At 33.1% G+C, this 144,179-nt stretch overlaps 12 protein-coding genes and 1 pseudogene across 17 annotated transcripts; 5 read left to right on the plus strand and 8 right to left on the minus strand.

The window, feature by feature from the left end:
* Positions 1–2,969: 2,969 nt before the first annotated feature.
* Positions 2,970–3,559, minus strand: LOC131608036 (thaumatin-like protein; annotated as a pseudogene).
* Positions 3,560–11,291: 7,732 nt separating this feature from the next.
* Positions 11,292–11,780, plus strand: LOC131605903 (uncharacterized). The gene has a single exon (XM_058878195.1). The coding sequence runs from the start codon at positions 11,292–11,294 to the stop codon at positions 11,778–11,780; it is 489 nt and encodes a 162-aa protein (XP_058734178.1).
* Positions 11,781–14,898: 3,118 nt separating this feature from the next.
* LOC131603609 (uncharacterized) lies at positions 14,899–23,773 on the minus strand. 3 transcript variants are annotated; one of them, XM_058875997.1, is made up of 11 exons: positions 23,634–23,773; positions 22,851–22,921; positions 22,657–22,758; positions 22,154–22,408; positions 21,509–21,610; positions 20,405–20,773; positions 19,771–19,866; positions 19,438–19,572; positions 17,942–18,005; positions 15,749–17,811; positions 14,899–15,718 (listed from the first exon to the last, which is right to left on the minus strand). In XM_058875997.1, the coding sequence occupies exons 2-11, from the start codon at positions 22,899–22,901 to the stop codon at positions 15,128–15,130; spliced, it is 3,828 nt and encodes a 1,275-aa protein (XP_058731980.1). In that variant the 5' UTR covers positions 22,902–22,921; positions 23,634–23,773; the 3' UTR covers positions 14,899–15,127. The 3 variants fall into 3 exon arrangements, with proteins under 3 accessions (XP_058731980.1, XP_058731978.1, XP_058731979.1); XM_058875995.1 differs by having other exon boundaries at positions 14,899–17,811; XM_058875996.1 differs by having other exon boundaries at positions 14,899–17,811; positions 22,851–23,021; positions 23,634–23,699.
* A 3,985-nt stretch (positions 23,774–27,758) lies between these two features.
* On the plus strand, positions 27,759–31,110 carry LOC131603614 (uncharacterized). The gene is made up of 5 exons (XM_058876003.1): positions 27,759–27,872; positions 28,102–28,403; positions 29,469–29,600; positions 29,703–29,819; positions 30,565–31,110. The coding sequence occupies exons 2-5, from the start codon at positions 28,146–28,148 to the stop codon at positions 30,904–30,906; spliced, it is 849 nt and encodes a 282-aa protein (XP_058731986.1). The 5' UTR covers positions 27,759–27,872; positions 28,102–28,145; the 3' UTR covers positions 30,907–31,110.
* Positions 31,111–31,543: 433 nt separating this feature from the next.
* Positions 31,544–34,678, plus strand: LOC131603613 (uncharacterized). 3 transcript variants are annotated; one of them, XM_058876002.1, is made up of 9 exons: positions 31,544–31,837; positions 31,923–32,050; positions 32,210–32,349; positions 32,465–32,533; positions 32,645–32,783; positions 32,961–33,023; positions 33,118–33,161; positions 33,300–33,400; positions 33,475–34,678. In XM_058876002.1, the coding sequence occupies exons 1-8, from the start codon at positions 31,653–31,655 to the stop codon at positions 33,384–33,386; spliced, it is 855 nt and encodes a 284-aa protein (XP_058731985.1). In that variant the 5' UTR covers positions 31,544–31,652; the 3' UTR covers positions 33,387–33,400; positions 33,475–34,678. The 3 variants fall into 3 exon arrangements, with proteins under 3 accessions (XP_058731985.1, XP_058731984.1, XP_058731983.1); XM_058876000.1 differs by having other exon boundaries at positions 31,548–31,837; positions 31,920–32,050; positions 33,475–34,675; XM_058876001.1 differs by lacking the exon at positions 33,475–34,678 and having other exon boundaries at positions 31,547–31,837; positions 31,920–32,050; positions 33,300–33,401.
* A 5,201-nt stretch (positions 34,679–39,879) lies between these two features.
* LOC131603611 (probable DEAD-box ATP-dependent RNA helicase 48) lies at positions 39,880–44,428 on the minus strand. Its single transcript, XM_058875999.1, has 10 exons — positions 43,508–44,428; positions 42,522–42,628; positions 42,206–42,261; positions 41,909–42,133; positions 41,507–41,713; positions 41,293–41,379; positions 41,085–41,180; positions 40,791–41,006; positions 40,422–40,604; positions 39,880–40,269 (listed from the first exon to the last, which is right to left on the minus strand). Exons 1-10 carry the CDS (start codon positions 44,323–44,325, stop codon positions 40,039–40,041), a joined length of 2,226 nt encoding a protein of 741 aa, XP_058731982.1. The 5' UTR covers positions 44,326–44,428; the 3' UTR covers positions 39,880–40,038.
* Positions 44,429–48,587: 4,159 nt separating this feature from the next.
* Positions 48,588–51,965, minus strand: LOC131603615 (tetraspanin-10). Its single transcript, XM_058876005.1, has 11 exons — positions 51,411–51,965; positions 50,611–50,726; positions 50,454–50,508; positions 50,292–50,347; positions 50,022–50,069; positions 49,896–49,944; positions 49,730–49,813; positions 49,559–49,626; positions 49,279–49,404; positions 48,959–49,034; positions 48,588–48,859 (listed from the first exon to the last, which is right to left on the minus strand). The coding sequence occupies exons 1-11, from the start codon at positions 51,462–51,464 to the stop codon at positions 48,794–48,796; spliced, it is 798 nt and encodes a 265-aa protein (XP_058731988.1). The 5' UTR covers positions 51,465–51,965; the 3' UTR covers positions 48,588–48,793.
* An 8,387-nt stretch (positions 51,966–60,352) lies between these two features.
* LOC131603610 (uncharacterized) lies at positions 60,353–66,384 on the minus strand. Its single transcript, XM_058875998.1, has 14 exons — positions 65,984–66,384; positions 64,510–65,913; positions 64,293–64,429; positions 64,088–64,208; positions 63,881–63,979; positions 63,477–63,776; positions 63,252–63,359; positions 63,076–63,147; positions 62,783–62,869; positions 62,242–62,313; positions 62,039–62,128; positions 61,273–61,380; positions 60,919–60,987; positions 60,353–60,735 (listed from the first exon to the last, which is right to left on the minus strand). The coding sequence occupies exons 1-14, from the start codon at positions 66,245–66,247 to the stop codon at positions 60,661–60,663; spliced, it is 3,006 nt and encodes a 1,001-aa protein (XP_058731981.1). The 5' UTR covers positions 66,248–66,384; the 3' UTR covers positions 60,353–60,660.
* Positions 66,385–68,272: 1,888 nt separating this feature from the next.
* Positions 68,273–69,853, minus strand: LOC131603616 (LIM domain-containing protein PLIM2a-like). The gene is made up of 5 exons (XM_058876006.1): positions 69,598–69,853; positions 69,418–69,511; positions 69,287–69,303; positions 69,105–69,194; positions 68,273–68,890 (listed from the first exon to the last, which is right to left on the minus strand). Exons 1-5 carry the CDS (start codon positions 69,730–69,732, stop codon positions 68,591–68,593), a joined length of 636 nt encoding a protein of 211 aa, XP_058731989.1. The 5' UTR covers positions 69,733–69,853; the 3' UTR covers positions 68,273–68,590.
* A 798-nt stretch (positions 69,854–70,651) lies between these two features.
* Positions 70,652–73,689, minus strand: LOC131608037 (protein RGF1 INDUCIBLE TRANSCRIPTION FACTOR 1-like). The gene is made up of 4 exons (XM_058879979.1): positions 73,554–73,689; positions 72,687–72,956; positions 71,043–71,189; positions 70,652–70,958 (listed from the first exon to the last, which is right to left on the minus strand). Exons 1-4 carry the CDS (start codon positions 73,554–73,556, stop codon positions 70,752–70,754), a joined length of 627 nt encoding a protein of 208 aa, XP_058735962.1. The 5' UTR covers positions 73,557–73,689; the 3' UTR covers positions 70,652–70,751.
* Positions 73,690–76,492: 2,803 nt separating this feature from the next.
* Positions 76,493–76,966, plus strand: LOC131605905 (uncharacterized). The gene has a single exon (XM_058878196.1). It carries the CDS (start codon positions 76,493–76,495, stop codon positions 76,964–76,966), a length of 474 nt encoding a protein of 157 aa, XP_058734179.1.
* An 18,648-nt stretch (positions 76,967–95,614) lies between these two features.
* LOC131608038 (remorin 1.4-like) lies at positions 95,615–96,832 on the minus strand. Of its 2 annotated transcripts, none has more exons than XM_058879980.1 (5): positions 96,555–96,832; positions 96,431–96,481; positions 96,265–96,361; positions 96,009–96,090; positions 95,615–95,910 (listed from the first exon to the last, which is right to left on the minus strand). In XM_058879980.1, exons 1-5 carry the CDS (start codon positions 96,733–96,735, stop codon positions 95,698–95,700), a joined length of 624 nt encoding a protein of 207 aa, XP_058735963.1. In that variant the 5' UTR covers positions 96,736–96,832; the 3' UTR covers positions 95,615–95,697. The 2 variants fall into 2 exon arrangements, with proteins under 2 accessions (XP_058735963.1, XP_058735964.1); XM_058879981.1 differs by having other exon boundaries at positions 96,265–96,352; positions 96,555–96,829.
* Positions 96,833–139,096: 42,264 nt separating this feature from the next.
* Positions 139,097–144,036, plus strand: LOC131603617 (intracellular protein transport protein USO1-like). Its single transcript, XM_058876007.1, has 9 exons — positions 139,097–139,415; positions 139,571–139,774; positions 139,868–139,990; positions 140,119–140,156; positions 140,264–140,372; positions 140,467–142,656; positions 142,850–142,978; positions 143,288–143,373; positions 143,505–144,036. Exons 1-9 carry the CDS (start codon positions 139,347–139,349, stop codon positions 143,746–143,748), a joined length of 3,192 nt encoding a protein of 1,063 aa, XP_058731990.1. The 5' UTR covers positions 139,097–139,346; the 3' UTR covers positions 143,749–144,036.
* Positions 144,037–144,179: the final 143 nt, after the last annotated feature.

Raw genomic sequence — 144,179 nt, forward strand, 5'->3', positions numbered from 1 at the left:
ATGATCTCTATTTAATTTATGATAAATTAAAAATTATCCATTAAATTTATGACACATGTACGTTCTTGTGTTTCTTGTTTAAATTCTTTTGTACTAAATAACATTACTCTTATTAATAACGTTAGAAGCACTAGAAACAATAAATTCAGCATTATTAGTACCACCCCATAAACAAACATTATTGCCACTTTTAACTCTTGGAGAATTAGTTTCATCAATCTGTTCAAAATTTCTTGAGACAAAATTGATTGAAACCATCCCAAATTCCAATTACCACTATCATTCAACAAATCATAAGTTTTAACATTCTCTTGTAATTCAGTACTTGACTCCATGAAAATTTCCAATCTAACTCCTGGTAGAACCTATCTATCATCCCATGCCTTAACATTCTCACCACTTCCAATTTCCCAAAAGGTCATATCGTCCATAATAGGCCAAAAACTTATATTTCGACGGTTCTGAACTACCTCTAATATATACTTGCGACATATATCACTGTTATCTATTTTATTTGATAATTTGTTTTTAACAGTCTATAGCGGCGGTTAATAACAGTCTCAAATGTGAATTAATGACTGTTTATACCGTTGCCAAAAAATTTGGTATTTTTTCTTATTTCGAGTAAATAAAATGCAAGTTACCACAACGGGACTATCATTACTAAAAAAAATTAGAGAAGATAAAAATCCATTAGAAAAATATTAAAATTCCGTCATAAATTGTATTAGCTAGTGATGAAATTTATGATAATCCAAAATTCATAAATCATTTTGGCCTCATAAAATATTGGTGAGAGAATTTATAATCCTTCAAAAATTGCGACATAGTAAAACCGTCGTAAATTAAACACAATCGTCACCAACAAGTGACTAAAACTATTATAGAGCTGGAAGTATTTGTATTGTCGAATATGTTGATCGAATAATAATTACACTTTCATCTTACTACTTTTTTAAAATTATATTCTTATTTGTTATATATTTTTATTTTAAGTTCAAATGTATTAATTAGACTGATGCTAAAAGAAGAATCCTATTAATTGTCGAGGTTCATGAGAGGGTTTATAGGAGGAGATGGAGAGTATAGCAACGAACGTGCAAGAAATGTTGGGGTAAGATGATATTAATATTTAAATTTTTTATTCAATTCTTTTATTTTTAAACTATCTTTTCTTTAATATTTTAATTTAATTCTTTTATGTGTAGGAGGGGTATCGGACACGGAAGAGAGACTTAATAGCTCAACATCTTGAGTTAGGTGTTCCATCCGGCCAACACCATATTGATCATGTTGTGGATCTATACCTTTGGATGGAAACAACTGGTGAAAATAAACCTAATGAGAAAATTTATTTTGATGGACCTTTGGCCTCCAACTATAGTAAAGGGGCTGGGTCTTTGTTTAGGAAAATAGCATACGGGAAGGGTCGTCACGTCATCCGATATTAACCCCTCAAATGGCTGAAACAATTAGACAAATGGCTCAAACTGAAGTAGCGTCACGTGAAACTGCACAAAAGGCTGAAATGGAAGAAATGAGAAGAAGACAAATTGAATTGGAAAAAGCATTGAGAGTTTCACAAGAACAAATAAGAGTTACACAATAACAAATACAACAATATATGCTTCAACAAACTTTCGGTGGTGGTAGAGATGGAGCGGATGGTGACCAAGAAGGAGTAAACAAGAATGAGAATGACGATTTCGAGATTGATGAAGACTTTATGAATCCATGATTATGACTTGAAATATTTTTTATTAATTATGAATTTAGGTATTTTTAATTAATTATGACTTTAAATATTTTTAGTTAATTATAAATTTAAATATTTTTAATTAATTTTGCATTTAAATTATTTAATATATTTATATTATTATAAATATAAATATTTTTTTATTAAATTCGTTTCTTTTTGCGTTGGATAATTCTTTCAGCAAAAACATTGCGAGGTGGATATCACTATGTAAATAAATTTTGCGAGGTGAGTTTCACCTAACAAACATAAGTCAACTTTCCATTAACTCTCATTGACACAGGCTGGTGCGCTATTGTAAAGCTTGGAAAAAATGTTGCGAAGTGATATTCACCTAGCAACGTTGTTGGGTGTTTTACACCTGCAAAAAGTTACATCTAACGTTTTTGTAGAGTATTTGTTCTACCTCGCACTAGTTTAATTGTAGGATGTATTTTATTGTTCACCCTGCAACTTAAGATTTTTTTTAGTGAATCTTAGCCTTTAGCCTTTGTAATGAGTAAGCTTTTGAATCAAATGAGAAATAGGATGAATCAAAGATTTAATCAAAGTATTCGCCAAAGCCTCTAAAATTTCAACATGTAACTAAAAGAGTGGTCGAGAGAGTAGTAATATGTAGTCGAGTAAATAACAGTTGAGAATCACTATTGAGAATGGTTTAGCACTTTATATGTGAGACACACATCACATATTCACCAAAAACTTTAAGGTGATAGGTGACTGGTGAGGGATTCTCACAATTATAAATATTCAAGTCACCATATTTTTATTTAATGTGAGACTATTTTTTCACTTACACTTGCATTATTATCAACAATAATAACATCGCATAATACAATGAAGTTAATAGAAATGTGGCCGCCCAAGATGATAAGCAATGTGGCCAAGTATGAGTAGTGTGTGTGCAAGTGCTTAAGAGTACATGTCACAATAGAGATAACAGTTCATCTCTCCATTTGTTTAGAACTTTTATACTGCTACCCTATCCATTACTATTATTTTTGTTAGTAATTTTTAAAATTGACGAGAGAATAGACTTGGAAACAAACACACAGTATATTGATAGGTGTACAAAATACATCACTTTTTCATATATTTATTCATTATAACATCATTTATTTCATATATTGCACTCTCGAAAAATCCTGTATAATTTCACGAGTACACTAAGCAATATTTCTTGTCTTACATTTATATCGCCGGTTTTATTACATCAAGGGCAGAAGACGATTTTATAGTTGGTACCTTCTGGGCATGAAACCGTTTTAGAAGTATCCATGCCCCTACGAACCTGATAAGCATCGGGGCAAGCAGAATCTCTACAAGTTCTTACTTTGTTGCATCCATTAGAGGTTGAAGCAAATTGAATTGCAATGTTGAAACCATCTCTAACCGATAAATTAAAGTAATCTACATTGTTTTCATCGCTGAGTGAGAATTCAGCAAGTGTGTTTGGAGGTTTACCATGTAAGGTGCATTTGAGGGTACCACCGCAGTCACCCGTTTCACAACCTCTACGGCCTGAAAATGCACTGTCAAATTTACAACCGGTTCGACCCTAAATTCGGCCGACTGTTCCAGCAGAAATGTTTAGGTTCCTTGTTTGGCCTGAATTCAATTGAAAACCATCAGGACCCGAACTAGTAAGATAGGTACCTGGCCACACCGTGTAGGAACATCGGTTGACAATGTCAAAGTTTGCTGCATGTGCAGATATCATGCAAACTGCAAAGAGTACTGAACATAGACAACAGTGATATTTTCATGCGAAACATTTTTTATGCAATGCAATAGACTATAAGTTCACAAGATTAGATAACAGGAGGGGAGATGTTATTTTGTGAGTAGAAAATTAGGATTCAAGCTTAGTTTATAAAGGCAATAAACAGGACCATAATTATTAATATCAAACTAAGATGCCGTATGTGAAAAATCAATTAAATTAAAAAATGTAGTTATTTATGAAATAAGACTTTTACTTACAGTTTTACCGGCCATCTCTAATTATTTTCTGTTACAACAATCTTATGTTGCTACTTTCATAATTACTAAAAAAAATGTATTATATACGAAGATAATATATAATTAAGGTTATAAGGGTTTTAGGTTACAAATTTATTTTTTAATAATAATATAAAAAGGATAAATAAAATTAATTAATAAAAGAGAGTAACAAATGTTTTAGGATACGGAAACAAAAATAAGATTAATGTTTCATTAATATTTTTAAATGAGTTATATTTAAAATAATTCTTTCAAACAACTTGCAATTTAAAATAATTATTACTTGAGTTTTTATACATGGACATCAATATTATTATTAATTATCAATAATAAATTAAAAAAGTTTGTAAAAAATGAACAAGATTTAATTTTATTAAATAATTTTTTATATGGTGTCAAATGGGCGTGTATGATTTTATTTGAGTGTCTATTAGACATTCTCCTTATTACTTACATATATGATCATATAATGAAATGTTACTGTTTAGGCAAGAGGTGCGAGGTTTCTCACATATAAAATCAGGAGTTTTTTTTTGTCGGTCTCATCTAGATGGTCTGTTTTGAAGAGAGAAAAAAAATATAATTAAAAGGTCAAAATTATGTATGTCATTGTTCGCCGTATTTATGAACAGTGACATACAATGTAGTGTAAGAATTCGGTGTCAAAATATCATTTCTCTTTTTATTTCTTCACATACCTCCCTCATAGCTTCTCTTTTTTTCTTTTGTCACTTTTATTTCCAATGCTGACTCTCATTTTAGCTAGGGAATTTCGGACCTATTCCTTATATTGAATTTCTTGAATCTCTTTGTAAGTGTCTAGAAAAACTATTGTCGTCTAGGTTATCCAAGGTTATAGATAAGGTCACTTCATTAAATTAATATTCTATTCGAAAAGGGAGATTTTTGGTTTCTAGAGTATTCGTTGTAAATAAATTGGTTGATTTGGCTAAGAGAACTAAAAAAAGAATGTTTCGCAATTAAGATTGATTTTGAAATATTTATGATCTTGTTTGTTCGTTTCTGTTAGAATATATTCTTTTTAGATTTGGTTTTCATGGTAATTAAGTTGCGCACTTGGATGTGTGTATATGTGTTTTTCAGGAAATCTAGCTATCATAATAGTTAATCCTTAGTATTTATAGATGTTTAGGAAAGGAGACTTTTTATCCCTTCTTTGATTTTCTTCTTATTTCAAAAGGGTTTAATGGTCTCCTTAGTTGGGTTATAGAGTTGAATATCTTCATTGGTTTCAGAGTTTATTTTTCTTTCATAACCATCTCTAACTTCTAACTTGGAACATGCTGAAGATTCTCTTATATTAGTGGAAGCTACCATACAATCTTTGTAATGTTAAAGCCATTCTTAAAGATTTCTATCTTATATTTTCTAAGTGTAATTTTATTGGGGTTAATGTTGATTCTAATTTATGGATTAATGAAGCAATAAAAAAACACTAAAAATTAGCAAGCGCTAAGCCGAGAAAGAAAGTACTGGTTTGCAAGCAACAAATTTGTTAGATATAATTTTGAAATCCACCGGATAGAGAAAAGTACTGAATATTATTATAATCAAAGATAACCTTAACGTCCACACTCAAATGTGTTTAAATACAAAATAGAAACCGTAATGGGATTTTAACCCAAAATAAACCAGAAAAATTCAAAACAGAAATAAAATAGAAAATTGTGGAAAATATTAAAATATTGTATCTGGGCCTGAAACAAACTCGGATGATTTAAAAGACTCATATGCCACTGTGAATCAATGAGTTGGACTCGTGAGCTGATTCTCTATCGGATGCCAAACATGTACAATTCCTGCCAAAACTTTTCGACGCGCGACTTCTTCTCTGATACGCGCAGCCAACCTTTCTACATCAATCTCCTCCATTTCTAAAGAACTCGGCCCTGAATTCTCTTCTTAATAAAGAGTCTCATCTTCTTGATACCCATGAATGTGAGCAACATTGAAATTATTGGACATATTCATGGAATCCGAGAGTGTTGCCATATAAGCATTATCATTGATCTTTCGGGTCACTTTGAACGGGCCATACTTGTGTGGCTAGAGCTTGCTGTAATTACCAACAGAAAACCTTTCCTAATGCAGAAACACTGTCACATCGTCTCTCACGTTGAAAATTTTAACTTTCATGTGTTTATCACTTCTTAGAAAAACACACCTTACCTCGAACGCAAAATGGATTGTACCTCGATTACAAAGACGAGGTAACGAAAGGCGACATGAATTCTTGCAACTTTACCCTATGGTTTCTGAATAACCAAGGGAATAGTTGAAATGGTCTTTGGTTCAATCCTAACGAATCATTTTTGGAATTTTAAAATGGAAAAAAAACACATATTCTCTCGGCTTTGAAATATAACCGACGGGTAAAACGAGCTTGAGTTTGTTATATCTTATGTGGATTACTTATATCATTTATCCCTAGCTGAACATATAACTTTTCAATTGATTTACAAAATAATTATATAAACAATATAATTCTTCTCATATATAATTGAACTGACTCATGAACCTAATGAGACAAATTATATATAATTCAAAGTTTATTTAGTTAACGAACTTAATTTTACCTCTTATCCAGCTCATTAGGTTCATAAACCTAGCTTAACGATATAATTGTCGATCTGAATTCCGAACTATTTTCGAATTGGTTCGATTCATTGACAATCCTAATTTACTCCTTTAAATTTGATAATCCTTTTAAAAAATGTTTATTGTCAATAAATTTCAATCTATATCTTTTTTTTAAAGAAAAGTTACAAGTATTAATAGATTAGGTTATTTCTAATTTTGACATTAAAAAAGGTTTTAAAGAATTGAATATTAGATATCTTCAACATAAATTAACATGACTATATATCAACCTCAGCTTTAATGGGGTTGAATATTCTGTTGATTATCATTCCTTCATACGTTATTCAATAGTTTAGGCAGTTCCTATATGTTTAAGTTAATTACACGTTTTAGTTTTTTCTCTAAATTTAATTCAAGTACAACTCCCTCGGTCTAAAGCAATGTCTATAATTTACACGGCAATGTCTATATATCAACTTTAGCTTTGATGACAAAAAGAAAGCTCTATTGGATTTTATTAATCATTCAGTTATCTTATTCAACATTCTACCCTATATCCATATTTGTAAATTAATTCTACTATATATAACTCTCCATCTATGAATTATGAATATAAAGCTTTTTATTTTTTATTTTGGACAAACTACTTATCTCATTTTATACTGTTTTTTAAAATTATTTATTGTATTCATTATTCTCCTACTATATTTCTTTTATTTTGTTCCATCAACAAGCCATGTCTATATAATAACATATTATCTTTGATGACATAAAGAAAACTCTCTTGAATTTTCTTATGTTATATTAATGCTCGAATCATTTTTTCAACATTCAAGCTAGTTATTATATGTCTAAGTTTATTAATATTACTTGTTTCAATTTTGTCTTAAAATTTAATTCATGCATTACTCCCCTAGTCTAAAACCAAAAATGTGACTATTATTTATAGGCAAGTCGATATATCAACCTTAGCTTTTATGACATAAAAAAGCTCTATATATTAAATTTTATTAATCTTTCGGATTTTATTAATCTTTCGGATTTTATTTTCACTACTGAAATATGCTTCGGTCACTATATCACAAAACAAATCAATAAATATTAATATGGTTAAACATTAGTGAAAATAAAATAGATAATATATTTGATTAATTAAATAAAAATATTATAAATTTAAAATAAAAAATATAAATAGTAGAAGATGTGTTTTTCATCAAATATCTACACAAATTAAATGTAATGATTATGGTTATCATTGTTTAATGTTAGGGTTAAATATACAAAACTCTGGTAATATTAGTAAGATTCGTTTTAGATTCATGTAAAAGAAATTTAAAATTCCTTAGTAATTTCCAAATTCTCTAACTATAGCCTATGTTGAGTCCAGATTCTTTTTTGAATGATTTGGCGGTCCATTTGAATTTTAAGTTTATTTTTTATTTAATTTTTAGAATCCACGTGAAATTCCTTGATTATTTTTTTATTTTTTATTTTTTATATATTACGTAATATTATGTATTTTCTATGTTTTTATTAATTTTTTTACATTTTTTAAAACTATTTTTTAATTTTTTTATGAAAATCTATTTACAAATTAATTATTAAAATACTATTTGGGTCTTTAAGACCCGTGAAATTTTCAGACCCTATGACACTTTCAATTCAGCACATTACTTTCAGCTTGTTTTCAAATCAATAATCCACATGTGTTTTTGCATTATATACATTAATGTTTTTTGCTTAAGCAAGGGGTGCTTGGGATAATCATATTCCACTTATAGAATTCTCTTATAATAATAGTTTTCATTCTAGCATTAGAATGGAACCATTTGAGGCGTTGTATGGACGGAGGTGTAAGACACCTTTGTATTGGCGTGAATCTGGTAAGAATGTGGTGCTTGGGCCTAAAATTGTCCAGCAGACTACTGAAAAGGTGCAGTTAATTCGTGGGAAGATGAAAGCTCTCCATAGTAGGCAGAAGAGTTACTATGATAAAAAAATCTTGAGTTTCAAGAAGGAGACCATGTACTCTTTAGAGACACTCCGGCGACTGGTGTGAGACGTACTTTGAAATCGAGAAAGCTTACTCCTCGGTTTATCGGTCCACAAAAAATTTCTCATAGGGTTGGAGTTGTTGCTTATAGGGTGGATTTGCCACCTAATCTGTCGAATTTGCATGATGTATTCCATATTTCACAACTTTGAAAATATGTTCCAGATCGGTCTCATGTGATTCTGATGAATGATGTGCAACAGTGAAAGTAAGGAATAACCTTACCATTGAAGTTTTACTGGTAAGGATCGAAGACCGTGAATTGAAGAAGTTGAGAGGTAGGGAGATTACTCTCGTGAAGGTAGTGTGGGGAGGCCCTGTCGAAGAAAACATGGTGTGGGAATTGGAGAGTCGGATGCGAGAGTCATATCTGAAGCTGTTCGCATCATGTAATTTTTAAGGACAAAAATATTCTAAGTGAGGGAGAATTATAACGCCCTTAATTATTTATTTATTTTTCGTAATTTGATTATGTGGTATTTGGTGATTGGGTGATATTGTTTTGTGTTTGGGGGTACCCTTAGTGTGGAGTAATGGCCTTAAGTGTATAATTTGATGGTGTGGCGAGTAAGACTAATTTAAGTATATTAGCTAATGACTGTTTAATTATTTGATATTAGGTGGATATTAATTTAATTAAATAATTGATGGAAATTAGTATTATAATTGTTATTATTATTTTAATTAGTTGAAATTAGTAATAATAGTAATATAATAAAATAATAGAAAAATAAGGGGTAAAGTTGACATTTGGGAGAATAATGAAGACATAATAGAGAGTTAGAGGAGAAAGTAAGGGTAGAAGTGAAAAAGGCCATTAAAAAGGGGTTTATTAGGAAAAGAGAGAAGTGAGAAGAATCAGTTCTCAATTGTACATAAAAAGTTTGGAGAAAAGGAGAAAGAGGCTAGGGCAAAGAATTGGAGTCTTGGAAGGGCACTGTTGTTAGAGCTTGAAGGAATCTTTGCTAGAGAAAATATAAGGTAAGGATGGGGTTCCAATTCTATAAGGGTGCAAGAAAATATAAGGTAAGGGTGGGGTTCCAATTCTATAAGGGTTTGCACTAGGAGATTACTAAATTATCTCCTATGTTTATTATTTCTTATAATTACTATAAGATATGATTATGCTTTGAGATGTTAAAATAATAATTTGTTGGTGTTTTCTGTTTGAATAAAATGATGTTAGACATGTTGATGTTTTTATTTATTAATAATTTTAAAAAGTTATATGTGTTACATGTCATATGATATGAGCAGGTTTATTGATGAAAGTAGCATCCTAATTGTATGAATGTTTTTAAATTAAGCTGATTTTATTTATAATTACTCGGGAGAAAGTTAGAGTGTTATAGTGTACATTGAGGTGCTTCTTCCTATTCTTGGTTGGCACGTCCATATTTGCGGACAAAAGTGAAACCTTCCTGGATGTGGCATACCTCAAGTATTTCATCGAGTTGGAGGTCATTCACGAGTGGAACTAGGGGGTTGAATGCTTTGTATAGATGTACTCCGACTTGAGCGAAGGTTCTCGTTGGACGGCAAAGCAAATTACAAGCTCTTACACCCTGCTTACGGTAGTTTACAGATCTCACTATTAAGTTAAAAACAGCTTTTTTTCTCACTTGTTACTATTTTTTTTCTTATTCATTGGGATGAATCCTTGCCCACTATCATCGCATACACAGGTTTGGGCATGACCCATCATATAACGAGGATTATCCATGTGCTTGCATGTGTCTCGTGCGCAGAGTGAATGATGTTGTTGTGTCGTTCCATGTGTATATTGACTCGACTCGGCATGATGACGTCGTCTGGATTCCATACACTACTCACCGGGATAGATTTCCATTTGACCATATTTTATTATACTCTAGGTGGCTGGCATATGGGACTAATATCTTTTGCATGTATTTGCTAGAGCAGAGCATGCGGTAGTTTAGGTACGTACAGTACAAATTATTTGGAGGTCCCCCTTCCAGGTTGCTCCTAGGAGCATTGTCCGCAAACATTTGGATTACATTGTGGCAGATTTTGAGAGTCGTCTGGTACTAGAGGAGTATCAGAGTCAAACAGGATTAGGCATACTCAATAGATTATGCATTTGATTGTATTTTCTATATTTTTCCATATTTTGAGAATAATTTTTGTACTATGACTGTTTTTCTTATTAATTAACGCATTACTCTCTTATATGATATTTGTGTCTATTAATCTTTGAAACAAATAATGGAAATGTTAATCGAATTAAAATTACTTCGGATTAAGAAAACTATAATCTCAGTACGCTATTTCTGCACAAGAAACATGCAGACAAGATTTCAGAGATGTATTTCTAAACTTACTCTACACATAGTTCGCAGATACACCTCAAAACTATTTTCTTAAGAAATGTGGTGGTTGTTTGATTTACTAAGGATGAAAGATGACTTCAGAGATGTATTTGCGAATTAACCTTGGGTTTATTTGAAGATACATTTCCGAACAAAATTTAGGCAAAAATGATATTTGGTGCGTTCAGAGATGTATCTCCTAATACACCTAAGAGTGTGTTTGAATGGAGCATTTTATTAAGGGAAAGTAATTTTTTGACGGAACTGAAAATGACTTGATCAAAATCTATTTTTTGGATGAAAAATATGGAGAATTGTTAAATTGAGTTAAATTTATGATGTATTTATGATGAATAACTCATACTTTTATGCAACCTTAAAGAGAAAGTATAGCCGAACTCGCATAGATACCTTAAGGAGTGCAACTGGTGATCCTATCACTAACTCTAGTGATATGGAGATGGAAGTGCTTAATTTTTATGGTGAGTTAGTAGGGACATAGGCTGCTACCTTGAGGAAAATTGACATTAATATCATGAGGTAAGGGATGCAAATTAATGAGGAACAAAGTAGAATTCTGACTAGGCATATAACTGAACAAGAAGTCTATGAGGCTATGAAGAGAATAAATTATCTGACTGCACCTGGGGTGGATGGGTTTGGTATGAAGTTCTTCAAGGCTGCATGGCCTGTTGTTAGAAAGGATATCATGGATGCAGTTCAGTATTTCTTCAATAAAGAAAGACTATACAAGGCTGTTAATAACATTATTGTTACCCTTATCGCTAAATTTACAGATGCTTGTATGATTATGGATTTCGGGCCCATCTCTTGTTGCACAAATGTGTACAAGATGATATCGAAAATTATGGATAGAATATTGAGTAAGGTCCTTTGTAGTATTATTCACATGAGCCAAGCGGCTTTTGTTCCAGGGCAACACCTGCATGATCATGTTATGTTGGCATATGAATTGATAAGAGGTTATAGCACTAAAGGAGAAGCACCTAGGTGTATGCTACTGGTGGATCTTTAGAAATACTATGATAGGTTGAGATATACAGGCAGCGTGTGCTGAGGTGTTACTTTCTATATTTGATCGGCACTCAGCTGTTTATGGACACGAGATCCACGTACACAGATTTCGCTTACCTCGAGTACTTTTTGATCCCACACGGATCCATGAGTACAACTGGGAAGCAAATATGATGGCGTAAACGTATTCGAAGCTAGGAGAGGGATGTCTGTGGAAGACTAGGACTGTCGCAAGCAACTGTTCACTATATGTGGTAACAATATTATATCCTTCTACTTTTTTTCACTTCTTTTCATTCTATATTCATGACAATGTTTGATCCCGATGTTTTTTATTTTCATTTCAGGGTTGGATATTCCAACACTTTCTGATGATATTTGATAGGGGGACTGTATAGGATTACACTGAGGACTTGTTGTCTGCTCATGCCTTTCTCCCCCTCAGAGAGAACCAGGCGCTCGACCCTTATAGAGTCTATCTGGATCACATGGTTATTGAGGATATTCGTTACGACGTATATTTCGTTCATCGTGTGACGTGCCCGTTTGATGACATCTCACTACTCTCTATATGGTTTGCATGCAGTTCGACCATCATTGTTCTATATCTGCCGAAGCGCGTCATGCGGTAGTTCGGTTACACTCAGATGATACCTTGGCATCCTGTTGTCTCTACTCCTCTCGGCTTGGCCCATTGGCACGTATATGAAATCTTTGTTGATTATCAGAACCACATGGTATCGGACGAGGCTCGGGCGACCAGAGCACCGAGAGACTAGAGCTGCGTTGATGGCTACATAATGTGGTTTTTCACCATCTCACACCGCTACATGGTGTCCACTATAAAAGGATCACCGTCCAGACCAGCTCATCAAGAGATATTAGAGGAGCATCAGTCTCAGTTGGACCACACTGAGGATGTGTTGTCTCGTTGTCGTCAGATAGTTGAGATGGGGCAGGCACGCATTGAGGTCGGTTTCTTCCCTAAGGGATCTAGTGGCAGGCATATAGTGGATGACATAATTGCGGTGGTACATGGGGCATTTCTGTAACGCAGACATCGCGCCAGAACGGGTGGGAGCGGAGGCAGAGGAGGCGGTTGAGACATAGGAGGTGGTAGAGGTAGAGGAGGCGGCAGAGGCATAGGAAGAGGAGAGGATGGAGATATTGTCCGGCATACACAGTAGTGACTGTGGTGATTATTTTGATGTACTATATTTTGATGACATTGATGTACTATTTTTTTATGATGTTTATGACATATGACTTCTCGTATGTGGAAGTTGACGATTAATGTGAGCAATTTAATGGATAAAGTTGAATCTTTACCTAAAATTCAATCTTCTTTTGCTCCCTTTGATTTGTTGCACGAAAAAGTTGGAGTTTTGGAGTGAAAACTGATATTGATGATGTAGGATTTTTTAGGTTGGTGAAGGTGTGTGGAAGAATAAAAACAACAATAGGGGAGTGATCATGCAGGTTTAAAATATAGCAGATACTTCCGGAACTATATCTACGAAAAAGTCTGGCGCTAAACCGTCTCGGATATGCATCTACGAGAATTTCTCTGAACTGAATTATTTTGAAGTTTTTTCCCAACGTTTGCCAGTTTAAAATACTTTTGTAGATATAGCTCCGAAAAAAATCAAATTTTGGCCAAAAAAAGGTGCGTCTGGATATGTATCTCCAGAACCAGGAGACATAAATGAAACTGTGCTAAATGCTTAAGAGTATTAAGGAGTAGATTAAAAAATTGCCAAATATTAACGGTTTGTACAAATCCTACTACCCAAATGGCACCCACTATAGATATAGAATTTTGATGAAAATAGAAATAAAAGATAAGGGAACCTATTCAAATTTGACATGGTATCAATTTGATTTTAAACAATCCAACCCTTTTTAAACAATCCAACCCTTTCTCATAGTGGTGTCAACATTAAACTTTGGAATTGTGAAAGGGGAGAAAAAGAGAAATGAAAGATAACAGAATCAATTTTATTTTCTTAATTTCATTTTTAACGATTTTGAATTTTTATGTTGAAGTTGTGAAAGAGAAAAGAAAAGCGAAATGGAAGAGAGGGAAATCAATCATGTTTTTATGTTGGAGTTGTGAACGAGAAAAGAAAAGGGAAATGGAAGAAAGCGGAATCATTAATGTGACAGTTCTTTTCATATTCTCAATTCGCTTTATCACAAATCTAAACCGTTCATTAAATTTTATAGTTCAAATAATTGATTTCTCGCTTTATCACAAATTTAAACCGTTCATTAAATTTTATGGTTCAAATAATTTATTTCATTAGTTAGGCTATGTTTGAGAGTTTGGAGGGGAGGGGAAGGCTTCCAAAAACAAAATTTTAAAAAAATATAGGCAAATATTTGACATTTTTTGAAAAAATGATTTTGTTTAGAATGATAAAAGAGTTATTATCATTAGTAAATTTTTAATTTTTAAAATAGTATAACAACCTAAAAGATATTTGGAAAATTTATGTAAACCCTTCAAAACCCCCCCAAAACCCTCCTACAATACAATTTTTGAGTTCCCCTATTTTATGGGGTTTTTGGTGTTATGAATAAACTCAAACCCTCCAAAACCCTCCTACCCAAAATCTTTTTATCCTTTCCACCCAATTCCTCCTATTTTTCAAAACCCTCCCCTCTCTTCCCCTCCAAACTCCCAAACATAGCCTTAATTAGAGATTTAATTAGAGCTTCACGCTAGACGCCACCTTAAAAAATATAAAATTTTAAAATAAACTATAATATTAAACTAAAAGCTTCACGCTAGACGCCACCTTAAAAAATATAAAATTTTAAAATAAACCATAATATTAAACTAAATTATAAATGCAATCGGATTCTACACCAAATTAAAACTGCTATTAACAGTTATCTGGTTTTATGTTAAAATAGTTTTTCAAAACGGAATGTAATTCAGTTTGTAAATCATAAACACCCCTAATCAAAATGGCCGCATTATTCTGTTAATAAAAACACCGGGTAATTTCATTAAAAAAAAAAAACACCAAATAATTAGAAGAAATACTCTATTAAAACATATTAAAACTTAAATTATATAATGTTGTTTTTGGGAATAAAACATTTAAATGATATTGATATAGTCATTTCTGGAAAGCATGGCCTGAAGCTTCTTTCATAACATCACCTCCATGTGAGGATAATACTACCTTGAACCATATAATAACATTGGATATACATGCATAACACTACAGTTGTTAGATAACACAGTAAAGGATAACATAGTTTACAACAAAAGGATTTGGTAACCTATTAAAGTACAGTCAGAGATTATATCCCGAAACCAGCAACAAAAATAAGAGTTTATCTTCTCTGAAAATTATTATTGAACTGGGAATATTGTTGTTGTGGATCAACTCCGGGACAACTTTGCATGCTCGGAGATGGGAATGAAGAGCTCACTGATGATAGCTGCCCTGGTTGCCCTGGCGTGGACTTAACTCCTGTATCAAAGTGAAATGAGAAGTCACTTTGTGAAAAACTGGAAGATCCAAAATCTGGCATCGCTGATATACCGTCTCTTCCAGTATGACAGTTGGAAGGTTCCTGGTTACCTCCTTGAGTTCCTAAATTTTCTTCTACTGGAAGCACACCTGTAAGGGTCTTAAATGCAAATTCTAGGCATGGGTCTGACCAAGTATTCATAAAAGACTCGCAGAACTGTAATTCAGTACTGTTATGGTTTAAGGTTTGAGTTTCAAAACCCGGTGGTTTATCCAATGTACCAAATTCACCCTCAGCCACCTGGTCATTTTTCTTTAATGGCTCAGTTTCAAAACCCGGTGGTTGATCCAATGTACCAAATTCACCCTCAGCCACCTGGTCATTTTTCTTTGATGGCTCAGTTTCAAAACCCGGTGGTTGATCCAATGTACCAAATTCACCCTCAGCCACCTGGTCATTTTTCTTTAATGGCTCAGCAACCTGGTCATTTTTCTTTAATGGCTCTTCTTGTATTTGCAAGTATGCATTGGTTCTAGAATGATCCAGAAGTTGGGTCGTGTTTTCAGCTTCAACAAACGGAGGTTCTCCGAACAAATTTCTTATCATTTCACTTTCATAACTATGAGATTCTCCAGTGGTAGATGTGGAGCTAGTCATCAACACAGGTTCCAAATTCCTTATTATGTTGCCTTCATGACTCTGAAATTCTCCGTTGGTAAACTTAGGCACATTTTTGTCAGATGTGGAGCTAGTCCTCAACTCAGGTTGCCTAGGCAGAAGCTCTGAAGACTCTCCATCCATATTTTTGACAGATGTGGAGCTAGTCATCAACTCTGGTTGCCCGAGCAGTGGCTTTGAAGACTGGCCAGCCATATTATGCTCTTTCTTGGTTGGGGATGGGTTTGGATTGTCATGAGTTTTTCCATTAATGCTGGTTGTTACTCTCCCATGCAACTCATTATTTTGCGGGTCACCACCAACAGGAGACGGTACTTTAAAAATCTCTGCGGCAGAATCATCAGGCAAAGCACCAGTAAGAGTCTTGAATGCAAATTCTAGGCATGGGTCTGACCAAGATTCACTGAACGCCAAGGTGGGCTCTGGCTTTGATCTATCATCACTAATATTTTCAGCTTCAGCTTTCTCCAATTGTTGTTCCTTGTGAACAGTTTGGTCATCAGATGATTTACCGCTCTTTCTTGATGATTTTTCTAGCATTTCTGTTTTCAAACTGTCAGACGCATGACGAGTAAGCTTGGCTTCTTCCCCAGCATGGAGATGGTCTGATGCTCCATTAGTTAAAAGTACAGTTGCAGCGGATTCTTCTTTGCTTGATTTTTTACTTGAATATTCAAGAGCTTTATCAGAAGGTTTGGCCTCGGGTTCAATGCCAGCAAGTCGCTTTGACAACCGCATAGGGGGGACTTTGACCTCTTTCTTTCTTTTGGATTTGTTTGACTGCACTGATGCATTTTTGTCCCTGCTTCTTGTAACATTATTGCTTTGACTATCCTTGCTTCCTCCGGTAACGTTGTCAATCAATGTTTTTTGAGTATCAGTTTCATGTACAGTATTAGGTCCATTATCAACTGAATTGTTTTGATTTTGAATATCAGTTTCATGTACAGTAGTGGGTCCATTGTCAACTGAATTGTTTTGATTTTGAATATCAGTTTCATGTACTGTAGTGGATCCATTATCAACTGAATTGTTTTGACTGTCCTTGCTTCTTCCCGTGCCAGTGTCAAACGTAGGTTTTTGAATATCAGTTTCAGGGGCTGCAGACGGTCCATTATCAACAGAATTATCAACTGGTGGTACCACGGGTCCATTATCAACAGAATTATCAACTGGTGGTAACACACCCGTGAGGGTATTGATTGCATAATCCAAGCATGGATCAGACCAAGAGTAGTGGAATGCAAAGGACAGCTGAGGTTCTGATTTCTCGTCATCCACTTCAAGTGTTTCCAGTTGATTGTCTGCATCAGGTAGGACTAAAGGAGATTTTCTTCTTTTATTTCGTGACTCTCCATTTAATGGTGCATGATCTGGCCCACCCTCACCTTGCTGCAATTCAGCTGTGACTTCTTTAGACCTTTTGCTTTCAGATCCAGCCAATCGTTTTGAAGCCCGACAAGGAATGTGGGGCTCTTTCTTCTTACTAAATTTGTTTGAGTTGGTCCGAGATTCAGGCTTATTATCTTCAGAAAGAGTGGTTCTCGAGTTCATTGCCTTTGGTTGCTCAATTTCTGGGACACCGTTGAGATGCTGAGATGATTTATTTTCCATGTCAGCAGCTAGAGTGGTTCTGTTTTTTCTTAAGTTTCTTTTTGAAACTATAGGAGTCTGATTATTGATCACATTGTCAGCCAACTTAACAGGATCAGCCCCAGCCAGTCGCCGTGAACCCCGATGGCCGACTTTCAAGGATTCACCTGAGGTATCAGGAGCAACCGTCGTTCCAGATGGCACATTCACATCTTGCCCTTTCATTAAGTTGTTAACATCAGGCAATTCTAAGCTTTCCGCTGGTTCTTTGACTGCAATAAAAAATTGAAATACATAGAAGTGAGTATTAAGTATAAATGGCATATTCTTCATCCCTAAGTTGGTTGAGCTCGAAGAAATTAACCAGTCACTAAAATATATTTCATTTATGAGTTTTCTTACCGGCAGAAATCTTCTGCCTTGGTGTAGACTGCTTGGGTTTCTGTCTTTTGGCAGCAGGTGTTGGCTAATTTGAACAGAATCATAACAAGAAAAATGAAATTATTCACAGTTGTAATTCTAAAATGCAAGCATGGAACATTATTGATCAGAAGATCCACATTATATAGCATGCTTGTGTTTGAGTTAACTAATACCAATGAAAATCTGTAAAGCATATTATTCAGTTTGGCATATCTTAATAAAAAAAGATTCATATCATCCTTGAATTTTAGTCTCAAGTCCGGTGTAACTGAAGAATCCCTAGATTTTTCAGACTAAATTGCATCAGAGGTCCTTTATCTTAATTTTTTATATCAATGTAGTTCTTTTATCTTTTTTTCATGTCAAGTTGGTCAATTTTTCATGTAAGTTGTTGGCCTTATCTGTTTAAAAACCTCAACGAAATTGGATTGAATCTCATGACATTCCATGTTTGTTACCAAAAGTCTTACTTGAACATTCATATAAGTAAATTACATTTCAATCCATCAAAATAACATCCAAGTTGAATCAAAATAATAGCTACAACCCCGAAACCATCAAAGTAACATCAAAACAACATGATCTTTTTTAGTTTTATCTAAGATTGTGGTCTCTTTGTTGTCATGTACACAAATATGAAACAAAAGTAGATGGGAAATGAAGGTTGGTCCAATAGTGTATACGTTTTCAACATAAATAACTAACATGGCTTGTGAAAATAAAAAATAAAGGACTAAATTGATACAAAAAAACTACTTCCTGTGTTTCTTAATACTTGTCATTTGTGGACATTGTTGGGTTACCAAGGATTAGCTTGTTTGATAAAATTGTTCCTATCATATACCCTCCTCTCTCACTTCTCCACTTCATCAATTTAACATATATCCTCATTAAAATCCCAAAAAAAAAGTGAGTTTTTCAATAAAAATAATATGCCCCCTTAACTTTATCCAACAGCCAATTGCGAACTATAAATACTGGTATATAATCCTAACTTGAATTGTTTTTTCCAGAATCATTATGCATGAGTGATAGTATAGGTGATTATAAATTCTTTTGGACTAAAGTAGCACTCCCAATTTTTTTCATGTTTAGCCAAAGACTCCTCCCCCTTTATAACTTAACTACTCATGTGCACGTGTTGTGCTCATGTACTAGAGAGAAGATAATTCAGTGCCCTTTAAATTTATATTTACGGCCACCATGTGTCATTAAATTATCATTTTATGGAAAATGTGAAAGATGATTAACGAGAGATAAGGGTAGAATTGACAAAATGTAACCTTAAACTATCAAAATGACAAGTTAAAAGGAACGCAAATTTTTTTTAAAAACCGCAAGTATTAGGGAATGGAGGGAGAACGATAAAAGACCCTGGTGCAAATTTGTCAATCTTTCAACAGTTGGAGTTATAAACTCATAACTAATATGACTTGATAAAAGCAGCAATAAAGAGATATACAAAGAAGTCTTACAGTTGAGTTGTCTTCATCTTGACTTTGTCTTCTACTTGGTTTAATAGCACATTTGTCTATATCTCCAGATTCAATATAACGCAGTACATCCTTCTTCGAATAGAAAACATATCCACTCACTGGATCAATATATAACTGTTGGAAGTGCAATCCGATCATAATTTGTTTAAGCATCAAAACTTTATAAAATTGTAACTATAACAGATGATACTATAAACCACACTATATTAGGTAAATATCCACTTTATTTAATTTCTCAATAAAGACCTCCTTTTTAGAAGAAAGAGGACAGTAAATCATGAACTTCAGCAAAAATAAAAAGAAATTTCATACCCAATCTTTCCTTATGCCATTTCTGTTCTTCCTAATCTTTGCTTCTTTAATCCATCCAGGGGGTAGATCCTCTTCAACGGACTGCTCGCCCGCAACCTAGAGTATAGCAAAATTACAAAAATTACATACTTGAAAACAAATTTATGAAGACAAACAGCAACTTCTAATAATAGTTAAGGGATTAAATATAAGTTCATCCAACAAACAATATATGAAATCTATCAAATGTTATTTACAAACTTTCTGCTCATTTTTTCCATAAAAATACAGATGCATTAGAATTGCACAAATAATGCACAACCAAAGTAAACAAAAATCATAAAACATGCTAAAATTTCAGTGACACGAGCACATAAATGTGAGGCCTTAAGCTGAGGTGGCCATTTTTTTTAAGAACGGTATTTTTATGGGAGGTCACATTAATGTTTTAATCTATAACTCTTTCGTAGTTATGTTTGTACTTATAATTCCAGTACCGGCCATTAAATTCTAATGTGATTATGGCTCCATGCCAGACACAATTATAAACTTATGAGATGTCATAGAATATGTAATGAACAATTTATAAGAATGAATCTGCCAATTTTTTGTGAAGTTCATTAATAACTAACAGAAAAATGATAGATGTACAAACATTGTTTGGAGAGTGCATGCTAGTGAATTTCTCTCCGTCCTTGCTTCCAGAATCCATGTTGATGTATTCTTCTTCCTCCTTGCTTGGAGAATGCATGTCAATACATTTCTCTTCCTCTTCACTTGGAGAATGTTGGTTATTGTTAGTGCGTTTCTGCTTCTCTTTGTTTAGAGAATGCTTGTCAATGCATTTCTCCTCCTTGTTTGGAGAATGTTTGTCAGTGCATTTCTCCTCCTCCTTGCTTGGAGAATGCTTGCTAGTGCCTTTCTTCTTCTTTGAAGAGCAGCTCCTGGCCTTTGTAGTTTCAAGATGTCGTAGTACCTCGGGTTTGGAGTAGAATTTATGCGTATTCAATGGATCAATGAAGCACTGAAACAAGACAACAGTTTTATTGTGAGTGGTAAGTTACATTATAATGTTCACAAATACTATAAGATTCTCATCCAAAAATTTTAAAGAGTGACTTTTACTTTGCTCTTTTCAACAATAACCAGTATGTAACTAATTATTGAAGAGGGTGAGTACTAAACAGCACAACACTAGCATGTAGTAATTAATAGGCATGAAGAGTTGGTCCAACATTAAATAAGAGAAAAAAAATCACCAAGTAGTAAAATATCACATGTTCACATCTATTGAGGAGTGTAGCTTCTATCATTGAATACAAACATTGCAAACTAATGTGAGCATGGCCTCAAAGAAATGACCCAAAATCCTGCTCACCAATTTAGGAAAACTGCTCCCAAGCCATACACATAGGAAGAACAAAATTACATTTAATAGTAGTGCGCTACTATAAGGTAAAGTTGGGAACAACATTATTATGAATACAATTTTAGATTTCCATAATAGAAGTTCTCTACAGACAACTATACACAAAATTTAGTCATGATTCAAGGCCAAAAACTTTAAAACTGTAGATTTAAAAGGTCAGACATACATTAGTGAAATGGTTGCTTTCTGACTGACAACAAGCTTGTATTTAAGGAAGGAATGAAGAAAACAACTAACTACAGAAAACTGGAAAAAAGTTGGTCTAATTAAAGTTTCAAATGGTCAACAACAATTATACCAAACAACTAATTAAAATAATCTATTAACCACCTTATATGTAGATCCCTTAGCCGGACCACTTTTTCGGGTTTGAACTTGAATATCCCATCCATCAGGCAACCATTCAGGACGTTCATTAGCTTTCTCTGCAGTCTGAAATTGTTGTACATCAACAAAGTGACAAGTGTGAATGACATTAGCCAATTAAGAGAAGAAAACAAAAATTCTTCAAAATTTATCAAATGTTATTTACAAACTTTCTGCTCATATTTTTTCCGTAAAATTACAGATGCATTAGAATTTAGAATCGGACTACTAGCACACAACCCAAGTAAAGAAAAGTCACAAAACACGCTAAAATTTCAATGAAACTGGCACATAAACTTGAGGCCTTAAGCTGAGATGACCATTTTTTTAAGAGCTCCCATTTTATATGTTTTAATCTATAACATTTTCATAATTATGTGTGTACTTGAAAGTTATTTTCATGACGTGATCCTTTCTTCACAACAGATCCAGTAAATGAAAACACCTGCCATTAAATTCTAGGGTGATTATGGCTTTGTGCCAGACACAGTTATAAACTTCTTATTATGAGATGTCATAGAATATGATAGTGAACAATGATAAGAAAGGATCAGCCAATTTGATGGTGAAGTTCATTAATAACTACAGAAAAAGAATAGAGATACAAACATTGTTTGGAGAGCGTATGCTAGTGAATTTCTCTTCCTCTTTACTTAAAGAATGTTGGTTACTGTTAGTGCGCTTCTGCTTCTTTTTGTTTGTAGAATGTTTGTCAATACATTTCTCCTCCTCCTTGCTTGTAGAATGCTTGTCATTGCCTTTCTTCTTCTTGGAAGAGCCGTTGCTGTCCTTTGTAGTTTCAAGATGTCGCAGTACCTCAGGTTTGGAGTAGAATTTATGTATATTCAATGGATCAACGTAGCACTGAAACAAGACAACAGTTTAATTGTGAGTGGTAAATACATAACATTTTCATCCAAAACATTTAAAAGAAGCAACTTTTACTTTGCCCTTTTCAATAATAGCCAATATGTAACTAATAATTGAACAGTATGAGTACTAAACAAAACAACACGGTCATGGAAACTGGAAAGAAGTTTGTCTAATACTCTAATTGAAGTTGCTAATGGTCAACAACAATTTTATCAAACAAAATAATCTATTAACCACACCTTATATGCAGATCCCACAGCCGGACCACTTTTTCGGGTTCGGACTTCAATATTCCAGCCATCAGGCAACCATTCAGGACGCTCATTAGCTTCCTCTGCAGTCTGAAATTATCGTACATCAATAAAGTGACTAGTATGAAAAACATTAGCCAAGTAAAAGAAGAAAACAAAAAGTCTTCAAAATTTATACTCACCTCTTGTTTAGAATTGCGTTTTGTACCACTGGTTTCGCCCGATTTTCCCATTTTGATATAGGCAGGCTATGCTGCCAAATACAAAACAAAGGTTTAAACAATCAAACCCTCAAACACCTCCTTTGTTTCGCTATTCCAATAATCCACTCCCTCTTCTACAAAACATGCATTCTAACTTGTGCTCATAAGCAAAAGTCGATAAGCAAAAATTACATGCAACAAACAAACAATGAAGAAAAACATCTATACATCAAACAAGATTCCACTTCCATGACCAATTTACATTCTCTCTACCATACACAGTTACAAAACAAACAAACACCTTAAAAAAAAAAACTAGGGTCAACTTAGTCAAAATAGTAAAGAAATTCAACACTCTATGAACTAGATTTCCTCACCATGATTGAAGATGAATCAATCCAATCTCTTTCATAAAACCAGTAAAAATCAAAAGCAATAAAAAACTTCTCCTAGCAACAAAAGATCACAACGAAAATAAATTATTAAATAATTAAATAAAACAATAAATCATAAACAGAAATGAATCTAGAGAAACAGTAAACAAATGCATGGATTCAAACTCAAATCTCATTCAACCTCATCAATCTACTTCATCATTTACTTTCCCAAACAAATCAAAACCATAATGAAAAAACAACATCAAATATAACTGAAGCTACAACAGTGTTAATCAGCAGAAAAAAAACATCAAAAAATCATAAAGTATTAACAGTTTAACAGAAAATAATCTAGAAATTAGGTGATCGATGAGCGAGTAGTTACCCTAATTCAGCAGTGTTTTCATGGCGGAAGAAATGAATTTCAGGATCGGTTTTGAGAGAGAAGAAAAAGTGTGAGCAGTAGGAAGATTAGTCTTCGATTTGATTATTACTATACTCTGAGTATTTATTTATTTTTTTATTTTATTTATTTTTTTATTTAGTTATTTATTTAGTACTCCTAAATGTTTTCTCAGTGATTCCACGAATGGGGTATTAACCCACGTGTTTAGTTTAGATTGAAATGAAACACTGCAGGGCGATTATTACTTTTTTACCCTTAATGAAATGAATTTAATATATAGTGATAATAATTAATAAATATGTAGATTGAGTTAAAAATTTTGCAGTGGGTTAGGTTGGTTAAGTGTTGTAACACGCATCTTGCTCCTCATGTAGCAACCGTTGGTTTCAATGTACATGATTGCCTTTTCGGGAATGAGAATATATGTGTGGTGCTGGTGAGTAAATTACTAAATTATTTGAGTTTTTTTAAGGAAAAGTATTATTGTTTTTGGCACAGTTGTTGTAAAAGCCATGAAATCTAGTAAAACGGAGTTTGAATGTTCTTTTTAAGTGGGGTGGAACTATATTTAGGGTCTTTATGGTAAATTTATAATCATAGAGTCAAGCAACTTATCTAAAAGTAATCGTACCTAGAAACCATGGATTTTTGTTGTTGCGATATAAATTCTCTGAAAAGATTTATGTTTGAGAATTGCAATTTTTCAATAAGTTTGTACATGCATACAAAAAGTAGTTTTTGTGACTTTTATTAAAATAAGATGAAAATGTCTCATTTCAATGATTTTGTAGAATAAAGGAATGGTTTTTTCTATTAAAAAATAATTAATTATTAAATTAAAAATAAGTCTTTTTATTGAAAACGTGTTAACTACTATTTTCTTTTGTTTTTTCGCATTGTTAGTGTTTTTATTTTTGCCGCACTACCGTCCATTATAAGTAAACGGAGACACCACAAAATGATAGCAATATGGCAGTGGTTTGGTAAGTATATTTGAATTTTCCGTGTTTTTTCTTATAATTGTTTGGGGAGTTGGTTTTTGAGGCAAATGTTTTAGAGGGTTATGTGTATATCTAAAAATATGTTTTATATTTTTAAAAAGTTTAAAAAATAATATATTATATTAATATATAAGAATATATTATTTTTTAAATTTTTTAAAATTATCAAACATATTTTTAAATATAGACACAACCCTTCAAAAAATTTCCTCTAAAACTCTTCAAAAACTAACTCTAAAACAGTCTCTAAATGTCATAATATTTTTTTGTGATTTTTCTTTTGGCTTGATTATAATAAAAAAATGTGGAAAATTGATTTGTTCAAATCAAAATTGTTTATTTGACACGAATGCTTTGATTGTTTTTATGTTTTGTAAGAAAACTAAAATTAAAAGAAAAATAGAAAAGGATTGTTCAGAGAGAGAAAAAAATTGCATGCTTGATAGATTATAAATTGACAAATTTTGTTTTTTTATTTAATGTTCTTTAACTATAATTAAATGTTTAAATGAATTATTACTAAATATTGTGGAATTGATCATCTGCGGACACAATAAAAAATTATAAGATATTTAAGATTTTTTACTATGTCTTCTAAGATGTTTTCTGAAAATAAAAAATATGAATGTGGAAATGATAAGCGTAAGAAAAAAATTTAAGATCTAATTCAATCTCAAGTAGAAGCTGTTGAAAAAAATTAATGAAAGAATCATAAATTCCTAATGAAAGTCATTATATTGATAATATTAATATTGAAATTCTTGATAGTGTGTCCATTCAAAATAATAATGAAGATAGTGTGTCCATAGAGGATGAAGTTAATAATGATATGACAATCTTAAGGAAGTTAATGGTAATAATATTGATTATGATATATTTGATTTAATAAGTTGAGATTATCTTCACCCTAAATTGATTGATTTATTAGTTGTGAAAGGTCCTAAAAGAGATAATTATGTTGTGAAGGGTACTAGAGATAATTGTGGAATAGAGGTTTTATGAATAGAGGTTTTAGCAAATGGAGAAATGTGTGATAGAGATTAGTTTGTTTATTCGAAAAAACTTAATAGGGATTTTGTTTACAACTTATCGCCTAATCACTACCCAGTGTTACTTCTGCCTAGAAGTCAACATCTAGACCTGAGAAATCGTCATCCCACTTTCAATCACCGCAATGATAAAACAGTCACACACCTTCCGACCAAGGGAACCCAAATAGAAAGATTACACTTTTCAATAAATAAAATACTTAGTTAAGCACCCTAACTGAAAACAATATTTGATCTTGCTTAAAAGCTTTGATCAAGAACAACACTCAATTCTTTTGCTTAAAAGCTTCCAAAGTGAGAACATATGTCACCTCGATGTATAAGAAGATACATGAGTGACACAAAAGAACACCCAAAATAACAACCCTTATTGCACCCACGGTTTCCCTTGTGCGAATGCTTAGCAAACTAGGTTTCCTAAGTTCCTTTTCATAGATACTTGCAGAATGGACTTGGACTTCAAATTGAATCTAATCTTCTCTTTTTTTAAAACAGATGCAAGATATTTTCACAAATTAGGAACAAATAAAATAAAATCTTAGTTTTCCAAAAGAAATCTCAAAGATTATTTTTCTAAAAAGGGTTAATGAACTTTTTCGTTCCTTTAAATATTTCAAATTTTGTTTTCTGTCCCTCCAAGATTTTCCTTTAAAAAATCGTCCCTTCAAATTTTTTTTCCCGAACTATTGGTCCCTAACGTCAAATTTCGTAGCTAATCGGTGGATAAAGTCGTAGCTAATCTCTAGCAAATTTGACGTTAGGGACCAATAGTTTAGAAAAAAAATATTAAAGGGACGATTTCTTAAAGGAAAATTTTGGAGGGACTAAAAACGAAATCCGCAATATTTAGAGGGACCAAAAACTTCATTAACCCTTCTAAAAATATAGATTGGTCTACATTTGTCCCAATCATCCTTGATTGCATGCGCCTGTAAGGATTATTTGAATATTCCAGATTCTCATATTTTTCAATCAAATCTTTCAAGGTTTAAAAACCAGACTAAATTGTCAAGATGTTTTGGTGTGTCACAACATCTGTCAAAACACATAACAACATAACCTGTTATGACAGCAGATCAGGATGTTACAACATCTTGTTCAACATCAGTTAAGAACTATATTTTAGCAAAATTATGCCAATACAAAAATATGGAACTAACATGTATCAATTAGGATTTAATAAACTTTCAAAATACACTTCTAATTGAAATGGGCGAGTTAGAGCAAAATCTCATGGTTAGGAGTGTGGCTTTAATCAAGTAGACCGAAAGGGTGAAATGAGTCTTTAAACTTGTTATTTTCTACTGAAAACGATTTATCGTTAAACTAATGCCAAATCATTATTGAGTCCCTGAAGAGTGACGAAATCCATATTCCGACATCTATTTCCTGATTAATTCCTTAATATTTATTCTAATCATTTTTATTCTCGTTTAATCCTAATAATCATTAGCCTTAGCCATATACAGTAGCAATAGATAACAATAATTGATAATTAGTCTCTGTTGTTCGATCATTTTTAAAACTACGCGATAGAATGTGCACTTACAGTCAGTTAATTCGATAGAATCATTAAGTTGCAATCAACAAACTAGATCAACAAAAGATAAGAAGTTACAAATAAACAAATATATTTCACCTAGAAAATACAAACGATCTCAAGCGCACTCGAATGCCCTAGGAAAAAACGTCAATACCCTAACCCGCGAGCCTAAATCCACGCGTCTGGAAAAAGCAACGAGGCATTTCAATGATGGGAGAACATTTAATCCACCTGTTTTCCGTTACTTTTGTAACTGTTCTACGACCTTCCTACTTCTCGATGTGATCAGACGTGATTGTTAGGTGTCGTTTGCGACTTTGAAAGACTTCTCAGCGAATAAATACTTAACAAGCCTTTGGTTGCAACACATGAGATTTATTGTATTAAGATAGATTAAGAGTTAAATTTATAATAAAAAAATATATTTAAGTTAAATTTATAAAAGAAAAATATTAAATTAAACAAAATAAACTAGGTTAAGTATTCCCGATACTTCGCTCTCTCTCAATGACTTGAAGTTGACAGTTGGGAGTGTTATATCTTATAAGTGCATGCTAGATTGAATTTCCGATAAACAAAAAGTACAAAACCAAAGTTCCGCCATACTCCATCCTTCTCCGTCACGGTTCGTTCTCTCTTCCATTCCTTCACTCCACCATCTTCAATCACTCCTTACCATGTTGCATAATCCATCACCACGTTTTCACAACACTGCAATATTTGAAACTAGCGACATCACACTTTCTCTAAAATCTTAGGGTTTCGCTTTCCTTTACCCAATGCTATTACGATTTCGTCGATGTAATCACGTTTTCAGAACACTGAATGGTTGAATTGAAACAATCTTTATGCAGGTGAAGTTGTTGTTGTTTGTGTGATTTCAACGGTTTGGTAAGAGATGTCTCTGCAAGGACAATTGGATAGGTTCAAGAAACAGCAAGAGAAGTGTCAATCGACGCTTTCGAGCATTGCGGCGAGTCAGGTTGGTGGGAGAAAGCCTAGTAATGCAGTAGTTGGAAATGCGGCGAGCAATGGGAGAAATCAGACAAGTGGTATCAAGTTCTCGAAAGATACGGAGAGGCTTCAGCAGATTAATAGTATACGTAAAGCTCCTGTTGGTGCGCAGATGAAGCGTGTTATTGATCTATTGCTTGAGGTAGTTTTTGTTTTTTCATTCAGTTCGATTGCTCAAAAAATATTTTTTCGTGTTGTTAGTTAGTGGTGGTACTAGTGTCGTGATTGGGATGCATACGATGAAGGGAGAAAAGTGAATTCTATTTGAAATTTAGAATACCTACACCCATTCTACATATCATGTATAAGAAGCCATGCTGTTAAGTTTGAGGCTAATTGGGCCGTTTTTGGCTCGATTTGAGTCACCATTTGCAAATTGAAACCTAAAGTCAGCCGGGCCGTCTTTGAGGACGTGCAAGGCGGGCTACCGCACATGGCCCATTACTTGAAATACTTAAAATGTGGCTAAACGCGGTCTCATAAAATATTTGTCACATAGGGACCTGTTTATTTTTCCACACTTAAACTGTGGCTGATCTACTCGGGGCCTTGGAAAAATTTAGACGGCTCTGAAAGTCAGTTGGAACACCAATACTTTATGTTTGGATGGGCGGTGAGTTTTATGAAGTCACGGTGTCACCATTGTTTTGTTGAAGCTTCAAAGTGTAATTTTTGTAAAAATTGCGACGCCTCACATTTCTGTTGAATTCACATTTAATGCAAACCAATGTTATTCAATATCGGCCATGGTGGATTTCAGTGGTAGTTTTTGGGCTTGTTGCAATGGTAAATATTGAATGATATTGTAGATTTTTCCGTCATACTCTGCTATTACGGCGCCATAAAGCAGCTAGTTTGGCGGGATTTTGTAAATAAATGCCATATAAGGTCAATTTGTTAAAACCCCAATCTTGTCAAAAGTTCATTTGCATATCACTTGGGTAGAATGTGGTGGTACTTATTTTCGAAATTGTATTCTGGAAACATTGAATAAGCCATAACAATCTACACAATGCATAGTCACTTTACTTTCAGCCATCTTCGAAATATTTTTGGGGTTTGGTGAATGTTATGTTGGCTCTTTTTAACTTAGTTGAAGTTTTACTATGAAAAGCCGAGCTACTTAAGATAACTTACCAATGAAAGTCCATGATTAGGAATTGATTTGTCAAAACCATATTGATTTGGTGCTTTCATACTCTGACAGACGCGGAAGGCGTATACTCCAGAGCAAATAAATGAAGTATGCTATGTTGACATGAGGGCTAACAAAGATGTTTTTGACAATCTGAGGAAAAACCCAAAAGTACACTATGACGGGCAACGATTCTCTTACAAGGTAACTTTTACAGGTGCATATATATATTATCTAAACAATTTTATATTTAATCATCCCTTAAGGAAATAACTTCTTCATCTGTTGGTTGTATTTTGTCTTTAGGCAAAGTATGGCCTTAAGGATAAAACTGAGCTTCTTCAACTGGTACGTAAGTATCCAGAGGGCATTGCTGTTATCGACCTCAAGGATGCTTACCCCGCTGTGATGGAAGACTTACAGGTAGAGTGACTTCTGTTAGGGCTGTTTCCTTTTCTTTGAAGGACATTTCTTGACACTGTTTTTTCATGAGCAAGTCACTTTAAAGAGTAAAGTGAGTATATCATTTGTTGGTTAAAAAATCAGTGGTTGATATTATGTGTAGATGTATAACAACAAATCATGAGTGGATACAATATCAATCTTTGATTTTCTCCCTATACTAATTACTCACTTTAGAGAGCTAAATCCCTACATGCACAATGTATTTTGGGAGAAATATGAGCTGAAATACTATACCTTTGGAGGAAGATCAACTGTTATGATATTATCATAACAGATATCATTGCACATTATGGGGTTTTATAAAATCATTTTACCACTTTCTTCTAACCCTTGACATTAAACCGTTGCCATTATTATAGATTAAGGTTCGTGTAACTTAGTACCTTGGAAATGAAAGCATTTTTTAAGTAGTCATTATAAATCTTGCTCATTAAGATGCAGGGTGAGATATGGTACAACCTTTCCTGCCACCTTCTTCATTCACTCCCCATGCATTTGTTTTGTCATTTAATTTTTCAAAGACCAGCATTCTCATCAACGTTTAAACGAGAATACTGATACATTAATGAAAGAGTGATTTTTTAAAATGTTTTTCTTGAAATATGGAAATAAGTATGGAACTATTTGATGAATTTAAGAGTCAAAATCCTGTAAATATTTTGCTTCTCATGGAATAGGACCTCATAAAGATATTGTTTTATAGGCTTTGAAAGCTGCAGGGCAGATATGGCTGCTTGCCAACTTCGATTCACAGGAAGACGTTGCATACCCGAATGACCCCAAAGCAAACATTAAGGTGGATGATGACCTAAAACAGCTATTCCGGAGTATTGAGTTGCCTCGTGACATGATTGATATAGAGAGGGATCTTCAAAAGAATGGAATGAAGCCTGCTACCAACACTGCAAAGAGGAGGAGTGCAGCACAAATTGAAGGCATTTCTTCCAAGCCCAAGCCTAAGAAGAAGAAGAGCGAAATCACCAAAAGAACCAAGCTGACCAATGCCCATCTTCCGGAGCTTTTTCGGAACCTAAACAATCCCTGATCAACTCACTGCAAGTCTGCAAGTGCTGCATTAGGTCAAGTAGATAATTTATTAGCCTAAGTTAGATCAGCAGGTTGAAAAATATTCCGGAGATTCTTATTGCTCTCTGCCCTACTCTTGATATATGTTTCAAATTTTTGTACATCAAGGCTGTAGCTTATGGACTGGACTGGTTTGATCTATAAGAACAATTTTAAAAATAAATTGTGATTCTGTGTATATTAAAGCCTTGTTTAGTATTTTGTTTTCAGGTCTTATTAAAGTATCTCTCTCACTCATACAGAAGTTAATTTATTTAGCCTAACTCCATATTTTCAGGATAAATAAACGCATATCTAAAAAAACACTGTTAGGCATATACTAATAATCGCATCGAATAGAATAATAAACTAAAATAAAATGGTGAATAATTTTCGCCATGCAATTTTCGCCAAGAAATTGTTTTGATTATTGATAAACGATGGTTCATACTATAACATGATCATGTAAGAAACTTTAGTTTAGAGAAAAAAGAAAGAAAATTTGGAGGATGAATGTTGATATGTGTGGCACACAATGATACAAGTATAAGATAAGCCATTGATTCACGCGTGGCATTTAAAATTAAAAAAAACGAAAGGTGTTGTTTATTCCAATCTTGGTCCACCCATTTTTCTTGTTTATGTGAAGAAGAAAGAATCTTACTATCTTTCACTTCATCGAGGAATCAAAAAAAAAAGTAGTGAAAATTGAAGACACCAAGAATAATGAGTTTTGCAATGCAATGCTCAAGCTTTGCTTATTCTTGTTGTGTCCCTCATCGATTCTCCCCAACCGCCCTATCTTTTCCAGCTTGCAAATGGAACGGATTCAAGATCCAACCAAAGAATCAGATTGCTGTATTCTGTGGTGCCGAGGACCGGAGCTCTAACTTTGATTCTCACAGGAAAAGGTGTTCCTCAATTTATGATTAGCTTCGAATTCCTTGTATTTATTGTGATTAGGAATATGATTAGTGTATTAATTTGGTGTAGAAGAAAAGTTGTGGAGCACATTTGTCTCCTCAAAGCAAAAGAGGCTTTGTCCGACGAAGAAGAGAATGACATGCTTGATTATTTGTATACCACCCAATATCAAATGGGTGGTATTATTGCAATTTCATTAGGTAAATTGTTGTGTGGTTTGATATTTATTATAATTACAATTATATCAACCACCTACATTGGTTTATATGCTATGAAGCGTCGAACATTCGACATAGTTTATTTATTTTGATAAGGAGTGTTTTTTTTTTTTTATGATGATGACCTTGTTGATCCTGCAGGGCGCGTTTCTGCTCAGAATCCTGACCAGTATACTCATGCTCTGTACATGCGGTTTCAGAAGAAGGAAAACCTTGAAAAGTTCTATGAGAATTCCTTTTACTCCAAGGTTCTCAAGGACCACGTAATGACTTACTGCCATGTATGCACCAACATGTAAACACCGATTCTCTCTGTTCCTTTGTTTTTCTATTACTCTTGTGTCAACCTTGCTATGTATGGATGTTCTAACTTGGCTCTTAACTGATTTTGTTTAGGGATTAATTAATGTGGATTATGAATCTGAAGTCGATGATGACATGCTTTCTATTTTTCGCAAAGGAGAGGTTGGTGATAATTTACTTTTCCTCTTCTGGATCTATAAATTGAAGGGTTCATCTATCATTATTGCTCAATTCATATTAGTCTCTATGTAACCAAATGAATTTTGTGGCCAGGAGTTTAGCCATGGAGTGGAGTTTGTTCTTTTGTTATCATTTAACGAGGATGCCTTAGATAACAAGGTGGAACATGCATTGGCGTCTCTGATAACAGTGATGTTAGAATCTCCTTCCTTGATAGTACAATTTACGCAAGGTATGTTTTCAGTTCCACCAACATTTTATCAAATGTTGCTTGACGTAACTCAATTTTGTTGCATGGTTTGTTAGCTCATCAATGATTCATTTTTTTTTTTACAAAATTATTGATTGTATGAATAAAATCCTTTCTACTAATTGTTTAATTCTATATGCGTTATTATTTTATTGTCAGGTTTGAATTTCAATGAAAGCTCTAAGGAGTATACTCATGGAGTAGTGATAAGATTTCGATCAGGTGATCTCAATCTCATGGTCTGTTATGCCTGTTTTTCTTCTGCTCACTTTGGCCGTGTTAACCAGTTTTTTGTGCATGATGGCATCTTCTGCAGTTGAGGCATTCAAGATATTTTTACGCAGTCAAGAATACAAAGATGTAAAGAATCTAACTTTTTGTTTCTTAAACATATTTTATGCTTAGGTTGCGGTTTGTTACCCATACTGTGACTATCTATATCTTGAGAACAAGCACAACAAGAATATAAACTAAACTATACTTGGATTTGGTAAACAGGTATGGTTATCGAAGTTCCAGCCTATTGTTCTGAAATCACTGTCTCTTCATTTCTCTGTTGATCCGGTGGGAACCGAGCTTATGTAGTGAGGATAATTTATGTAAGTTTTTACTCATAACTTTCTACCATATTTCTCATACATGAAATAACACTTGGTTTCCTCTTCTTTTCTAGGAACAAAGGTGAAGGTTATTTCCTGCAATCTATTTCCACTCGCATGTTCTTTTGCTATGAACTATGACTAGTGTTGACACCAACATTCTGTAACACGGTTGCGGAAAGCTTTTCTATATAATTTACATTTGGCAATTTAGAAGAACATTTATATATTAATACATCATATATTTCAATTGTATTATCAAGTATAGTTTCCTTAATCCTCTCAAACTATATCTATTCTACACCTTTTCTAGGAAACTAAACTATCTTCATACACAAAACCTGCAAAACCATGTATAACTTGATAAGCAGCTGATTGCTAGACAGTTTATCAGTTATGAAGCGGGTTTGGACCCCCTGGAACATCATGTAGAGAAACTCCATAAATCGGATGAACCTCTTCTGTATCGGGTATCTGTTGTGTCTTTGTATAGAACTGCAATGAACCTGAGAACCGACGAAAAGAGTTTCTCCTTTTCATTTGCTTGATTCCCTTACTCGTCCATCTTGTACCATCGCTCGCATCACTGCAACTTGTGAGATGGCTAGTCAACAGTATAATGATCATTAAGATCAGAAGAAGGAAGAGTCTTGAATATCGAACCGCCATGTTGTTTTTGAGAGACTGAAAATTCCAAATAAGACAGTAGGAAAGACAAGGGGCTGAAAATTTAGTTTGTTCCCTTATGCAGGTTGGTCTGTCACACTTTAATATGAGGTCAGAGAAGCTGTAGCAATGATAGAAGCAAAACTAAACTAATTTGAACGAAATGGCGAAAATGCCCATTTTGATCATTGGTAGATTTGCAGCCAGATCATTGATTAAACTAGTTGACAATTCATAGAGGATCAATCAGTTTCGGAATTTCAGTCAAATGATTCAAATAGTTTGGAGAGGAAGATACTGCCGAATTAAACCGAGTTTTTCAATAATACTGTCATCCAAGTAGGTGTTGAGTGCCAACTTAAAACACTCCTTGCAAGAAGATGAGAATGTTGACTTTAGAGTATAGTTTAAGTAATAATATAAATCATTCACAAATTAATTAATAATTGATTTCAGATACACGTATGTATAATAAATGATGAATGTGTTGAAATATCAACATTTTTTTCTCCTGGCTTAAAAGATTCATATCTGGATGGTTGATAAAGATATGGGATAATAATTGCTGTGATTTGGGTGAGCTTTTATAGAGGAATTGATCTGTTAATGATAAAAATGATAATTATATGTGTCTGTGACACATAGACTAAAAATATATTAAATGATTTGTATTAAGACCAAAATATTCCTTCTGTTTAAAGAAACACTAGTAATATTCCTATGAGTATAGTTGGGAGAATTATTGCATCATGGTTTTCGATTCAATTATGAGTATAGTTGGAGAAAAGTTAATAAAATTTGATATTAAGATTTTAAAATAGTTTTGAAGCATAAGAAAATTATTTCAGGAAAAAAAAAGTTCTAATATGAGAATTGTTGTGAAATTGGTAGAATAATTAATTAGAAGAAACTAAATTGTTCACGGTTCAATCACACTAAGAAATTTGATGTGCGAGGTCAAAGAACAACAACAGCCAAAATAAATTGCATTCAACAATAATAACTAAATTTTTTTGAAATATTCTGGTACTAACATGGATTTACGTCCAAGAGATTGTGTCCATCAGTTTCATCTTTATGCTTTTGATTTATCTTTTAGCTCCTGAGTTTTAATACAAGGGCCTCCTGCCTTCGCCCTTGTACTACCCGTTTTAAGGGTTTTGGAATTGTGAGTGTTTGAGCTTGTTTGTCATCTTTGTCGTATATGCATAAATTCTTAACATATTTAATCATGGTTTACATCAATTTCAACCAAGAAGGACGACAAGTACATTTCAAGAGTTTGGGTGAACTCAGAGATATTGCAGGTTGCTTTTATGTTCAATCATGGAGATACTTTTGCTCATGCAATCATTGATATTGGTCCATCAAAACATTGAGGTGAATTTCACCCAGACGAATATCAAAGGATTTGTGGTCAAATATAATGGGTGCCATTCCATTCCACGAGTTCCAGTTCTCTCTTATTGGTTATCACCTTACTCAAATCATACCTAAATTATGATGTTGTTTATGGTCTTGAGTTCGTTTCTCTGGGACTCAGCGTTCCCTCCAAGTTTTTTGCTTGAAATTTATTGGACGTTTTTGGGACCGTACTAGATCAAAGGTCATTACCCCTTCTCATTCTCCAAGTGGAAACTTGATTCTAGGTTAACGTATTGCGGACCCACCACGACTTATGGAGTGACTAGCTACCAAGAGGGGACGATCCGATTTTTTTTTCCATTTTTAAGCTTGCTTTCGTTGTGTGTGTGCATTGATGTCATGGGGTTTTGGTTGCTTTGGTCATACACTAATAGCGTTTGTGACAGCACCCCCGAGTCCTTGTGATAGGGCTTCGATTCTTCTAGTTGTACCCCAGACTCGTTTCTACCTTTCATGATCACAAAAGAAAGACAATTTAGTAAAAAAATTCTTCCCTTATTTAAACGATTGTAATAAATCACATGATCTTTTTTTTCTTTACAAGAAATATATATACAACATAAATAGGTGGCTAAACCACCAACGGAAATTGTCTTCGATCTTCCTCGGATCAACCATTTTTGTTGGTTTGATTGTGTGTTTTCCTGAAGGGGGTTGAATAGCCATACACTTAAGTTGATTGATTAATGAGGCCAGTTTGATTTCCATGGTTATGGCCCCATATTCCTTCTGATTATAAATGGCCCCAAGTTGATCTTGTTGAAAGGCTATGTAAATCCTTTTTGCTCTAGACAAGTCGATACTGACTATAACTAGCTCATGATGCACGTTATGGTATTTTAGCTTAAGTTGAACTAGGGAGGCTACTACGTCGAGCTTTGCCACAAAGGGTTGTCCTACAATACAATTATAGATGCTCATGTAGGGGACAACCAAGAATTTTGAGTCAATAGTCCTATTATCTCTTTCTTCCCCTAAAGTTGTCATTAGCTCTATGTATCCCATGGACGAGTTATTGTGCCATTAAGAGCCTGGAAGTTTGATCCTTCCTAGATCCACGATTTTTCTTTCTTCAAGCCTTTTTTTCAAAGAGATTTGAATACATTATGTCGTATGAGTTATCGTCGTCGATCATTATCTTGGAAACATAAAAGTTAGTAATGTTTTAAGTATTTACCAAGAGGAACATTTCATTCGGGATTCACATGACTTTCTCATTGTCTTAGAACTAGAGGATCAACCTTTTTCGGGTTCTTGGTCGAAATATTTCCCTTGTCCTTGTCGATATCCATAAGGTCGATGATTTTTCTCTTCATCATACTTTTGGACGGGTAACTCCTTTGAGGGGTGCCCTCCATTATGGAATCGATATATCAGTGTTTCCCCTTTTTGTATTTCTTCCTACTCATTGTCCATCTGTTTACCTTTTCCACGACCACCGCTTCCATAGTCTTCTTAGGAGATTATTTCTTTTTGGAAGATTCTTCTCAGCCCCCAACCCTTCTTACTGTCTTTGGCGTATTCATACAATCGTCCCTTCTTGATCAATCCCTCAATTACATCTTCCCACTAGATACAATCGATGATGTTATGGTCGCGATTCTTGTGGAAATGAAAGTATTTGGACTTGCCAGTCCGAGCAGATTCTATGACCAGGTAAAAGTTTTTAATTCCGACCTCTTTGAATTTTGTACCAGCACATTCTGCTAGGATCCTCTCTCGCGGGTTGGTCAATAAAGTATAGGAGTCAAATTTTGAGTAAGGCCTTCACTTGTTGTCCTCCCTGGATCGACCAATAAATTATTTCGTCACTCGACTAGATCCTACATTTCCCCACCCCGACCACCTTCAACTACTAGCATCTTCTCATCAAAATTAGTGTAGGGTTACACTCTACTTCAGTATGTCCTTCAGGCTGTGGGTCTCCTTACACCCTAAATTCTCTCAGAACACGCAATCTGGCCTAATACCCTTCTCAAAGATCTAGCATTTTAGACTCTCATCAGAGCCTTCAACAACTATTGCAACTTTAGTGAAACAGTGGATATACTTTCCTTTTTATCCTACGTAACCTCATTGAGGACACCATGGTGGTTGGTTGTCTTTTCTTGGTGGTGAAGTAGGCGGTAAAAGCCTCACATAGGTCAGACTAAGAATTTATGCTTCCTTAAGAGAAGGACTTAAACTAGGCTTGGATGGACAAAGTTATGGTCAACGCAAAGGGCTTGCACTTTACGTGTTCATCTGCATGGTAGCAGTCTGGTCGATTATCTACATGCTCAACTTGTTCGTCTGGTATACATTTCCGTTGTAGTTCTATAGATTTAGAGGTTTCTCCAAAGACCTTGGGATATTGCCGTCCAAAATACAGACTAACATACGGTTCTTCTTCCATGATTGAACTTGGGCTTCTTCTTCATTCATTTTTTTCCTCATAGGTAGGTAGATCTCGAGAGGAGTGTGGCTACCATGTCCTCCTTCGGAACTAGGGGAAGGGAAGGCATATGGTGTTTGTGTCGTTGATAACTTAGAGATTTTTGGACCTCTTCTAGATTCTTTCTTGGCTCGGTGGATTTACGCGAGACTGCCTCTTGCACATTGTTCTTTGGGATGGAGTTATATAGGCTTTCTTCGATCCGAGTTAATATGTCAGCGAAGGCCTGAGAGTTTTGCTGTTGAACCATCTAGTACATGTTGTTCAGCCGTTCATTATCTCCCTATAAGTCGAGATTGGCTTGTAAGAGTTGGAATCTATAGAGCGCTTCATATCCAGTTACAAAAAGGCGGTACTGTAGGTTTGTAAGGAAAGTTTGAGAGTGGCTTGTAAGGAAAGTTCGCCTCAATGGAATTGTGGAGCAGTATGACGAATGAAGGAAGTTGAGAAGTTCTTTGATCTACCGTGGTCTGGGTAAAATTCGACGGTGGAGGAATAAATGGAGTATTTATCATGACTTGATCGTTTGTCCTTTGAGGGGGAGAAAGAGGATTCTTAGCTGCTTCACCGACTGCCGCTCCTTGCTGTTGAACGGATGGCTTTTACGTTACCAATGTTAGATGTATCCGGTGAAAAGAGTTCAACTCCCAACTTGATGAAATAGACCCGAAGATAAGGCAATTTGATCAAAGGAGTTATAGATCTGATCCAATTGACTCGAGAAATGGTGAATCGTGGATATCGTAGAAATACATTTTCAATTCTCACAGACGACGTCAAAATTATGCTTCAGAACTAAGTGATGATCGGAGAGATTGAACTAGTGGAATATTGCATTCGTTCAAGGTTTTGATGTAGTGGAGGGAGGGTTGACTTGCAGGGCTAGCATTTTAACGCTCAAGTTAGTAAGAGAGTAAGAAGTAAAGTTTAAATGGAAGAAAGATTCAATACCTGAGAAATGGCGTGATCATTTCTTTAAATATAAGATTTGGCCAGCAATTAAATGTGTGTGTGAGCGTGGAATACGATCGATCATCAAATGGATCTGGACAATGAGTGAACGTTGCGAATAAATTCACCTTAGTAGTCTTGAAAATAGAATCCATCTATTCCTTTCTCCTGTCATTTTGTGTTTGACTCGTATTGGGCTCTCATGTCACTTTGGACCTTACGGAGGAGGGCCCATAACACATGTGATTCAAAAATAAGACTAAATACATTAATTTTTTGAGTAATGCTATTCGTACACTCAAATCCTACACCAATACTTACACTCAACACTGTTCACCGTATTTATATAGTGAACAATATTTTTTTAATAAAAAATATTTTTATGAATAATGACATGTACGTGAACCGTGAACAATGACAAAGTTGGTTAATAAAGTATAAAAAATTAGTTAATTAATAAACGTCAAAATGTTAAAAATAATTTAGTAGTAACACAAAGTATTGGTATAAGAATTGGATGTATGAATGACATTACTCTAATTTTTGTATGGATGTTAAAATCTCTTTAATGAATAGTCTCTGTAAGTGTTTGTTAAACTTAAGAAATTTGGATGAATTTTATAAGCCCGTCTAAACTTCTACAGTCAGTAAACACTCCTATTTGTGCCTATTGAAAAACCTCTTCCAATTTTAATACTAATCTTTGTAACTCAACTCACTTAAATTTTATGTAAAAGAGGAAGAGAGAATATTTTAGGCTCATAATACTTGTAGTCTTGATGACTGCTAGGTTATTGCATTATATCATAATAGGATACCAATTTGACTTTGTGATTAACAAGGCGGACCCAGTACAAGCACAATATGGTCACGCTTGTATATATAAGTCAAGGGTTCTTTCGTGCGACACAATTAATACAATGGCCCCATAACTATATGGCTAACGTAAACACTTTCACATTCATCTCCTTTATTTTCTCATGTTGATGTTGACAAACCTCTATTTCCAAGAAACATTGTAATACTAGCAAGCAATAGTTCTCTTCAACAGTACTCTAGCAATAGTTAACACTCTATGCCCACTGCTTAGAAAAACAATCTTTCACATTACAAAATGCAACAAATCTTTTCAGTTTCTTTTCTTTTTAATTTACACAAAGAGCTATCTACGAATTCTAATGCCAGGAATGTCTTTCAAACCCATTTTTAGTGCAGTTTTTCGAAACAGGGAAGGTGGCCTCTGTAAACCAATTGATTCAGAAAACCGGTTTGCCAGCTCAGCTACTGTGCTCTTCTCCCTCCCAATTTCTCTAATGGAGTTATAATAACCAAGCCACGCATGATAAGCTGCGTCTTTGATGTCATTATCAATCTTTGCCATTGATTGCTCAATCTGCAAGAATTAATGTAGTCAATTATTTTCTTTATCTACAATCATATAAGCCGGGACACGATGACATATGAAGATCAATATCTATTATGTACATGGCGAAATGAGAAAAAATCAAAATAATGCAGACATTAGAACAAGAGCACAAATTATACCTTAAGCTGTGCTTGTGGATCTAAATCTGGTAAGGGTAATTTCTCTAGAGGAAGATCCTTGATCTCATTTAAAAAATACTCTTCCCATGGTGCAATCAACAATATGCCATCCCCTCCTTTGCCTTCCCGTCCTGTTCTTCCAAGACGATGAATATATTGTTCACGGTCTGTAGGAATTCCCACCTGGATTCCATAATATAGTTTAGGATATGGAGCAATATAAGTCGTTCAAAAAAGAATTATAGACTACCGGTACAAGTTTCTCAAAAATACACATTCTACGATAGTTTTAACAAAGAAATAGTTCTGTCCTATTTCAGAAGTAGGTAACAAGAGACACATCCCATGTACATTGAAGTATATACATACCTGAATAACTAAAGTAACATCAGGATAATTCATTCCTCGTGAGGAAACGTCAGAGGAGACAAGAATCATTTGTTTGGATTCCTTAAACTCTTCTGATACGCGAGTCCGATACAGCTGAGGTTTTCGAGAATGTATCTCCCTAACGTTCAGTCTCATTTCCCGAAGAAGGTTATAAGTGAGTGATGTCACCATCCCAGTAATACAGAAAACAATAACCTGAATGCAAATCTACCAGTTAAAATCATAAATTGAATCACAAAGCAATTGAAACAGAGAAACAGAAAAGGCATTAACCTTATAATCAGGTGTTTGCGAGACATGCTCTTTCAGAATATGATGTACTATCTGAAAGTGTGATTCATGTGGAGCAATTAGATATGATTGCTTTACCTGTGATGCGAAACAAAAAAAAAAAACATTAATGCCTAAGGATCTAAAAGTCAATCAAATATGTATTTTACTTTATAACAGTTAGAGTCTGACAATAATTAGTGTAACTTACCTGAACGGGAGTCTCCACACATCCCATTCCAACTGTATCAACATATTTGTGTTCCCTTTTCAAAACGAGCTGAGATACTCGGCGGACCTGCATATTTAAGAAGGGTCGATTATATTGTTGATGGAATACTGCAGCAACACAGTCATGCTTGTAAGAACCTTCAGTCAAAAACTGATTATCAATATTAGATTAAAAAAATCTAACCTAGCCTAACCTCCTTTGGGATGGTTGCAGAAAACAGTAAGGATTGCCTTTGACGGGGCAAACAATCAACAATTTTTTCTATATCTTTTCGAAATCCAAGGTCCAGTAAATGATCAGCTTCATCAAGTATAAGCATCTGCAAACCCATCAATCGTACAGATATTCCAGACTTATTCTCAATATGATCCAGCAACCTACCAGGTGTAGCAACAAGTATCTGAAAAATTTAACACAAGAAATACGAAAATAAATCAGTAATTCAGTATGTGTTTCTAGCATGATGATTTTTTCATACACAATAAGCGACATCTCCTTTTTTCTCTCCCACCCCAACACTCAAAAAGAATTAGACTTGCACATGGTCTGAAACCACGTGCTAGGAAACATATAAAGTTTAGTTATAAAACAATACCTGGCATGGATCTGATTCAATGCGTTTCTGGTCAACTTTAAATCGCACACCTCCAACTAGAGTCTGCACCCCAATGCCATCGTGATATTTCAGTAAAACCTTTGCTTCTGCTGCAATTTGACTAGCAAGTTCTCTAGTAGGGCATAGAATAAGAACAGATATTGGCGGTGCACGATGAGAGGTATTGCTACTCATAGCTTTCAAAACTGTTTCAATAGCAGGAAGCTGTTTGCATTTAGCACCATTGATAGAAAGAAACTAAATAGGATGCAGGTCATTAAAATAACAATGGTGTACCAAAAAAGCTGCAGTTTTTCCAGTGCCAGTTTTAGCCTTGACCATAACATCCACACCTGCAATGTAACAGAAGTACGAGGATCATCAAAATTGAATCTAATAGACATATTAAACGAATGGGAGAAATGTAATAACAAGCAAAGTAACAAATAAAAGACTTGAAGTGGATGCAAGAAAAAAATCTGATTGAGAAAAAGAATCGCAATGCAACAACTTTTACAATATGCATCTATTGTAAGACTATCAAATTTTGATAGTGATGGTGTGATGATAAATAGAAACTATATAGCAAGGTTGAAAGATATAGGAAACATACCCTCAAGACAAATGGGGAGGCTAGTCTCTTGAACCCGGGTCATATGAATGTAACCAGATGAAGAAAGTGCTTTGATTGTCAATGGTGATATAGCACACTCTTCAAATCTAGGAAAAAACAAAACATCCAAATCACTAATTGCAAAACCAAATTGTCAGAAAAAAATATGCAAGCAAAACATGCACACTCATCTCAGTCTCTATCAGAGTAGTCAACAGTGGTGCTATCCCGCTATAGCGGAGCGGAGGCCGGCTGCTATGGGAAGAGCCTTAGCGGTGCAGACCAATATAGCGGGGGAGGAGCGGTTCCTAGTTTTGAGAGGTTACTTGCCCGCTATCCTTTTCCGCTTTGAAAAACCAAAATTACCCCTTAAATTTAAAATGTTTTAACTTTAAGTGTAATTTAAAACGTTTTTAAATCAAATTTGAGTTGAGACTCAACCCTAACCTTCCTTCACCGACGTTTCCGCACTTCAGTAGTGCCAAAGAAAAACCACAAGTTTCTCCCTCGCCTCTCTCTACACTTCGTTCTTCCCTCTCTCTACACTTAGTTCTTCCCTATGCTCTTCATATGTTTATAATTATTATTCATGTAATTTGTCCAAAAAATGATCAAATAGTGGCCATCCTGCTATACACTATCGTGCTATCCCATTTTTAGGTAGGCTACTCCACGCCGCTATCCGGGATTGACTACTCTAGTCTCTATCATATTCAAATTCTGCTACGCAATACCACTACAGCACCACAATAACCACTATGAGACACCAATTGTGCTTAAATTGAAAATCACAAAACAACAGGGTTCGGTTCAAATTATGCTCTGATGCTGCGCTCCTACTTACTGAGAACACCAGTGTATATATGCTTTTGGTATAATCAAATGTTAATCAATCATCAATACTAATACTAGGTAACTCAAACACAAAATCAACACACATAAAGGAAGAAAAAAACATTTCAATTGCAGCAAAGGAATAACAATACCTAGTCTGAGTAAGAACATTTTCCCGTTCCTGACCCTGATTTTCCTCACTTTGACTCAACTTTTTCTTATTAAGCTCATACTTAATCAACTCAACCTGCTCCGAAAAATCAGTTTTATCATCAAAAGTCTTGGGCATAACTCTCCTCTCCCTCTTCCCATCATATTTACCCAATGAAGCAATACTACCCATTTTCGAATAGTAACCCTGATTCCTAGATTCATCTTCAACCTCACTCTCACTCTCAGTAGAAGAACCATTCTTCCTCCAAATTCTCCGCTTTTCAGGCTTATCGGTGCTAACCCGCTTCCGATCAGCCAAAACCCTAACTTCAGGAACAGACCGGTAACCCCTAATTTGGGAATACTTAGTCAAATTAGTCAAATTCTGATTGCGTAAATCAATTTGCTGTGAGGTTTGGGGTTGAATTTGGGTCTGAGCTTGGGTTGGGGTAATCGGACCGTCGAGGTCGTTCCAGAGATCTTGGGCACCGTCTTTCATGAAGCGATCGGCGAGGGATTTGATGTGCTGATGAGGGGAGATAGGGTTGTGAGTGGTGGAGGAAGAGGATGAAGGTGATGAGGGTGAGAGAGTGGAGCGAATGTGAGAACGAATGCGAGCTTGGTAGAGTTGTTTCTCTTGTTCGAGGAGGTTTCGTTGTTTCTCTTTGGCTCGTTTTTCGTGCATGCGTTTCCATTTCCATTTGCTTACGCCGCCGGGGAAGGTGCGAGGACCGCCGCCCATGTTACGGATGAGATTCAGGTTCCATGAGGCGGATGATGATGCCTTACGGCTTTCTCTAATCATCCATCCCCACATTTCTGCTTCTGTTCTGTTTTGCTTGAGGAGACAATGCAGCAAGGGGTTTGGTTAGGGTTTATGGTTAAGAGAAATGGGTTAAAGCTTTTCTTCCTTCTTACAAGAAAATAAAAATGTGTGTCATAATGCAATTTAATTTGAATTGTATTTATGTTGTTTTTTTTTTATCTGATTTGGTCTTTTTAGTTTAAAATTTGAGTTTTTAATTCTTTTTAATTTTTTTAATATTTTAGTTTTTTAATAATTTGATATTAATATATGATATCGATAGTTTTGATTTGTCGTTTATCAAATATAAATTCAATTTTTTTTTGATAATAATAATAATAAAATTTAATTGAAATACACTGACTGACAGTTAATTATAACATTTTAATTTTAGAAGAAATTTGATTTTTTTTTTAAAATCACATATAAAGTATTACTTGTGAATAGCTGTGATACACTGACCATGTAAAATATTTTACACTAAGGCTATGTACAATGGTTTTATTATTCAACATTCTTCTTTTTCATTTTTTATACTACACATCATTTTTTCTTTCTTTCACCTAATAATTCAATACACATTCAATTTATACTCACTACAATGATTTTGTTTAATAAAATTCAACATCCTATTTCACTACCATTCACAACACACTAAAAAATTTAAACATTCAAAACAACCAATAAAATTTTATAAAGTATTTTGTGGACCCCACTCTTTCCACATTCAACATGTTGAAAACTTTCAACACCTATTAATACACCTCACTTTAAACACTTTATTCAACACCCTCATTGCAAGGATTCAACTATTGAATTTGTTTTTCAACACCCCCATTGTACATAACCTAACCGTGCATAATAATTATTCACTTAATAATAATAATGTTATTTATTAAAAAAATAATTTTTTTTATTAAAAATTGAAAAATCAATAAAATAATGGTATATTAAATAAAAATTTTCACTTTGATATTTAGCGACACTATGTTTTTGACGATGGCAATAAAACGAAGTGTTTGATTGAAAGAGTTAAATATGTTAGTAGACAAGTTAGGGTTTGATGATCATTGCAAACCTTCTCAGATGATGGTATGCAACATGAATAAATCTCAAGTCTCATCGCCAAGAAGAATCAAGCAAGTGTATAAATGATTGGTTTACATGACAAACTTTGAAGATCCAAAGTGTAAAAGAGAAGATGTGTGAAAACTCACTATTTCGCGTCTAAGTAAATTGTGTGTTGTAAAAACACAAAGGCTTTTTCGTAAAGTTATACGGCTAAATCACACAGATAATTTTTAAGTCTCTATTTGTCAAGAAAATATTCCTAAAAACATTTTGGAAACGTTTCAGTTGAATCAAGCACTATCTGAACAGTTGTTGGACAAATTTGTATTGTTCAATAGATTGACACTTATACCCGATCCATTGGGTTAGTGCAAAAATCATCCTTAAACATTTGGGACAACGTCTTAATGATCGACAACAACTATGTATCCTTTCCTTCCTTTTTTAACATTGTAAATGCTTAATTTTGGGGCTTTCAATCGATTAGAGCAAGCTGTCAATCGATTGACACATTAATTTTGGACAAGAAAATTTTCTTTTTTGTGTCAACCTCTAGCTTATAAATATAGGTTCTTCCTTTCACAATTTCACATCTAGAAATGTAAGCAATCTATCTTAGTCATCACTCTCTCTAAAATATTTTCAACTTTCTCTCACATGATTTTAGTCGTAGGGCTTCGAGAAAGTCTTTTTGTTTAGTGAGAAATTTGTGTATTATGGAAATGGCATTGCTGTAAATTTACCAAGGAGTATATTTTCTCTTGGTTGAATAATCTATCCATAAGGGAGTGTTTGTTTGGGTTCAAAGCTCAACTCATTAAAGCTTTGATTTGGGGATTTAGATTATAAGTCGTCGTTTTGCTTTGTAAGCTAAACCTGATTAAAAGCTTTCTTTGGTTCATGATCAGTCAGGTTCAAAATCTTAACTTGGATTATGGTTATCCTGGTAAAAACATCAGTATGGTTCAAAAGCTCGCCCGGGTTAAAAGCCTGCTTTTGTTTGAGATAAGTCTGGTTTAAAATCTTCGTGGTTCGTGGTTAGCATGGTCAAAACCTCGGTTCGGTTCAAGAGTAGAACATGGTTCAAAAGCTTACCTTGGTCCGCGATAAATCCATAGAAACTATTAGTTTATCTTGAGGACTAACCGCTTCAAGTTGTTGTTTGGAAAGAAGATTAACCGCTTCAATCCGCTGTTTGGAATGACGAATAAACGCTTCAATCCGCTGTTTGGAAGGAAGACTAACTGCTTCTCTCTACAAGTTTGTATTATGAAGAAAGACTAACTGTTTCTCTCCATTTTTTTGTTATTTGGTTGGAAGTTAGCTTGAAAATTTATTTTTCCTTGTATAAGGGGTTTCAAGAGTTCAACTTACTAAAAGCACTTAAGATTTATTAAATACTCTCAAGGTCAAACTAGGGGACAAGACTAAGTCTTCTTGATCGAACCTTAATAAATTTATGTTGTCTTTCTCTCTCCCTTAACTTTTACTTTCCACTGCTAATATCTAAAACTTTTTAAAACATTTTTAAACTCTAGAAATAATCATAAATTTTTTTCAAACCACAATTTTCTGAAACCCACAATTCAACCCCCCCTCTTGTATGTGGAGTCACATATCAAACAGGCGCTTCTTTGGTGACCATAGGGAAAACAGATGCCCTCGCTATCCTTTATCATGGACACGAAATCCTCAGCTTATCTAAAGGGAATATTATAGCACCATTCCTCCCCTTGAGCATGAGGTGATTCATATTGTAAGGTGTTTCCGACCTCTTAACTCTTGTACTATAATTACCCAAGACCGAGAGGACGAGGACGAGAAGTACTTGGTAGGCTTTACAGTATGAAGGGAACTTTTTGACATGTTCCTACATCTATAGTATTATGTGTATTAACAATGTCTCCCCCTTTGTTTTGCAGAGGATATGACTAAAGTCTCACTAGGCAAGAGGAGAGAGCGCTTGATTCGCATGCAAGTCACATAAAAACTATCGGTCTTTCCCCCGTCTTTTCCCAAGGATTTAACCATTGTTGGTGAGAAGCGGGAGTGTAAGACATTCCATGTCGGTGAAGCTCGCCCTTTGAAGAATCAGAAGCAAGAAGAGGCAAGTAGTGGATATTCTCCTCGTGGACCTTCACCGTGGAATACAACTATTTTTATTACAATGAATTTTTCTTACTGCTTGCAACTCATCTGACATGACTTCAAGGTATTTTTGAAAGTATTTTCTTAAGAAAAATAAGTTTAACATTTGTTTGTGTGTGTGATTAGCCGTATATTTTGTCAGAAAGCCCTAGTACTTTTACAATATATATTCACTTAGAAGCTTAGGTCGTTCTTTCACACACTTCAAGTCTTGTCAGATGTTTCTATCTTGTAGACACTTGTTTGAGTTCACTTGAGATGAGACTTGATTTACATTCCATTTGGATGCCATCATCAGACAGACAAGTTTATCAAACCCTAATATTATGGTTTGCATCTTTAACCGCTTTATGTTTTACTTTAACTATTGTCATCAAAGACTGACTGTCATCATCAAAAACATGTTTGTCTTTAATGGAACTTCTTTGATTAGTAACCTGCAAAATAAAGTTTCACACTTTAAGGGATAACTGAAGTATTCATTAGATTAATCTCATCTCCAACGTAATAGGATGACTCACCCCACTCATTCTCTTAATGAGTCAAACTCGAGAGACATGGAGCCAATTTTATAAGCATAAGAACCGACCTCCCCACGGATTCCTTCATTAGAGTTCTCATCTATAAACACTCAACCAGATAGTTGAGTATAGCATTTACATTTTTACATATCAAAACATTGAACCCTCTTTGCACCTTATCACAGACAAAGTAACATATCTTCTACTCACCACAAGTACACCAATTATTTTGTTTTGAAGTAGATCGTTAAATAAGTGGACCTAGAAACTAAGACAACCCATTCTTTCCAAGTTTTGGGGGGAAATGGAGCAGAGTTGCGTCGTTCATCTCTGTCTACATGTAATATCATATTTTTAACACATCCTAGAAATGATACTAAAAGTTATATTAATCATCTTAGAGAGCAAACAGAAGTTTTTTTTATACGAGAGAACAAACAGAAGTTAATCTCTAGTTTGTATAGATTGGCATCAACTACAAAAATACTAGTCATCATAAAGTTTGTTACTTCTGAAATTTCTCAGCTCATGAAATAAATCAATAATCAACAATAATAGTAACCATTCAAGTAAGATCTGGTGGTCACAAAAAATATACAAATAATCACACCAAGGGATCCTAAACTAAAACTAACATGAATTCCGCATGTTCATCTTTAGCTGCAGACACCGATCTCTGTTTTTTTCACCGACAAATTTCAAAAGCAGTTCATGGTTTGCATGCATATATAGATTCCTCTTCAATGCTTAGATTGGCTCCTAGCAGCACTTCGTCTCGCACAACATCCCACAAAGTATATGATAGACTGACATACAGAATAAAAGTTGGTGAGAATATTACAAGGTGGATTGAAGAATTTGTCTTGATTGTTTTGTAAACGTATGAAGAGGCAGCAATGTCTTACCAAAACAGCAAATAATACGACATTGAATATTGCAACAACTCTCCACTCGATTTTCATGTATTGTGCCACGCCGGCCCTGGAACCAACATTCAGAAAAACAAAGTGGCAGTGAGACAATGTACTCGTATCTAGAAAAACATATCCGGAACATGGACAACCAAGAGTAGAGATTCTCGCCATTGGTTAAAAGAAATAAAAGGCTTCATTACTATGCTTATGCGTGTATAACGTCACAAATTCTAGTAAAAAATATAGTAATGGAGCCCTATACTCTTTTCAGAAATGGAGAGGATACGTAATCGACAATCGGGCATGCTTACTTGCAAGAATCGCAATCATAGCATTTGACAGCTCGAGAATTTTTGTATCGCTTGCAGTCATGGATAGGACTAACTGGATGAAAGCTCAAGTCATAGTAGGATGCGTTTACAGCAGGATATCCACACCTAAGTTAAATAAAATCCCAAGATATAACAAAATCAGAGATATGCATTGAGCTTCTTAACCGAAAAATAAAATATATTGATATATTCTATATCAAAACAAACTTGACTGACTATTATAGATAAGGAAATTCTTTGGAAAGAAAGGAGACCCTACTCAGAAGGCGGTCGGCAGCAGCCAGATTCAATCGGACTCAATTTAGCTAACTTATATTGTTTGAGAGTCTACATAACATGAAGATTATAAAAGAGGTCAATAACAGCTTTGTGAGTTTGAAAAATAATCTGAATTCAATTTTGTGGAATAGAATAGTATAGATCATCACACCTTATATTTTTTGGATAGGTTGTTGCAGTTTTCAGTTTTTACCAGACAAACCCTCAGTCGCTTCCAATTACGAGAATTGTTTAACTAAAATCAGACAAAAGAAATCAAGGAAATGAATGTTGAAGTGTTGTGTACAACATCGTTTCTCGGTTAATAAGAATCTTACCTCTTTGAGAAACCAAGAGCTATAATCTTGAAGGTGATATTCCTTGTACCTAAGCATATAATAAGTTTGTCAATTATTGAATCGAATCACGCTGTGTTCTCAAGAATGAAGCACTTGACTCGTTACCTCAAACCAGTCACGCTATGACCAGATCCATTATTAGTCACAATGAATCTGAAACAACGGCAAAAGATCGCATAAGGATCCAAACAAGTATCCAAAATCAAAGAAGTCAACTGAAAGGATGATCAAAATAGTAAAAGCTGGTTTGGCATTTCGAATGTGACTTTGTGTTATTAAGACTCAACTCGTGAATCCGTTGCAGATGCAATACGTAATTACAAGAAATGATGATGTACAAAGTGATGATAACTGTCAACAAACATGCACACTTACACCAACACTGTGAAGACCAAGATTCCCACCAAGATGAAGAACAGCATGATGAGATACTGCAAGTGCAATGTCAAGGAGGATGATTCCCTTAATTCAAAATTTCTTTGAAATATTTTTCAATTGTAGGGTTTGTGGTAAATATATAACATTTGACAAGGATACAACCCATAACAATATGGCGCTTCTTTTCTTGGCACCCAAAAAACCAACTACGGATCTGTACAAAATAAAACGAGATGGAAGAGAATAGAGTAACAGAAAAAGATTCAGAAAATAAAAGGAAGCACCAAATTCATTAAGAATGTAAAAAAAAACTAACATTAAGAAAATAACAGCTCCAATGCTTAGCACAGGTATAGTGAGAGATTTTCTGCAAGCATCATCATGACGAGTGCTCATCCACAGCCCAAATATTATCACAACCATTGCCAAAACCTGCACAATGAGAATATCACATACACTTCAAATTAAAGACATGTCCCGAGTCTTCGACATAACATGACACCAACACATTTGATAGTCACATTCAATCACTTATACTTTTTTCCAAACCATTGCACGTACGTATTCCGTGTTAGCACTGACACTTTAGGTTGAAGACATGCCTTGCATCCAATAGAGCACATACACTTCAAATTGATGACATGTCTGGTGTCCGATGTTGACACAATGCCAACACATATGACAGGAACATTCAATCACTTCTATATTTTCAAATTACTGCACATATTCGTTGTTAGCACGCAGGTTGAAGACATGTCAGACATCAAATAGCACATACAATTCAAATTGAAAACATGTATGATGTCCGACACTTCAGATTGAAAACATGTCATGCGTTCTAACACTGACAGTACATCGACACATTTGGTTACATTCAACTACTATTATTTTTTTAAATTATTACTAAGGTTTTAGAGCTAAGCTCAACAGCAACAAAACACCCCTAAAAATTAGCTGCTAAAAATCATACTTTTGAACACAAGTACAAACTGTAAACTAAAATGGATAATGCAAAAAGGACAACAAGTACAAACACAGTGTGTAAGCAATTAAAACATGGCAAGAAAATTAACAACAAATAATAGTAATGATAAAGAAGAGAAAGAAGAAGATTACCATGGTGAGAAAGTTGATCCACCGAGTAACAAAAGTGCTAGTTCCCATTCCCATTTTTTCTTCAGAATGTGTTTATTCCTGTTCAAATGATAGAAATGGAAAAGGAGGAGAGTGGCAGTGATGCGATGAGATAAAGGATCGGAAGAAGAAAGAGTTTGGTATGAATGGTGATAGATACGCGCATGTATCATGTATGATGAAGGTGCGACACACGGTGTACAAGGCAAGGAACAAAACCCAACACTCTACGACACGACATTCTATGTACAACAAAGACCGTAACAGTGAGAGAAGAAACTCAACAAACAAAAAAGCTGTTTTTGATGGATTATTATAATAATAATATTTCAAACTTATGAATTTAACTTTGGGTTGTTGTTGTAGTCACTAGTACACAGTTCTCCACTTACAATAATTCAAAGTACTATTGAGGTTTTAGTTTTATCGATGATAGAGAAACAAAAACCAAAGTACAAGACATAGAGAGAAAAGTAGTGTAAGCAAGATAAGGAAGACGGGCATTGGTCATAAATGTGAATAGGGTTGGTTGGATCTACTCTACGGAAAATACTTAGATGGATACATATCCTTCTCCAGCTAACCATCTCCCAAAAGTTTTAGTTTCTTTTAAATTACTCTCAAAATATTGGAAAAAATATTCAGAAGAAATTATAGCGTTTAATGAAAAGATTGGTATTTCTTCTCCCATACATTTAAGTTGAAGTTAAAATTCCCATACATGTTTTTATTGTTTTTTTAAAAAAATTGATTTTTTTTCACATCTTTTAAAATTTCATAATTAAATTATGTTTTTCCAATTCTCTTAAATAGATGAAGATGTGATGGATAAAGTTTAGAGAAATTGTACATGTTTCTTCACTACTAAAGATATATGTTTTACTAACATTTTTCTCTATTCATTTAACGCTAAAATTATGTAGGTTATCATTAATTTGTTTTGTGCTATATTTGGTAAATATTTCCGTCTAAAAGTATTATCGTGGACTTAACTATTAGCCGATATTAACATTGTATTATTGTAGTTATCATCCGCTCTCATACATCAATTAGGGTAAGAGGCAGACGTAAAAAAAAACTAGTGTATGGTTGTGAAAGGAAGAGAAATTATAAGCACAAACAGTGGCGAAGTCAGGAAAATTATAAAGTCTGGGCAAAATTTTAAAGAATGCAAATTCATTGTATATAAGATAAAAATAGTTATCAATCAAAATAAAAAAGACTCGTCAATTTGTCAACAAAAATATAGTTTAAAATAAAAGAGATGAACAAGGCAATCGACTTACAAAACACGGAGTATGGCTTGGCATATGGACCAAAAATGCAGTGGTACGGTCGATGGTGATGCATAAGACAATCGACTTACAAAACTTGGGGTATGACTTGGTATATGAACCAAGAATGCGCGAGTTCATAATTTATGCAAGCATAAAAGCAAGCAAGCAAATAAAGTTCAAAAAAATAAAGAAAGCGGTAAAATTATTACAAGAATTCGGAAATTGGGAATATAAATTGACAAATGAGGATGAAATGAAAGCAATACAAGTGCGTACAAACAAGCATAGATTAAACATGAAAATAATAAAACAATCAAATCAAATTAAATTACAAGTGTACTATCAAAGTGAACTAGTCTTCTAGACGAGTAATTTAAACAATTAATCGAATAGATCTCACTGTAATAAAATCCAATATCAAGCTATGAAGGTGTGCAAGTGTGCGTGTGTCTCATTGTAAGAAATACTCAAGAGTAAGTCTTTCATTGTAAAAAAGGCTCAAGAATAAGTCTTTCATTATATATTTATTTTTTGTGAAATTAATAATAACAAATCAAATAGTAAATAAACTATTAAAAAAACTAATAAAATAGCAAAAAGAGAGGTTCAAGAAGAAACATATATTTAGGCCCACAAAATCCAAAAAAAATAATATAACAAAAAAATACAAACTAAACTTAATTATCATTTAGTTACTAATAAGAAAGAATAAAAATAATAATTATCATTTGGTTAATAATAAAAGATTAAAAAAATTAAAACAAGAGTTAGTGAGATAATGGGATAAAACCAAACACTAACGTGTCTTCCTTATAATTCTCTCAAAACAATTTTCTAATATTATAAAAAGATTAAAAAATGTGGCCAAAAAACAAGGGAGGAAGTTTGACTAATTAAGGAATAATTGAACATTATATTTAATTAACATGGACACGTGAGGTAACATCTTTAGCATTCTCTCTCATAATAGAATTCATCTTCTTCGACAAACAAAACGCCATGGCCGTACCCCTCTTTATGCCTTTCTGAATATTTTTTGCTTTCTTTTTGTAAATTTTTTTGGGCCAAATTCAAAAAATAATTGGGCCAGAGCCTGGGCATGTGCCCAGCCTGGCCGGGCCCAAGAGTCGCCTATGAGCACAAAGGAAAGTAGGTTGTTATTTATAGCAAAATGGTCTAGTGCCCTTTTCAGTTAAGATTTGTGTTTAGTGGTTTTGGTTGGAAAATGAATGTTAGATGTGGCATTCACAATCATGATCTAGCAAAGACTTTAGACGGCGATATACTCTACAGTTTAAAATCTGATGAACGGCAATTTGTGAACGATATGACAAAGTACCATATGGCGTTGAGGTTCATAATGGGTGCACTGAAAGATCGAAATCATGAAAATCAGACAAGTGTCCCACAATTGTATAAAGCAAGAGAAACATATTGATACTATTAAAGATTCATACACTGAAGGGCAACATTTGATTAGTCTACTAATCATGATGAGAGGTATATGTGCTAGACAAGAAACAAGGACTACTCTAATATTGTCGGTGATATACTCTAAACACATCCTAATTTAGTAAATCTCCTAAATATGTTTCATCTGGTTTTGAGTTTTTACTCCATATATAAAACCAACATATATCGGCTACCACTGTGTGAGATTGTTGGTGTTACATCAACTAAATTGATATTCTGAGTTGAGTTTGCATACCTAGAACATGAAACAGAAGCCAATTTCATATTGGCTCTTGAGAAGCTGAAGGAATTGCTCACATTTGAGAAGTTGTTTTCCAAGATTACGGTGATTGGTCGAGAACTTGCTTTGATAAATGTTACTGAAGTTGTCTTCCTAACCATAATCCACCATTTATGTAGATTTCATGTGAAAAATGTTGGTGCAAAATGCAAAGTGCTTGTCGAGTGGAATAGACAATAACATGTGATGAAATTGTGGAATAAGGTCATGTTTCAAAGATTGTGGTTGAGTATGAGCAACACATGCAATATTTTGAGCTAGTATGAGATAATATCCCTTCATTCATTGATTTTGTTAACAAAACATGGTTTGTAAGATTGTCCGACAAAATCTCATGTTTTGTTCGTTAGCTTCGCCTATTTTAAAAGCTCTCTATTGGTTTGGGAGATTGTCCGTCGAAATCTTCATTGGTTTGTGATCTAAACCTGGTATAAAATCTCTCAGTTGGTTTGAGATTGGCCTGGTATAAAATCTCTTGTTTGGTTTTGAGGATCCAATGTAAAACTCTAAGTTTGATTGTAAGAAGGTTCGTTGGCATGACTTGTGAAAATCCCATATAGAGGAACTCTCAAGAAGAAATTCTTAAGGAAAGGACTTAAGCCAAATAGTTAGCCAAAGCTCTATAAATCTTCGGTGCAATCTTCTTATCCCTTATATCTCTTTATTTTCATTGCTTGTTTGTTTCTTCTAGGATCAAATCTATTTTTAACTCTAATTTTATTCTTCTTATTTATTCTGCTGCTTACTCTTTTCAAAATTGTTTTAAACAATTTATTTTCTCAAAGATGTCTTATTTGGACATCATTTTTAATGCAACGCAATTCACTTCCCCTCTCGTGTTCGGACTCAATTATCTAACATTGAATACTGGAGTTTGGAACCTTAACAAAATCACTTAAGTGGCAATAAATTATGATGGATCCTCTTGGAGGAATCCTTGTTGCCTATTGGGAAATGAATTATGATGGATCCTCATGGAGGAAGGAGAAATGAATTACGTTGGATCCTCATGGAGGAATTCTTGCTGTCTAAGGAGGACTGAATTATTCTGGATCCTCATGGAGGAATCCTTGGTGCCCAAGGAGCAAATAATTATATTGGATCCTCATGAAGGAATCCTTGTCGCCCAAGGAACAATGAATTATGTTTGATCCTCGCAGAGTAATTCTTGTTGCCCATTGGGTAATAAATTATGTTGGATCCCTATGATGGAATCCTTGCCGCCAAAGTGGCAATGACTTTGGATCCTCATGGAAGAATTCTTGGGGCTACCAGAACTCAGAATCCTCCTAAGTGGAAATACGATGTTGGAAAACATGCTAAGTGTATTTTAAAACAATTCACTCAAGAAAAATAAGAAGAACAACACAAAGTGAAAAAATGTGCTTAAATTTCATTAATAAAACTCTTGAGGCTTAATTAATAATTACACAAAATCCCCTAAAGGCATAATTACAAAGACTATCAATGAAAAAAAAACAAACGAGAAAGCCAAAGACAAGACCGTGAGCTCAATGCCCAAACTCCTTGGGTCGCATTTCATCTAAAGTAACTTCTTGGCGAACCTCATCCTCCTTAGAAGTTTTGTCCTCCACTACGTTAGCGCCCTCAAGTTCATATTGAACGTCCCATCAGGAGATGGACCAGCGGCCTTGGGAGGTGGCACCTCCTCTTCATCTACCCCAAGGTCGTCCCAGATTACCTTGAATAAATCCACCTGGATCAAGTTCAGGCCAGTGTATAGAAGGATTGTTTGCTCCTTTGCCCGCTCAAAGTATTGGTCAAAAGTATTCAATAATATGTTCATAACAGCTGAGAGTTCTTATTTCAACTTCTCCTTTGAATGAAAAGTAGCCTCGAGGGACTCCTCATGCTTTTCTCTAGAAGGGATAATGTTTAGGCCTTTGTTGCCACCTTTTTAAGGATCTCTTTAAGCATCACCTTTTACCGCTTCACTCCATTCCATTCTTTTACCATCTTTTTTACTATCTCCTTCCCTTGGGTTAGAGATTCCTTGGTAATAGAAAGCTTGGCCTTCAGGTCTGACAATTTTGGCATGATTCTCAAGAGTGCTCGCCCCATCACCATTTCCCATAAGCACGTGATTCTCCACCATGTCAAGAAGCTTCTCAGTCTCTATTCAACTAATTGCCTAGAGGTTTCCAAGAAAGTGTTCATGGATAGGTAGACAAGCGCCAACGTATTTTATTGCATCGAACCTTGCCCCAATCCACAACGAGGAGTGTTGGGGAGGGTCAGTCCGAATTGGCAAGCTAGTTTATTGTTCACCCTCTTCATCCTCTTCAAAGACGATAATGGCTTTGTCCTTCGGGGGCGAGGAAGAATTCTCGCCTTACTTCAAGCTTTCAGAAGAGAGTCTTAGTGAGAGAATTCCCTTCGACGGGTTACTTGCCTCCTTTTCTGTAGAGGCCATCCTTATGACTTTTTAGACTACTAGTCCATTGCTCTTGATGCTCAGCCTTTTTCTTGGCCAGACAAGCTTACCTCTCAGCAATTGGGATGGACGATATTTTTTGTGCAAAAAGGAAAAGGAAATATATAAGTAACCAGGTGAATCAATAATCATAAAAAATTGAGGATTACTACAATCTCAAAATTATGAAAATATTCATCTATCTCACTATCCTTTCCATGTTCTAATTCAATCATGGTACGGGAACTCATAACTTCAAATTCATCCAAAAAACCAACTACCTCCCTCTCAGTAAAGATAATGTAGTCGAAGTTAAAACCAATGATCACCATTGGATCCTCTATCCAAGTCATATGAAAGTGAGGGGCACCATCCTCCCTAGTTGTGACCATGGAGGTGCCATCTCGCCCATAACCCTCACAAACCTATCTTTCTGAATTTTATAATGGTTAGAGTGAGGCTTGAATAATGTCCTCCATGATATGGTGCACAAAGTCATCTAACCACCTTTATACTAGTTTTAGTACCATAATAGGAAAATAATATTCCTATGGCAGAGTTAGCATCCAATATCCGACATATACTCTTAAAGACCCTAAAAAATCCATAGTTGTTTGGTGAAATCTGGGATGGAGCAATGTTTGTACTCACTAAGACCTCCTCTTTGAACAAGGTAAAGGGAATCAGAACCCCTAAATCTTGAACAACGGAAAGGTGAAGATAAAAGTAAGGACATGGCGAGTCAGGTAGGGCAGCTAAGTCAACCCTCTCCTCCTTAACACACGCTTCCAAAATACCATCATCCTCGCCGCCAGAGCCGGAGAGGCTGATGTATCGTCAAAAGAAGGCCATATTCTCCTCACAAATGTACTAGGTCCCAAAATCTTCAACGCTCATGTATTTAACATGAGTAGCCACCATTAGTTGTTGGGAGTTTCTTGGGAAAGAACAAGAATAAAAATAGTCAGTATCACTCGCATAACTACTAGTGCTTTCATAACTTCCAGACATGCCTATTTCTAAGAGCCTATAATCTATTGAACCATCTGACTGTTCAACATTCCTCATAAAACACAAATATTTTTCTAACTATTCTATACTATTTGAAGGCTCTATCACCTCACCACTCTTTTCTAAATCCCTAATGATTTCCATTAAAGAAAAAAGGAGAGAAGAAAAGTAAAAGCCTATACATGTGTATGAAGGAATTAGAAATGAAATTGGTGACCTTGGAAGTAAGTTCACTTTGAGCTTGATGAAGGTTTAGATGAAAACTTTGGAGGAGAAAGTATCTGAAAAAGGGAAAAGTGAGGGTTGAACCCACTCTTTATAGGGATTTGAAAGTCGGTCCTAAAGGTAATGAGTAACCTTTCAGTAGGTACATCAACAGTTGAAAATGATTATCCACGTGCAAGGAACCCATGTCGATTTGACTTCCGAAACAAACCCTCCATTAGCTTCATTTGATGTTGCAGGTGCGTTTACCTATGACGCTTGAGGGACTCACCAAAAATTCTGCTTGAGGGAATCGATCCAAGTTATGTTTGAGGGACTCTCCCAAGGATGACTCTAAAAGCTCTTTGGGATTAGCACAAATGTAAATATTGGAAGTGATCAAAGTAAATCACTTTGTCCTTTATAAGCCCTCGTGTTTAAGGGATTGTGTACCATTATAATTGTATTGAGCTCTAAGAAGGAACAATCCATGTAATGAAGGCAAAACACATTTTTAAGGGCGGGAAGCCTCATGAAACCATGGGCCGCTCGAAATGGGCCATTAAGTGGCTTGGATTTTAGCAATCGGCCTCCAGTTGACTTTAGTCCAATTGAACTCACTCCCACTACCCATTTGCCAAATGAACATGGGAGATGACGTGTCCCATCGTAATAGACTGGAAGAAAGTTTCAATGAGGGTAACAATCACCTCCATTATTCAAGGAAGAATAACTCCTTTACTTTCCACATTTCCAAGGAGGAGATGAGGTAACCACTCTCTGACTCAGGCCCAAGGAGCCTCTATAAACACCTCAGTCATATGATTTAAGGAGGATAATCATTATTCATCCAAAAACTACACATACAAAGTTTCTCATCACTATAGGATCCAAAAGAAACCAAAGTAATAAAAAGCGAAGATATGCTCTTTGATGAAGGTAAAGTGAGGAATTGTAAACAAGGTGAAAATCCTATTAACGAACTGCATAATTACAATGGTATATGAGTTATGCTAAAATATGATCACATAAGTGAATAAACACTTAAAGCATAGGGTTAGAAGGTCAACAAGAGAAAGGACTCGGTTAATTAGATTGAGAGATTATGATGTATTCACCGACCAAGCTATATCAGATGATAATGACTTGATTGATCAAACAACAATGAATTAGTCTAAACCAATCAATTTGGATAAACGCTTAAATGATTCAACTGGTTGACTGTCTTGAAAGAAAAGTTAAAGAAAATTGAAAAGTTAAGACTTGGCAACTAAAAGACAACTCAATCAACCAAAAAAAACTAATTGATATGAAATGGGTTTAGAAAGTAAAGATGGTGTCAAATGGTGAAACTCCAAAGTACAACAAGGTTAATTGTAAGAGTCTTCCTACAAAGACCTAGTTTAGACTTCAATGAAATATTTGCACTAGTACAAAGAATGGAGACAGTTAGAATAATTATACCCATAAAAACACATAAATGTTGGCCTATGTATCAATTTGATGTGAAGTCGATATTTCTTAACAGAGTACTAGAAGAAGAGGTTTGTGAGATAACCACTGGATTTTTGAGTTCAAAGGTCAATAAAATAAGGGCTTAAGTTGAAAAAAAAAAAAAAGCTTTGTATAGTTTTAAGCCGATACTTAGAGTTTCGAACAAGAGAATTGATAGCTTCCATATTCAATTAGCTTTCACCAAATGCACATTAAGATATGGAGAATATGTAAAACATTCAAGTGAGAAAGAATATATGGAGAATGTGTGAAACATTCAAGTGAGAAAGAATATATAATAACATGATTGTATGTTGGTGATCTCCTAGTGACAAGACAAATGAATTAGAGGTGTATAAATTCGAAAGAAACATGATGCTTGAACTTAAGACATAAGATCTTTCAATCTCTTCATCTCATCAAACCTTGACTTCTTCCATTTGTTACGGAAATCTCTTGAATTCAATTTGTTAAGTCAATTACTTGTGGAACAAGTTATCTGTTTGTTAGTTTTAAATGTTTGTTTAGATGGTTATATTTGTTAGTAGTTGGTTGAGTAGTTCGCTATATAAGTAACCAATTACTCCCATGATTGTTATCACCTCATTATTTAATAAAACACTTTGATTCTCATCATATCCCTCTATGCAAGCTTTTTATTCATTATCTTAATTCTCAACATCACTCCTTTATCTTCCTCATTCAGTGTCCCTACAAAGCCAGCCTGAATTTTATGTGCAAATTACCGAAGAGATATACTACAATACAGTAGTTGTTCATGGATTGCATATATCTGCTTAAATACACAAATAGACCCGACCGCGAAGATTTAATAATTTCTCAATTGGTCGCTGTACAAAAGAACAGAAATATATCATTTTCCTAGGAGAGTGCAGTTTCAAGCCTTTTATTTTCTTTGGGGAAAGAAAATTTTGATCTTTGCCACAAACCTCTCATATTACCTCAAAAGGTTCCTATGGTTGCAGCCAGCTTTCCCCGAAAGAATGTATAATCACCAAAAATCTGGCAATGGTACAGGTTTAGAGCCATAGGCCATAGCTATTCTACTCTACTTGCACATGTCATAATAACCGACTTCATCGTTTCTTTATCTAAAACAGTTTGAACCATCACCTGCTCAAAAGATGATTACTGATCAACGTCGTGTCAAAAAGCAAAATATCATGAAGTGTACATAACTCAAGAAACCATCTTCAGTAATAAAAAAAAAAGGAATACAAGTGAAAGGAAAGACATTCTTGAATGACACAACAAAATCTGTATAACAAGAAGGTAAAACAGATTCTATAACATTACCTCTTGTATTTTATTTCCCGATCGGGCAAGCAACTTGTACTGATCCTCAAAGATGGATGCCATATAAACCTGGAACAAAATTTGGTTTGCATGCAGATAAATCAAGAGACTGAGTTTGCTGATAAATGTTAAAATGATTCCGGAAACATGCGACGGACAGAAACAATATTAAAGCAGTAAGATCAATACTAGAATAATAAAATTTCATGAACCACATGCAGACTCCTTAATGCATCATGCCAGCTCAATTGACAGAATAAAAAATGAACTACTATTCTTTCAAGTAAACAATAAAATGCAAATCCAAGTATGATTCATTATATTATGCAGAGGTTTGGATATATGTATCTGTACCTGAAATGTGGGAGCTAAACCAGGGCTCCTGAACAAACGGCCTTTTGAAACAGACTGGACTTCCTTAATTTTTTTCAATTCTTTTATAAGAGATTCGACTTCAGTCCACTGTCCAAAAACGAGCATTACATGATTAATTGTTCCGAACCACAAATTAATGAGACAACAAAATAATTGTTGCATACTTATCAACAATTCATCGTAGGGCCAGAATAATTATTTCTCTGCTACATCACAGACAGCATCTAAATGTGATGATCGAAATGAAAATATTATACATGGAATGCTGGCACAACCAAAGGGCCAGAAGTTGGAACATGAACTAGTGGAACAAAATGCAGAAAACAGCTACTATTTCAAAACCATCTTTTCATTTTGCACTAAAAGTTATGACCCTACATGGACACTGAACTCTTCATTTTCTTAAAATTATTTGGAGCATCATATCAGAACTTCTTATTTACTTAATTTACCCTTGGATTTATCATCAAGCAGAAATAAATCTAACGAACACGGCTTGCATTAACTCAGTGTAGATTAGGAAAACTTGCACAGTCTGAAATTAAACAGAGAAGTACAAAATATTTGATTGATTGACTCTGCATGCCAATGTCTGAAAATTAAATTTTCATAGGCCTTTTGTTGGTTGCTAAACTACTGACACAATAAGATCCAACAACACAGTTATTTAATCAATACAATGGGTGTACTTAGGTTTATTTAAAAAAAAAAATCCCGGTCACTTCTACTTTCATGTCAAGATTACCTCTGTATCAGTTTGAGCTGCTTCCAATCTCCCATCAAAGGATTCATGATCCCCAACTACAGACTCTAAGGATTCCATCAATGGATCAGGCTGTAATAGGCAGGCAATGATTTGTTGAATTAGGAATGTAAACTTGCTTAGTTTAAATAGATTTTCCCAAATAATGGAAGTACTTCATAGAAAATAACTATATAGATGATTACCGTGACCTCCTTTAATGATAAAAATATGCGCCCACGTGCAGAGTTTATTTGGATAACTTTTGCCTCTAAAACCTGTGCCAAAAAAAAGTAGGCATAAAGATAAATACACAAGAACTATAACTAGGTAAATTGCTAGAAGATATTCATGTATCTTATAGTATCTCAATATTATCTTTCTCAGTGTGTATCCTACATCGGTTGGATTCAAAATTGAACCAAATCGATAAAAAATCATAGTGTGTATCTATTTTGGACACGAATCTCATTGAATCCTGACTCATTATATTAAATCCTGAATCACACTATAATGAATCTTGACTCACTACCTAAACTTAGTGTAGAAAACTATTGCAATTTCGTTAAAAGCAAAAACCAAAAAAGAAAAAATTGTTTCAATGCTTTTCTCATAACCAAAAAAGAGAACATATTTACTTCTTGAAAAAAAATATAAAAGATCTTAAAATAATTGTATTGTAGAATAACATATTTTGAAGTTTAAACATGCAGACTTTAATTTGTCACCCCTCAAGAAGGAAAATACCTGATCAATCTTAAAATAATTAGATGGGTCCAGCGTGGCATCCCAAGATATTTCTGACTGATGAATTAGTGCAGAAACTCCTTCAACCTAGATTAATAACAGGTAAATATTTAGATTTTCTGCCTCTTCTCTAAACTCGATTCCATGAAACAATATCCAGGCACTAGCTAAATACAGAGGCTGTGGCACAAGCATAGTCTCAACAAGACACTCCTACTTTCTTAATCGATGTAAATCTAAAATGTGTTTGTAAAATTGAACTGCACAATACTGAAACCAAGTGTTTTATATACCTCCACAAAAACTCCAAAGTAAGTTATTTTCTGGACGCTGCATTTCACTATATCACCAACTTGAAGTCTAGCCTGCCATAGTAAACACAACGAGTCTGAATACCACTTTGTTGCATTAAGTCTAAAACACGTGCTCCTGGCTAATTCAAGAATAGTTATGTCACTGAAGCATTTACCATAAGGTTTCTCTTTTTCTCAGTTAGGTCTTCCTTCTCTTTTGGTTTGAGTGAAAATATGAGCTTTTTCAATTTCCTGTCAGCCAATAACACATATGCTTTGGTTTTCTGCAAAACAAAGTATTGGCATCTAAACATTAAGAATGATACTATTAAAATTTCATCTTTTGCGGTAAAACTAGATAAATCTATTTGGGTAGTGTACTTATGTTTTTAATACCAAACCTGTCCAATAAATAATGATAAGTAATTGACTTTCTCTTGGTCATAAATCCTCAACAGATCTTCCAATTTCATATCTGGAGAAATTTTATCTTCAAATTTACTATCATTCTCCGTATGTGAAGGAGAATCGGACGACGGATTATTAATTTCAGCATCATTATGTGTCACAGTGACCAAGTTTTGCTTGTACAATGATGGATCCAAGCCCTTCTTCCTTAACCATGACTCAAAAGCTAAGAACTTCCACTTGGACAAAAGATTACGGTATGGCAGAAATCCTACCAAGGTACCAAAAGAAACCTGTAAAATGGTTTAATCCAGTTCAGAAGATAAACAAAACAGACTAGAAAAATGTTTTTTTGTTTATAAATGAAAGTTGGCTTTACTGCTTTTTCAAGACTTACAACGAAACCCTTGGCGCTGCAGCTCATTAGTTCCACATCATCTCTATCTCCATTCTTAATCAATTTTTCTGCCTTGGTCCAGTCAGCATCTTCGCCTTCCTACAAAATCAAAAGGCACGAAGTTAAACATGGAATTTAAGGAAATAGATGCACAACTAATGTTCATACAATTACACACAAGTAATTAGGGTAGTCCATAAATCTCACCTGAATATCTGACACATCAACAAAATTGCCTGATTCTTCACTGTTTCCGCGACTTCCGGGATCAAGGGAAGCAGTCTTTTCTTCAACAGGTTTTGAGGTTTGTTTCACATATTGATCTAATCTATAACAAAAATTCTATTTAAGTAATGAAAGATATTTGCAACCATAATCTGAAGCATACAACTCTGAAACGATTTTCATATACCTTTTTGCTTTTCCTTGTATTGCAGCTTCCACGGACAATCCCGCCTTAGAACCAACGGTATTTAAATCAGACGATTGATTTAAACCAATCGGCTCCTGATGGACCTCCGGCTGTCTCTGCTCATCTTGCTCTGATCCCTAATTAATCAAGCATGAAATCATTAAAAATTATCCTTACACAATTGAATTCCATAATCGCAACAAAGATTAGCACCTACATCATTTGGAACTACAACTTTTGCATCTCCAAACTGCTCTTCGTCTTTGTCACTTGGTCTGTGAGGCTGTTCCAACAAGATCACCTTCTTGACTTCATCACTTGGATCTTCAGACTGCTCTTGTTCTTTTTGTGCGGTTGGTCTGTGTGGCTGTTCCAACAAGTTCAATTTAGTGACTTCATCACTTGGATCTTCAAATTTGTCATGTTCTATTTTGCTGCTCGGTTTGTGTGGCTGTTCCAACAAACTCAATTTAGCAACTTCATCACTTGGCTCTTCAAACTTCTCTTGTTCTATTCCGCTTGGAGTGTGTGGCTGTTCCAGCAAGCTCAAATTAGCGACTTCATCACTTGGCTCTTCAAACTTCTCTTGTTCTGTTTTGCCGCTAGGTGTATGTGGCTGTTCCAACAAGCTCAAATTAGCGACTTCATCACTTGGCTCGTCAAACTTCTTTTCTTCTTTTTTGCCGTTTTGTTTCTGTCGCTGTTCCAACAAGCTCAAATTAGCAACTTCATCACTTGGCTCGTCAAACTTCTCTTGTTCTATTTTGCCGCTTGGTCTGTGCGGCTGTTCCAACAAGCTCAAATTAGCGACTTCATCACTTGGCTCGTCAAACTTCTCTTGTTCTATTTTGCCGCTTGGTCTGTGTGGCTGTTCCAACAAGCTCAAATTAGTGACTTCATCACTGGTCTCTTCAAACTTCTCTAGTTCTTTATTACTACTTGGTCTGTGTGGCTGTTCCAACAAGCTCAAATTAGCGACTCCGTCCTTCGGCTCCACAAACTTGTCTAGTTCTTTATTACTACTTGGTCTGTGCGGTTGTTTCAACAACGTCAAGTTAGCAACCTCATCCCTCGGCTCCACAAACTTCTTTAGATCTTTATTACTACTTGGTCTATGCGGCTGTTCCAACAACGACAACTTAGCAACTTCATAACCCGCCTCTTTTTTCCGCATCTTCAACCCACCATCTCTATTCCCACCAATCGACGCCCCCGGCTTCCTCAACAATGTCATGTCACTAAACTTCTCCTTCACCTGTCCACCCATCATTTCAAGACTCAAATTCGGTTTCAACATCAACCTCGAAGACACATCCTCCTCTTCATCATCCTCGTCCTTTTTAAACAACGACGGCTTCCTCAAAATAGCCTTAGGAACACTACTTTTCCTAACACTCCCAGGCTTACTCGGCGTCGAGCTAGGTTTCTTAATCTCCATTGCAACATTCTTATCACCATCGTTAGGTTCGGGTCTCGATTCGGGAGGTGAATTCTTAGCCCAAGGTATTTCAACTTCAAATGGAAGTTCCTCAATTTCAACAGCTTTACCTTTCTTTCTTTTATAAAATGATTTCTCAATGTCAAGATAAGAAGCATCAGGATTAGCTTTTCTTCCCATAATCTAAAACAACAAGTATAATAATAGTCAAAAAATGCAAAATTGAAATGTAATAGTAATATGAATACAATACCTTGGCAAGAGTGAGTTTAGGATCTTCGCCGAGTAAACGACCGAACTCGAGGTCCATGAGGTCTTCATCATCGAGTTTAGGTTTTTTCTGTTCTTCATGTGAATGTGATGATGAGGCGAAAACCTTGTTGAATTTTCTCTGATTTAGATAAAGAGTTCTTGTTCTTGTAGTTGTTGTTGTTGTTTTATTGGAGGATGGAAACCGTGGGAGAAGAGTAGTGGTGGTGAGGAATGAGGTTTGACTGGTGAGAGGAAGAGACTCCATTTTTGAATTAGCTTAGAATTTCAATTGGTATCATCAAGCAAATTTCATCTCAACTGTTTTTTCTTTTTCTTTCACTCTCGCTGCTCTGGTAGCAGGATTTTCGCAACACAGGGTTATCCAGCAGAACGTAGTGACGTGGTTTCTCGGCCTTTTGTTTTTTTTCCTTCAATTTTTTTATACAAAAATAATCTTAAATTTTAAAATTTAAATATAGACAGGGCTACGACTCAGGCTATGTTTGGATATCACAAAATGAACAGAGCGGAATGGAGCGGAGCGGAGTAAGATGAAGCGGAATGAAACGGAGCGGAACGAATGTACCATTCCATTGTTTGGAAATTTTAGGACGGAATAAGACAAATTGTTCATTCCGCCCAAATCGGAGGGGAAGGAATGTGGTGGTAAGTGATGGAATGGAATGAAATTCATACCACTCCTTTCCGCTCCGCTCCATCCGTTTTAAAATTATCCAAACAACGGAATATCATTTTATTCCATTCCATTCCGCTCCACTCCATCCGCTACACATGTTAAGATTTAGTCAGATTTTTTTTTAAATAGAAAAAACCTAAACTTTTTTATAAGTCTATTTAGTTAAATAGATTAGGTCATCGGTCATAAAAAAAATCTTTTAGGCCTATTAGGACGACCTCTTTAAATAAATATGAAAAATTTATTATTTTTTATATTATATTTTGTATTTTATATTAAAATACAAAATTAAAGTTTAATTATCTTGAAGAGCTTGTAAAAATAAATTGAAATAACTTAATGAATAATGTCATAAGTTGCTTTTCTAAGTTCTCTCAAACAAATAATCTCACAAATCTTATATTATTTTGAAGGCTCAAATAAGTCAAATAAGTCAATGTAAACAAAGATTTAATCTCATTCTCTTGTCATTTAAACATTACTTGAATTCCTTATTTACGTATGCTCAAATAAAATACGCTTTTTAAGTAGGCTAATAGACTAATCAGGCTTTCGAAAAGTGTAGATTTAGGCTCTGTTTGGTAATACATGTTTTCGAGCTTATAGTTTATGTCTTATGTCTTATAAGCTCGTATGATAATTTAGAACTGTTTGGTAACGGTCTTTTCATCACGAGCTTATAGCTTATTTTACTAGCTTATAGCTTATTTTCCAGACGCTATTTCAAATATCGTTTTAGCTTATGTCTTATAACTTATTATTTTTTCTTTCTTTTTTATCCTTATTATTTTAATTAAAATCCATTTTTAACCTTATAATTTATTTTAATTTAAAATAAAATAATTATATATTAAATATCTGTTATGTCATTTTACATTTATAAGTTAATTGAACTGCTAATTTTACCAAACACTTTAATTAGCTTATAAGCTATCAGTCTCAACCATCCGCTATAAGCTATAAGCCATTAGTCATCAACCATCAGATAAGCTATAAGCTATCAGCTAGCTTATCAGTCAACCACTATTTTTACCAAACAGAGCCTTAAGCAAAAAAAAACTATGATAGGCCACAGACCAAACTTAGTCTTTAAATTTTTTAACAGATCAGACTTAGACTTGTCAAAGTCTAACTCAGTCCAATGTTTCCCACCCCTACTTATAAGTTATACCCTTTAAAAATAACAGATATGCTATGCTTAACACCATATTTGTTAATTTTATGCATTGTTTACATAATAATATTAAAGTAAAGGAAAAATGGGTTATGCACTATATTAATATGGTGTACGTGTCAAAATTAGTGTAATTATAGTATTTCAGTAAGAATAATTCAATTAATTTTTTTTTTTGGACATCCTTTGTATTTTCCACCTTTCATTTTATACAGTAATGAACAACAATTTTAATACGCCATTTTCTCTCAATTGTGCATAGATTCAATAACTTAAGATGAAGCGGGCTATGTAGTAGATAAAGGATTTTGGTTATTTTATTACTTATCAATTGATCAAGTTTTAATGTTTGTACCATAAAAATGATAACAAATTATAAGTTATAACTACAATATATACTTAATAAAAATCAAACAAGATTTGGGGACACATGAAGAAAGTACATATAAAAAAGAGTAGGGGCATACATCATAGACTCTGATTTCTAAAACACATATACTACATAACATAACATAACATAACATGCCCCCCAAAAACATAACATTATTTATCATCATCTAATATATTTTCACAAGCAAATTAATCAAAGAGTGAAACACACGATAGCACTTTTGCAGGACAATCCTCCCAAATGACACAAGGCCACAAGAACCACCCAATCAAAACGTGGAGGCCAACCAACACCATACCGAAAGACACCATACAAAGATGCAACCTTGTTGAATTCTCCGAGCCTCCTACGCCTCTTCCGTGACAGCAGCAGGATCTTGTTGCTCTTCCTTTGTCTCTGCGTCGGATGCTGCTTCTGAATTATCGTCTGTTTTCGCTTCTGCAGCCTGTTGCTGCGCTTCTTCTTTCTTCATTGAAGCTTGTTTGGAGAGATAACTATAGCTACCTTTAGCCTTAAACAACTGAGAAAAGTGTGGTTTGCAGTATATGTATCCGTCGAGAGCAGCGTAGGATGAAGGGCTCAGAAAACATCCCGCATGTGTGCACCTAAAGCATGATTTGTGGTAAAATTCACCTTCCACTGTCAACTGTCATAAACAAAATTCCAATTATGATCAGCAAAAATTTCCCACTAATAACATAATCAAATATTCACAATTTATTTTCAAAGGCGTCTCAGGTATCTGGCATGTGTCAGTGCCTGACGTGACACATACACATGTGGTCACATTCAATTTTTTCAAGTGTCAGCGTATCAGTGTCAATATTTTATCTGATGTTTGTGTATGTGTCAGATTATACCTTTTCCAATGGATATACCGTCTTCTTGCAAGATGAACATTTTTCTTGAGTCCCCGAGAAGAAAGCGGAAAGTTTGCTTGGGGCTCTAGGCTGTAAAACAAATGAAAAAAATGCTAATGTAAACCAAAAATATACCGAAGAACAATGTCGAAACAAAAGAAATGAGTGAATTGAATACACACCAGTTCGCTGGGCTTTCCTGTGGTTTGAGAATCATGAAACAATTAAGATTAAGTGATTATTTACCATAAAGAACAAACTATAATCATAATTTGATGTAGAAAAGTATATAAAAATTAATCTTATTATATACCTGACGGGGTTTTCTTGATTGCGGAATCCTTGAAAAGCTGCTCAGCATGAGTCTTGCAATACAAAACTCCTTCATTTGATGTATAATTGCTCATCTGCAAATATAAACAAACCACTCTTAGATCATATTCGAATCGAACGTAACATAACTCTTGGTTACAAAACCGATTTGTAAATATACCGCAAGAAGGCCATTGCATTGATGACATCTGAAGCAGTTTTTGTGATAAACATTACCATCAGCCGATAATGTATCAACCAAATGAACGGTTTTATCGCAAGTCTTGCATTTCTGTTGGGTTCCGCTGAAAGACATGATTAATTATTTAATTTTGTTTAGTTTAATTTTAATCTCTCCTCTCTTTCGTACTAGCTACAATTATTGTAGATTTCTGTGAGGATAATTGAAAGCTAGCTAGCACGCAAAATGGTGAGAGGATAGAGCAAAACAACAAAGAGATTGAGTTATATATATGGTTTGTTCCATCTTAGAAGTTTAAGAAATGGATGGAGAATATGCAGCTATTATTTTGCTAGTGTTTTTTGCCTCTGGATTTTGCATGGACGTAACACCATTTGTTAATTAACTCTTTGACCAGGTCATTTAATCACATTCATGAGTTAATTTAGTTTCATTAGTTTTGATAATTTGTGAATATGCTCTAATATCTATTTTAGGGAAATTATTTTGTGTCTAAACTTGCTTTCATTAATTCATAATAAAAAATAGAAAAATGTACCATTAAAAATAATATATAAGTTAAAATATTACGGGCAGGGTCGTCTTAATTTTTTTGGAGATTGTGGTAGTCACAATTCGGTTCAACTGAGATAAAACAACTAGAGGGCTTTATTTAACCATGGTTAAACTGCCAAAAACATATTATAAAGTTCTATTTAGCCACAATTTAATCATGACAAGTTTGAGGCTCTGTGGTATAGTCTATCTTGCACACTTTCAAGACGATCTTGATTAATGCACATAAATCAGTAAAGTTGAATGTGATATAAAATATTTTGATATAGTGCAATATTATAGTGAGGAACAAGATTTCCAGCTGCTACAACAGAATACTGTAAAAGACTCAGACCGTCATAAATTAAATTGACGATCGAGATCATTTTACAGTGTGAAATTAAGATTGATATTTTAATCATCCAATCTAAAATAAACGGCTATGATTAATCATAGTATGAAACTGTATGCAATCTCTATAGTAAGGAATCCTGCCTGATCCATAATAATAAGGAGATATAAATCATTAAACAAAAATAAAAAATAGTTTTAAACTTCATTACAACATGAATAGTATATATGTGAACCACTTGAAGCTTTTATTGTAAGGGGCTTCTATGGGGGCTTCCCTTTCTTTTCCTTTTTCTTTTGGAAGGTTCAGGAGCTCTCTCCTGTGTTTGCCGAAGAAGAGGACAGGGACGAGGACGAGAATGAGGAGGACTCCCGCTAGAAGGTCCTGAGGAAGACTCGATTATTATTACGCTAGCAGGATCCTCAGGTTCAGGCTTTTTCGAAAGTGCTACAACCTTCATATAAGAAAGATCAAAGACATTAAATATATGTGGGGGGTGAAATAAAATTTGAGGACAGTAATATATAGTTTATAGTACCTTGCAAGAAATGGAGCAGTAGCTATATAAATGAGGTTCATTCAACTTTTTGCTGCAAGCTTTGCATGATTCTTCAGCATTTGGTGATAACTCAAAGAGATCGAGAGGATTCAGAGAAACAACCAATCGCCTGTTGCTTTTGTATGTCTACAACCAAATAAACAAATCAAGGGACATAGTAAATAATTGGTTCAAAAGGTTGAATTAATTTTTAGGTGTTTGGGATCTTTGAAAATATAAAATATAAGTCAACACTTTAGGTTATAACAGATGAATTTATAACTATACATTATAAGATTATTTGATTGACTGTTCTAAGCTAACTTATCAGCTACTGACTATTTATAAAAATGGACTATCGGATTGAATTTGTAATGTTTTGTAAAATTAACCGACAAAATTAACAATATAGAGAGAAATTTGAGAGAAAAAAATAACCAAGCATACAAATTTGTTGTGAATCACATAAATTTTAATAACGGTGTGCTATGAAGCACAGTGCCGTCTTTGAGGTTTTTGAGGGTGTGCAAGAAGACTTCCAATAGAGGGGTCTCACGTCTTTTCATGATTAAGCTATGATAAAAAAAGTCTCTATACTGATATTCCACAATTAATATACAATTTAATAGGGTTTTTAAAAAAAAATTACGACTCAATTGAAATTTCAACTTCTTACACGGGGTCTCTCAAAAGTTTGAGATCACTCTGAACACAAACTCTGACATAGAGACAATACACATACACAAATACTCTAACACTAACAATGTAAAAAATAGGACATCAACACTACTACATATATGAGAGTATTTGAGTTTCATTTATTCATCTCTTATTAAAAAAGTTAAAATTATTTAATCAAAACTAATGTTTTTAATTTTTTTTTTAATGATAACATCGCTTCAATATATAATTTACTCTTTTATGTGTTAGACGTGTGGGAGATTTATAAAAATATATATATATTTTACTCTTTTATGTGTTAGATGTGTGAGAGATTTATAAAAAAATGTATAAGCAATTCTCAAAATGTGTTAGATATGTTGAAGCAAAGAAAAGAAAACCTTTTTTCTTGAAATATTTATCTAAATTGTCTGACACATATTGTATGAGTGTTGAAACAATTTTTTTTTAGGATATTTGTCAAATTTTTTACAACATGTGTTTGACTTTTTTGACACATGTCGTATATGTGTCTATAAGTGCCGGACACTCCGACATACATACTCTTAGAGATAGGGGTGACAAACAAGTTTGTTCGCTCAGTTCAGGTATACTATGCAAAAGTCCACAAAAATATGGGACGGAGCAGACATTATATAGAGAACAAGCTTAAAACTCTGTCCCACCCTGCAAAAAATGAGGGCAGAATAGACCAACAGACGCAATTTTTAGACTTTTGAAATATAAAAATTGCAAAAATTTATATTAATGTAAGTGTCCACAAAGCGTACAAAAAATAGACTGAAACAAAACTTACATATTCGAGAGTGCCAGACTAAAACTCAGACCCCTTTAAAAGAAGTATAAGAAAAATTGATATTTGATGGTCGGGTCCGTTTTGTCACCCTAATTAAAGGTGGCCGTGCTTCATAGTAGTGGTGTAAAAATATTGTCAAAAATTTAAAGTCAAGCTATAAATCATACCTGAATTTGGGAACAATCAAAGTACTTCTCCATTGCACGCTGGGAGACAACATCCTTGTTAACATGTCTAGACACTTTAAGCATCTTATGATGGCGATGAAGACCAAAAGATACACAAAATTGACAGCATAACTTATTGCAATAAATACAATACTTATTTAACTCATTTCTACGTGTTTGGTGAAGAGAACATGATTGAAAGAAATTACCCCCAAGAAATTCCTTAAGCCACACTGGCCTTATAATATTACTTTGGGTCCCATGTTGATCCTACAAATTAAACCATTTCGGTATGAAAATCTACAGAAAATTGAAAATAAATGTTCATCTTTCTTCAATTAATATCATCACACATGATCTTGAATTATATAAATACCAAAATTCTAAGTGATTTTCTACTATTCTGAAAACAAATTGAGTGATTTTGTAGCTTAGTTTAATCCTGCTTTAAAATGATGGATTGGAATGGTAAATTATTGCAATAATAACACTAATGTGATTAAAAACTTTAAGGTTTTCAAAGATAAATATGGTAGCAACCAACACATAAAATATTTCATGTAAATATAATTGAGATCAATAATGCATAAAAAACATGGAAGATTAAGACGCGTAATTTCAAAGTTATTTCAATTTACGTCTGAGTATTCCATATTCAATGAAACACTATATATTGAAACCAAAATTAAAGAACTTAATCGATCTCAAAATAACGATTAACCTTGTCGCAAAAAATTAGAACCTTTTTTTTTTAAAATGAAATGAAACAAGATTATATAACTAAGAGATCGATGCGAGTTAGTCGAATATTGCACTATTTAGCATACCAGGAAGTACATAGGCAAAAAAAATACTAAGATCACATACCATGTTGATTTTTGTAAAAGAAGCACCCTTCGTTATTCTCGCGCCTATTAAAATTCAATGAAGAGTCAGATTCAATCAGCAGCTGAATCTGACTCTTAACCCAGAAGTAGAGGAAAGGGGAGAAAGAGTAACCCTAGACGGCCGTTTTAATTCGAGTCTCACTTTCTGATCTCAAACGAGTTCATATATCAGGCGTAGAAAAAAAAAATAAATTTTAGTAAAGACTAATTTGGTTTTCTCAATATCTTAAAACAAATGTCATTTGATTAGTTTTGATACAAGACTTTAATTTTGATCATGAAAAAGTTCATATACTTATAAGAAAAAGAATATAAATATACTAACCACTAAATGGATGAGGTTGAAGTTTTCTTCTTGATTTCCTTTACAAATTGACAAACTAGTCTCAATGTAAAAAAATAAATGTCATTAGAATAACTTAGTTTCATCCTTAACATAATCATATTTACTATTCCTCCATTGATAATATATTACAAAATCTAGAAAAAGCCATTACACATGTCTATATCTTTATTAAGACATAGTGTAAAAAAAAGTTAAGCCAAAATACTCCAAAATCATAAGAGAAATATACAACTATATGTTATAGTTAGTTAAGTAAGAGAGTTAGTTAGTTAGCACATATTTAGAGTCAAAGTTGTAATATAAAAAAGGAAAAGACTCTCAATTCTATCCAACTTTTGATCACTTTAGATCATTTTGATGAATCAAGAGAACAAAGAGGACACTGCTATCTTAATACTCTTTTAATTTTTTCTATATGATTTCAACTTTTTCTATCATGTTCATGTTGTGAAGAAAGTCTTCTCTATAGAACTTAATTTTGATGCAGACAACTTATATACAACTTAATTTTGATGAAGACAACTTATATCAAGGAAGAAAAATAAGCGTAAATTTTAAATGATTGGACAAAGTATGTTTTAAAAAGATGGTCAATATGAAATCAAAAAGAAGTTGTGACTATTGATAAATAAATTACAAATGTAGTTATTACATAACACTCTAAGTTACGTTATAATGTTCAGAAAAATCACGTCTACTTCATCTCATTCTTCTCAAAGCCATATTACGGGTATGTTTGGTTGTGAGATGAAAATGAGAGGCGAGAAAGAGTGTGAGAAGAGAGAAGTAAGTGAGAAATAGGTGAGAAATAGAGTAGATTTAATGAATTGTTTGTTATAAGAGAAGTATGAAAGAAATAGAAGAGAAAGAAGTGCAATTATTTTTTAAAGGACAAAAATACCCTTAAATTATAAAAATTAATATTAAAAAGTTTTATGCTATTAAAAAAGTATATTTTCTTATCAATGTGTATTTAACTATGTATTTTAATTAAAAATAATAACTTAATAAATTTAATTTAATTAATTATTTTATTATTTCAAGTAATTTAATTTATAAAATTTATTTATTTTTATTAAAAAAAACAACCAACTAGCATGTAAAAAATACACAATAAATTCAACATTGGCTAAACATGTAAAAAAAGTAATTTATGAAATAACTAAATCACAAGATGTTGAAGGATCATTAGAAAAATAAAAGAAACATCACATAAAAATAAGGGCATGATTGGTAAAAAAAAAAGACATTTCTCTTGTCTTTCTTCTCTATAATGAGAAGCAAGTAAAATATGGTGGGACCCACCCATATTGTTTCTCTCTTCAGTCTCTCTTTGCACTACCAAGAAAGAGAAATGAATCTTTTTCTTTGCAACCTCTCTCTTTGATACTTCTCTCTCTTGTTCCAAACACATCCTACATAAAGAACATTGAAAACTATTGCTGTTTTGCTTCAAAACTACTGATTTTCTAGCCAAAACATAGTGGTAATCGATTACCATATTGTGGTAATTGATTACCAACATTGAAATTCAGAAAATATAGTTGTTGGGCCTTGGTAGTCGACTACCACGTGAACAATCACACTTTTTCATCAACAAATGACACTCCAATTGGATGGAAAAAGCTTCATGAAACCCCTCTATTCTTATGCATCTATTCATAGGGGTTTCAAAACATGTATTTAAGGCTTCCCACATCAGAAAATGAATTCACCTCTTTCATTAATCATTTTCACATCAACTCAAACATTTTTAAGTGTTAATTCAATTTTCAAATTCTTGAAACTTTGCATAAATTTCATATCATTCACAAAGTTTTATTAAATATTTCCGAGCACTTGAGGTATACTAGTTTAGATTGAAATATTTAAGAAAGAGAAGATAAATTATTAAATTTAAAATTCAAGCCAAGTTTGTGTTGAAACTTAATCACCAAGTTTGTGGTGATAAGTTGTGATAAAAGGAAAGTAGTGATCTTTCTTGTGTTTATGTGATAGAAGTTTAAAAATTTGTCTCTGAGAAGTTTGAAAATAGTGATTTTTCTTGTGTTTATGTGATAGAAGTTTGAAGCTTTAAATGATAAACAATGGATTCTTATTATGCAAGAGAAATTGTGTCAATTTGAAAGATATAAAGTTTGGTAACTTGTTCCTAGACCTAATGGTAAACACATTATTGGTACTAAATGAATGTTTAAAAATAAACTTGATAAAAATGGAATAATTGTTAGAAATAAGACTAGAATGGTAGTCCAAGACTACAATTAAAAAGAAGATATTAATTTTGATGAAACATTTGCTTATGTTGCAAGGTTATAGGCTATTAGATTAGTGCTTGCATATACATATTCTTTGAATTATCAGTTATTCCAAATGGGCGTTAAAAGCTCATTCTTGAGTGGATATATTTATGAAGAGGTTTGTGTAAGTCAATCTCTGGGATCTGAAGATTTTAAGAATCACTCGCATGTGTACAAATTAAAGAAATTTCTCAAGGGCTTGAAGTAAGCACTAAGAGCTTGGTATGATAGAATAACCAACTTTCTATGTTAAAGAGCTTCAACAAGGGAAAGATGGATACAACACTATTTATGAAGAAGATTAACAATCTCACTTTGCTAGTTCAAATCTATGTGGATTACATTATCTCCGACTCCACCAATGAAACCTTGTGTGAAGAGTTCTTAAGCATGATGCAGAGAGAGTTTGAAATATCCATGATGGGTAAACTTAATTATTTCCTTGATTTGCAAATCAAACAAGCAAATAATGGAAGAATCATAAATCAATCAAAGTATTGCAAAGAACTTTTGAAAAAGTTTAATATGGATAAATGCAAAGAAATTGTCACTCCAATGATTTCAAGCACTTATGTTGATCAAGATGAATCTGGAGTTATAATTGATATAGCTAGATATAGAGGCATGACTAGTTCATGGCTTTATCTTACTGCTAGTAGGCCTGAACAATATTTAGTATTTGTTTATGTGCTCATTATCAATCTTTTTCAAAAGAATCTCATATATCTTATATCAAAAGGATCATGATTCATCTCAAAGGAACCACAAATGTATGTTTATGGTATCCACACTACTATGGAAAACACCTTTCGTCAAACAATATTACAACAGCCTTTCGTTAATCGTTGATGATTCTCATTTTTGGGCATTTTTATTTTTTGGTTTTTACTAAAAGATATTTCTCTATGGTGAATGTTAAAACCTATAGTGAAATGTACAAGAACTTACAAGGTTTGAATCCCAGCTTCTTCAATATCTCATTTTATCATCATAAATAGGTAATGTCCCTTATATCACCATAATTAATTTAGTCAATTGTGATGCAAAGTCTAATCATTTCATCACGGTTCATCTTGTCAACCATGATGAAAAGTGATATTTTTTAGTATAAAAGAAAATATCTCTTGCTCACCATATAACACATATTTCCCTCAAAAGAAAACCCTAACACATTTCACTCTTCTCTCTTTAAAAAAAACCCTAACATCCATATTGTAATACGGTGAACTGACTTTTATATAAATGTCGCGGTAAGCAAGAGTCGCCACCGACTTTTATTTTATCCAAATTAATCAGAAAGGCTAAAAGAACAGGAAAAACCTTTTAAATAAAAACTGAGTTCGGGGGGTAATTTATGCAAAGGGAAGGTGTAAGGCACCCTTTGCATCCATGGTTATCCATGGGCTCTTAATTGCTTTGCTCTTTGAAGAAAAAATGTAGAAATGAAATAAGACTTTAGCTTGTAAATAAGCGTAGCTTTTTGAAGGTTTATGAGAAAGAATATGAAAAAAAGGTTTTTAGAGCAAGGCAAAGCAATTAGGGGCAATTACCTTATAGTTTAAAGAGCGTTCTTTTAGCCTTTCAGGGTGAAAGGGTCTATCCACGCGATAAGAGGGCAGGAAGCCTTTCATTTGGAGATTGAAGGGTCGTCGAGTTATCGTTCGCCTTAAAACTGTGCCATGCCATAGAGAGGCAGGTAGTCTAAAGGGAAGGATCAGAATAGCCTTTTTCGTAGGCAGGTAGTCTAAAGGGAAATTTCTGATGTTCCATGTGAGAGTTATGGCTGGTCAAAGTTCAGTTGACTTTTCCTATACAAAACCCTAATTTAGAAACTTTTTGAATTGTTGATTTTTTATCTTTCCTTGATGAACCATGATCAATTCTTGAATCAAATGGTGAATGATACTTCAATATGAGGATCTTGACAAAGAATCAGGAGTTTTGACTTTACTTTGACCACAGTTGACTTTTTGGGTCAATCAGTCGACTGTTGACTTTCTGAACTTTTGAGTGACCAGATCTTTGAGATAGGTCTTGATACTTGTCATGGAGGTAATGTGGGATACATTGAGCCATGTGAGATGTCTTGGAGCCATTGATTCAGTGATTTTCCTTTGAAAGAACCAAACCCTAGTTCTCTGATCTTTGCTTAGGAGAGTGTGTATTTGAATTTGAATAGGAGAAATAGTATGGGCAAATTTTGGGGTATGACAGCTGCCCCTGTTCAATTATCTTAAACCTGAAGATGTAGAGTGGTTTGTATGCCAGTCGGTATCTGAAGGTGGAAGATGATTGAACACTAGAATACCAAGAAATTTGCCCTAGTTGAAGTAGGGATTTTTGTCGGAGATGGGCTTGAAGATGCCATCCAGGTGTTTGGAGAAGATGTATGATGGAGATGGGCTTGAAGATGCCATCCGACTTGATATACTTGAGAGTCAGAATGTGTCGTACGTTAGACTGTTTCTGAGGAATAGACTTAGGTTGAGTCGTACGTTAGGCTGGGTCTAGCTAGCATCCTCAGGTGTCTGGAAGACCGTGCGTTAGGTCGAAGGATATGTCGTATGTCAGATCAGATCCAATTTGCATCCTCAGATGTCTGGAAAACTGTGCGTTAGGTCGAAGAATAAATCGTGCGTTAGACTATTCTCAATTGCATCCTCAGATGTCTGGAAAACCGTGTGTTAGGTCGAAGAATAAATCGTGCGTTAGACTATTCTCAATTGCATCCTCAGATGTCTGGAAAACCGTGCGTTAGGTTGAAGAACAAGTCGTGCGTTAGACTATTCTCAATTGCATCCTCAGATGTCTGGAAAACCGTGCGTTAGGTTGAAGAACAAGTCGTGCGTTAGACTATTCTCAATTGCATCCTCAGATGTCTGGAAAACCGTGCGTTAGGTCGAAGAATAAATCGTGCGTTAGACTATTCTCAATTGCATCCTCAGATGTCTGGAAAACCGTGCGTTAGGTTGAAGAATAAATTGTGCGTTAGACTACTCTCAATTGCATCCTCAGATGTCTGGAAAACCGTGCGTTAGGTCGATGGATAAGTCGTGCGTTAGACTAATCCATTTTGCATCCGTAGATGTCTGGAGGGCCGTGCGTTAGGCTTTGCTTTGAATAAGATTCGAACCTTTGTAATGTGCCTGTCAGATAATATTCACTTGATAACAATGTCAGTTTTTATGCAATGTTTATGATGTACGAGACGGAGTTCTCAAAAATGAATGGGACGCTTTGTATGTTATGTATGAATTATAACCGCATGCAATAGATGAATATGCATGAGATGTATATGATGTATGGCTATGATTTATGTTACTCGAAGCATCTTGATTGAGAAGATAAATCTCGGTGTCATTGTGAGTTTTATGTTTTGATCTTTTCTTGGAGATGCTCAGCTGGGGATTTATGATTTCTGCTTGGGGATGAATAGTAATTTGATGGATCCTGACTGGGGATGAAAGATATTAGTAAGCCATGTTGGAGAAGAGCAAAGTGTTGGAGAAACGGTAGTGTTGAAGATGTAAACTCTGTTGGGGAGCCATGTCTTTGTCGGGACGAGAGTATTTTGAAGGTATCTTCTTAGTGATTACTCTGTGGGGATATGATCTTGTGAACCCGGCTCTGTGGGGTGATATGGGTGTCTTGAAAGTTGCCCCCAGTACTATAGTAGCTACCACTCCTGGATTTGATTAGGACATACCACTGAGTATTGTTCAAGATGTTAAATTGGACTTGCATAGATTTGCCCCAGTTAGCAGGAACTTTGGAAAGATTCGCCTCGCGAGGACTTTATGAGGTGTTCACTATAGGCGATATGCCCCCAGTAATCATAGGCTCATGACAATGTCTCACGTTGATTGGGGAGTAGCTTTAGATGTACTTGGATGCATGCCCCTGATTGTTCGAGCATCCATGAGAGATTCTCGAAATCTTGACTTGATTGCCCCAGATTGATTGGGCAAAACGTGTCGTCCCCCTTGTGTCGGAGACATTGTTTGTTGGTCGGGATAACTTTGAGTCATTAGCCATACCATGTGCAAATTCTTTCTGTTGCTAACATTTGAAATTATGTAGCATAATTTGTTTAATAATGAATTCATGAGATGCAATGCATACGTTTGTCTTGAGTTTTTGAAAACATTAAAATAGGAGATGTGAAAGAGCGATATTTGTAAAAACATGATATTTGTAACAACGTGATGTTTATAAGAATGAAATATCAACTCATCATTTGTGGTAAACCTTAAGGAGTCAGGATACTTTTTTGGTAACAGTATGCTTTCGAACTAACCATGCTTCAATTAGGACTTTCAAGGGTTATAACGTGGCTTGGTTCACGGTTTTAAGAAACAAAGGATAATGGCTCAAAATTTGATTGTACCCTCCCCTCTTCGTAATGATCTTCAGTCCTAAGCTCAGTTAATTCAACTTATGCATTCAGGTTCCAAGAGACTTTTGGATTTGCACCTTTGGTAATGATGATAGTTCACAAGCAAAGAGAACTTTTGAGATGTCAGTCACTTCTTCCTTTTGGTAGTCACAACATTGTGTTGTTCAGGAATTTATTGACTTCTCTTTTTTCATTTTTTTTATATCCCTAACTTTTGCCTGAACTGTCTATTTTGAGCTTACAGTCAGCGGGATGCCTTGATTTTTGCCTAAGTCATCTTTTTGATTTTTGACTTAGCAGGTTTTTCTTTGTATATATGTTTTTTTTCCATTTTTTCCTTTTTTGAAAGATATTGACTGCCTTGTTTGATGATTGATGAACCGTCATTGTCCTTTGATTGACATTTCCAACACTTCTTTGATGTGTGCGGTTGAACGTTTGTGATTGAAACCTTTGTTGAAAGGTGTACTGAATGATTCTCTTAAAATAGAATGCACAGCCAAATTAATTGAGAACTACCTTGCCCCAGGTTATGATCAAGGGTTTTAATTAGTACAAGAAAGAAACTTCTACTTCTTAGGCTCAAAGGGGTTGACGAGGGATTATCATCCTTATATCTCCGCTGTTTAGGAATTGAAACAATGCATGTACATTGTCAGCATAGTCTGTTCAAAAGCATATTGTATGAGGTTGTGGTATTGTTTTCGTCATCCTCCCTCGAAAGGCATACAGCTTTAACAGGAGTTGAATATCAGAAAACATATGCAAAGTAGAGACATAATTTAAAATGAGTGATAGCGAAATAATTTATTCAAGACAAATATATGCAATGCACTGATGATGATTATTAAAACAGATAATGTCTATCATGATTTGAATGTTTAAACAAACAGAAAAGAAATTGCAACTGGAAGTAGGACTAATGATCCAAAATTGCATCCTTCTAGACGTTAATCAGTCTTGTCATGACTAGGCGTGGAAGTGGTGATCACCCTAGGAGTTTTAAGAAGATTGAACTCAACTTCGCCAGCATCGATCATGTCTTTGATCTGATTCTTCAGTGTCCAACAATTATTAGTGTCATGTCCAGGATTATTGGGATTATAATGAGAAGAGGAAGTACTAGGATTCCTCGGAGGGTCTTTCAAAGTAATCAATTCTGACTTCAACAAGTGTCATAATGCATGAGCCAATGACATATTGATCCGGGTGAATTGACGCTTAGGTGCATCTGACTTGCGTCTTTGTTGTGGAACTAGTGTAGAGATCAGAATTGTCCCCACAGATTGGTTGTGTCCATTGCGACCTTTCAGATTGTGCACAGCGTTGTTCGTGATGAGAGAAACGGGTCATGCATTTAGACCATATGTGATAGAGGGCGTCAGAGCAAATAGACCATATATATTGAGGGATATCAGAACGAGTCGTACATTTAGACCTTGTCTGTTGAAGGATGTCAGAACGAGTTATTCATTAGACCATATCTGCAGAGGAATGTCAGAACGAGTCGTACATTAGACCATATCTGTTGGAATAGCAGAACGAGTCGTACATTAGACCATATCTGTTGGAATGTCAGAACGAGTCATACATTGGACCATATCTGAGGAAGAATATCAGAACGAGTTATTCATTAAACCATATCTGAAGGAGAATACCAGAACGAGTCATACATTAAACCATATATGATGAATAATGCCAGAACGAGTCATACATTAGACCATATCTGACTGAAAATACCGGAACGGGTCATACATTAGACCATATCTGATAGAGAATGCTTGCTCGTTAGAGTCGATGAGTTATTTGAAGAAGTTTTGGAATGTAAAAAGGCTTGTCAGAATGAATCTCCAGCTTGATTATATCTGAGAGGAATGATTATCGAGGCGGAACCTGAAAACAAAGTTAGAAATATGCAATGTCATGAATGCAAATGAAATGTTTTCAAGGATCTTTAAGGAATTTAGTTAGCAACATTGGAAAGTGATTTGGTCGCATATTTGTTTGAAGAATTCCGACTCTTGTCTTTGAACATCCTTCTTTGAGAATCAAGCTCACCATATCGAGTGGGTCATCGCCTCTGATTCGGGGTACTTCTAAATTCGAAAGTATATGGCTAGAGGAAAATAAATCCTCTTGCCCCTTGATTAGGTACTGTGTCTTTGAATTGGAAGGCACACGGCCAGAGGAAAATAAATCCTCTTGCCCCTAGATAGGAATTCAGTCCTTGATAAGAGCACCTGAAATTGTGCGCCCTAAATTCCTAAGATCCTTGAAAGGGTTAGTTAATCATGTTATGCTTATGATGTCATGATGTCATGATGTTATGCGAATGCATTTCACTTAGGCATAGGGCGAGGCAGTAAGGACAAACAAGTCCTTTTAACAAAACCTGCAAGGAAATGAAGGTTAGTAGTATAAACAAGTCATGTAAGTCACACAAGTCACACAATTTTTGGCTTAAGGCTTGCATGGAGTCTGATCAGGTGTCCTTCCCAAGGATATTTCTATGGATAAGGAGATTTCAGCAACGGGTTCTACCGAGTTACCCAGAATTGTCAGCCCTTCTAAAGCACCCTCGAACATGATACATACATACCATGCAATGATACTTTGAGAAAGAACCTATCTGAGTTGTAGTATCGGGTAGCGACTATGCTCTCAACATACATCAAGAGTAGTCCCCCCACTACGTTCCTAAAATTCAAGATGGGTTAAAGGTAACTAAAGGTCCTTAAGCTCCGACTAACCCACGGACATCCGCACGAACCTCCCTCATACAAGAGAAGCATGCAAACACCCATAGAGGCCTAACTTAAGTGTGAACTCTCATATTGACCAATCCTCCACATACATGAAGGAGGTCGCCATGACTATGCCACCTCCTATCTTAGATGTACTTGAATCCGGGTGTAGGATTCGTCCTTCAGTTAATTCCCAAAACGCCCCTGAAAAATAAAACAACAAAGCAAACAATAGAAAACATTTAAAGTGTTCCTAAACTTTTAAGGTAACCCCTCTTTCTAATCGAAAAATCCCCAGCAGAGTCGCCAGTTCTGTAATACGGTGAACTGACTTTTATATAAATGTCGCGGTAAGCAAGAGTCGCCACCGACTTTTATTTTATCCAAATTAATCAGAAAGGCTAAAAGAACAAGAAAAACCTTTTAAATAAAAACTGAGTTCGGGGGGTAATTTATGCAAAGGGAAGGTGTAAGGCACCCTTTTCATCCATGGTTATCCATGGGCTCTTAATTGCTTTGCTCTTTGAAGAAAAAGTGTAGAAATGAAATAAGACTTTAGCTTGTAAATAAGCGTAGCTTTTTGAAGGTTTATGAGAAAGAATATGAAAAAAAGGTTTTTAGAGCAAGGCAAAGCAATTAGGGGCAATTACCTTATAGTTTAAAGAGCGTTCTTTTAGCCTTTCAGGGTGAAAGGGTCTATCCACGCCATAAGAGGGCAGGAAGCCTTTCATTTGGAGATTGAAGGGTCGTCGAGTTATCGTTCGCCTTAAAACTGTGCCATGCCATAGAGAGGCAGGTAGTCTAAAGGGAAGGATCAGAATAGCCTTTTTCGTAGGCAGCCAGAAGATACCTCAGCCTTTTCCGTAGGCAACTTCCGAGGGTCGAGGTCATATAGTGTATCGAAGGCAGCATCATTAGGGTCGTATGACCTTTATTTATCGAGGCAGCATGGCTGAGGTATCCTCGTTTTCGAGGGACATGGCTTATTCTGCAAAAACACAAGGCAACAGGCAACAAGGCAACAGGCAACAAGGCAACAGAGAGGTTACCCCAAAAGTGTGCGTGTGTGCAACAATCACGTGGTTAATTCAATTAAATTATCTTGTAATTAGTTATTCTAATTCAATTAACAAGGCTTGCACTCCCTAGAATTACTAACCACGCAATATAACAAATACGGGGAAGGGAAATTGTAACCAGCGGAGGAGAGGGGAATTGAAACCAGGGGATATAATTAAACAATTAAAACGGAAAATATTAGAGTTAGGGTTTAGGGTTACCAATACGCGTAGCTTTGGCATTCGATAAACCCTGAAAATTGGAAAAGAAAGAATAAGCAGAGGGGTGAGTGCATTATCGGTTCGGAGGCAAACGTCACTAACCCTAAAAATAAAGAATAAAGAAATTTAAAATAAACAAAGTAAATAGGCACTTAGCTTCGAATTTGATCTGATATGGTTGGCGGGAAGCCTCGGAGTTAACCCTGAAAAATGGCAAAGGCAGAAAAATGAAGGCAAGACAAACCCTTAAAATCAAAAGGAAACAAAATAGACTTTTAAAAAATAAAATAGGGTACTTAGCTTTGAGTCTTGATCGAGCGCATAGTCGGAAGGAACCATGTTGATAACCCTGAAAAGGCACAAAAGAAATATTCAGTGTAGGGAATGATCTTCGTAAACCCTGATTAGGGTACAAATTGAGTATAGTGATAAATTGATTTAATTAATTATTGGTCTCGCGACCTAATTAATTAAATCGGGATAAGAAAAATTAAATCGAGTGTAAGATAATTTTTAGGAATTTTTGGAATTAAAATATGAATTTTTGAATAAGTAAATAATTAAATATAATTAAATAAGAAAAACAAAATAAATATGCAATTAAAATAAATAGGTGATTTAAATATCAAATATATAAATAAAATATTAAGAAAATTAAATATTATATAATAAATAAATAATAATATAATAAATAAGTATATAAATATATTAAGTAATAATAAATAAATATAAGTAAAGTAGAACAAATATTAATAATATTAAATAAAATAAATAAAACTGAAATAAAATAAATAAAAGAAAAAGACTTAGCTGGAATCTTGTGTAGCTGTGGACTGAGGGAACATGGTGCATCTGCGCCCTGCTGTGCATTGGATTGGTTTGGATGGAGATCCAACGGTTGAGGAGTGAGGACGCCGAGCTGCAAGCTTTGTTTGTTAATAGTACAACATGGAACCAAAATATGTGATAAATAAATATAAAAAACAAACGCGCGCCATCTTTCAAATGAGCCAGTGATACGGTGACACATAATCGTCTTCAACCCCATGCCCGTCGTCTTAGATGTCATCTTCTACCTATGGACAACGGCTGTCACTATATCACCTGCACACACATAAACCTTATACACACGTTAATAGTTCAATCTGAAGCTACGGTTGAGACCGTCTTGTTCTCACGATTACAACAGTGCCTGCATATCCCTGCAATTGGTTCTGAAACAGAAAGCCCTTTCTTAAGGTCTCAAACCCTAACTATGGTGAACAACTCATGTGGACACATAAACGCAATTAAAACTTCAGAAACAAACATCACGCCATGCTAATCACGAATATGCAACTAAAATTCGTTTAGAATGCAAGAATCAATGAGATCGAACCGAAGTAAGAATGTGCAAACCGTGGGGAATTTGAAGACGATTCTGGGCGCTTCAGATCCTGCTAATGATTGGAGAACGATCAATGATATTCCAAGAACGTGTTAGTGCCCTCTAAACTCCTTGAATCCACTCCAAATTCTGAAATCGATTTTTGAAGCTTTCTTGAATTTTAAGAACTTGAATCTGATTCTTGGAGGCAGAATTCGTGAACCCTTGGCATTTGGCTCTGCTCAGTACTTATAGGAGATGCTTTAGGTCAAGAAAATTGGAACAAATCTCCTTTGAATCAAGAATTGAATGTGATTGGAAATTTGATTTTGTATGCTTTCTAAAATTGAACAAATTCAATCTTTCTCACCCAATCTTTCCTCACACGAAATTTGATTGACTTGCTGGCATATAGTGATTGATTTCTTGACTTAAAATTGAGGCACAATCAAATCTTGTATTATTTTTATAATTATATAATTAAATCATGATTTTAAATGAATTAAAACCATAAAATAATAAATAAAAATAGTAAAAATAAAATACTCTTGATTCTAGCACGTGGATGGGCCTAGGATAAGGTTTGGATGAAAAGAACATAGGCCCATTTGGAAAATTTTGGATTTTGGAACCTTTTCTTTTCATATTTTTCCCTTGAGATTGCTCAACTTTGACAAGGCCTATCTCTCTCAATTTTTGAGGTATGGAAGTGTTCTAAGACTTTTTAGAATCCTTAGAGAGTCCTCTAACCATTTTATTTGGTATCATATCAAAATTATATTCCATGCTCATTTTATGTTCTTTTGAAAAAAATGTCTTTTTGTTGACTTTTGAAAAGGACCTGTAATGTTTTGGTCCATATCTCTTAAATGAAGCATTTTTGGACTTGGCATGTGAGAGACAATTTTGTAGAGAATTCAATTTCCTTCAAAATGAGCTTTGGATGGAAAATTTCTGATGTTCCATGTGAGAGTTATGGCTGGTCAAAGTTCAGTTGACTTTTCCTATACAAAACCCTAATTTAGAAACTTTTTGAATTGTTGATTTTTGATCTTTCCTTGATGAACCATGATCAATTCTTGAATAAAATGGTGAATGATACTTCAATATGAGGATCTTGACAAAGAATCAGGAGTTTTGACTTTACTTTGACCACAGTTGACTTTTTGGGTCAATCAGTCGACTGTTGACTTTCTGAACTTTTGAGTGACCAGATATTTGAGATAGGTCTTAATACTTGTCATGGAGGTAATGTGGGATACATTGAGCCATGTGAGATGTCTTGGAGCCATTGATTCAGTGATTTTCCTTTGAAAGAACCAAACCCTAGTTCTCTGATCTTTGCTTAGGAGAGTGTGTATTTGAGTTTGAATAGGAGAAATAGTATGGGCAAATTTTGGGGTATGACACATATCACTCATCATAAATACTGCAACAGTTGTGATATCTAGTGCACATTCTAACTTATCATCACGGTCTCACGACTGTGGTGGAAAGCACCAGGCATACAATCACCCCTTACCTCACAACGGTTGGTCAGATGTCGTGGTATCCCTTTTCCAACCGTTATAGTATGGATTTTCTATAGTAGTTCCAAAAGATAGTCTATGTGATTTGGTCAAATATTATGATTCTGATTATGTAGGATTTAAAATTGATAGAAAAGCACAAGTGGAACATGTCACATTTTAGGAAATTCACTAGTTTCTTAGACATGTAAAATGCAAGCATGTGTTGTCCTAAGTACTTCAAAAGTAAAATATATTGTTATGAGAAGTAGTTGTGCGCATGTACTTTGAAAGGATCAGTATTAGAAGAAGTAGTTGTGCGCATGTACTTTGAAAGGATCAGTGTTAGAAGAAGTAGTAGCTAGTATATCGTTTGGCCAAGCTTTTTTCAGTTGTAAAAGTTACTTTTAAGCTAAAGTTAAAAATAAAATCTTTATAAATAAAGTTAAAGTTGTTTGGTAATATTTATAATTTTTCAACTTTAAAAATATTTGTAAACTAAAAATCGTTTGATATATTTTTATGAAAATATTTTATTTATATATATATATATGAACTAATATTAAAAAATGAGAAAGTAATAAAATATAATTTTTCGTCCAAATTTAATAAAGTGTTTGATGTAAAATATTTGCGAGTGAAAATACTGAATTCGATTCATACTTTTAAAAATAATAAAAATATTAAATATATATACATATATATATATATATATATATATATATATATATATATATATATATATATATATATATATATATAAATGTTTTACACAAAAATGGATATCAATTAAAATAAATTATTACTATATTAATAAAAGATATTAAAGATGTTATAAAATATTTAGCAAAATAATTGATATTATGATATGAATAATTTTAGAAAACTAAACTAACAAATTCAATAATCCTCCATCATAGTTAAATAATGCACAACAATAATAATAATATTGGCACGTGAATGAATATTTTTTTTTTTTGGAATTAGATAAAATAAAGTAATATGGGAAGAATTGTAAAAATGTATGCTGGTGTGAAGAATTAAAAAATAATTTATAATAATATAATAGTATAAATTATATTTACCGGGATTCGAAGATATATACTTATGTACAAATATATATTTCGAAAAGTTTTTATAAAGTTACTTTTAAAAGCTTTAGAAGAAGCTCCTTAAATTGTATTTTATAATGAGCTCTTTAAATTGTTGTTAATAGAAAAGTAACTTCTTTTAAAAGGAGCTTTTTAAAAATATTGTGTGGCCTTATGTGTCCTTTAAAAAAACAGATAAGTTAACAAAAAGACAGGCCAAACGGTACCTAAGGCATCTAGTATCACACTATGTATAATGCATGAAGATGATTATATAGTTATAAATGCAAGAGAACATAAGTGACATGCATGGTAATATAAGATTAGCATGCATAAGTTGCTATAAATACTAAGGAATTGCATTTGTAAAACTAACTCATTAGTGCCTGATACAATGAAGTTTAAAGATATAATTATATCATTGTATCAATCATCTTGTATGGTTTCTTGCGCTCTCTAACTACCATAAGTAACTTTTAGTTACAATTTTAATCAATTTCAAGAAATTAACCACCTCTTATACATTACTCTGCCATGAAGAACCCTTCACACCTTGCTACAACTGCATCGCTGGAAAGTTTCGTGCGGATTTTGTATGAAGTGGAAACTTTCCTGTATGTGCAAGAGGCTTAAGTTGAAAAATTTAGGCAGGAGATCACTATGTCAAATGTAGCTGCAAATGTGGCACATGCATATAATCAAACAAGTGATGTGCATGAAAATAGTTCACATAGTCGAGGTAGAGGTCTCATGAATCGAGGAAGAGGTCGTTGTAAAGTTCAATTTTCACCTGGTATAGGACCTACATGCCACTTATGTGGTAAATATGGTCACGTTGTAGTTGATTGCTGGCACATGTATGACGAGGCTTTCACACCTACTCAAACTCAACCGAAGTTAATAGACTTTCCAGGTGCCTTAAATGACAAACTTGAAAACTCCACATCTAATTCACCAGTACTAGCTATGATGGCCTCTACACATATATTCACTTCCTAAAGAGCTTGAGAACCAAGCTTGATTTTCGGATTCAAGTGTTTCTCGTCACCTTAACTCTAATTCATCTTTCTTGCACACCAAGAAATCCTATGTAGGACAAAGTTGAGTCGGTGTTGCCAATGTCCAATCATTAGAAATTCATGGTGTATGTTCCTTTTGTGTGTTTTCAAAATCTTATCTTGCTATTTTAGTTAAACTTAAGGATATTCTTTATGACTCTTGCATCACAGAAAACTTACTCCCAGTCTAAAAATTTTCTAGAGATAATCATGTTGTGTTTGAGTTCATTGCTGACAAATGTTACATCAAATCTCAGGTTTCTAGAGTACTTTCCACGACTAGTACTTTCCACAGCTGAAATTGAAGCCTTCAAGCATATCTTCTCATCATCATCCTACTTCATTTTCTTCATTTACAAATGTCAACTATATATCTTGTTATGTTGTGTATGATGTAACTAATCCTAGCACTATTTTCTTGTGGCATTATAGACTAGGTCATGCATACTTTCCTGCTATTAAACTTGCTCTCAAACATTGTAATATTCATTTTTCTAGTAAAGAGACTACTATGTTGTATAAATCACGTTGTTTGGACAAGTCTCATTGACTGCATGCTCCATTCTCTTTAACTGTGTTTGATGTGCCTTTTGATGTTATGCGCATATATCTTTAGGGACCCACACCTAATCCCTCAAGTCGTGTTCCCTCTATTATATTGCCTTTGTAGATGCATATATCTGAAGGTAGAGAAAAACACAAGAAAGGAAGGTTTAAATAGGGTTTTCAAAAAATTTCCCTTTAGAAACACTATCATTCAAAATGATGAGCAATAAATTGTGCTATGAAGATAAAAATGACACAATCACTTTATCCAGGTTCATCTTAGAAAAGGTTAATCCTGTCCACCCGCCAAGGTGATTTTGCCTTAGAAAAGGACTTAATCCACTATCATCAAAATGATTACAAATACACGGGCCAACCACTAGTGACTAACAACCAGCACAATAATAAACTATTATGATCTCTTAAGAATTATGACCCACCTGATCCCTTAAGAGATATAACGATCATTGACTCCTTAAGGATTCTGACCCAACTGGTCCTTTGGAGGAGATTTCTCCAAAATGAAAACCTATCAAAGTCTTTTTGAGTCTACAGACTAACATTAGTCACTCAAGGAACAAATAACTTCCATTTGCTTAATGGTTTGTGTTTACATGATTGCTTCTGAAAAACGAATTACACAAATTTAAGTATAAAAGATATTAAAAAAAATGTTTGAGCAAGTAATGAGCAACAACTCCTTGCTTTTACATAATTCTACAAATATGTAATTAATCAATGATAACACGAATTTATATGATATATTTGACTTGATTTCCATAAATAATGTTAGCATTTTCGTTTAATTTAGTTATTATATTATGGTATTATGCGGGTATTTTTCATTGTTTCATGTAATGCGTCTGTGCGAGCATATGTATGAAAAGAAGAAGAAACAGAGCAAAATCGATCCATATTTAATCAAGAGAAGAAAAGAGGGGTGCTAAAGCAATCTAAAGGTGCAAACATACAAGACCGAAAGAAAAATGGTGGAAGCCCAGCCCACGAAGGAGCTGAAGCTGCCACCTCAGCACAAGGAGACGCCCGTCTCTAGTGCCCAATAGGCCGTCCCCACTTCAGAAGTCAAGTGAGACATCCGTCTCACACATCCCCAACCACGTCATCATGGAGATGCCCGTTTCCACATTTTTAGGGCACTTGAGACGCACGTCTCAAAGACGTGCTTTATTTTTGTTTCCGTTTTCAAAGCGCCACTATATTCACGGAGAAAAGTAAGGAGACGTGAAAACTGGAAGTGAGACGCCCGTTGCAAACCTAGACCTATAAATACCACATGGATAGCACATGAAAAGGGGTCCGAGTTTTTTAGCAAGGATCAACATTTTAGTTTTAAGCTTTCGTACTATTTTCATTCAACAATTTTAATTCCAGTATTGTTTTCAATTCGCGTTCATCTTTTCTCACAACCATTTCTACACCGGAAATTGTTGTGAACCTTTAATCGGTCTAACCTTACGTTAGATTCAAGTCTTTTTATTCCTTGATTTATTTTTCTGCTGGATAATTAATTGAAGAACAATCCAATCGACCTGTAGTGGAGAGTTCGAGTACTAGAAGATTCAGAGTTTAATTCCAGTTTTCATTATTATTCAGGTTTCTAATTTACAATATTTACTTATTAATTGCATGATTAATTATTATACACTGATGAATATGCCTAATTATTATTATTATTTATGCATGTTTAATTTAATAAGTATGTCTGGCTAATTTAATTAGATATCGGTATGTAAAGTAATCTAAACAAAGGGATCCGAAATAAATTGGCCTAAATAATGTTTTATTGAAAATCACCTATTTCTGGTTTTTGTGTCTAATTGTATTTATTAAAGTTATAAAATCAACAGAGCGAAAGTTTGAGATTTTAGAATTGATTAAGGTTAAAATCAACAGAGCGAGAGTTTGAGATCTTTAACCAGATAGTAGACACACGACATTAGTTTTAAGGACAGCGAGAGCGTATTAAAACTAATTAGGTTTTATTTATTTTCAAAAAGTGTTTTTAAACTCAACACGGGACAGCAAGAGCGTACGTTAGGGAATATTAGCATAATCTGAGTCAACAGAGCGAGAGTTTGAGACAAGGATTTTTAATTAAATAACGTCTGCATGAAATAGGCATTTTATCAATTATGATGTTTTCAAAAAGCGTTTCTAAATCTGGTGGGATGGCGAGAGCGTACATTATGAATTAGGATCGTACTCTTAATCAATAGAGCGAAAGTTTGAGAGGAGGACTTTTAAATGACATAGTTTGTAAAGATTTTTTATTTAATAAGAATCTGGCCCATGGAACTTCAGATCACCTAAGTTAGACGAACTACATACCGATATTCGCTTATTATTTTATTACCTAGATTTAAGATTTTAGTTTCCCCATTTATAAACAATCCAAATATCATTAGCCTTAGCTTTACATAGTAACCTTAGATAACGGTAAATCGATTTATAGTCCCTGTGGATTCGATATCTTTTAAAACTACACGACACGACTGTGCACTTGCAGTCTTCCAACTAATAGACACATAAAGTCGCGATCAATCAGTATAACATCTTGTAGTGTTCTTCTTTCTCTTCTTTCTTTTCATTCTTTATCCCTTTTTCTATTTGGCTTTCAACTTTCATAACTTTATCTTCTGCTTCGCTTGAGCATGTGAGCTTCAACACTGCTTATGAAATATTTAATCTTCTTTTATAGTATTCAAAAGAGACGTCGTAAGGATAGAAAGGTCTTATCCAATATCAACGGTTACTTTCCAACAGATAGTATTAAGTGTAGATGTTGGATAGTATGACACGTCACTTCCTAGGCCTGTAGCTTGAAACTTTATCATGAAAACATGGAAGACAACTTCTGAATAGCACAAACGTCTTGTAATAGTGGATTTGTTAAGCATATTATTGTACTGTAATCTTCTTGAGAAAGTTTCTTGATCTTATCTTTAAAAGATGTACTTATGTTCTAAAGTAAAGAAAGCATGAAAATGATCAACTTTTTATTTTTGTTATTCTGATGAGTTTTCTAATGTGTAGTTCAAAAACTACTTTGTTACGAAGCATAGGATCATCAAAATCGTTAGATTTCAAACCTTGTCTTTCACAAATGGTAGCAGTAGCTTTCCTGAAATACGAAGTCATCCTTCTGATCTAAGAATGAACTATATCTGGAAGATATAAGATATATGATCTGAGAAAGGAGAATGAGTCCAGATGATGTTGTATGCATCAGTACCAAAGTCTTTCTCAATAAAAGCATTATTTCCATATATATATATATATATATATATATATATATATATATATATATATATATATATATATATATAAAGAAACAACTTATCTAAGGAACAAGTCCTTGACTATAGATGAAAACTCTTCTGATACACAAGTCTCGAAAACTGAGCTTTTTTCGTGACTTATAATCTGCATATCTGATGTTTGATATTTAGATTTCCAATCTTGATCTTTATTAACTTTAATCTTGAATTTGTCTTCAGAGATAAAAAGCAACAACTTTTTCCGAAGACTCATCTTGATTTCTGATCTTTTAAAGCAAAAGTTTGTTTCTGGTGCAATCTTGTTTTCTGGTCTAGGAGCCAGAAGTCTAACAGACTTCTTTCTTCTTATACACACTTATGAATTCTGAAGCAACAACTTATTGAGAAGTACACATGAGATCCTCTTTCTGGTTAGCATTCAACATTCTTCATAACCAATGATATTTCTTTAGAAGTGGATGTGAATAGTCTTTATGGCACACCGAGCATATTTATGATGATTCTTTAGACAACAACCCTGAATCAATAAGAGCTTCTAATCTGCACACTTAAGAAACCACTAGAAACAAAATTGTTTACATATAAAATATATGTGTTGTTATCATCAAAACTTAAAGATTGAATGCATAACCAAATCTTGTTCTAACAATACCAAGTATACTTGGATTTATTTCTAAAATCATAATATTGGAAAGATCCTAAGTCCCAAATTAGTTGGAGATAAATTCTTACAAAAGTTTATATAGAGTTACCCCCTCACTTTATAAGTCAGTTTTGTAAGGATGAGTTAAGTCAAACTTTAATATGATATTAAAGAATATCGACCAGACCTAGGTTCACCCACCATTTAAAATCCACACACAAAGCCTAAAAGAGTATTGGGCATGAAGGGGGTGTATTTGGAAGATCCCAAATCCCACATTGATTTGAGATAGAACCTTGAAATAGTTTATTTAGAGCGCCACCCTCACCTTAGAAGCCGTTTTTGTAAGGATGAGTTAGACCAAACTTTGTTTCTCTTACACGACCAAATATTGTCTTAAGTGTAAATAAATCATGTCAATTTATGGTCTCACCATTAGACTTCCACTAGACAACAATTAAGAGGATCTTACGATATCTTAGTGGCTTCATCACACATTGTATATTTTTTCTCCAACTCATTTGTCACACAAGTTCTCTTTACATGCGTATAGTAATTTCGACTGGGTCAGTGATTCAGATGACCATTGTTCTACTTTTGAATCCTGCATTTTCTTTGGCCCTAATCTTATGTCATGGAGTTCTAAGAAACAACTTCTTGTGGCTAGATCAAGCAATGAGGCCAAATGTCGTGCTCTTTTGCACACTACTTCTAAATTGCCCTGGTTAGAATCACTTCTTAGTGAGCTTACAGCACCGTTCCGACCTCCCACTCTTTTGTGTGATAATCTTAGTGCAACCATATTGTCCCACAATCTAATACTTCATGCTCGCACAAAGCATATTGAACTTGATATAAATTTCATTCGTGAGTGTGTTATCTCCAAGAAGATGAAGATTTAACATGTTCCATGCTCCTTGCAACTTGTAAACATTCTCATAAAATCTCATGGCACGACTGCTTTTCATCAAGAACTTTGCACCAAACTCAAAGTCCCAACCTTTGTCCCTCCTTGAGCTTGTGGGGGAGTATTAGAAGAAGTAGTAGCTTGTAGACTAAAATATCTAGTATTACTCTATGTATGATGTATGAAGATGATGATATAGTTAACAATGCATGAGAACATAAGTGACATGCATGGTAGCATGAGCTTAACATGCATAAGTTGCTATAAATACGAGGATATTGCGTTTGAAAGAACTAACTCATTAGTGCATAGTACAATAGAGTTTAAAGATTTTAATTCTATCAATTAGAATCTAAAATCTCAATCTAATAGTTCAATATAATGCATGATTAATATTTACAGTAAACTTTAAAATAATAAGATCAAATCTAAATCATCGGATTTAAGTCAACCGACTTAATAATCTTTCACAACACGACTTTGTTGATTTTTTAGTACACTCGACCACGATCCGAGTTTATGTTTAACCAGTGAACTATATAAAAAAAGACAAACGATACAATAAGCAAAATTTAAATTAAAAATGTATCAGAATAACAACCAAGCTAGGGTAAAAGTTTTTCTTTTGCATTTTTTTGAATTAACGAAAAAGCCTAAAACCGAAACATCCAAGAAGTCTTCTTGGCTCATATCCACGAGTACGAAACTTTGCAGCAGTTTCTTCTACTTTCAGAATTTCTTCACCTTTTTGAGCTTCAATCATTGCCTTTTTCTCTTCTGCTGATTTATGAATTTCAGCTATTTTGTTTTGCATATCTTCAACATATTCACTCTTTTTTTGGTCCAATTTTACCTGTTCATTCATCATACAAATTTTTACTTCACATTTGCTTCATGTAATGTAACTAATATTGAACAATAATGGTGCAAAAATTGAACATTTGTTGTTACCTCAATTCCTTTGAATTTTGCTTCAGTTGATGACTTCTTATTATCCTCCCACAAATCAACTGCAGATTGCATCTTATATGCCCTGTTTGACATTTTGGTGAGTTTTTTCATATAATATCTCACCACCCTCTAAGCAAAGGCGTGTCTCGTATTTGACATGTGTCAGTGTCCAATCCGATCACCTCTGAACAAAGGTGTATCTGGTATCTGATGTATATAAAATAGTAGTACAATTATAATGCAAAAAGCATGTTACCTGTTCTCTACTTTTGTCTTCTCATTTTCTTCCCATGCTTTAATTAAAGCCAATCTTTTCTGTGATTCAACCCTTGCTAGAACAGCATCTGAAGGAACTAAAATTTGAGTTAATTAATCATCTCTCAAAACATTCAATGACCAAATACAAAAATCTAGAAAACAACCTCTGTCAATTGAGTCCTTTGTAAAGTTTGTATCAGTTCCACCACCAGGAACTGCAACCACAATAAAGAACACATATCAAATAAAATATTTTATAAACAAAATAAAAATGAGCGATATACATACTTTGATCGAGTGAAGATGTAGCGTGATCGCGCTCGTTGCGCTCTTGTTTAACGACGCTGTTTGAAGTGCCTTCGTTCTCCGGTTCATTTTCTTTGAGAAAATAAGAAAGCTCTTGAGATTGAGGTGGTGGACTTGGAGTGTCATCATCGGACTCTAGTTGTTGCTTCTTTGATTCTTCCATGGTTTGTGTCTAACGTTGAGGTTATGTTATGGCAGCAGAATTTATATTCAAGTTAGGATATTTTTTGGCAAGAGTTAAATATTGATGAAAATGAAATTGTTTGTTGTTGCTTAGAACAAGCCAAGGTGTTTGGTGAAGTTACCACTCCACACACCGATGGACTCAAAGGTTTGTGTAAGAGACAATGTGAAGATTCGATTGGGGTCCACTAGTAGTTATGTGGTTATTCATTGTCTTGTCTTTTAGTATTAGTTATTTTTAATATTTTTTATCATATCTTCTATATCACTTTTTTTTTTTTTTACCTAATTACAGGCATTTATTTTACCTCTTTGGGAACCATTAAATAAGAATGGCAATTTGCCTCATATATTAAGAATACTTGAAAAAAAATATTCACACCGGATAGATTAAAAATTTGCAAAATAGACTGGATACAGACACTTGTTAATTACGTATTAAATAAGTTGGTATGGATGCAGGGATGACTATCTTACTACTCATCTTGCCTCACACCCGCAATATATATATATATATATATATATATATATATATATATATATATATATATATATATATATATATATATATATATATATATATATAATATGAGGAGATATATTTACTCAAAGAGTAAGTGATTATAACTAACTCTACATCTTGACTATTTATTCTTTTCAATCTAATGGTTAAAAATAATAAGTAATTATATATGGTGAGAGAAAACTATTACTAATTATTTTTTACCATTAAATTGAAAAAAATTAATGGTCATGATGTGGAGTAAATTATAATAACTTACTCTTGAAGCAAATATATCTCTCATAAATATATGTTTATTAATTTTTAAATAATATATCGCTATTAAACTATTACACAATTTAATAAAAATATTTATTTATTTCTTAACTCAATAAAAAACATTTATAATTTTTTTTATTCTTAAAAAAATATAAAAATATATGATATTTTATAATTAATTAATTAAATTTAATTTACTACAAATGTGAATAAACGAATACGAATCTATGAGTATTGAAGTACCCATATGATACGAGTACGGGTATGAACATTAGTGGTCACGCGGGTATGAGCTTGGATACGAAGATTTTTTTAAACCGCAAATATAGAGATGGTTACTATAATACCCTGCCCATTGTCATCCCTAGTCAAAAGTCATAGTGGTGCTATTAAACCCATTACCCCCTTTGTACCATATTGAATGACCTATTTGAGATAAAATAGTGTCCTAAAATAAATTACTCATTTTAAATTTTTAATATATTTTTTTCAATTCTACCATCTAATTAATAAAAATTTCATCATTTTCAATATATGATAAGGGGTACTATAGTAAAAACATTATTCTCTCTTATATTTATATACAATTTTCTTAATATGTGTGAAATGGTCAACTAACTCACTTATTATGGGACGGAGGGAGTAACTAATAAAGGTGCTACCAAATTAGATTGGCACTATTTTGAGTCATTGCCAAGAAAATTAACAAAAGTACATAACTCTCTTTTATGGAGTTGCATGATTTCTCCGATTTCAAATTACCAAGTCATCCAATTGCTTAATTGAGGCACGACTAGAGTTGATAGATGTGCAATTTTACAATTTCTATATTTTCTTTATGTAATGTTAAAAGTGTTTAATTATTTGGCTTTTGAACTTTCATGAAAAAAAGCATATGGTGAAGCAAGGGAATAGGGGAAACGAAATCCATCATTAGAGAATCATCTATAATCTTTGTAAGTCTAATTTCTTACTTTAATTTAATAGTCGTGTATTCCTTAGAGATGACTAACTAGTTCTCTAATATTAGGTCCCGTAGATGAACGTTCCCAAATAATATGAAGTGTGTGATTTGCTTCTTTGTAAATGAGTCTTCTCTTATAGGATTGTGGAAATATTTATGATTTATAAAGATACTAGTGTGTATACCCGTGCGAGGCACGTGTTTAAATTTATGAGATAGTAAGGATATACTCATGGTCTAGGATCGTATAATATGAATTTAAATTAGCAAAAATATTTTATGAATATAAAATTCATATATTATACAATTATATTTTTCCATTTTTTTATAAATATTTAATACATAATAAAATAAATTAAAATAATAAGAAATTTATTTTTTACATAAGAAAGTTGTGATTTATATACATCATAATTATCTTATGTTTTTTGTTAAAATAAATATTATAATAATTTTTAGTATAAATGTTATACCATTTTAGAATATCCACGTACCATAGAATCTCCAGTTATTTTTTTAAATCTCTTCCTTCAAGTTTGATTTTTAAATATATTTTATTCTAAATAATAATAGTAATATTAATATGTGATAATAATAATATTAATAATAATATGTAGTTATAAATGATTTATGGATAAAAGTATATTATTTCATTCACTTATACAAAACAAAAAATACATATTGTGATGGTTGTTTTTACAAAAGTGAAGCATGGTTGATTTTAATAACAGTGAGATTTGCTTTGGTGGAGAGATTTCACACTATTTGTAGATTTTAGAATATGCAAAATTGATAGTAAATTAGTAATGATAGTAGTAGCCTTGGTAATATACGTGACCAATAATTATATTAATTTTGTGTATAAAAAGAATGAATTAATTTTGTGTATAAAAAGAAACAAAAGATTCCAAAGGAAAGTTTATTTTATGGGGTGAAAAGGAATGGAAGGTGATGTTTGACCTTCCCAATGGTTCAAGCATTAAATACTTCATGTGTATCATAATAACTAAAGTTTTATTAGAAGATTTGCATGAGATTTAATGGGTAAAACAGAGATATGAATGAGAGATTGGTTTTGTGTACGAAGATTCCCAAAACAAATGAATATAACTAAAAAATATTTTAAAAAAATTTAAAATAAATAATTAGCAGTTACTATAAATAGAATAGAAATAAATTGTTAGAAAGTATAAATTAGCAAATTGCCAAAGTACTCATTTTATTTTATTATGTTAAATAAAAATAGATTAAATAAAATGAAGAGTGTAAATGACTCAGTTATATTATAAATTTAAAAATATTCTTTAACAATATGACAATCTTACTAAATGCAAGACTATAAAACATAAACATGAGTATTTCTTTTTCTTGAAATCCAAAATGTATTAATTGTTATTTTATTCAATGAAATATAAAAAACACAATTTATCAATAAACAGAAATGAAAAAAAAAAACATTTGTTGAAAATAAAAAGCATTTTAAAAAAAAATCAACCCATCGTACATATTTGAAGTTAATTATCAAAAATATTAAATAGTACATTAAATGCAGATTACTTATTAGTTATAGTGATCTATTTATTTTTGTATTTATTTCTAAAATCTCTCTTTGTTCTAGATTTGGAAAAAAAAATTAAAATGATAAATATTAATTTAAAATTATAAATAAATAGGATTATAATATATTTTCTATATCATTCTAGTGTTGCTATGTTTTGTCTCAAACAAATTAAAAAAAATGGCGCTATATTAAAATTTAAAAGAGTAACAGATAAAAAAAGTATGAACAATTAAAATAACAAATTTTATAATATATTAAATGATATATTGAAAATATGAAATATTAAATGTGTCTATTTGGTTTTAACTATTTTCTTAAAAAATAATTTTTTTAAATAGTTATCAATTTTAAAGTGTTTTTTAGGTAATAATATTTATAGAGTTTAATACAACAATAATTATTAAAAAATATTGTATGATATTAAATAATAAATTTTATAAAGAGTAATAAAATGAAAATTGAAAATATTATAGTAATAATTCTATGGTATAAACAACACCAAATATTAACAACATAAAATTAAAATTTAATATTATTGATTATGTGTTTGTTTCTCTTAAATTTATTTTATTATTTCTATTTTCAATTTTTTTAAACTGATATTAAATATATTAATTGATTGCTCTATTAATTGATCCATTATAAGCAAATTATGATAAAAATGCAACCTTTCAAAGATAATTTAAACCAAAATCTTTTTCTGCATTTAAAGAAAAATGGAAAGAGTTAAATCAGAATAATAAAAATTCAACATTTGCAGACAATCAATCAATAAATCCAAATCAAAATACTTCAAGAATTCCAAAAACACAATCACACACAAAATTAAAGTTCCAAGAATTTTTATTCAAACAAACTAAAAACCATCATAAACAACAAATTATAAGCAAGAAGAAAAGAAAAGAAATCTGAGTTGGACTTGCGGGAGAAATTGAAAGTTTTGAATAAGCGGTGAGCAAGTAGAAATCAAGAGTATTCAAAATAACTGAAAAAATACAACCCATATAAATTCAGTTAAAGCTCCATTTAAAAAGAAGAAGAAAATAAATACCACTACTAATAATACAATATCAAAAACTGATATGAAATCAGTTATTAATCTAAACCTGTTGGACAAAATAATGAGTTTTGCCCTTGAATTTCAGGATAGAGAAGCAACTCGTGTGAGTAGGGTTGGGTAACCTTCTTCGGCGAATCGCATGGTGGTGGATCTTTCATTCACGGGCGACATTTTGCTACGATGATTTGCAATGGTTGTGTGGTGATGTGGGTGTTGCTGTTATCCATCAGAAAAGTGATGATGAAGTTGTTGTTGTTTGAAAAGGTTCTAAAGTGCCTTACAATTCTGAACCATGAAGAATTTGTTGAAGAAAATTTTGGTGAGATCCTTCCAAACTTATTTATGAGAGAGAAAAGAATATGACATTGATGTTGTGTGTTTTGGTCGAAGAGAAATGAAGAAATTGCATTGAGAATAAGAAAGGAACATTGAGAAGAGAAAATGAAAATGCTGGTTTACATTTCCAATGGCACAAGCACACCTTTTTATAAGGTGTATCATCAAACCTTCTATATCCTTTAAATAATAAATAAAATAAAGATTTAACTTAATGTAATTAAATAATAAATAAATAAAATAACTTAAAAACTATTTAAAAGAAATATTTCCATTTTTAGAAAGTTGTAAAAAGATGAGAATTGTTGTGAGCTTGCCATGTGTCAAACTTGCCCATTTACTCATCTTGCTATTTTCTATTGTATGATGGGATATTCATATGTGATATGTGACATGAGATGTTTTAGGTACGAGAAACATCCGTGCGATTTTGTTAGAGTCACTTGGGTGATTGCAATAAACAAGAGTACTACTCAATAATTAAATTCTTGGCAAATATTTTGTAGACTAGTCGAGATCAAAGATGGATCACTACATGTTCAAGCAAAGAAACTGAATTTTTTCCTCATAGATATTTACATGTTCAGGTAAAGGGAAAAAGATTCAAACGGGAGACTTAATCGATATTTAAATCGTAAGTTTAGTATAGGTATTTTCATAGTTATAGAAAAACTCTATCAATTGTGCCCTGTGTATCCCCTATTTTGATTACATGTTTTACGCATTTATATAACAAGTACAATCTCTCTAGTCTTGTCTAATTAACAAAATTCCATGTGGATACGATATAAATTTACTCACACTTTGCAGGCCCGGCCCTATGCCTGTGCAACCTGCTCCACAGCACAGTGCCTCAAAAGTACAGGGGGCCTCATAAGTATACTCTTTATATGGTTAATAAGGGACTGAATAATAATAATATTGTTTATCAATAATATAATGAATTGCAATACATAGATAACGGCTGGCAGGGTATCTGTTTGCAGAAAAGATTGTGTGTGTGACTCCACCATTATAACTCTTTTAATTGTTTTATACTTTTTGCTAGATATCCTTCTCATGATAACCACGTTAATCTATTGTTGAAAAAACATTACATTGATGTTGGTGCTTTTCAATTTTAAAATATTTTAAGTAAAATATACACAATTATAAAAAATATTATTTTTTTATGTATTGTTGAATTATATATATAATAACATATTAAACAACTTGTTTTTAATTTAATTTAATATATATATATATATATATATATATATATATATATATTAACATATATAATAACATAAAAATAAATCAATTTATTTTTAATTAAATAATTACAATGACATTAATAATAAATTAACAAATTAAATTATTAACAACTTGTCTAGTTCAATTTAATATAGTATTTATAATATTTTATAATTTTTCTTACTAATTCAATTTTCTTTTTGTCTAGCTCCTAATAAAAAATTTATATGAGTTTTTTTTTTTAAAATTAATGTATGTTTTATATAAAAAAATTATAATTGTAAATTGTATAAATCAGCATCACAATTTGCTTAACTTTATTGATGGAGGTGCAATAGGTTCTTAGCACGGCGTGTCTAAATTTTAATGATTTCATAAATGTAAAAAAATTTAAAATTTAAATTTGTGAATGTTTATATTTTTTGAATAAATATGAATTGAAACAATGTCTATAAGATCTAAAAAGAATAATATAAAGGAAAAAATGATACTGATAAAAAGGATATATTATTTATATGAATTGAATTTCTACAAAAAATGTTTTTAAATATATTATTTTATCTAATATTTAATATTATTTATAATTTAAATATATAATAGCTTAAAGAAATAATTTTTTTATTAGAGGCCCTATTCAAAAAAATAGAACAGGGTCTCTACATTATTTGGGCCGGTCCCGACACTTTGTAATTTTTGTTGTCACAAAATTATACTGCAAACAAACACAATTTTAACAACCAACAAAATGGAGGTGTTGTCGAGGATTGTTGATTACTTCAACTATGCTACAATAGATAAATGTACTTGATAGTAGGAGCATTTAAATTCTATTTAATTTATTTTATTTTCAATTTGGATTTGAATTTTTTTACTTTGCTAGATACCACTGAGGTATCTGTTGTTTAATTTTGTGCAACACATGTTTTACGATGTCAAACCAATTTGATTGGATGCAAGTTCGGTATCAGCATAAACAACAATAGGGTGTTTGCGGTGTGGTTTGGGCGGTTTTGACGAAAAAAATCACCCGAACCGCAAGAGAAAAAATCGCGCGGTTTGGTTTGGTTCGGTTGGGTTTTAAAAAAAATCCGAACCAAACCAAACCAAACCAAACTAATGCGGTTTGGTTCGGTTCGGTTGGTTCGGTTTTTTACAAATATTTTATTGAATCATACATATACATATAGATGACAACATAACTTTGTATTTAGACATTCATACACTATCAAATAACAACAAAACTCGTCATATTTTGACAACAACTTTCTATTTAATATGTAAAAATTAAATTAGACAAAAGTGAAATAAAAAACATAAAATAATAGTATAAAATAATATAAAAATTATTAGAATGAAAAAAAAATAGAAGAGACGGGAGATTAGTGAATGTGAAAAAGAAAAAACAAAAGAGTTGAGAGATTAGAGAAGAAGATGTGCGATAAAAACGAAACTAAAATAGGAAACATTTGCATAAAAATGAGAAGGTGAAAAAGAAAGAATATAAGAAAGTAGAGATTATAGAAAATGAGGAAAGATGTATGTGGCAAAGAAGGCGCGATAATGCTATTAGAGATTTAAGAAGATCGGGACTAAAATCATATGTTTAAGTTTGTGTTGGATGTGAGATAAGTAAAAGTTAGGTTGTAACATAATGCGGTTTGATTCGGTTTGGTTCGGTTTACAAAATACAAACCGCAAACCGAACCGAACCGTGCGGTTTTGTTAAAAAATGACCCAAACTAATCCGAACCAAATGCGATTTTTTGCGGTTTCGGTTTGGTTTAGTTTGGTTTGCGGTTTTCTATTGGGTTGGTTTGGTTTTGATCACCCCTAAACAACAAGATCTCATGTTTAACTATTATGAAGGTAGTCATGTGAATGATAAATGCTATTTTTAAGAATTTCTTGTAAAAGAAACGAATCATACAGGTAGTTATCAAGAAAACGATTACTTCTCAAATCCTTACACTCCTACATTTAAGAGAGAATATCAAGTGCAACAATTTATGAATAAGAGAAGCCTTTCTATCTTTCTATTTTGAGAAATCTTTGTGTGGTGTATTTTGTTTTTCTGTCTTTGTGTGGTGTTCATTTCTTTTCGGTTGAAAGATGAATTTCAATTTAGTATAGATTCAATTTGTGACTTTGGTGAGCATGAATATTTCAAATGTTTCAATATAGTCATTGTTATATTCATATGCATATGCAATTGCCGTATTATGCTATTAACATGAATGCTGTGAGTTTCTTTGCAAATTCATCAAAACTATAGTGGTCCTGAGATGCCAAAATATGAAGTTGGGAATTGAAAAATTCTATGAATATTAATTATTTTCATTCCATACAATTAATAATTTATTAATATATATCATTTATTTTACATTTATGAAAATTAACAGATTAGATTGAAATCCTTTTCAAAAGTCTGTAACTTATATAATAACTAAAATTAACATAATATTAAAAAATTTATATTAATAAAAATATTTAATATTATTAAAATATGCATATATATATATATATATATATATATATATATATATATATATATATAGTTAAGAAAATAATAATTATAAAATATATATTATTTTTTAAAAATTAATTATTATAGAAAAAAATAATAATTATAATAAATAATAATAGTATTTATATTTATAGGAATAAAAAAAATTCCTATAGTAAAATATTAATAATTACAATCAATAATAATAATATTAAAATAAAATGGAAATTATGTTAATTATAATAATATCTCAGTTAGGAATTATAATAAAATAATTATTTTAGAAAATGATAATAATTATAGTAGTAATAATAATTATAAATTCAAATTCTGGTGTGCATTGTAGAGTCTCTGATGTGGATGGTAAATTCAAATTCTGGCTTACTGCAGTGTATGCTCACAATTATATTGAGGATAGGAAGGTTCTCTGGAAGGACATTGTTAGAATTCAAAGCACACTCCAAAGAGCTTGGTGTGTTATGGGTGATTATAACAACATAGCAAAGGCTAAAGATAGGCTAGGAGGCAGAACTGTGGCAGAGAAAGAATACAGGGACTTGCAGGACATGATGGATAGTACAGGCCTCAGTGAAATGGAGAGCTGTGGGGATTATTACACCTGGTTTAATAAGAGAGCTGATGATCCTATTTACACCAGGATTGATAGAATCCTAGCTAATATTGATTGGTTTCAGGAATACCCTGATAGTAAATTGAATATTCTGGATCCACAAGTGTCTGACCATGCCATGCTTCATCTTTGGGATACCAAAACTTATAGGAGACCTAAAAGGCAGTTTAGGTTCAGCAATTGTCTCATTGATATGGAAGGGTTTGAGAATGTGGTGAGAGCCTCTTGGGAGCAGCATATTCATGGGGATCCTATGTGTGTTCTGTGGAAAAAGCTAAAACGGCTACAACATGTTTTGAGAAACTTCAGTAAACCCCTTAATCATCTTCAACAGCAGAAAGTTAAGGCTAGAGAGGAACTCAAACAGGCTCATGAGGAGCACATGGTGAACAAGTTTGATGCCAATATCATTGATAAGGTGAAATACCATACTGATGAGGTTATTAGAATTAATGAACTGGAGGAAAAAATTCTAAGGCAAAGAGCTAAAGTAGATTGGCTTAGGATGGGGGATGGGAATAATCATTATTTCTATGCCTATATCAAAGCCAAACAAATGATAAGTGTCAAAATGTACTTATTTTGTGTATGTAAATAGTGACACTTATCGATTCTTTTGTTAATACCGTTTGAATAATTCTCCGTTTTGTGTATAAATATGTATACTTTGTGAATAGTTGTATTTTCATATACTTTTATACCATTTGATAGTTTTTCCTTTGTTTTTATAGGTATTCATGCTTATTGGAGCCTTGAGGAATAAAGTGTCAAAGGCACGGCTTCGATTTCGCAATTTTGGTGAAAGCCCGCTTAGCCACCGTCAAGCGGACTTCCAAAGACTCAAAATAAGGATGACCAAAATCATCATTTTGGTTTCCATTCATTCATTATTGGATAGAGCATTGAATAAGCTTTCCAGCGCTTCGAACCGGGCGCAATTCGGAGTTACGGTTCTCGAGTTATGGCGAAAACAAAATCTGATTTTTAGCAGACTCCGCTAAGCGGAGGGGGTCCGCTGAGCGGAGCTCCAGCGGAGCAAATCAGCGTCTGGATGCAATTTTGAGTCCGCTGAGCGGAGGGGGTCCGCTAAGCGGACCTGCTAAGACATCAGCTCGTTAAAAGGGGCCAAAACACAATTTTTAGGTCATGGTTTGGGTATTTTTGAGTCCCAACACCAGCAACTTCCTTCTTAGAGTAGAATTGACTTAAAAAACAACTTCGGAGGTTGCATAAGGATGATCGGGGGGTGGATTGAGCATCGAACGGAGCTGACAAACCGGGAGATTTTCGGTTCATTTCTCTTCTTCTTTGTGTATTTCTCTTTGGTTGGGTTTTGTTTGTATATTTACTTGAATCTTATGTATATTTACCGATTATAATGTTATGTTTAACTTGCTTTACAAATCTGTGTTGATATTATTCTGAATTTTTGCTCTATGCTGGGGATTTGGGTTGCTTTAGAGATAAACTTCTTGAATCCTTATCTAGGATGATAATCTGTTGGCTCTGAACTCTAGAGATAGATTTAGAGCTAGCATTCACTGTTTGTATCTGTACGTAATGCTTTCGTGTTTGAGCGGCGCGCGAGAGATCGCCGACGCGAGAATACGGATGTTCTCGCGACTTCGCGTTAGAGATAACCTTAGTTGTGAGATGATCTCGTTTGTGCTCCAGAGATGGACGCTTATGTGAGAGATACGTGATGACATAGATGAGTATCGTAGGTTGAGTATAATGGGTTGGTAAGTGTATGTTTGTGAAGAGTGAATATATTTACATTCCTGATAAGTTATTTCTCTTATAAGAATGTGTTTATTCTTTTCTTGTCTATATCTTTGTTTACTTTTTTCTCATTCAAATCCAAGCTCGAAACTGTAGAAACTGTTGAATGGCATCTCTCCATCTCTGAGGACGATAAATCCCGGATCAATATTTCCAAATCTTTTTTCGTTGCTTGCCCTATACTGCATTCAACAAAATGGCGCCGTTGCCGGGGATGGTTGTGGATTGCATCGCAATAGTTTTTGTGGTTTTAAGCTTTGTATATAACGTATATATTGTATAGTTTCATGTGTATATATTTACTTGTATATGTTTACTTGTTTACATTCACAAATTTTTCTCTTTGTGTATGTTAATAGTTATATGTGTTTCATGTTTGTATATATGTGTTTGTTCATGTACATATTTCTATACTTGTGTTTTCCTTTATGTTCCTTTAATTGTTGTATATATTTGTACTCGTAACGTTTGTTGAGTGCTTTGGTTAGGACACTTTCTTTAGGCTTGTGCGGTGAGACGTCACCATGGCATGACGAGAGGAGGCTACTTTCCAAACACCGAAACAATAAAGGCGTCGAGCTAACGACGTAAAACAAGCGCTTGTTGGGAGGCACCCCAACGGTTGTAAAGTTTTGTTTATTTTTATGTTTAAGAGGAATTTAGGTGAAGTGGTGTGTGATTGGAACAACTGTTGCTGTTATGATTTTTCTGGTTTTTCTGTCATCCGCTAAGCGAGCCTAGCTCCGCTAAGCGATGACAGTAAAATTTTGTTTTCTTGCTTTGTACCAATGGGGTTACTATTCCACTTGGTTCACTCCTTTTTCCCACTCTCACCAAGGCTAATTAGTAATATATATTAGTTTTGTTTTTCTAATTCTTTTATTGGTTGTTTGGATTCAAATTTTGTTCGGTGATTCAAAGATTTTTAAGGTGATTTTCCAAAGCTTGAGTGTTTCAACTTGCGGATGTATGGTAGGATATTGTTTTTGAAGTCGTATCATTCAAGGTACTCATTTATCGCTTTCTATAGCATAACATGTTTAGGAAACTTTTCATTTGTACAATTACCATACCATTCATTCTTTTGCATTACTTGCTTGTTGATTGAATCACTTTAGTTCCCAAACCATAAATGTGAGGAAGCTTTCCATTGTTTACATATGTTGGAGGCCACAATCTTTGTTTTAACTGGATTTTATTATGCTTAATCTTTTATTTATGTTGATTTTATGAAAGCATGAAAAGGATCAAGGCATTTTGTTTCATTTTGAGCACAACTACCAAAACCAAATAGTCAATTCACCTTATGAGTGTGTGATCATTTGTTACCCCTTTTGAGCCTTTTTGTCAATGTCCATGTTGTATTTGCTAAATGCTTATCTTTGAGTGTTTAGTTCTCATTTTTGCATGGATGATTGATTCTTTGTTTTCTTGAACCCTCAACCATGATTTTTGGTATGAATTTTTACCTTGCCTTAGAAAGTATGGAGTATTCATATGATGGTGTGGTTGAATTCAAGTTGGGGAGAGAAATGGTTGCTACTTATTTGGTTGTTGCTATGAGGTTGAAAAGAAAGAAAAAAGAAAAAAAAAGTGAAAAAGAAAGAAAAGAAAAGGAAAGAAAAAAATGTGAAAAAGTTTTGAAAAACAAAAAGAAAAAAGAAGCGAATAATTATAAGTATGGTGTTTTGGTTGTGACAACTTGGAATAAGGAAGAAGTTTAATCGAGATTTTGTTGTTTGAATCTTTGGTGGATTGATCACTCCCTTAGGTTTAGGCAAGTTTTTGTTTCGATTAGCCTTAGGATATATCCCTTGTTTGTTAACCAAGCCACATTACAACCTTGAAAAGCCCTTGTGATCTTGCTTTTGTATCTTCAATGTGATTTTTGGATGAATACATAATTTAATCTTTTGTTTGCAAGATTGTTGGATGAGTGTTAAAAGTCCTCATTTTTGTGTGTTCTTCATCCATTGATGAATTTTTGCTAGGTGTGATTCATGATGTGAGCATGTATTGCTTTAGAATGTTTAGTATGCTTTTTGCACTTAGGATTTGTTTCGTTTACATGTTGTCGTTGTAGGATAGTGGTAGGTACTTACTTTGTTTATACGTTTTTGTATTGAGCCATACATTTGTTTTTGGTTTTCAAAACTTGTTGATTCACAATTCTTTGGTTTATTACTTTTGATTCTTTGATTTATTTGACATTGTTTGAGGACAAACAAAGTTTCAAGTTGGGGAGAGTTTGATAAGTGTCAAAATGTACTTATTTTGTGTATGTAAATAGTGACACTTATCGATTCTTTTGTTAATACCGTTTGAATAATTCTCCGTTTTGTGTATAAATATGTATACTTTGTGAATAGTTGTATTTTCATATACTTTTATACCATTTGATAGTTTTTCCTTTGTTTTTATAGGTATTCATGCTTATTGGAGCCTTGAGGAATAAAGTGTCAAAGGCACGGCTTCGATTTCGCAATTTTGGTGAAAGCCCGCTTAGCCACCGTCAAGCGGACTTCCAAAGACTCAAAATAAGGATGACCAAAATCATCATTTTGGTTTCCATTCATTCATTATTGGATAGAGCATTGAATAAGCTTTCCAGCGCTTCGAACCGGGCGCAATTCGGAGTTACGGTTCTCGAGTTATGGCGAAAACAAAATCTGATTTTTAGCAGACTCCGCTAAGCGGAGGGGGTCCGCTGAGCGGAGCTCCAGCGGAGCAAATCAGCGTCTGGATGCAATTTTGAGTCCGCTGAGCGGAGGGGGTCCGCTAAGCGGACCTGCTAAGACATCAGCTCGTTAAAAGGGGCCAAAACACAATTTTTAGGTCATGGTTTGGGTATTTTTGAGTCCCAACACCAGCAACTTCCTTCTTAGAGTAGAATTGACTTAAAAAACAACTTCGGAGGTTGCATAAGGATGATCGGGGGGTGGATTGAGCATCGAACGGAGCTGACAAACCGGGAGATTTTCGGTTCATTTCTCTTCTTCTTTGTGTATTTCTCTTTGGTTGGGTTTTGTTTGTATATTTACTTGAATCTTATGTATATTTACCGATTATAATGTTATGTTTAACTTGCTTTACAAATCTGTGTTGATATTATTCTGAATTTTTGCTCTATGCTGGGGATTTGGGTTGCTTTAGAGATAAACTTCTTGAATCCTTATCTAGGATGATAATCTGTTGGCTCTGAACTCTAGAGATAGATTTAGAGCTAGCATTCACTGTTTGTATCTGTACGTAATGCTTTCGTGTTTGAGCGGCGCGCGAGAGATCGCCGACGCGAGAATACGGATGTTCTCGCGACTTCGCGTTAGAGATAACCTTAGTTGTGAGATGATCTCGTTTGTGCTCCAGAGATGGACGCTTATGTGAGAGATACGTGATGACATAGATGAGTATCGTAGGTTGAGTATAATGGGTTGGTAAGTGTATGTTTGTGAAGAGTGAATATATTTACATTCCTGATAAGTTATTTCTCTTATAAGAATGTGTTTATTCTTTTCTTGTCTATATCTTTGTTTACTTTTTTCTCATTCAAATCCAAGCTCGAAACTGTAGAAACTGTTGAATGGCATCTCTCCATCTCTGAGGACGATAAATCCCGGATCAATATTTCCAAATCTTTTTTCGTTGCTTGCCCTATACTGCATTCAACAACAAACTAAGAGAAATATGAGGGGCATTATGAAGGCTGATGGCACTATTCTTCAGGGGCATGAGGAGATAGAGGCTGAAATTTTAGAGTTCTATGGTCAGCTTATGGGTAAGAAGAGTAATGACATTCGATGCATAGACATTGAGGCCATGAGAGGTGGCCCTCAATTGAATATGGATCAGAGAGCTAACCTTATTAGCACCATTTCTGAGGAAGATGTTCTTAGAGCTCTCAAGGGGATTGGCGATTTGAAAGCACCGGGCCTGGATGGATATGGTTCTAAGTTTTTCAAATCATGCTGGAATATTATAAGGCAGGATGTCCTTGCAGCTGTTCAGGAATTCTTTGATACAGGAGTTTTGTACAAGCCCTTCAACAGTACTATAGTAACACTCATCCCAAAGGTTGATTCTCCTAAAGGAATTAAGGACTATAGGCCAATAGCAAGTTGCACAACTTTCTATAAGATTTTGTCTAGAATTATGACAGACAGATTGGGGAAAGTTCTACCTAGCATCATCAACCAATCACAAGCTGCTTTTGTGCCTCAACAGAATATCCATAATCACATTCTTTTGGCATATGAGTTACTTAAGGGGTATAAGCAGAAGAATGGCACTCCAAGGATTATGATGCAGATTGATTTGCAAAAAGCGTACGATATGGTTAACTGGCATGCACTGGAGAGTATATTAAAGGAGATAGGGATCCCTAGACAGTTCATTGGATGGATCATGGCTAGTGTATGCACTGTGTCATATAAATTCAATGTTAATGGGGAGCACACTAAATTCTTGAAAGCTAACAGGGGTATACGTCAGGGAGATCCCATCTCACCTATGTTGTTTGTGATCATAATGGAGTATATGCATAGACTGATGGCCAAGATGCAGACCAATCCAGAGTTCCACCACCATGCACAATGCAAGAAGCTTAGCCTCACAAACCTTATTTTTGCTGATGATGTATTGTTGTTTTGCAGAGGAGACAAAAGATCTGTGGAGCTTATGCAGGGAGCTTTCACCACATTCACTAAATCTACTGGGCTCATTGCAAATGCTAACAAAAGTCGAATGTACTTTGGAGGCATAACTGAAGGGATGAAACAAGAGATGCTTCGGATGATTGGGTTCACTGAGGGTGAACTGCCTGTAAGATATCTGGGTGTGCCACTTACAAGCAGAAAGTTGAATGTCCAAAACTACATGCCTCTAATTGAGAAGATTCTCGGGAGAATGCACCACTGGACGACTAAACTGCTCAGTTATGCTGGCAGAATTCAGTTAGTGAAGAGTGTAACACGAGCCATTGCACAATATTGGATGCAATGTTTTCCCATACCGAAAGTTGTTATTAAGAAGATTGAAGATATTTGCAGGCGGTTCGTTTGGACTGGGAACACTGAGGTCAAGAGCAGAAAATGCCCTGTTGCATGGAATAGAGTCTGCAGCAGGTATAAGCAAGGTGGGTTGCAAATTATGAACCTGTATTGGTGGAACTGTGCTCTCCTTATGAAGTGTTTATGGAACATTAGCGAAAAGGCTGATAATCTATGGGTTCGATGGATTAACTGTCATTACTTAAAGGGCATGGATGTCATGGATTATGATATAAAAAATAGTAATAGCTGGATGTTTAAGGGTATCCTGAAACAAAGGGAGTATATGATGAATATGATGCAGAATTGGAATGAGGCCAAGGCAAAGCGTAGATTCGTAACCACGAAATTCTACAATTGTCTAAACTCTGATGGCAGCAATGTGTCCTGGGCCAATGTGATACAGAATAATAAAGCTCAACCTAGGGCTATTGTGTGTTTGTGGATGGCTTGCCATATGAGGCTTCCGACTAGAGATAGATTGAAACGGTTTGGGATGTTGCAGGAGAGTGTGTGTCTTTTATGTCATGCTGAGGAAGAATCACACAATCACCTTTTCTTTGAGTGCAGAAAAACTGAAGTTGTTTGGCAGAGCATTCTCAACTGGATAGAGGTGGATCATAAACCCCTTAAGTGGGAGGATGAACTCCTTTGGATCACTGCAGTAACTAGGGGGAAGGGTTGGAGAGCTATGGTAGTTAAAGTGGGTATAACTGAGACCATTTATAGCATTTGGAGATTGAGAAATGATACATGTTTTAAGAATAATGCGGATAATACGAATATAGTGGATAGAATTAAGGACAGTATAGTTTACAGATTGTGGAACTTTAGGAAGTTTAGACAACATGTAGCTCGCATTATGATGTAATGTTGTCCGTGTCTTTCTAGATGGTTGGATCGTGTGTGATCACCATGGGCTTGTATAGTTTTTTGAATTAATATCAATAATATATTCTTTGATTCAAAAAAAAAAAATTATAAATAATAATAATATGTATTTATAGATAAAAAAAAAAAAAATTTATAAAAAAATTATTTATTTAATTTTGTTGAGAAGTTGATAACAATTGAAACAAATGATATCTTCAGAGATACATCTACTAATTAATTCCAAAAATCTCAAAAAATAGTATCTTCGGAGATACCTCTTCGAATCCACAAAAAAATATCTTCAAATTCAAAAAAAAAAAACAGCTTTCGGAGATTAATCTCCGAAGAGTATTTTGGAAATTTTCAGAGATAAAATTCATCTACAGAGATGCATAAAGAAATTTCCTTGGATCATATACTACTCTCTTTAATTTATATATATATATATATATATATATATATATATATATATATATATATATATATATATATATATATTCAAAACCAATTTGATTCGACTGTTATGAGAGTTTTTTTACTTGGGAGCATTGATACAAAGTTGAGAATTATGTCCCTTTGTGAGAGTCACACCACTTATTCGCCTAAAACTTTAAGGTGACAGGTAAGTGAGTTTTCTCACTCATATATATTCTCAAGTCACCACATTTCTATCTAATGTGAGACTATTTTCCCACTTACTCACACTTGCATTATTATTCTAATACTCCCCTCAAGTGTGAATCCACAAATATCCCCTCACACTTGTACGGCCGTTGACACCTTGCAACGGAACACCACTTTATGGGCTTTTCGATACAAGTGAGACAGACTCTTTCTTGAACCAAAGACTCTGATACCATTTGTTGGGGGAGTTACTCACCAGGAGCATTGATGCAAAGTTGATGATTATGCACTTTTGGAGACACACCACTTCCCCACCTAAAATATTAAGGTGATAGGTAAGTGAGTTCTCTCACTTATAAATATTCAAGTCACCACTCACACTTGCATTATTATTCTAACATCGACTATATTTGATGAATTTAGTTTTAAAGAAAGAAGATTATTCAATTATAGATTACTACAATAATACATGTTATACACCTACACATAGGGGTGGAAAAACGGGTCGTGGCCTGCGGGCCGGCCCGCGCACCCGCCAAAAAATGGCGGGTTGGGTTGGGATTTTAGGCTCGCCGCTCGCCATAGCCCGCCCTGCCAAAGCCCGCCGTCCGCCAAAGCCCGCCCCTCCTCCAAAATTCCCTCTTTTTTAGTTTATTCTAGCAATTCCAATTCTTGATGGTTTATTTTATATATTTATTTGTAAATATATGTAATATTTGTTAAGTAAAATTTGTTAAAAAGTTGGTTTTATAAAAAATTGTTTTAAAAAATAAGAAAAAATTAATTAAAAGATAAAAAAACCTATTAATCTATTAAATAAATAAAAAAAATATAAATAAAAATAGGCGGGCAAGCTCGCCGCCCGCCATCTTGACGGAGTGGACATGATTTTTGTGTCCATTTCACTTGGCGGGCATGCCCACCCCACTCGTTTTTTGACGGGCGACCCGTTTTGCCCTCCCTACCTACACACTTTGTGCTACGACATTTATAATGCATCGACGATTAGAAAATAAATTAAATACACCCCTGCCACCAACCCAAAAAAAACAAAATAATGATCATATCCCGAAAGTTTCGATATATAATAATGTTGAGGTGTATTATTCTTACATGTAATTTTATATGAACAGTATATAAACACTTAAGGCAAAATAAAGTTGTTAACATTATATGAACATTATATTTTATAAACAGTATATAAACACTTAAGGCAAAATATATTTTATGAACAATATATTTTGTAAATAGTAATTTTTAGTGGCAAAATAAAGATGATTAATAAAGTGATGAAGTTGATTAAGAAACACTCAGATATTAAAAATAATTTTTAATACTAAAATTAAGTTGCTTAATAAAATATAAAAAATTGGTTAATAGACTGCTCAGATTTTTAATAGTTATGAAATTGGTTAATAAAATTTAAGATATTGGTTAACGAAGTTATGAAATTAACTACTAATATATATAATAAAATACAAGTTATGAAATATACAAGTTGGTTAATTTTATTTTTAATATTTTTTTTTATAAACTACTAATATATATATAATAAAATTTAAAAAAATACAATAAACAGAGGGGGCCAAACCTGACTCAGTCAAACCATAGCAAAAATAATAGATATTTCAAACAGAATACAACTATTACAACATTAATGGTTTACAAGAGGTAAAAAATTCACAACACAAACACTATCTAGCGAACCTGATTACAAGAACAAAATTAGATAGCAAAAGAAAAGGTGTTGCGTAGATCTTTACAACATTTAATACGGAAAATGAATTGGCCGCCAACACAAACCAATTCTCGTACCAACAATTCCCTGTGATAAAACACAACAAACATAAATGCTCTTTCAAGCTAAACAAACCTTTATCACTGAGAACTATAACTAGTCACAGCAAGGCAGCAACAAGGTTGTGAAACATAACAAAATCGTTGTTGTGGTAGCATCAATCCAAACACTTTGATAACTGCAGATTTCAACAAATCTGAGCCAAATCAGAAATCAAAAGTAAGACACACCACCCCCAACAACGATATCAGAATCGATGAACGATTCAAAACCAGAAAGATAAAACCATAGATCTAAAAAACAAAATTTCAGATCCAGAATTTTCCAACTCATGAACAACTAGATCTGCAAGCAAAAGTTCATAAATCTCCAAAACCCAAAATCCAGTGAAAAGGATAGTGAGCCGGATAGGAGACAGAAACATTGAAGCTCAAGAGACAACCCTCAGAAGAGGTTAGGGGTGGAGCGGCCAAAAGGGAATCACACCACCCAATTCAGAACCTACATGGGTGGCCGGAAATTTTGGATTTTGGAGGAGAAAGAGGAGCTGTTTTAGAGAGAAGGCAGAGAGATTAGTTCTAGAGAGAGAGAGCCGGTTTATAAAATCAATAAGTTAGAAGAATCAACTTTAATTCTTTATCTGAATACATATTTTGTAACTTTGTTAGGTAGTCGGATTTGTGACTAGTTTGTTAGTGCTTATAATTAGGTTTGAGATAGTCAAGTGTAATACATCTTCTCATTTGTAATATTTGACTTGGATTAATATTTAGGAGGTTAAAACTTTCTTATCTCTTGTTTTATAAATGTCAGGTTTCAATTTTTCAGTGGAGTCCTTAAGGATCTCTGATCAAGCAACCTCAGACGATATTGTCTATCAGATAAGCTATATCAAGTCTCATAAGTTAGAAGAATCAAACCCCAAATAGGGATAAATCAATGATGAATCAATTATGGGATCTTGAAACTTCAAATTATAAAAGAGAAGAAGTGTGAAAGCTCACCTAGTCCAATGTCAAAGAGATCATCAATATATTGTGAAAGTATAAGAGTAACTCTTAAGTTCCTAAGACAACTCTTGAGCGCGCGCGCACACACACACACACTCAATTGATATTGAAGCCTTAATTATTTTATAAAATCACCTAAAAATGCTTTATTGGTGTAACTAGTTGGTTACTAGTTTCGTTAAACCTTTAGGAATGCTTTTTACACTAGATAATCCATTAACACACTAGGATTAATATATTAACTCTTTTGTTACACCTTATAATATATTTTAAAGGAGCTTATAATCAATTAGTATAGGAGAAATTGAAACTCTTCCATATTTGTCCTATATAATCGATTAACCTTATATCATAACCAATTAGATGCATTAAAAAACTCATGGATCATTTTCCTTTATGAGCTAATTTTTTCCTTATAAATAATGGTCTTCTCCTAATTTCAAAACTCGCCTAAATTTGTTTTAAATTTATTCTTTCTCTCTTTCTAATATTTTTCTATTATTCACTAAATTTCCTTAGTGCCTTGTGAGTGAAAATTACTTGTGATAGCTTGGTTCTACCGATGTTATGCTTAAGTGTTCTTCATCAAGAGTGTGATAATCTTGTTTGATTTTTTTGGTTATTGAGATTGTCTTAGTAAAATATTTGGTTCTTTAGATGGTCCTAGTAAAATTTCTATTTGGCTATTGAGATTAGCCAATAAAAATATATGTTTGGCTCGTGAACTACGCCGTCAAAAGCTCCATTTGGTTTGGAGGATCAAATTGTATAAAATCTTTCATCTCTTGTAATAAGGTTTGTGGGCATATCCTTATAAGCTCCAGAAATTTTATTAGTGGAAATCTCAAGAAGAATTTTTTTAGAAAAGGAGTAGACTAAGTCGTTAGTCTGAACCAATAGAAATCCTAGTGTAACCTCTATATCGCTATCTCTTTACTTTTTGCTATTTAATTTTCTTTGTTGAATTAATATATCTTTCTGTTCTATGATGATTTATCTATTTTTATTTTTTGAAATGATATAAATTGGTTCTTAAGTAAGGAATTTATAAATTAATCACGATTTCTGAATATCACAATTCACCCTCACTCCTTCTTGTGTTTGGAGTCACTTGTTTAACAATTCGACCTAAGGGGAGTAGAGTATACTCTCTTTATTTGTGATATGGATTATAATCACTCAAAATATTTAACTTTTCTTTTTTGTTCATATCCTCTGCAAGAGATGTGTTGTTTATGGAGTTATGTGCTTGCTGATACGGTTATCTACAGATGATCTTGGTTATTTTGATGAAGAAAACACCTAATGTTAAGCGATGTTTGGTGGAGTCCTTGAGGATATCTGATTAAGCAACCTCAAGTAATGATATGTATCAAAGAGTTCATATCAAGCCTCACTAGTTAAAAGAAGTAAGTCCCAAATAATGATGAATCAAACACGCTAATTTAAAAACACACCTGAATGAATTTTGAATATCTTCTTTCTCACTTTGTGCTCTTTTTATATTATTTCTATAAAGTTGCCTTAGTGTCTTGTGACTGGAAATTACTTGTGATAGCTTGGTTGTACTGGTGTTCATGCTTAAGTGTTTTTCATCAAGAGTGTGATTATCTTGTTAATTTACTTTATTATTGAGATTGTTATATTAAAATCTATGTTTAGCTCTTGAGATTTTCCAAGTAAAATCTCTATTTTCTTCATGAGATTAGCTAGTAAAAATAAATGTTTGGTTCGTGAGCTCAACCTTCAAAAGCTCCATTTGTTCGGGGGATCATCCAATTTAAAATCTCCCATCTGTTATTATAAGGTTCATGGACATATTATTAAAATCTCAAGATTTTTTTATTAATGGAATTCTCAAGAAGAAATTATCGGGGACAAGAGTAGGCCAAATAGTTAGGTCGAACCATTCTAAATCTAGGTGCAATTTCTCTATACCTATCTCTTTATTTTCTGCCATTTAATTTTCCTTCTTATCTAACTCCATCCTTTCTATTTTTCATTTCTTTATCTATACACCAACATACATTATTTATTAAATAGAAATTTTAAATTAATCATGAATCTTTAATTTCATAATTCACCCCCTTTTTGTGTTTGGAGTCACTTGTTTAATAAATCATCATTAAAAAATGGGAGAATTTGGATATATATGTGTGTGAATGTATAACCATTAGTTGGTTTTGATGATGACAAATGATGAAGCAACATTATTTGAAGAAAATAACTCCATAGGTCAAACAACTTGTGGGTATTGAGAGTTCTCACAAACTCTCTCACACACACACTCACAAACTCACACACAAACACACAAAATCTTAACCAAACAGGTAAACAAATAAAGGTCTCTTTTAAATCTAAATATTTTGTTTCTACAAATAGGAATATAAATATGTTGCATAGAATCTTTTTGCCCGATTGAGAACCATGAGTTTTTGCTGGAATTACCATGCCCTTGTAGTTATAGATGACTAATCTTATTATATATGAACACTTTTCTTATCCAGAGCCGACCCAAAGCATATTGAGGCCCGAGGCGAGTTTCAAAATATAACACACACTGAAAATTAAATTATATATTGATTTATTATAATTATATATTTTTTACCTGATAATAGAATCATTATATACAATTTTAATTGGAAAAAAAGTTTATCAAATAAATTTTTTCTTACTTAGATTTTTTACACTTCTACTCACGCAGTTGATTGAGTCTTTTACACCTTAAAAACATTTGATTTTGTTTCGGGAAACATTATATCTTAAAACCTACAATCATATGATTTTCTACAAATTTGAAGGAAAAATTTAAGGAAACATTACCTTAAAAGAAGGAAAAATTTATCTTACGAATTTGAATAATAATCTATTTTTACAAAAACTAAACAACAAATCCTTTCCCTTTTTGCACTTAAATATAGACCTCAATGGCTTTGAAAACCTAAATTTGTAGTACTACTTTTATTTTTATCATTAGTATTAACCAATTATAAACTAGTGTTTGGAGAGGAGGCACATTGATTTTTGTTTATCACATGGCTCACTCACACACATCCTCTTTGCGTTGCCAGTTTGTGAAACCTTGAAAAAAACATGGGACTAAAGCCCATGGTATGGTAGTATATCTTGTCTCCCCTTCAAAAATATTATTACAGAAAATCATTTCTCTATAAATATACCTCTTCATATACCACACATTCATCTCAGCTTTATTTTACTTTTTTGTTTCACTGATCTTAATTACATTTTTCTCTTGATTAAACCAACTTGTTCATTTTTATTTCATTATAACAATGGATGTATTTATTTCAGAAGAGTATGTTACTAGGAGAAGGCTTGAGAAAAAGAAGGCAGCAGCAACATCTAAAAGATGCTCCAAATCACATTCACAAAACTATAACAAGATTGAAGCCACGGAGAACAAAGCAACTTCTTCATATTGTCATCAACCTTTGTCCAACATAAAATGTTTTAGCATAGTTGGAGATAATGACATTTTCACTTACTTTTGTGCTTAATTGATTAATTAAATATTTACTACGCCTACATTGTATTATATTGTTGGAATGAGTATGATTTGAAGTTTTCTATTTTAAGCATTCTTGTTGCACAACCATAAAAATATTGTGCAACAACCAATTATTTGTGTAATGGTATATTGTTTTTTTTTTGTTTGTAAATAATAATATGTTGATAGAAGAATCCAAGTTCTCAAACTTCATAAAAAAGTCGGATGAAATCTGCAAAAAGAAAATTACACGCCAATTACTAATCGGATGTAATGGTATATTGTCATTAATTAGGCTAATTAACTTTTTGTTAAGTTGACTATGTTCCATAATGAAATTTTTTAGTGTTCAATAAATTTTATTCACTTAAATTGATATTCGAACTTTGATTTGCTACTATATATTTTATTTTATTTTGTGAACATTAGAGTTAACTTCTTGAATGATATTTATTTTAAGTGTATGAAAAATTCTTTAGTTTTACTGATGACATAATATGTGAAAAGTTACTTTAGTATTAGTAATACTTTCAATGAAAAGCAAAAAGTAGGCCAAACAAGGCATGGCCTTTTTGCATTTCTCCCACATTAAAATAAAAGAATTGCTACCTACACCCATCAAAATGGAGAGATTCAATTTTAATAGAAATTAAGGTTAGTTTTTAATCTCTTGTATCAGTTTTGAATTATAGTGAATCGTGGAGATGCTTTCTCCCTATAATAAATTAATTGATCAAATTAAATAAACATTTTTTTTATTTTATATTTTTATTGTGCTTAAGTCATTATGTTGGTTGGCATTGTTCTTTGTCTCACACAACAAAGATTTTGGTGTGACTGAAAACATAAATTGAAGTTCTTGAAATTCGAAGCTTATACCCCGAGTTAGCTTACCTTTTGATTTTCTAGTAAAATCGATGAGTAAACTAATTCGAAGCATAAAATGAAGTTGTTGGAATAACTTGAATTAGTTTACATTCTCTGTTCGACAACCACATCGCAACTTCGTTATCATCGCTGCCACCTTTGTTTTTCTCTCTCAAGTTTAAACATTCCGCTTCTCTGTTTATTTCCTCATTAGAATTAAATTTATTAGACAATGCATTTATTTTGTTATTCAGTTTATATCTTTTTAATTTTTGAGTTATCAGGAAACAAGTTGTCAAACTTAAATGATATAAAACTCGTAGTTAAGCAAATTAATAAATAATTAAAAAGGGATTAATCATGTGAACATTTGTTTGATATTTGAGTCGTTAAAGCGCAAATTTCACAATTTGCTCGTTTTAAAACAGGAGTGTTTATTGGTTCGGACAAATTCGAACGAAATCGAAATTCAAATCAAACTATAGTGTTTGGTTACGGTATTTTTTTAATTCGGGCAAAAATCGAATCAAACCAACGAAATCTAACGTTAATTGATTCCGACATCGGATTTTCAAAACTCTACTCGCGAGTCCGTCTACCCGAACCAACCATAATTAATTTGTATAATTTATATTTTATATCATATGAAAACGAAAGAAAAAAAATGAAATTTCATTTATCCACGTGAAGAAACGAAAAAATTAAGAATCTTATATTATTATTGAAATTTAGTTGATATAAATTAGATATTTTTAAAAAATATTTGTGCATATTTGTTTTTAGTGCATCCGGTCAATCCAACACAAACCAATATGTTATTTCTCGGTTTGAGCTTTATCGCAAAAATGTGTAAATTCAATCCAAACAAACCCATTTATTTTTAATCGGTTTAGATATTAAATTTTCTCAAAACCGAATCAAACCGGTCCACAAATACCCCTACTTAAAAACTCTTCTGTTTTACATCAAAAAACATTAAAAATCAAATAAAAATTTTATAACGAACTTTTTACATTCAACAATAATACTTTTTTTGTATTATTAGGAAAACTATTTTTTGAAATATTGTAAAAAACTACTATTTTAAGAGGAGGCACATAAATCCTTGAAAGACAGTAAAAATATTTTTGAAAAACTACTTGAAAACACTTAAATCCTACAAAAATATTATAAAAAACTATTTCTAAAATTATTGAAATTCACATAAAAATGATTTTTTTTCAAATAACCATTTTTTCATTAAAATATATTCAAATAATCACTATTTTAGAAAAATACCAAAGTAATTCCAAATAAAAAAAAATTGTCACACGGAGAGGATGCGCCACACTATGTGGCGCATGCATTAAAACTACTTTTTTAAGGAGTCTGGGCAAAATTTTTACACCTTATTTTTATTAATTTTACATTTAGTTTTTACTAATTTTGCCCTTGATTTTATCCAAAAAATTGACACCATATTTTTACTAATTTTGGACTTAATTTTGTCTAAAAAATTTTAATTTTGTCCCTGATGTTGTCCAAAAATTGACTATTAAGCATGGAGTATACAACAAAATGAGGGGTTGAGCCCGGACACGTGCCCGGACTCGCTAGGCTGTACCTCCGCTCCTGATTGACATTGCATAGCGCATGCAATTAAATTTTAAGAGGATGTACCATTTAGTATGGCTACGATCAGTTGTTACCAAAACAATTGAATTGTCACACTGAATAACGTCTCCTCTTAAAATTTAAGTGCATGCGTCATACTGTATGGCATGACAGAGGTGCATGCGACATGCGCCTCCTTTTTAATTTCAATGTATGCTCCACACATTGTGGCGAATTTTTTTAATTTGAAAAGTGGTTACTCTAGTATTTTTTCCGAGAAAATGATTATTTGAGTTTTTTTTTTATTTTTAAAAAGTGATAATTTAAAACTCATACACATTTGAATACAGAAAATTAATATATTTATATTTGGACTGATATCTTAACATATCAAATATCTTTGTAGTATTTTATCTTCTGAATTGTCCAACAAATTTTTTAACAAAGTAATACTCCACCAAATCACTATTATAAAAAAAATTAGATTAATTAATATATTTGAACTGAATATAAATTAAATATATTTTTTATTCAATAAAATTTATAAAATATTTTTTACAACATATAAACGGAGTAAAATCTTATTTTATTAACCCCTCACTAAACAGTCAGAATTAAATACATCAAATGATGTGCCCTAGCTTGCCTCACATTTGGGCCTTTATAAGAAACAATGGTCCTGTCCTTATCTAATAAGTGCCCCCACTCATTTATCAAAAAAATAATAACTTTCCCTACCACCTCAACTCCACTCATGTTTGTTTGCATTCAGCTTTTATGACTTCAATGCCATTCTTTTTTTTACCTAGCCATGAGCAATCTCACACTATAGTGCCACTTCAATCAAGACAAATTACATCATATCAGAAACTATATTATCTCATGTCTAAGAAAAACATGTATACTTTGGTGATTATTTTACAACACAATATGTTCATATTAATTCTTGTGATCTTTCTCATTCATGCATATGATAGTCTCTATACATCATTTTAGTTATTTTCCTACTTAATTCCGGACCCATAATCTTTTCACCTCATCAATTTTGTTACTTGAAAAAGAATCAAAGAAAAAAAGATAAAGATGAAAGTGAACAAAGGTGTAATAAGTAGGGTTTCTTTGATCACGTGAAACATCTAAACCACTTGATTTTATGTCACATAAACACTCTTTATCTTTTCCCTTTTATTTTACATTCTCTCTATTCTTTTGCAAAAACACATCTTGGCATCTATTTGTTTCCTTCCTTTTAATTTTTCAGCGCCAAATGATGAAAATGAGTAGGGGTGCAAACGGGCATACCCCACCCCATAAGGCCCATCTCATAAAAGCCGAAAAAAATAAGACGGATATAGTTGAAAGTGTAGCTTAAAATATTAGTCTCTTCAGTGAAAAAATAAAGATGGATATGCGGGCTACAGAGTAGAACAAATATATTAAATGGTGCATATTAAAAATTATGGACCGTTCAGTAAAAAAATCACATATAAAATGGATATGTTTGACGGATTAGATCTGTTTTGCCACACATTAAGAATAGGCCACACAAATCATGTGTTATGGAGATTTATTAGAGAGCTCTTAGGGACTCATTTAAACAATGTGCCTTTATTGCAATTTAGTGTTTCTTGTGAATTTCACTGTGCTATGGCCTATATTTTATGGTGCTAGATGATATGAATGATGTTCATGGGGTCGACCACTTTCACATGTATGTGTGTGTGCGCATGCTCACAAACAACATAACCTCATCATGTCTCTTTCTCTGATTTATACTCACTCACTATGTCTTGATCTAAAATATTTGCCTAAGTTTAGTGAAATTGATGTGTTTAATTTAAATTTGAAAACAGTACATAAGTTGATTCTTATATATTTAGAGCATGTAATGAAATAATATGTAATCAGCCAGCTATATATTTTCGGACCACATGAAGCATAGATAGTTACTTCAACTTGTTTTGTTTCCATCAATAGTGGCACTGACAGGTGTATATTACTAATATTTTATTTTATTTTTCGTTTCACTTATTGGTGCTCTTGACCAAACAAGTAAGTAGCATTTTAATAATTGAGCATATATCAAATATTGTTATAAGAAGGAGTTGACATATATTTGCTAATTAACTTTTTTTAATGAAAAATTGTTAATAATTAATATTATATTTATATATATTTATCATGAATTAAAGTTTGAACCTTAAAGTAAATTGGATATGCGGGCTATACAACACTCAAACATTTTAAGTAAAGTGTTCAAAAATGAGAAAATATATTCCGACAATCAACATATTTTTATATTATTTATTTTTGATACTTTTGGTTTTCTAATACCAGAAGCAATGAATCTTTTAAAAAAAAATCAAAGATTTCTGCATAATAATGTTGTGTTACTTAGGACAATAAATATAATTTTTAAGAAGATTGATTTTACCATAAAAAAATAACGGCACAATATATAGTATATTGCTCATTTGCTTGCTATTTCTATATAATCTTAAATTTACCTAAGAATTGATCACCCACCAAACAAAAAAGAAATATAAAATGTGTTGATTTTTTAAAACAATAATAAAATAAAACTTTCATTCTCATCCTTTATATTTTTTAAGTAGTGCATCTATTTTTAATTTTAAAATTGTTTTCTTCTTATTTTATGGAGTAAAGATTGGTAGAATAAGAAATATTGAGAAAAAATAAATTACACAAAAAATTGATATCTTCTTTTTATATGATAAATATGTTTTTAATCTTTATAAAATTATAAACTTATTTTAATCCATCAAAACAAACTTTTTACTAATAATTTTTATATGCATTTTTACAAAGACTATTTTTAAAAATTTTAGCTGTCACGGATTGAACAATAGACAAACAATTTACACTGATTTAACTCAACTAACAGATATAAGTTGAGCTATCCCACCCACTCCAAATATTTTCAAAATTAAAAATATATATTTTATAAACCATTTTTAAATAAATATTAATCTTACAAACTAGTATAATATATTATAGCAAAAGACTAAAATATCAACTAAAATTTAATAAAAATTAAAGTTAAAATCTTCTGATTTTGTAGTCCTAAAAATATATTTAACATAAATGTTTCCCTCAATTTGATAGACTCAATTGTAAATGTATGGAAGTTTGTTTAGCAAGCAAAGGATCTAAACCACAGTCAATGATTTACGCATGACCAGATCTATGATAAAGCTGAATTTCTATCACATGTAACAATTTTTCGCACATTCTTATTCCGACCAAACAATTTGCTTTATCAATGGAACTCTGTTGCATTCCATCTGTAAAATCCACACATTTGATTATATACCTTCCCTAGCATATGCATCACCATTAATCCACTGTGACAATGAGTTGTAAAGTACAAAAAGCACTACTAGCAAATTCATCTTTGAAGATGAACATTAACTATGGTGCATAGCCACAATAATATTGGCACATATAGTAACTGATAATATTGACTATTGTCAAAATTAGTTAGTAGTATGTCAGAAATAATGGAGTTAGGTGGAAACTTGATTAATTAGTTAGATCATTGACTAATAATAAACCTAAAAAGGCTTATTGATACGTTGATAGAGAGGAATTAAAGCTTGTTATTCATTAGATGCGAATCTATGAACTAGTGATATTAAATTTATGATTGATAATCTGATTTAATTTTGATTTTTTCTTTACCCACCTCTCTATGGGGTAACCCCTGCGAAAATCCCATTTTACCCCGCTTCGGAAATGCATTTCCGAAATTTTTTTTTTAAATTTTTCCAGACTTCAAAAGTGCATTTCCGAAAAAATCTCAAAAATTAGGATTTTGACTAATTCGGAGATGCATCTCCGAAACAACAAAAAAATCTAAAAAAATCCCATAAATTAATTTTAGGATATTAATTAATTCACATATCATAAATTTGATATAATTTATGAGTAATGAATAATAATAATTATATATTTTGATATAATTTATGAGTTATGAATAATAGTTATTATATATTTCTATCCTGATTTATATTTTAAAATTTAAAATAATTTTAATTAAAAAAATTAAAATAATTCCACTTACAAAATAAGTTATAATTTTTTATTTATATATTTATAAAAAAAATTAAAAAAATGAGTGTTTTAATTTATATATTTATATAATAATTATCATTATTATTATATATTTATAAAAATTATTATATATTTATATATTTATATATTTATATAATAATTAAAAAAATTAAAAAAATGAGTGTTCTAATTTATAATAATTATTATATATTATATATTTATATAATAATTATTATATATTTATATATTATATATTTATATATTTCACTTACAAAATTAATAATTATGATTATATATTTATATATTTCTATTCTGATTCATAATTAAAAATGAGTTATAATTTTTTATTTAGTTTAAAAAAATTAAAAAAGGTTTTGTCTTAATTTTATTTAATGAATAAATTTTATATTTAATTTTATATAATTCAAAATTTACTTATGAAATTAAGATGTTTTTGATTTATATAAGTTAGTAAAATAATTTTTAACTTTAAAATTGTTTAGGAAATTTTGATTCACCTTGATTTTATTGATTCACCTTCATTTTATTGATTCACTTTCATTTTATGCCTATTAATTGTATTGATTCACCTTGATTTTAATTTTTTAATAATTATTGAATTTTTTCGGAAGTGTATATCCGAAACATTCCAAGACCAATTTGGTCTTGGAATATTTTGGATATGCATCTCCGAAAACACCCCTCTCCCAAAAAGGGGTGTTTTCAGAAATGCATCTCCGAAAACTCAAAAAAGGGGTGTTTTCGGAAATGAATCTTCGAAAACACATTTTTTTCGTGTTTTCGGGAGTGCATTTTCGAAAACACCTTTTTTTTTCAATAAAAGTATGTTTTCGGAAATGAACTTCTGAAACTAGAGGTATTTTGGTAAATTCACCGGAGGTGACCAAGAAGGTTAGGAGGTGGGTGAAGAAATTTCCTTAATTTTTTATGGTAAAGTTCAAAAGTGGAAAACATGGTGAGAAAAGTGAATCAAGGGCCCCCCTCGTTGAAAATGATGCATGGGACCTTCTGGCCCTATGATGATGACATGCTAAATAATATCAATATCTCCATGGTTCATATTTTTGTTTCTTTTTGTAATAAAATGGACTAATGTATCCATTAATAAGTTTCTCCTAGTTTTTTTTACAAGACCAAAGAAAAAGAGAGAAAATTTGAGTTTTTAAATTAGAAAGTTGTTGATGCATCAACTGTAAGGATGTTGTTAAGTATTAAAAGAGGATAACTGTGCACCATAATGTCTGGATTAGAAGAAGCTTCTACACGAAATCACTGTTGCATTTTAATGTATTATATGCAAGGTTTTTAAAAAAATTCGTGCGAAAACCTGCGTGACAAAACGGTTTTTGTAGGTGCTGATATTGATATGTTATCATTGTTTTTTATATTGAAGAACAAATTATGATTAATTCACATTGTAACAACTATAATTATTGTCGCGACACTCGTACCGACCGAAATCACAAAAGCTTTTACGCGACCGCAGCTGTTTTTTAAAACCTGATGATAGGTACAAGTTATAGCATTTTTACATATTTAAAGATGATTATGAACCATGTATCGTTTATGAATGAAAAGACAATCGGTAAGAGAACAAGGATGAGAGACAAACTACTCTCGCGGCCATTTAGATTTTCAACGATACGTATTAATAGTTTAATGGTACAACGATTATATAATTGAATGGCTGAGTGCATAGGCCGCTCATAAGAGTTAACATAATGAGTCAAATTTGTTATTACATAAGAAATAAAAATGTGTCTGAGTTGTGTTCAACTTTGTTCTATGTTATTTTCTACCATTCCCTTTTCTATTTAAGATGGACAATATCAAGGAGGGAGGATTTTTTATCCGCCCGCCAAATCTTTATGGAATGAATTATGACTACGGGAACCCTCACATGGTTTCTTTTGTCAAATCCATGGTCAACAAGACCTTGAATGTTGTTATCACTGGATGAACACCTCCTACAATCAAAGATGATGATAGTTATGAATCCCTACAACTGGAAAAGAACTAGACCCTATTAAAGATGAAGTTGCTCTTAGAAATTCTCATGCTCTTATGATTATTTATAATAGAGTTGACAAGAATATTTTCAGGATCATTAAAACCTGTATTAGTGATTAAGACATATGAGAAATTCTTAAAACTGACTCGTAAGGGAACTTTCAAAGTTCAGATTTAAAGGATTCAACTCTTAATTACCAAATTTTAAATGCTTGAGGAGGAAACTATGGAAAAGTTCAATGTTCATCTCTGGGACATTGCAAAGATGTTCGTCTCTATTGACAATTGTTACATGTGATCACCCTCTATTGGCAATCATATTCAATTCTGTCTAATTTATAAAATTGAAGAAACCAAGATGTCGCATAGTAAGTTAGGTCATATGAATCTGATAAGTATGAGGAAGATTGTTGTGCAAAAGGCTATTGTTGACATACATGATCTATAGATTCATTAAGTGAAGATGTGTGGAGATTGACAGGTTTTGAAGAAAACCAAGATGTCTCATATGATGATGCGGCATCTTACCACTACTTATGTTCTTGAATTATTTCATATGGATTTTATGGGTCTCATACAAGTTAAAAGTCTTGGAGGGAAGAGATGTGTTTTTGTGTGTTGATAACTAATCCAAATACATTTGAGTTAAGTTTATTCCTGAGAAGTCTGACACCTTCGTTTCTTCGAAACTCTTTGTTGTTATCTACAATGTGAAAAGGACTAAGAGATTGGCAAGATCATTCACATTCGAAGTGAACATGGCAGAGAATTTGAGAATTCCAAGTTCTCATCCTACTACATTGTTGAAGGGATTGCTCATGAATTCTCTGTCCCCATCACACCTCATTAGAACGGTATTGTTGAGTGGAAGAATCATACCTTACAAGAAATTGTGAGAGTTATGATTCACACCAAACACCTTCCATATAATTTTTCGTTTGAAGCAATGAATATTGTCGAACATATTCACAATCGAGTAACAATTCACCCGGGTGCCACTATCACTTATTATGAAATATGGAGGGGGAGAAGGCCTAACATGAAATATTTTCATGTGTTTTGCAATATATGCTATATTTTTATTAATCGTGAACAATGAAGTAAATTTGATACAAAGAGCAATGAAGAAATTTTCTTGGCTATTCCATTAATAGCGAGGTGTGTCGGGTGTTTAACAATCATACAAAATCAATGATAAAGTTCATAAATGTTATTGTTAATGACAAGAAATATGAAATGATTGCTAAATAAGATAAAAATTATGGTCTCACCCGGACAAAATAACAAAAAAAAGTTGTTCTAGACAATGTGGTTTATTTTGGAAATGTGTATTTTGTAAAAATTTACTTTGTTCCATAATCTTCTTGATTTATTTTGTTAAAGATTGTATATGTTATGAATTTTTTTTGAAATATATCCTAATAGAACTTCTAGCCCAATTGATCTCCTCGCATGGACATGTAGTGGATGTTTTTCTAATTAAGAAAGAAAGTGTGTATTGGTGTTGTTCAAATTTGTTCTATGTTATTTTCTACCATTCTTTTAGAGACAGAGTTGTGGTTTTTTGTTGTTGTGAAGTTTATTACAATCTTATTACTAAAGACTTACAAACACTTGGAAGTGAGAGACTCTTAGATTCACAGGAATCAAGAGTTAAAATTCACGGATAATATTAGAAAAGGCTATGAATTAGGTATAGTTCAGATAAAATTGTATATACTATTAACTATAACTTATTATTAGTGAATTTCTTTTCAACTGGACTTTTGACCTCCAAGCATATGTGACATTTGCATCAAATTAAGTTTAAATTTTTTTTTGTCTTTTATTTATTACTTTCTCAATCGTTCATATATTATTTTAGACCATCTTATCTCGCACATTGATTCAATAATCAGTGTGGCATCATGTCTCTGATTAAATAAAATTTTAAAATCACCACAGTTCATTCAAAGGCAAAACTCAATAATACAATTCATCAATAATAAGTATTTAATAATAATTGACAATAATTTATTAATAATTGATTATGTCAACTCATAACTGATTACTTAAATAATTAAGCCAACAATTTGCACATTGATAGTCTTCGTGGAGAATGTGAGTGATTATGAATAGAAAATTTTCATGTAACATATCCTTGATGTTTAAAGAAAACTATATATTTTTGACATACTGATCATTTCACACTTTTCTCACACTTTCAAGTAGCATATAAAATATTATGAATAATTGTTAGCCTGAGAATTTAAACTTCAATTCTCGACAGGAAAGTGTGAGAAATGTGTAAAAATAACTAAGTACAAGATGACCAATTTACAGTTTTCGACATACTGATTATTTCGACTAAGGTAGTGAGTTTGACTCGCCTATTAGGTGTTTGGGACTTAGTATGTTCTTGAGTCCAAAGATTAGATGACCTAGAGACTCACTAATTCTGGTTTGGAGGAGTCTCAGGAACAGATCCACATGATTATGATCGCTCTCTCTTCAAAACTTGTTCAGAATCTCGAAAAGGTTTGTAGTAATTTGGCATATTCGACGGGAAAAAATTGATTATCGACAGAAACAACTATAAGGCTTGAACATGTGTTCGAGAGAGGCAATTAAGAACTAAAGACACGAGGAAGCCAATCAGAAAGAAGCCCACGTGCTAAGATATCTGTCGAGTCATGGATAAGTAACCGTTACCGATTGTTGTTGAAGTATTTAGTATATAAGTCGATTTCATTCATGTAATCAAGGTTCACAAATTTTATCAATATTCTCTATAGAACTTGAGTATCCAAGTCACAGAAAAAATATTTTGTGAGGAAACATGTACGAATTTGCGTCTCTTTTTTAATTCATTAATCAAAGCATTATATTTTACTTTTATGGTGTTCTTTGTTTACTTCATTTCTTCAAACAATTCTGCATTGTTCTAATTAAAATTTCTATCTCATTCACCAATATTCAAACATCAAATACTCAAGCACGAACACACACTTTCTGCACAAATTATTCATAGGATATTTTTCGAGCTTTAATCTCATAAGTGAACTAAAACTTGTGATTTAATCTACTAAAAACATAGTACATAAAATAAAATACTTAAAATAAAAAATGGTGTTGTATTTTCGACAAAAAGAGTTATTACGAATAATAAGAAATATATTAAATTAACAAAAAAGCGAAGTCAATTTTGTTGATGAAAAAAATACTAATCTATTATTTGCATTTAAATATACCTTTTAATACATAAATACATAACAAAAAATTTATGACCCAATTTTAAATGACATTATGGCAAACCATAAAGCTAAAAAATCAAGTTGTATTGCATCTAAGTCATTAAAATATTTAAATAATAAATCAAAGATTAAAAGTAAGTTTAAAATAAGTTTATGTATGATTCCACAAATTTAACAATTTGTACACCCTAAAAGTAAACTGATTTAATGAAGGAATCACTTTGTCTTTAATTGAATAGATGCCAATTGACATACACACACATCAAAACTGGTGCTGCCATAATTGGCATACATTCTATAGCTTTCAACAAGATTATAGTTTATGTCTAGTCAAGAAAATGCTAACATATGGACTTGTTTAATTTGCCTGAAGAGGTAAACACTAGAGATCCAAACTTTTTGGGATTTGATGTTTACAGTATTCATCAAGGTAAATTTGTAGTAGATTGTGATAGGAATAGGTGATGGATGGACCCCTATTTTATTATGTGTGGACTGTGGTTAGGTTTGGCAGTTGTGGCATGAATTGATTTGGGACATGAATGGTACCCTTCACTTTTTTAGAATTGTGATTTTGTCCCTCAATTACTAGACACTCACCTTGTCTTACCAGATAATAAAATTATATTTATTTTGTTTGCAAATACTAGTCCAACTCAACTCCTAACACACAACAATTAAATTGTTTGAAAGAAAACTTCTTGTTATTTATGATTTTGTTACTCCCCCAACAATGATATCAGAGTCATGATTCAGTTTAGTGGGAGGACGGAAGCTGGATAAAATGTGAAGAATATTAAATTTATAAGAGAGACGATTCATTTACCTAACCCCTAATCTCTTAAGATTTTCGATAACTCTTATACTCACAATTGTATGTGTGAATTTCTAACAATGATTATTATTTTGTAAAAACTATATTTATTTATTTTTATTAGGTTGAGAAATAATTTTTAAAAATTTATTTCTTGCAACATAATCATGATGTTTAAAATTGACATGAAAGTGTCAAATTTATTAAGAATGTATGCATGATGGTGTCCTTCCTATGACTCGCTTGAGCTCCCCTCACTCTCTTCATATGACCAACTTTAAAGCCAACTAAATTCAAATTATAAGAAACATTGAAAGATAGACTATAAATTATGTACTTTTATAATTCATGAGAATTGATAGATGACGAGGGAATATGTTCACTGTAGTTGAGTTTCTCCATGTTTCTATTTTTTTATTATTTAATTTTCATCATTATTTTCTTAAGAAAATAATTAGCCACTAGATTTCAACTACTTAGTTTTCTATTTAATTTTTTCGGTGAACACTCCAGTACCCATCATATTATATTGGGTACCGGTACCCTGTATGACATGTCTAATTTTAATAGGTTCACTTATCCAATTTAAATTTAAATTATTAATATTAAATTTATTTATAAAAAATTATTATATTAATAATAATTAAACCATTTCATTAACCCATCAACTTCACTTTATCGTTTTTTTCTTCTCTTTTGCTTGTTTTCTTTTCACAAACCCAATATTTCTTCCTTCTTCTTCCTCCCGCCGTTCATCTCCATTTTTCCGGAAATTTACTTCTTCCGACTTTCATCTTCCTCCTTTTTCATCCGTTCATCAATTTAATAAATTTCGGTGAGTAACTTATTTACTTCAAATATTCAATAGTCCAACTATTAAACTTAATTATATAATATTCATCCACCGATATTATTAATAAAGGATCAGTAAAATTAATTCAAAATTATAGTAAATCTATCTATAATAATGAATAATTTGTGACAGAAATAAAAACAGTATGGATACAAAACACCATCAAATCCCAAAAGGTAATGAAAACCTACTGTCTCATTTTTTTAATAATAGTTTCTTTCCTTGAATCATATTTGTGCCACTTTTTAACAGCAGTACCGGTTCCAGTTGCGGATGAAACAAAAATTACACTCTGCTGTGAAAACTTTTAGTTGGGCTCCAAAACAATTAAATGAAAAACCTACACCTTTAACATACAACTTCTTGGGCATTCACCGAATACCTGATGCTGATATTGAAAGGCACTGCTGCCACACTTTAACCGAAATTAGTTTGATCAAAATAGGAAGTGTAAACCTTAATATTTTGTCGAGTAGCCAAAGTTATTTCTGCAATAATATAAATTTCTTTTTTAATTTTTTTTTAAAAATTATTAAATAAAATGTCAATTAAATAAGACAAATGGCCCATTTTAATTGGCCCACTTCACTTGGGTATTGGTACCCATTGAAACAAGAGGGTACCTAAGAATTTACCAATTTTTAAGTGAGGGTAGGCATCTATTACAATAAAAAATAAACCACATAAAATATATCAAAATGACAAATTAGTGATTGTTTTTAAAATGAAAATATCTTCTATTGTACTTACTTACCGCAAGTACACATAAAATTGGAAAAAATTATTGGTGTCACATGAATATTTTTTTTTCTAAAATCTGCTTGAGTTGAATTTCATTTTTTTACTTAATTACTTGATATTTTAATAACAATAGATTAAAAAAATACAAATAATAATTTTTACTTAATTATTATTTTTTTCTCATACGTTTCATCAATAAGAAATAAATATATTTTGAGGCGTGTTGAAAATTAAAAAATATAATATTTTTTGGATGCTTTTTCTTATTAAAAGATCTTGATTACTCATTTGTGATTATGTGTGGGGCCAGTAGTTTAGTTTTGTACAATATCAACGTAAGAAGCAAAGAAAATACACAAAACTACATACATTAGCGGGTCCCTTAATTTAAGTATCCAATATAAATATGATACCCATAAAAGGAATCCTTTAACAAGTCAAATTATTGTCATGAACTCTCAAAATATTTAGAATTGACAAAAATAATTTATAGAATGCTGTATTTTGAAGTTTTCAATCTGAAGTAGTTTAATATATCACACAGGGGTGGCCCTGAGCATGGGCTCGTAGGGCGGGAGCCCGGGGCCCCATAATTTTAGGGGCACCAATTTTTTTTTTATCTCTATATATATTAAAAAAAAATTATATTATAAAAATATTTGTTAGAATTTTTTTTTAAAATACTGGTTAACAAAATTATAGGGTCACTACAAAGTCAAAATTAATAAAAGAATGTAATTTCCTATAAATAAATTAATTCCTATATCCTATAAATTAATTCCTATAAAAGAATGTAATTTCCTATATAGTAGAATAAAATCAATTAATTCCTCTAAAATAAAATAAATTAATATATCTATAATTTTAACAACTAAACAATTTAATTGAGGCACTAAAATTAAAATAATGATATAGAGAATATTAATATATATTATTGATAATGTTATTTGATAGGTTAGAAATCTTCTGACCGTGTCAAATTTGGATTAAGCTATTGATCTTGATGGTGAAATTTTGTTTGAAGAATTGAAAGTTATTAGAGAAGATTTAACCGTTGAATCAAAATCAAGCTATACGATATTTAGTTCTTTAAAGATTTTTAATTATTTTCCTAATGCATGCATAACTTATAGAATGATATTGACTATTTCTATCAGAGTTGCATCTGCAGGAAGAAGTTTTTCTAAATTAAAATCATTAAAATCTTATTTAGGATCTACAATGTCACAAGATAGATTAAATAGTCTTGTGTTGATTTCAATTGAAAATAATTTTTTGAAAAACCTTGATTATGACCAAATTATTAATGATTTTGCAAAAAAAAAAAAGAAGCCAAATTGATGATATTTAAATAATTTTAAATGTTTGGTCAATTTTTTTTATAGGAAAAAAATTAAATTAAGAAGAAGAAGAAGAAAAAGAAGAAGGAGAAGAAGAATAACTCTCTTTATAGTGGATTATGTTTTGATATAGTATAAACATTGATTCAAAGATCCATACTTGTATTCTTTTTGCATAATGTCAAATGAAAATGTGTTTTTATTCAATTATTTCTTTTATCCTTATGTATTTATTGTTAAAAAAATTATAGGGGTACCACTCTTTTGATTCGCCCAAGGCACCCAAATTCAAAGGACCGACCCTGATATCACATGTACAAGATAGATTCATGTTCGCCACATTTTTAAATCCCACTAAAAATTTCTTAAAATATGTAATTTGTGTTTTGTTTAGGTACACAAAAAAGTTTTACATTGTTTAAAAATTGAATTTGTGTTTTGTTTAGGTACACAAAAAAGTTTTACATTGTTTAAAAATTGAGATAAAAAGTAATTTATATCCAACTCTTACACTCTTCAAGCCAATAAGACTTTTTCTTTGAAGGATGAAACCATAAAAATCTTTATTAAAAATCAAAGCATACATACAATATCTCGCAGACACGGTGCAGTGGACTTTAGATAAAGGAATTGATGTCCACTATGCAGCCCAAATCCATATGCATTATTGAGGATCAAACCATTTATCCTTTTAGCCTTGACTTGGGGGATGAGGAGGGGGCTAGTATACAAAAAAAATAAAAATTGTATGGGAGTTGAGACCATGAATAGTCTATATACAACACCATACACTCGGTAATAGAGCAATGTGCCTTTTCCAACTAATAAAACCTGAAGGTCTTTCACAAAGCCTAAAGCATACAATACCTCGTAGACGAAGTAAAATGAACTTGAGGTTAGATTATTGGCTCCCATCGTGGGCCCGAACCCACGAGCATGCTCGATGATCAGACCCTTTAGCCCCTTAGCCTTGATTGAAGAACTATTATATTTATACACAAAACTCACAAATTGATAGATAATCGAGACCAATGATAGTTATATACAACACAGACTCGTCAACCTAACGACATATCTTTATCTTAAAGATATAACACCCATGAAATATGAGTATCCATTTTGAATGAGATTTTTTTAAACGTTGACTTATTTCTTTATCATACCTCCTAGTCTGCACACATTAAAAGTCCCAATAAACATTGGTCACGACTTTTAGACTTCCTAACGACTTGTCGAAGATTATATCTAAGTCCCAATAAACATTGTGTTGCGTTTGTTGTGAGTTTAATGCGATGATCATTCTAGTGTTGTAGGCTTTTTTAAAGTTCTCTACATTTATATCTATGTCTAATTCGACTTGTTGGAGGACTGAGCGTGGTTCATACAATTGGATTAAAAATGTGATAACCTACTTAAGGTGGAAAATGTTGATGTGATAATGCACCATCAAACAATTAAAGAAGAAAAAATCACTTACCTCTACCATTCAATTAAATTATGGTGGCAAACATGCTCGTCCCGTTTAGACCTGCTCCGTAAAAGCCCGCAAAAAAATAGAGGGGGGAGAATATACTTGAGGGTGCGAATCTAAAACCTTGGTTCGCTCCGCACCAAAAATGAGGGCGATGCAAACTTGTTGATGCTGCACCTTTTATGTCTAAATATACAACAATTCATGTAACTGCACATGCCTGCAAAAGTCCACAAAAAATGGGGGCAGGAAGAGGGTGGGACAGTCACAGTAGAAGGTGCGAGTTTAAACTTTTGTCCGCCCCGCACTAAAGTGTGGATAAAACGGACATGTTCAACAGATCGAACGCGTTTTGCCACCCCTAATTTAACTCATAAACAAAATCTTTATCTTGAGATTTATGACAAAAACAAGATAACAACTTAATGCTCTCTAATAATTAGTCTGCATTAAATCGCTCTTGTTAATGAAAAAAATATTTTTCTAATCATTTTTTATAAACGAAATGGTAATAATTGCTAAAAACTCTCGCACATGTGACTTTGAAATTAAATGATGATATCCCACTTAACAATAATAATAATGACTTCTTTCAATTAAATTAGAATTTAGAGATCCATGATTCAAATTGCTAACTAATTTGTAGAGCATATAATTATATTTAGGACAAAACTTAGGTACAATTCCTTAGGTGTGGTTTTTACTATTTTCCAATAAAAATATGACAAATATACTTAAATATCATTTAGTGAGTGAAAATAGGAAAAATTTGCATACGTGTAAGAGAAAATTATACATTTGTCATATTTTCATTAGAAAATAGTAAGAACCACACCTAAAAAATTGTACCTAAATTTTGTCGTTATATTTATGGCTATTCAACTTATATTCTCAATGCTTTAAATAATCACCATGATTTTTGTGCGCGAAAACTGAAAACTAGTTAGGAATAGATAAATACTGGTCATTTTAGTTAGGACTTAGGAATAGATAAATACATCATTGATCAATTTGTCTAAAAACTAAAATGAAATAACTAAAATGACCAACCCAAAATTTTAAAAATCAATTTTATTACAAGAAAATTAATCAATTTTGGAAGGGTGCCACTGCCATAGAAGTTGTTGGTAAATACTAAATAGAAGAGAGTGTTAAAACATACACGTGGTAATTTCTTTAATGAAAATAAATAAATTGAACAACTAGAAGTACACACTAAAAGTTTCAATAATGGCTCTAATAAATAAATTATTCTGTACTTGTACTAGAAATTAATCCGAAGATGTATATTTATACCTACGCTTGAAGTTTGTTTAAACGTCTCTGTTTTGATTGAAGCAAAATTGGTAGCTTAGTGTACGTAACTCACTCAGATTTGAATTCTCTAATTCAAGCCATTCTTACTGTTCCAACGACTCCCTTCAATTATTTTTGTCTCTATCCTTTTATTCCTTTTCAATTTTAAAACTATTTTAATATTATTTCTATACTGTAAAAAAAAAAGAAAATACTTTTAAAATATAAAATAGGAAAATTTGATAGATTAATTAAAAAAAACTTACCCTAAATAAAAAACAATTCCTTATACACAGAAACTTCGAATTGAATATTATAATTCTAGTTGGCCATTTTAAAAACACTGTAGCAAGAGGCAAAAGACAGTAAGACAAACAACAAGACACAAAAGCCGTGCTGTATGTATGAGATCTACTCACTCTCTCTTCCTCTAATACACCTTCTTCACTCTTCAACGCTGGATCACCGGAACACTCTCTTTTCCGGTCACCGGAACCACCGTCAATTCCTATGTTTCCGGATCACTTACATTCCTAACAAACTCACTCACTCTCATTGATTCATCCAAAATGTTTAGATGGAGGAGTGAGAAAAACAAGGTCAAAGCCGTTTTCAAACTCCACTTCCATGTCACTCAGGTGTTGTGTTGTGTTGTGTTGTGGTGTTAACTTCTTCACATTCTTTCATTAAATTCATTTCTAATTCTTGTTCAACTCTTTTAATGCTTTCTAAATGTAACTAACTAACTAACTGTATTATAGATTTTTAATTTGGTAATATTTTTTTATTTCAGGTGGTGCAATCTGGTGTGGTTGATTCTTTGGTACTTTCTATAGTGCCTGGAGATATTGGGAAACCTACTACCAGATTAGAGAAAGCGGTGATTAACAATGGAGTTTGTAAATGGGAGAATCCGGTTTATGAAACTGTTAAGTTTATTCGTGACCCGAAGAATGGGAGATTCGGTGAAAGAGTTTATTATTTTGTGATTTCTACGGTATATATGAGTTTTTGTTGTTGTTGACTTGTTGGTTTTGTGTTTTGTTGTGTGAATGTGGTGTGATTGTGATATGGTTTGTGTTATGTGTAGGGTTTATCGAAAGCTAGTACGTTTGGAGATGTTTCTGTTGATTTTGCTGATTATGCAGAAGCTACGAAGATTTCAAATGTTGCTCTTCCTATCAAGAATTCTCATTCTGATGCTGTCTTGCATGTTAGTGTTTGATCTTGGCAATTTTATGATTTTTTTCTGTGAAAAGTACTCAAGAATTTGAGTAGAAGACAATTTTGTGCAACATTGCTTTTAGTGGTTCTGAGTTTTTTGCGTGATGTAATGTGCAGGTATCGATCCAGAGATTACAAGAGAATAATGATAAAAGGTATAAGGATTGTTCTGGTTAGTTTTTTCATTTTACGGGTATGGATTTAGCCTTGTGCTCGACTGGTTTTTATGACGGATTTTGTTCTTGTTGATTAACATTTGCAGAGAAGAAGAGGAGTGTGAGGATACCAAATTGAAACCTAATGATAAGAGTTTAAGAACTTATTTAAGCAATGGAGATGCAGTTTCGCAGACTAAAAGTGATTCTTCTGAAGTAAGGTTTCACTCATTGGGCCAAGGAATGATTGTAAATTTACTTTTACTCGATATATATGTTTGAAATTACTAAATTTCGTCTTTCTTTGTAGATTTCACAGGATGTGTCTGGCAATGGAAACTCGGAAAGAGCTGGATTGAGTGCTGATTGTAGGACATCTAGTGGATCTGATGTTACATTGTCGAGTTCTGACGGAAGCTTTGGACTTGATACTCCCCGAGAACTTGGACTACGAAATACCAGCATCCATCCCACAAAAATCGGTGTTCCTTCAGTTACTAACCACTTTTCTGAGGCTCATAAGCCTGCGGTAAATGCTTTATCATCATTGTATGATGTACATCAGAGATCGTCACACTTCCGAGATTCTTCAGGCGGGTCAGAGCATGGTCTCAGTACGGAAGGTTCAATACATGGCTCTCACGATGCTCTTCCTAGGGAAAGATCCCATCAGGCATCCGATATAGAGTATGAAAAGCTCAAGGCTGAGGTTACTGTTTTGGCAAGGCAGGTGGATGTGTCAGACATGGAACTTCAGACTCTTCGGAAACAAATCGTAAAGGAAAGTAAAAGAGGGCAGGAACTTACAAAGGAAGTTATCAGCTTGAAAGAGGAAAGAGATACACTCAAGATAGAATGCGAAAACTTCAAGTCTTTTCGCAAACGAAGGGACGATGCCAAAGTGAGTAGCAGGTCACTAATGGAAAGCGGGGATCTTCATACTCTTGTTGAAGAAATCAGACAAGAATTAAATCACGAGAAGGACATGAATGCAAATCTTAGACTACAGTTAAACAAGACACAGGAATCAAATGCTGAACTAGTTCTCGCTGTTCAGGATCTCGATGCAATGTTGGAGCAGAAAAATAGCGAAATACTTAGTCTTTCCAGTAATTACAAACAGACTAAAAACTCGCATGGTTTTGGGAGAAGCGTCTCTAATTGTGAAACAGATGATGATGAACAAAAGGAATTGGACGAGCTTGTTAAGAATCAGAACAGTCCCAAGGAGACACACTTACTCGAGAAAAAAATCACGGATCTCTACGGTGAAATAGAGATGTATAGGCGAGACAAAGATGAGTTAGAGATGCAGATGGAGCAGCTTGCACTAGACTATGAAATTTTGAAACAGGAAAACCATGACATTGCATATAAGCTGGAACAAAGCGAACTGCAAGAACAGTTAAAATTACAGTATGAATGCTCTCCTCCTCCTGGCATAGACGAATTTGAAACGCATATCCAGAATCTGGAAAATCAACTCAAGAAACAGTCGGAAGAATTCTCAAATTCTTTGGAAACCATCAAGTCTCTTGAGAACCAAATTCACATATTAGAGGAGGAACTGGAGAAACAAGCACAAGGATTTGAATCTGATTTAGATTCAGTGACACATGACAAGGTTGAGCAAGAGCAGAGAGCGATTCGAGCAGAGGAAGCTTTGCGATGCACCAGACTTAAAAATGCTAATACTGCAGAGAGGCTTCAAGACGAATTTAGAAAGCTATCAATGCAAATGGCCACGACATTTGAGGCAAATGAGACGGCCACCATGAGAGCGCTTAGGGAAGCAAGTGAACTTCGCGTGCAGAAAAAACTACTGGAGGAAATGCTGCGTAATGTCAAAGAAGAGCTTCAGTCAGTCAAAGCTGATTATGAAGTAAAAGTGAATGAACTTTCCGACAAAATAGATACCATGACAGTTCAGATGCAACAGATGTTGCTGGAAATTGATGACAAGTCCATGCAACTTGAGAATCAGAAAAAGCACGATGAACTTGTTGGCAGGGATTTCCAGTTGCTAAAAGCTGAGAATGAAAAGCTTACAGTGGAAATCTCATGCTTATCTGAGCAAGTAAAACAAAAAGAAGTCTCAAGTTCTGACTTGGAACTTATGAAGAAATCACTCGAGGAATATGAGACCCTCTTAAATACTCAAAAGGAAGAGAGAAACGAGCTTGTGAGTACAATTTCCCTGTTGAAGAAGGAAGCAGAACAGTCACTTGATGAGCTAAATAGGACGAGGCATCTCAAAGACGAAGAAGAGAAAGTGGGTAAACTCTTGCATTCAGAGTTAGAAGCACTTAAAGCTCAATATAGTGACCTGGAACGTTCTCATATTGATGATGAGACTGAGAAAGAAATACTAAGAAAGCAAATATTCCAACTTAACGGTGAACTGAAAAAGAAGGACGATGCATTAGCTGAAAAAAGTACTTTAATTTCTCAGAACTCCAAAGAAATGACAAACCTGAAAGAGAAAATACAAACGCTCAAGGTAAATTTTTACGAATCTCAGTGCTCTGAGCAGACAGGTCCTTTGAGTAAAACGCATGATATCAAATTTAATTCCTCTTTATATATTTTCATCTACTAATCATTATTTTCATTCCACTGCATTTTTCCAAGGATAGAACTAATTTACTTTTAATCAATGATCGTTCGCTAATTAAATGATTCGTTTATGGCAGGACCAGATAAAGTCAAAAGATATTGCCTTGAAAAAATCAGCATCTTCACTTTTTGAGAAGGAAAGGGAGCTTCAATCCAAAATTGCGGAACTGGAGGACAAAGTGGAGGAACTCAATCAAAGCATCAAGGTATATACTACTTTGTACATCGCGACACTTAATGTCTTAAACTTTATGCCAATGTTATGTTTTTTTTTTTAGCATATTACTCAATTAGCATATTCATCATAGTGCTTTGATGAATGATGGGAAAAACAGAATGTCAACATTTTCCCCGTCACATATGATTTGTCTTAAGCAACGTTTCATAGTATTTTTGGTTACATGAAATTCACATTATAATGCATGGCTTGCTTGGTATCTTGGTTAAGATTATATCACTGAATTGTTGGTTAGTGAATTATGACATAAATTTACATTGGTATGTGCATCAAACAGGTTGCCGCGGATAGGAGTTTTACTACTACAAATGATACTTCATGCGCCTTGGATGAAAATGACGCGGTAGTGTCATCACTCAAGAGGTTTGGTTGCTTTCTACTCTCATTGCACGTCCTTTTCTTTTCCCTATGGCATTAAGAATACATACTTTACTTTAAATACCAATTGAAGTTATTGATTTGTTTCAATTTTGATTATTTTCTGACCTCGACAGTCACGCACATTTGTCCGAGAAAGAAGCAGAAATACCAGTAGTGGGTAACAACGGCGATAACCGACTCAGTGATGTTTTAACTGAATTATCATCATTGAAAGAAAAAGACATCTCAATGAGAACTGAACTAAAAGAGTTACAAGAAAGATACTCAGAAATGAGTCTCAAATTTGCAGAAGTAGAAGGTGAAAGACAAAAGCTTGTCATGACAGTAAGAAGCCTCAAGAACGCTAGGAAGCACTAAAATTTCCTTCCTGCTATTGTATAGTTGCAGCATCGAAACACTTTCAAATGAATAATTTAATGTGTGCCAAGTTATATATACATCTTATTCCTTTTTTCTACTCCTTTTATAGAGTTATCATAGCAGTTTGACAGAGTTTGTAAGGTTTATAAGTATTGCTTAGTTACCAATAGTGCTCTCTCTCACTACAATATTCCAGTTAGATCTGGTGATGATTTGTTTTTTTTTTTTTTTGAGGTTATATAATAATATTCTTTTATTGTACTATCCTTTAGTTGATATAATACAAATGAGAACATTACTTTTTGTGTATTAGATCATTCTTTTTCTGCATTTATTTACATATTTTTGTGTGTGAATTCTAGTGTTGTTTGTTATTCACATAATTTTAAATTTTGATCATATAAGTTGTCACATTTAGGATCAGATAA

The sequence above is a fragment of the Vicia villosa genome, linkage group LG5 (genome assembly GCF_029867415.1).
Source record: "Vicia villosa cultivar HV-30 ecotype Madison, WI linkage group LG5, Vvil1.0, whole genome shotgun sequence".
Taxonomy (NCBI): domain Eukaryota; kingdom Viridiplantae; phylum Streptophyta; class Magnoliopsida; order Fabales; family Fabaceae; genus Vicia; species Vicia villosa.

Excerpts from the sequence above, each read along its gene's own strand:
- LOC131608037 (XM_058879979.1), bottom strand. Across the intron at positions 71,190-72,686 it reads TTGATTGTTCCCAAATTCAG|ACATACAAAAGCAACAGGCG; the intron begins GTATGATTTATA and ends ATTTGGTTGTAG. Across the intron at positions 70,959-71,042 it reads ACTGCTCCATTTCTTGCAAG|GTTGTAGCACTTTCGAAAAA; the intron begins GTACTATAAACT and ends TCTTATATGAAG.
- LOC131605905 (XM_058878196.1), top strand. The coding sequence starts at position 76,493 with ATGGATACAACACTATTTATGAAGAAGATTAACAATCTCACTTTGCTA.
- LOC131605903 (XM_058878195.1), top strand. The coding sequence starts at position 11,292 with ATGCAAATTAATGAGGAACAAAGTAGAATTCTGACTAGGCATATAACT.
- LOC131603614 (XM_058876003.1), top strand. The coding sequence starts at position 28,146 with ATGTCTCTGCAAGGACAATTGGATAGGTTCAAGAAACAGCAAGAGAAG. Across the intron at positions 28,404-29,468 it reads TTATTGATCTATTGCTTGAG|ACGCGGAAGGCGTATACTCC; the intron begins GTAGTTTTTGTT and ends ATACTCTGACAG. Across the intron at positions 29,820-30,564 it reads CTGTGATGGAAGACTTACAG|GCTTTGAAAGCTGCAGGGCA; the intron begins GTAGAGTGACTT and ends ATTGTTTTATAG.
- LOC131603613 (XM_058876001.1), top strand. The coding sequence starts at position 31,653 with ATGAGTTTTGCAATGCAATGCTCAAGCTTTGCTTATTCTTGTTGTGTC. Across the intron at positions 32,051-32,209 it reads TATTATTGCAATTTCATTAG|GGCGCGTTTCTGCTCAGAAT; the intron begins GTAAATTGTTGT and ends TTGATCCTGCAG. Across the intron at positions 32,784-32,960 it reads GATAGTACAATTTACGCAAG|GTTTGAATTTCAATGAAAGC; the intron begins GTATGTTTTCAG and ends TTTTATTGTCAG.
- LOC131603617 (XM_058876007.1), top strand. The coding sequence starts at position 139,347 with ATGTTTAGATGGAGGAGTGAGAAAAACAAGGTCAAAGCCGTTTTCAAA. Across the intron at positions 139,416-139,570 it reads TCCACTTCCATGTCACTCAG|GTGGTGCAATCTGGTGTGGT; the intron begins GTGTTGTGTTGT and ends TTTTTATTTCAG. Across the intron at positions 142,979-143,287 it reads AACTCAATCAAAGCATCAAG|GTTGCCGCGGATAGGAGTTT; the intron begins GTATATACTACT and ends TGCATCAAACAG.
- LOC131603616 (XM_058876006.1), bottom strand. The coding sequence starts at position 69,732 with ATGTCTTTCAGCGGAACCCAACAGAAATGCAAGACTTGCGATAAAACC. Across the intron at positions 69,512-69,597 it reads AATGCAATGGCCTTCTTGCG|ATGAGCAATTATACATCAAA; the intron begins GTATATTTACAA and ends TTATATTTGCAG. Across the intron at positions 68,891-69,104 it reads CGGTATATCCATTGGAAAAG|TTGACAGTGGAAGGTGAATT; the intron begins GTATAATCTGAC and ends TGTTTATGACAG.
- LOC131603611 (XM_058875999.1), bottom strand. The coding sequence starts at position 44,325 with ATGTGGGGATGGATGATTAGAGAAAGCCGTAAGGCATCATCATCCGCC. Across the intron at positions 41,714-41,908 it reads TTGAATCAGATCCATGCCAG|ATACTTGTTGCTACACCTGG; the intron begins GTATTGTTTTAT and ends TAAATTTTTCAG. Across the intron at positions 41,007-41,084 it reads CGCAAACACCTGATTATAAG|GTTATTGTTTTCTGTATTAC; the intron begins GTTAATGCCTTT and ends ATTTGCATTCAG.
- LOC131603609 (XM_058875995.1), bottom strand. The coding sequence starts at position 22,901 with ATGGGAAAATCGGGCGAAACCAGTGGTACAAAACGCAATTCTAAACAA. Across the intron at positions 20,774-21,508 it reads CTAAGGGATCTACATATAAG|TGCTTCATTGATCCATTGAA; the intron begins GTGGTTAATAGA and ends GTCTTGTTTCAG. Across the intron at positions 17,812-17,941 it reads AAGGCAGAAGATTTCTGCCG|TCAAAGAACCAGCGGAAAGC; the intron begins GTAAGAAAACTC and ends TTTTTATTGCAG.
- LOC131603615 (XM_058876005.1), bottom strand. The coding sequence starts at position 51,464 with ATGGGAATGGGAACTAGCACTTTTGTTACTCGGTGGATCAACTTTCTC. Across the intron at positions 49,627-49,729 it reads ACCTATCCAAAAAATATAAG|ACTCTCAAACAATATAAGTT; the intron begins GTGTGATGATCT and ends CATGTTATGTAG. Across the intron at positions 49,035-49,278 it reads TATGATTGCGATTCTTGCAA|GGCCGGCGTGGCACAATACA; the intron begins GTAAGCATGCCC and ends TGTTGGTTCCAG.
- LOC131603610 (XM_058875998.1), bottom strand. The coding sequence starts at position 66,247 with ATGGAGTCTCTTCCTCTCACCAGTCAAACCTCATTCCTCACCACCACT. Across the intron at positions 64,430-64,509 it reads AAGTTGTAGTTCCAAATGAT|GGATCAGAGCAAGATGAGCA; the intron begins GTAGGTGCTAAT and ends TTGATTAATTAG. Across the intron at positions 61,381-62,038 it reads CAGCTCAAACTGATACAGAG|TGGACTGAAGTCGAATCTCT; the intron begins GTAATCTTGACA and ends GTTTTTGGACAG.
- LOC131608038 (XM_058879980.1), bottom strand. The coding sequence starts at position 96,735 with ATGGAAGAATCAAAGAAGCAACAACTAGAGTCCGATGATGACACTCCA. Across the intron at positions 96,362-96,430 it reads AAAGGACTCAATTGACAGAG|TTCCTTCAGATGCTGTTCTA; the intron begins GTTGTTTTCTAG and ends CTCAAATTTTAG. Across the intron at positions 96,091-96,264 it reads AAGACAAAAGTAGAGAACAG|GGCATATAAGATGCAATCTG; the intron begins GTAACATGCTTT and ends AATGTCAAACAG.